The sequence below is a fragment of the Schistocerca nitens genome, chromosome 8 (assembly GCF_023898315.1).
Source record: "Schistocerca nitens isolate TAMUIC-IGC-003100 chromosome 8, iqSchNite1.1, whole genome shotgun sequence".
Taxonomy (NCBI): Eukaryota; Metazoa; Arthropoda; class Insecta; order Orthoptera; family Acrididae; genus Schistocerca; species Schistocerca nitens.
In genome coordinates this window covers 174,586,392-174,730,570 of record NC_064621.1, presented here as the reverse complement: position 1 = coordinate 174,730,570, position 144,179 = coordinate 174,586,392, and positions in this window count along the sequence as shown.

Genomic DNA, 144,179 nt, shown 5'->3' with positions numbered 1-144,179 from the left:
ATTCAGGGTGCCTCACGTTGTAAAGCGCCTCATCAGCTTCAGACATCTCTATTAATTCTGTAGTTGTCGGCACACACCAATTGTATTTACCGGCAATGGTTATAAAAACACTACAGACGACAGAACGCTGCAGCGATGCTAGCGCTCCGCGTGGTAACATATCGCATTGCAGTGAACAGAAGACAAGCGATTTCTTTGATCAAATATACGGCCTCGGCCTAGATTTGATCAAATATTGGACGACGTTTGTCAAAGATCCCTATTACACTATCAAATATCTTTGACAAAGATATTGGACAAAGATATTGGACAAAGAAATTTGATAGTGTAATACCGGCCTAAGTGGCGACGAACGCACCAGACCAGGCGGTCTCGCACCAGCGTGTGGTGCCCAATTCGACCAAGGCGATATGTTCAGAGCTCTCTCACTCTAGCACGCCACATCCGAGTACGCGATACTCGAGCGGTTACGAGTGAATAAAATCCGCAGTCCTCAGACATGTATTGGAACACTGTTCCTAGCGTACGTAGAAAGATGACGGCGCTAGCTGGTACTCCACGTCAGAGACGGGGACGGAAGCAACTCCGTAATGCCTTCCGGCGGCCAGTCGTGGCTCTGAGTGAAGAGAGCGGGACAGCAGCTTGTCGCCCTGCGGGACTGGCCGGGTCCCTCGGCCAGCTGCCGTGCGCTGCGCCGTCCGGCGGAAGCCGCCGCTAAAAGGCCTTCCCTGCCCGCAGGCCGCCCCCGGGCTCACAGCTGCCGACAGCACGCTGCTGCAGACCTGGGGCCGCAGACACCGGGTTGCGGCAAAAAAGTGTTTCATTCCCCACGATGTACATTTATCCATCATAATGCTAGTTGAGGCCTGCGGCTCTCTGTTCAACAGCTCGAAAAAGTCATAAATTATCCACTACTAGCAAACTTAGTTTTTGCAAGAAGCGTTTCAGATTTTCACTCATTTTAACCTGACTTATTTTTGTGTCATCAGTCTTGTGACTGGTTTTATGTGGCCCGCCACGACGTTCTCTCCTGGGTCAATTTCTTCATCTCACAAGGGGAGGGCACGAAGCTAGGATCACGGATTTACTTAAAATTTTGTACACTTTCAGTAGGCCATTAAAACAACATAAAGTGCTAGTAGTAAGGTGCAGTAGTCTGGAAATTCCGAGAATATCGCAAGGAAGTTTTACACGCCTGTTATGTAACAAATGTATCTATGTCAAGATGTGGGCTGTAAGAAGCCATTGTGGTCAAGTGGTTAGGAATTGCACATAGCAAGAGGGTGTTAGATGAGGCGACGGTAAGAATCCTACTAATACGTATTTTTATCTATATTTTTTCATCACTGGTCACATTGTTTAATTTATATTAAATTGAAGAGTTAATATATTCTAAAAAAACCATTTCCATTTTCATGAAGTTGCAGTGAATTTCGTATGTTACTTGTCTATTTACTATTTTAATTAAATTTCCAATGACTATGGACGGGCTTGGAAAGCACGAGACAAACAGCGATAAACAATGATGCGAATGACATTATTCAGTAATATAGTAAGTCACAACGTGCCGGATCACAAGAGTAATGTACAGTTACTCGTCGGAAGTGCTCTCGAAATTACACGTTCCAGGGTGGTATTTGTCATACACAAGTGGAAAACATGAGTTGAAACGGTATCTACTACATCTACTGAATTCAGTTTTCTCGCATTTACAGAAAATGTTCAGAGATTCTGAGGGGAAACACACCTCGTTGACATTTTGAAAAATTTCTTTCTTGCGATACTATAGATTAATATCAATTTTTAACGCTAGCAGAACCGTCACCTCGTACACGTTTGTTTTACACAGCTCGAACGCTAACCACTTGATCACCACCAACTCTAATGTTTAGCACCTACTCACAGCTACAAAAGCCACATAATACACGCGTAAATCCTCTCTTGCGATTTTCTCAGAACTGCAAGAGTAGTGCACCTTACTACTCCCACATTGTGTTGTTTTAATGGTCTACTAAAGGTGTACAAAGTTTGAAGTAAATCTGTAACCCCAACGTCGCGGCCCGCCTTGTCCGAATAGTATTTGTACCCAACGTTCTCAGTTATTTCTGGGATGTGTGTCAGTCTTTGTATTCCCCAACAACATTTATCCTCTATAGCTTCCTCTAGTACCTGATGTTTTACCAAAAGTCCCATCACCCGGTCACTTCTTGTCACTGCTTACCGTATGTTCCTTTCCTCGCTTATACTGAAGAGCACCTCATCATTCGTTACTTAATCAGCCCACCTAATTTTCAACACCCTTGTGTAGCGCTAAATCTCTTACACTTCGATTTGCTTCTTTTGCGTTTTCCCAAAAGAAGACCCATGTCTGATTTTACTAAACTTCTTTTGGCCAGGATTGCCTTCATTGCCTGTGCTAGTCTGTTTTGTGTGTCTTCCTTCCTTCCTCCGTCATGTGTTATTTTTACTACCAAGATAGCAAAATTCCATCACTTCGTCTACTCGGGGGCACGCAATATTGTTCAGTTTATCGCAAATCTAATTTGTTAGGGGTTTTATTTAAAGCTAATATATGTTTAGAGCTTTCACGCCTCTTCAACTGGTACATATTTGAGTCTTCAGTCAACACACAGTTACAGCGACTACCCAGTGCAAAATAACAATTCTACAATACTTCAAGAGTTGTATATTTACAAAATTTGCTTTTTATATGTACCGTACTTACTATCTACTCTGTTCCTCCTTATTCCGATTCTCTCGTTTAAGGATGTGGTGCAAACACTTTTTTCTTTTCATTTTGCACAAAAACAGCCCAGTATCCGCCATGTTGCCGATTGACGTCTTTGTTTACATCCGAAAAATACGTCTGTGTCCAAAGATTATGTTTTACTTGCAGTATCTGCTATGGTCTAAGTTATGTGTTACTTACAGGTTCTGTATTAGCAAAAAAAGAAAAAAAATACACTGACATCGCTCAGCATGAATGTGCTGAGTACTCTACATGGTTATTAAATAAGTGCATTAGTGACTTTCATTAGATTCCATGGAATGTTATAAAAATAATATAAAACCTTTTCATGGAAGAATTAAAATTACATTTTTTTTTCTTTCTCACAATTGAAATATCGTTTATATAAAGTAAACACAACAAATTTACAGTATGTAGAACTATTTTATGCACTGGAAGGGCTCACATTGTATTATGTTTTTACATGGCTGTATATAGTATGTTGTTGTATGGGGAAATTATGGAAATTTCTTAGAAAAATTTTGTTTGGCAACTCTGTCTGGTCATCTAGGAGGTTATTTTTTAATCCACATTTGTGAGAATAAATTTCGATTTCTTCAAGTAAGTTAATTCTTTTTCCTTTTCTGGAGAGGAATAACATTTTAAAGATGTGAGCTATGTCTATCACTTGATGTTGATCTTCAGTTACATGTAAGGCAAATGTGGACTTTCTTAACTCTTCCCAGAATCGTATGTTGAAATTTCTTACTGTTTGGCGAATGTACATCTCTCAACATGAACTGCAGTTTAATGTGTATATTCCTGATCGACTGTATGGCTGGGTCAAGGATTCGTAACAGAACAATCGTATATCATTTACAGTTAATAGCAAGTCGCTTTTCTTCATCAGATTTTTAAGTTTAACTGCAATGTTTTGAAACTTTTGTACCATAGTTACGAGCACAACCTAAGATTCAAAAGCAGTCTTGCTCTAAATGCTTGAGTGTCGATTCTCAGTGCATCTCAACTTACAAAATCAAATCCTCAGCAACACATTAAAACTGAAAGAGACGTACTGAGTACAGAAGACTCGTGGACTCTGTGACGTATCTTCCCTTAGACGAGCCCTGTATCAAAATTTGTCACGGGGCTCTTTTACCCGACTGTGGCAAAGCTGAAGTGGAGGATAAATATTTTTCACAAAAGTAACAAAAACTCTCATTTTGAATAAAATAAATATTTATTGATTAAGTATAGGATACATAGGTAAGTAATTATTTACAATTAATGCTCTTAGGAGCCTAGTTATCTAAACAATCTAATTATATACTTTTCTCGCCTTTTTTCGCCAAACTTACTTATTAAATCATCCGTAGCTTTTCGAGATGTTCTGCCTCTATAGACAACAATACCATGTCTGGAAGCCCCTCTTGGGTCCTAGATAGTTTTTAATCAGTTTTAATTTTGAAGAACTTCTTACAGTTACTGCTGTTTTAGGAAGGCTAAAAAAAATGCTATTATTACCTCTAGAAACTGGATGAAAAGCTATTGAATTTAATCAGTAATAGTTATGTGAGTTCCTTAATGGAGTGGAGTTTTCGAATTTCAGTTTTTAAGCGCATTTTCAAATAAATTAATTGTTCATACAGATCAAATGACATATCTTTACTGCATTTAGCAGTCAGTTTTTCCGCTTCCTTTTTTATTATTTCATTTGAAAAGAACAGAGTTTCTCCGGTTGTAACACTCGAATGTATTACTAAGATCACAAAGGCTTTGAAACCTTTGTTTGGTTTGAGAAATTAATATCTTTAAACAGCAATAGTACACACTGACTTTAAAGTGCATTTCTGGGTCTGAAATTATCTTATCTTCTGATAACTCATCAAAATATCGTTTCGTCATCTTCCGTGTTTTATATCTGAAAACAGTTGTTACCCCCCTCCCCCACCCATTCTTTTGCTAAATCTCTTGATTCGTTTAGAAAACTATGGAATTAATTTTGATTTCTTATTTCGCTCAGTTTTTTCAAAACATCGCTTGGCAAAAAACTAGCTCTCTCTAAGTCATATTTCAATGCTGTAGAGCCTTAGGAACTGGATTAATGGTTTCAAATCATGAACTGAAAAAGGCGACAAGAACTATAAAATTGTAGTTCTCTAAATTAATAGTTAAACTTGTACATTCGTCATGCTCGTCTTTTTTAGTGGAAATTAAATTAATCTCGTACAAAGTTCTCATTATTAATGAAGAAAGTTTCTTTATAGCTGGTAAATCGTCGTGTCTTGAAGACTACCTAGTAGGGCCTATCTTCTCAAGGGTAATGTTATACTTTAAATATTTATCGTTTCTCAGCATTGACCAGCGTTATATACTACTAATAAAAAGGTATAGATTTTTTTCCAAATTATCGAAAAAATTGACACTTCAGGAACACATTTCGTAGCATAATTTAAAATTAAATTCAATGCTGTGCCGCACAATGAATATAATCGGCGTTTGGCGCCTGTTCCTTTATAAGGGCTTTTAATCCTCCATACACACCCGACGTAACTTTTTATACTATTAAAAATTTAGGTTTTAAGCCCTTCTGCACTACAATCAGCTACTGACATAAATCCCAAAAAGGAGTAGCAGATTTTTTATTTCTTCAGGCACACGATCATCGTTTTCTGCTATTGAGACATACCGAAACACTCCAAAAAGTTGATCAGTTTTGACAGATATAAATTATGCGTCCTTTAGAAGTCAGATGTGGAAGCTGGAGAGATCCACACAGATTGAATAAGAGTCTCTAACCGCTCTTTCCACCAAACTGTCGTCTTCTAAAGTTGTGTCGTCAGTGCAGAAGACAGCTCGACGGTCGTGGGATCTTCTTCAGCGGAGGCTGCTATGCTGTCATCTCGAATCTATGATTGTGCTTTCTATGGGATGCTACTTCCCCAGGATAGTCTCTGTATTTACAGAGTACTGAAATGATAGCACGCGAGGCTTCTCATTAATGTATCCTGTTTCGTTATTTTTAAATATTCACACATTTTCACTGTCTTTTATAACATTTGGCACAGCTTTCTTAATCGTACGGAAAGTTTTCCATCCAACTTTCGATAATGAGTATGACATGTCCGTCCCTCCATAACGCCCGAGACAGAGTGACTAGCGCAGCCGAAGTACTTCGTCTCTCAGGCGCGGCAAAGCGACCCAAAGATGTCCATAGCACTTCGGTTGCAATATCGTTACTCTTATGTTTCTAAAAACTAGTGAAATTTAATAAACAAAAACGACAGACTCGTAGAGAGATTGTCATACTAAAAACTGGGTTAAACGCAATGAAAAGTACATAAAAAAGTAATGAGAGAAGTTAGGCGTTTTGAGGCCTAGCACCCGAATGTACCAAATAATCAGAAGCAAGTTCAGTACATTGTCGGACTGTCCCACGGGACTGGTACATATTGTACCATCTGTCGCTTGTACCTCACTCCACTTTTATGCCATATGCTACTTCATGTATATCAAGCTGTATCAATGCGAGCTTCTAGCAAAATAAAATACTGGTGGCCATAGCGAGGAATATCACACAGGTTTTGAGTTGTATCCAAAATAATGGCCAGAAATGGAGGCTTTTTAATTTCTAAAACAGTATTTTCTCTAACTGCGGTTACAAGTGAATTAACAATCTCATTTTGAATCCTGAGGCTTAAGTAATTTATTTCACCTTTTGGCTTTAAAAGAAGTTCTTTTAAAATAGGATCATAATTCGTTAGTAAACGTACGATTGACATGGAATTTCCAGATTCAGTATTATGGCCACTTAAAGGTAAACTGCATGACGTTAAAGTAATTATGACATTAATGCTAGAAGGACGGGGCATTTCGATTTACCTAGAAGGACCAACCCATCATTTTGACAAGTACAGTTCCATTTGCCGGTTTTAAAAAAGTAAACCCATTTTAACATCCATAAACTTATTTCACACAACTTACACAATTTACCAGGATACAGTTTTACTTTTTTCTGTTGAATTAAATGGCACAATGAACTTTTTATACCTAAAAATAAATCAAAACATTATGAAACAAAATGTGGAATGGACAACTTTCCGTAGAATAGAAAACCATGCGTTTTAACACAAATATCTGAAACGCACAATACATTCTAGAGAAAACATTTATAACCCTGTTTTTACTCATTGAAAACAACCTTGTGCGTCGTGACACCTCACACAGGTGTATCGAGCATTGCCTAAACATGGTCTGCAAACGAAGTTGCCACATTTTATACATAAATGCTTGCTTCTGTTCTTACCTCTACACCCTCCAATTTGACAAGTCTTCCGAACGTTGCAATGTTTTGATACTGTATTAGGAAGAGTATTTTGTACCCTTGTGGCCTTATATCCTGAAGCCAACTCTTCTGCCAGTTTGTATATAAACTGATGTGTGTATTAATTTTTCTTCTGTTACTTCCTTATAGAATACCCAAGAATTTATGGCTGCTAAGTTGAAGACATTGAAAAAAAAAAAAAAAAAAAAACGTGCATGGGCCATCTGCGGCATCCATACGTCACAGTGCAAAGCCAAGCCATTTGATTGATTACGTCAACGCCATACTTGGTGTTATTATTGCAGTACACTGACTCTGGTGGCTTTTTAGGATGTCTTTCGTCGATATTTACTGTGTCATGCAGTGAACTCAAAATAAGCACATTTTTGTTCTTTTTCCCTTGCTAGTATGTTAGTCATGTCACCTGACTAATAAAGTGTATTTGCGCGCAAAGGTGCACAGCAGATTTTGCTGATTGAGGCATTTCCCTTCTGGACTTCCTCACTGTGCCTGCAATGCTTACTCTTACGTTTCAAATTTTCTGCAAGGCATTTCATTGTGAAAAAATTGTCACAGTTTATGTTTCTTCCTGCGGAAACAGAGGGCTGCATAAGACACGTTACAACATGCTCAGCAAGGGGAACACCTGTGGGGCTCTGCTCACCTTTGCTAGGTAATGAAACCCATTCACCAGATACTTAGAATCCGTATCAACTACAAGCCAAAACTTTATTCCAAATTTATCTGGTTTATTGGTGATGTACTGAACGAAACAGCATCTAGCCTTGCATGGAAACAGTTGCTCATCTACAGTGATATTTTCACGTGGTATATAACACAGCAAGGAATTGGCAATGAAAGGATTCCACACCGGGGTAGCAGGTGCTCTACGGTTTGTCTTTTGGTCTATGTGAACGTGTGCTCTTTTCGTCAAATCTAATACACCACAAAATTTCGGTGAACTTATTTCTTCTTATTTTGTTCCGAGAAAATGCTGGTCCTCATGTATTCGAACATGACAGCTTCAACGGAAAGTATTTTGCTTCGTATACGCCTCATAAATACATACGTGATATTGCGACTTCTATTGCATCGACACTAATGGTCCAGTCATCATCATGTAGCTTTTGGCGTGCTCTGTTTCCCGTACACTTCTTCATATTTTGAAGCATACCTTTTCCGATAAACTTCTCCGAATAGCCTGTAGGTTCCGGTGCTACCTTCAAGATGTTCTGCTGTGGACATCTTCCAGGAACAGCTTTCGTAGGTGCAAAAGTCCATGTTGTTACGTCATTAGCTGTCTGCTACTCTTAGTGGAAGGATTCCCTTCCATCTGAATTTTTCCTTTCACTCTGCCACGAACGCCTCTAGTTCTGTTAGCTGGAGGTAAGCACTCACTGTTGTTTGACATACCTGAATATACAGTATATAATAGAATAATTCAGTTACAACAAATACAATGAATTTCAAATTACAGTTCAGCAAAGTAGAAATATTTATAATGGTTTCTGAAATATCAGTTGCGATAAAATATAAAATAATAATACAATGGATATACAAACGTACCTGCTATAGGTAAAGCAACATTAGTTTTCAACTTCTTGGCTTGCTCTTGTCCAGCAGTTGCAACGTCGCTCTCTGAAGAGCCACTGATTTCATTCATGGGAGGTATATATCTCTCATCACCAATAGCGCTTGCAGCGTCATCTTCTCGTGATTCATCATCTTCACAAACATCATGAGGATATTCTCCTTTCTCCTTCGGGTTCACCATCTTACATTGACATCAAATAATTTAAAATTTCTTCATCAGACAAACAGCGTCTTTGAATCATCATTGCGAAACAACTGGAATGTGGACAACACAAACTGTGTCAATTGAGCAAGAAAGCTTCCTTGCTCACTTGCTCATCGACAATGGGTCTGCAGATGACAATAATCGAATTAGGGTGGTAAACAATAATAGCTTTGGACATGTCCGAAAGCCATTGTTCACAATTAGGTACCTGTCAGAATGACGGATTTCGGTCCTTGTAGTAGGAGTTGTTTGGGACACTTTTAAAAGAATAGTCCTGCTGCGTAAATTCTATGCAGACGTCTACCTGACAAATATTTATGAAAAGTCATAGAAAATGGGACCAGTAGAAGAATCTATTTACGAGAAATAAGACCACAGAAGTAGAATACCCGTCAAAGTGACGGGTGCGGTCCTACTGGTGTTAATAACAGTATACAATGAAGTATTGATGGTATTACCTTTAACCAATTATTAAAAGATAGAGCTGCGTTAATATCTGCTCTGAATTTTCATGGTCAGATATACACTCCTGGAAATGGAAAAAAGAACACATTGACACCGGTGTGTCAGACCCACCATACTTGCTCCGGACACTGCGAGAGGGCTGTACTAGCAATGATCACACGCACGGCACAGCGGTCACACCAGGAACCGCGGTGTTGGCCGTCGAATGGCGCTAGCTACGCAGCATTTGTGCACCGCCGCCGTCAGTGTCAGCCAGTTTGCCGTGGCATACGGAGCTCCATCGCAGTCTTTAACACTGGTAGCATGCCGCGACAGCGTGTACGTGAACCGTATGTGCAGTTGACGGACTTTGAGCGAGGGCGTATAGTGGGCATGCGGGAGGCCGGGTGGACGTACCGCCGAATTGCTCAACACGTGGGGCGTGAGGTCTCCACAGTACATCGATGTTGTCGCCAGTGGTCGGCGGAAGGTGCACGTGCCCGTCGACTTGGGACCGGACCGCAGCGACGCACGGATGCACGCCAAGACCGTAGGATCCTACGCAGTGCCGTAGGGGACCGCACCGCCACTTCCCAGCAAATTAGGGACACTGTTGCTCCTGGGGTATCGGCGAGGACCATTCGCAACCGTCTCCATGAAGCTGGGCTACGGTCCCGCACACCGTTAGGCCGTCTTCCGCTCACGCCCCAACATCGTGCAGCCCGCCTCCAGTGGTGTCGCGACAGGCGTGAATGGAGGGACGAATGGAGACGTGTCGTCTTCAGCGATGAGAGTCGCTTCTGCCTTGGTGCCAATGATGGTCGTATGCGTGTTTGGCGCCGTGCAGGTGAGCGCCACAATCAGGACTGCATACGACCGAGGCACACAGGGCCAACACCCGGCATCATGATGTGGGGAGTGATCTCCTACACTGGCTGTACACCACTGGTGATCGTCGAGGGGACACTGAATAGTGCACGGTACATCCAAACCGTCATCGAACCCATCGTTCTACCATTCCTAGACCGGCAAGGGAACTTGCTGTTCCAACAGGACAATGCACGTCCGCATGTATCCCGTGCCACCCAACGTGCTCTAGAAGGTGTAAGTCAACTACCCTGGCCAGCAAGATCTCCGGATCTGTCCCCCATTGAGCATGTTTGGGACTGGATGAAGCGTCGTCTCACGCGGTCTGCACGTCCAGCACGAACGCTGGTCCAACTGAGGCGCCAGGTGGAAATGGCATGGCAAGCCGTTCCACAGGACTACATCCAGCATCTCTACGATCGTCTCCATGGGAGAATAGCAGCCTGCATTGCTGCGAAAGGTGGATATACACTGTACTAGTGCCGACATTATGCATGCTCTGTTGCCTGTGTCTATGTGCCTGTGGTTCTGTCAGTGTGATCATGTGATGTATCTGACCCCAGGAATGTGTCAATAAAGTTTCCCCTTCCTGGGACAATGAATTCACGGTGTTCTTATTTCAATTTCCAGGAGTGTACATTGAGTAAAATTACTTCTAAGTGAACACCGTTAACCTTTGCAGAGGAGTATGATTTCCTCTGACCTTCTGGAAACAACCGACAGAAGTGATAAAACGGATCGTTTAAAATATTAGAATAACAGTCGGCCGGAGTGGCCGAGCGGTTCTAGGCGCTGCAGTCTGGAGCCGTGCGACCGCTACGGTCGCGGGTTCGAATCCTGCCTCGGGCATGGATGTGTGTGCTGTCCTTAGGTTAGTTAGGTTTAATTAGTTCTAAGTTCTAGGCGACTGATGACCTCGGAAGTTAAGTCACATAGTGCTTAGAGCCATTTATTAGAATAACATAATCATGGCCTTGAAATTTTTGTATCGGCCTTTTTGAAATGCGAGTAATAATAGGCTGAAAAATATCTCTTTGCTTCTGGATCCTTTGGAAACGGTCCTTGTGGTTTAAATGGGCCCAATTTTTAAATTTACTTTTTGTCGCTTTCAGTAAGGTTGTCAGAAAAATTTCCTCTATCTGACGAAGATATATTATGAAATTCCTAAGACGTATTGAGATCTTCAGTATAAGTTTCTTCTATTGCCCGAACCTTTGGCGGACAGTGTGTTGTTAATTAAACAAATCTTTAATTTTTTAAACAGGAACCCGAATTGTTTCAATGGCCTCCTTGAAGACGTGCAATGTCAAAGGGGGCAGTATTTTATAAGTTGTTCAGTCTTAAGATGTGAAATAAATAGGCCTAATTTGTACCATCTTATTCAGTGCAAGCAAAACTCTCTTTCTCTCTCTCTTTCTCTCTCTCTCTCTCTCTCTCTCACACACACACACACCATTTTCCTGTCGTGCTGCAAGGCTGCTACGGCCCAGATTCGATGAATACAAGTGATATTTCATGGAAGCACTTTCTTTGCAGAGTCATTGATATTCGTATGTGGTATATTTTTCTACTAAAGTATATGTCATTAAAGCAAGCCGGTACCTATTTTATGAGGAACGCTACATAACGTAACTTAAAGTACAACCAAGAAGCATTTTTTTCCATGGAGATAGATAAGCTTTTAGTACTTACCACTGCAAAGTAAATCACTCACAGCATCTGACTGCTGAAAAAATGAAGAACTTTGTGCAATTTCTTTATAACGTCCTCCTTCTCCTGTTTATTTCTTTTTTCATTGCTCCATTTGGGTAATCACTTTTCTTTCATTCATTTCTTTCACAATTAAACTTAATGAACAAAAAACCACTAGGGTTACAACGGTTGAACGTAGTGAACCTTGTGCACAGATTGAAATAAACGCATACAGATTTCTCTCATTCAACTAAAAAGGAGTACTACGTAACCATTGTTGTCTGCTGACGTGCGCCAAGGGCATCTGAGACGCTCAGTGTTGCCAACAAGTGGACACCCGGTTAATTAAGCGTTTAGGGTAAAACTTGAGAACTCACCTTGGGTGAGATTGTGGAAAACGTTTTACGAAGTTTTGCTCACACATGTCAGGGGCCTCGGGATTCATTTATATGAGTGATACTGCGGTAGCTACGTCACTGCATGAACTAATTAATTTTATAAAGGACATTCAGGTTCCTGAGACAGGTATCATTTGAAATCACGAACCTTTACACAAACATAACTGTCAATGTAACAACAGAAATAATTGAAAAAGCTTTTGTAAGCCAAAAAACTTGTCTTTAACAGAAAGATAGGGATTCATTGATTTGTTAAGTTAGTTATATCTAGTAAATACTCTCTTTTAGAAACACTATGTACTAGCAGAAAGATGGCCTAGCTATGGGCAGCTGCCTTGCTAGTTTACTGGCTGGAATTTTAATCAACTACATAGAATGTAAATTCCTTAAAGAAAGTCCACAGATAGTTAACAAAGTAATATACTATAAAAGATATGTTGATGATACATTGTTCTTATTTGATAGTTCAACAGAAGAAATCGAGGACTTCAGAAAATAAATGAATAAAATGCTTCAGAATATCATCTTCACAGTCGAACGCCAGACAGTCAACAGCTTAAATTTCCTGAACCTCTCCATGAGTATCTCTAACAACAAACATAAATATCTAAAATATAGGAAACCAACATCCACAGTTGCCACAATCAATAAAACCTCATGCCACCCACATAAGCACAAAATGGCTTCATGCAGAGCAATGCTCAACAGAATGGACAAAATCCGATTAGAAGCAGATGACCAATTTAATGAACTAAACACTATTAAAGGAATTGCTTACAATAATGCCTAAAATCCAAAACTAATAGAAGAACTAAATAGTAAAAGCAAGTTCCACATAAACAACCACAAAAACAAATTAACATTAAATAACATCACATCACATCTAACATAAAAAGATGTGGGAATGTCAGTTTTAACAACCTTTTCTAACAAATGTCAGAATCAATTTTTACACAAATGATAAAATTAATGACAAAGCCACCATAATATTAAAAACAGCAATCAGGCATACAATCGATCAGGAATATACAAATTCAACTGAAATTCATGTTCAAAGATATACTTTGGCCAAACAATAAGAAATTTCAACATAGAATTTTGGGAACATATGGATGCCCTTCATTTGAAAAACTTAAGCAAGTCCGCATTTACCTTACGTGTAGCTGAAGATTAACATCAAGTGATAGACATAGCACACAACTTACAAATACTATAAATGTCCAACAAAGGAAAAAGAGTGAACTTACTTGAAGGAATCGAAAATTATTCTCACAAATGTGCATCCCCAATTGACATCCCAAATGACCAGACAGGGTTACCAAACAAAACTTTTCTAACGGACTTCCATAATTTGCCCATATATTCATACATTATGTACGGCCATGAAAAACATAATCCAGTGTGCAGTCCATCCACTGCATAAAACAGTTCTACATAATGTAAATCTTTTGTTCTGTGTTTATAAATGTCATTACAACAATGAGAAACGAAAAATTACATAATATTAATGCTTTTAAAATGTATTTTGTTATTTTCATTCTTTGTTTTCATAATAGTCCATGTAATGCAATTAAAAACTCACTAATTCAATTATTTAATAACCATGTAGAGTACTTAGAAATTTCATGGTAAACAATGCCAGATTTTTAGCCATACAGAACCTGTAATCAAACTATGACTTAGGCGGTAGCAGATCCTGTAAGCAAAATATAATCTTTGACCACAGGTGCATTTTTGGATGTAAAAAATGCTGTCAGTCGGCAACATGGCAAACAAAAGTTAAAAAGTGTTTGTGCCACAACCATAAAAGTGGAAACTGGAGTAACAACAAGGAGAGTAGAAAATAAATACACATAAAATGTCATATAGCGTAAATGTATTACTTGCAAAGCGTTATACCTAAACAAAGTTGTTACTTCGCACAGGGCAGCTACATCATCCAGTTTGCTGTCGATGTTATAACTATGCGCTTATTGAAAAATCAAATACGTACTACGCTAACTGAAGAAAACGCGTATTAGCTTAAATAAAAATGCTTAACAAAATGGCCTGCTAGTGTATTTATTAAAAAGAATACCAAACTTTCTTTTGTTTGGGAAAATGGAACAGGTCTGTGGAGAGTTTATTATTTACATTTCTGCAATTTGTACGTTCTTTAGATGTCTGAAACGCTAAGCAACAATTTTGAATCGCTTATTATTCGCGCGCAGTCTCTGGTCAGAGTAGCTGTGCCGCTGGAAGAGGTATTTGCTTTGTCATCGCTGCTTGGTAGCGAGGAGCGCGGGAGTTCTATCGTTAGAGTGGCAGTGAGGCAGATGCCGGGCTGAGGATTCGTGGCAATCTAGACATAAAGTTAAGTGCATCTGTGTTTCAGTAAAATGGTTTGTATTCGAATATTATGAAACAGAGGAGAAGGATTTTATTAGTGATTTAGAATGAAAAGAGTATGTAGAGAAATGAAGGTAATATTTTATTTACTAAGACCGCAGTCGCGAGTTGTCAGGACCATTGTTGAATAAGACATTCATATCACGAAAGTTTAGATTTTTCATTAGAGATTGAATATTTTTCATTGTAAGCTGTTTTTCATCTTTATTAATGATTTGTCTAACACTTGTGAGAGTAAGAGTTTGGTATCAATGTTGCCTTCTGTCAATGATAATTAGTCTTATAACATGAATTTCATACAAGTAATAATATATCATATAGTTTGAAAAAACAGTTTGTTAAAGAAATATTTCCCCTAAGAGCATTGTCCACATCCTTGATCCAAGACATTTTTTTATTTAAAAGAGTGTCTCATTTAATGATGTGTATAAAATAGTTTACTTAATGTCTGTAGCATTACACTAAGCTCTCAGCAACTGTAGTTATAAATTTGCAGCTGGCGCACAGAGAGCAGCAAGCACCGCGTTTCCAAGCAATTATATTACGAGGTAAGATACTTTCATTTCAGGATCAGTTTGCTACGAAAATTATCAACGCACAGGGACCATTTGATGAACAGCATTATTAGGCAGATCATTATTGCACAGGGATCACATTGTTTAATTAAAGAGTTTAATAGTAAAGCTCAGGATTTAATCAGTTTGCACATTTTTAGAAAGATTATAAAATTGGGCCAAATTCGTGTTGTATTCTAGCAGGCGATATATTTGGTTTCTCTCGCAGTTGGAAAAGCACAATGTCGCCAAAAACTAAATAACAGTAAAGTTACAACCAACCAACCAAACCAGTACGAAATCTAAAATCAAACGAAAATAAAATTTTGAAGAAAACTTTCAACAATACAGTTACAAAGTCTGAGTAGCGCATGACGTAATACCCCCTTTACTTTAGCAATTGGTCAAGTTATCGGAACAAGGCTTTTGGTGTATGATATTAAGCAGAAGAGCCTGTAATTTTGTTACACGGTTTATAGTTTTAACTGTAGCATGAACCAAGATACTGAAGCAAGCATTAAAAAAATATGGAACTAGATGATTTTTACCATTATTGGGAATGCTGTAACTCATGTTAATGTTGGCAATAAAACTTTTCGCAAAAGTGTCCGATTGATGCTGTTGCGCCAAGGATGGTGTTAGCTGCTGTCCGGAACCAGTTGGAAATTGTTCCGATCGGTGTCACGTGATTGAAAGTTCCTTTGAACGTGTGTGTTGCCGGAAATACCGAGTGTGACGTACCAGAGACTCCAAGTATACCTCAAGTTCTATCTTCTGAAATGGATATTACCTACTCAGCAGGAAGTACAAGGCCCGTAACTACCCGTTCACTTCGCGAGTGGCAAGTCACTGATATGCCAACTTGCCCTGTAAAAGGGAGGCATGGATCAGGGAGAACTCATGGTACTGCACCCATCTCCCCAACCAACAATTGCGAAGTGCTGTGTTTCACTCGGCAGCAATGTGTAGGAAGGAACATGGGAACATCATGTGCACTCAGTGTGCATGCCCCGGGAGAGGTGGGGGCAGTAGTCATTCAACGTGTAGAAGGGTCTGTTCCGACAGCCACTGAAGGAACAAGGCGCAATCAAATGCAGATTTATGTCGTACTTGTTTGAATGGATGATACTTGTCTTCAGAGCTCCGAAGTCGGATAATCCCAGTGAGTGGCAGAAAGGGTTGAGAAGACGAGCATTGCTCACGGGATTTCAGCAAAGGTCAAAGTCTACACCACTGCTTCCAAAAATGATCGCGGCCCTCTGGTTCTGAACCGATTGAGGGGTGGGGCTTGAACCGATTACGTATGTTCTGTAACAATCTAGGCTCTGACTTCATGGAATTAAACTTTTGAATGTACGTGACAGCCAGTATACTTTTGTAGCTTCACTTGAGAAAATGCTGCCCAATTAATTTGAATTACTAATGTATTGTACGAGTGCATACATTACTACAGGTTGAGCAAGACAAATATATCCTTTTGCAGTTCCACAGAGCGTAATTATTACGTTCTTCTTCTACTCCTCATCGCATTTCGCCTGAGTGATAGTGGTGTTAATGTGTTCGGAAAGTGCTGCATATCCACACCTTCGCTATTACCTTCGTCAAATAGCATATTTTCAAGTACAGAAAAGGAATTTAACCGAAATGAAAATTAATTCTATGGCGATGAGACATGTTTTGTTTTTGAAAGGTCCTACTGGCTTTAAAACTGCGAGTTGGAACAGGTGTCGAACTGCCTTGATCAGGGTTTCCGAAGTAGGAGAGAGTTGGCAATTAATTTTTGTGGGCTGTTGGGAAAAAATGTACTGTTCGCATATGGCAAACTCCAGTGTCAAGAGTTCCAGGCCAGTATAAAGTTCGATACTTTTCGTACGTTTTATTACATCGCGTATACCTTAGTAGTGCGAAGGCTTCAGTACGGAGGTTTCCTTCATCCTTGGAACTGCCTATGGGAACCGGAAGAAAGCCATAGCTAAGTCGTGCCTTGTAATGCAGTTATATAATCCATGGAGTATTTTAAAAAAGTACAATTTTAAAGTTTCTACACACTGAAGTGACTTTTGTGAGAGATATTTGTGCAGAGTGTAACTGTAGTTCGGTGACTATTGGTATCCGTATGAGAAACTTTTACATTTGCCCGTTTCTAATTAATTTTGTTACTCTGGGTGTGTGTAGAACTATACGAGAGAGCAAAAGGCATAGTGCTGCGTGAGGACATTGCGTCGCCAGAGAACAGAGACACAACGGACCACTACATAGGCCACGTCGCGACTACACGCTTTTGCTTTTAGGGCATATAAACGCTGCCTCTCGCACAACGCAGAGCATCTTACCAACTCTTGCTCCGCGACCTATCCGCTGCTATTTTGCGTTGTGATGAAATGTATCTCAAATATGAGTTTATATAACCATATTTTCAGACCTATAAATACATTTTTTTTGAAATCATAAATTTTTCTGCCCTTACCGTCCGTAGTTGCTGTACATTTGTTTAAGCTACTTCAAATCCATGTCTGGAGATACAAAAAGTGCGTGTTACTTTTACCATACACGTTTCACTGTATGTCCTTAAAACATCGTCAGTGGTAGAATTTTTGTCTGATTCCAGCTTACATCTGGAAGTGTCGTCTACATGCGCATTTTCTATGCACTCCTACGTTTAGTCTGATCTTACTGACTTAATTTCACATTGGCCTGCACACTAAATTTTTTGGCTTAAAACACAGTAAAACATCACAATAAAATTTTTTGTTTACGTTCTGGTGAAACGGTTGTCTGTTTTTACAAGTTCAAGTTTGTCATCTATTTGCTTCCTAACGTTAGCGAGGTGTTTATCCAGCTACAATATTTTCGTCATATGTGTGGTTTTGGACGGTACCACGGATTCAGAACGGATGTGAGTTTTACTTTAGATGTAGTTTACCTGTGATGTTGTACTGTATTTCGTTAGGTGAATCGATTAACGCAAATCGTTAACTCAAACAAGATCCGCATCCACAGCTTAGATTAAATACTTTTAAGGCCAAAATACATAAAACAGACTAGTTTGATCAAGTTAACACTTTTACAAAATTGGATGCAAATATTTTATTTCCTGTTTTTACGTAGGTAAACGACAAGATTGTTTCGGCATTTTCAAGTGTCCATCTAAACGGAGTGATGTCCATAAAACATCTTCGAACGTAATTTCGTTTATTTACTGCGTCGTTAATGTAGGTCACGTATTTACCTTCTATAGGAATTTTGAGTTAGATTTTGATAGTTATCAAATGACAGATCGTTCCAGTGATGCATTATGTTTACAAAATCGTTCCAATGATGCATTTTGTTTATAAGTGTTTGGAACGATCTGTCATTTGGTAATTGTCAAAGAGCAACAAGAAATTTCTATGTGAGGTGAATACAGAGCTATATTAACAACGCACTAAATAAAAGAAATTACGTTCCAAGTTGTTTTATGGACGTCACTCCAAATAGATAGTAGTAGTATGGTATTCTGTCTTACGGCAGGTCTTGTCATGGGTTAAGTCTCTTCCACTTTTGTCTGTCCATTGCCAGTCTTTTCATTTCTGAATATTTGTCTCCTTTGATATTGTCCAGCATTTGATATCTTCTGTTTCCTCTTCCCCCTTTTCCCTCCACCATTCCTTCTATTCCTTCCTTCAATAAACAGTCCCTCCTCAAACAATGTCCAATCCAGTTCCGTTTTCTCTTTCTGATGACTTTCAGCATGTTTCTGTCTTCTCCAATTCTTCTTAATACTTCTTCATTCCTTACTCGGTCTTCCAATTTCACTTTTTGCATTTTTCTCCATATACACATCTCTAGTGCCTCCAATCTTCTTTCATCTTCCTTCCTCAATGTCCAGATCTCCGCACCATAAAATGGAACGCTCCAGATGTAACATTTGGTAAATCTTTTGCTCAGATTTTTGTTTAGTGGTCCACAAAGTAATTTCTGTTTCCTCTTGAATCCTTCTTTTGCCATCGAAATTCTTTACCCAACTTCTGTTGTGCAATGCATATCATCCATTATTACACTTCCCAAGTAATTGAAGTTACTCACTTGCTCTATTTCCTTTCCTCCTATTTTCATATGGCATTTTCTCCCCTTTCCTCCAATTACCATTCTTTTCGTTTTCTTCTTGTTAAAATTCTTTCAGTTTTCTTCTAATTTTGTGTTTAGATCATCTAACATTTGTTCCATCTCTCTTGCATTCCCTGCCATCACAACCATGTCGTCTGCAAATCTTAAACACTCCTATCTCCGACCCCCTATACAAACTCCTCTTATTGCATCACAACTTTCATTAATAATTTCCTTCAGATAGGTTGGTTATAAACAACAACCTTGTCTTACACCTCTTCCCAGTTCAATTTCTTCACCCATCACACCTCCTATTCTTGCTCTTGTTCTCTGGTTCAAATACAAATTTCTAATTAGCCGCCTATCACTCCAGTCAACTCTAAGTTTCCTTAGGATCAGTTTCATGTTTCCTTAGGATTTACATTTGTTTCTCCCATCTGACACAGTCAAAAGCCTTCTCAAGATCAATGAACACAACATACACCTTCCTTTTCTTCTCTATGTACCTCTCGCCTATCACTCTCAGTAGCCCAATGGCAACTCTAGTTCCCACTCCTCGCCTGAAACCAAATTGTTCATCTCCTATTATGCAATTCAGCTTTCCATACAGCCTTCTATTGAGCGTCCTCAGCAAGACTTTCGCTGCATGCTATATCAGGTTCACTGTTCTATGTTCCTCACACTTTTTACTGTTCTTTTTCTTTTCGATAGATATTAAGATACTTTCTGTAAAGTCCTTTGGCCATTTTATTGTGATGTTTATTTGACTACACAATTCAATTAACTCCCTTTTCCCCTCTTTCTAAAGTAGCTTTAACAGTTCCGCAGGAATCTCATCGATTCCCATTGCCTTTCCATTATTCATCTCCTTAATAGATTATTCAGTCTCACTAGTGAGACACCATATAGATGAATGCTTGAATATGGCACAAATGCGGGAACACGCTTGACGTGTACATATGTTAAAACAACAAGAAATAAAATATTTGCGGCTAATTTTGTAAAAGTGTAAGAAAGATTTCATGTTATGACCTTATGCAAGTTGAGAGCCCGGCAAAGAAGAAGTTAGTTTTATCAAGGTCCAATCGTTACTAATGTGCAGTCCTAGAAATTTATAAGAACAAAAAAAGCATTAGCATAATACAAGGAGGACTGAAAGTAGAGAAGTTGTGTGCTTTAGTGTAAAATAAAGCAAAAGGTGCCGACTCTTCCCCAATACAAACTCCATAACACACGTCGGAGCCACTCCGCGATCTAAGGCAGCGGTCTGATGACGTCACGACGCGACCGTTGATCGGTCACGTATAAATATTTCGGTCTGCTGTGTTTCCTGAATTTGAAAAACTGCTTCTTTATAAACTGAGAAGATGTCTCGGCTTTAGAAAACGAAATATTACACACAGAGACGTGCATTAAAGCACGGCCTAATCCATACTATCCATCCATATCCATACAAATAAGGTGACGAAAGTTATGAGATAACGATATTCACACTTACACATGACGGTAGTATCGTGTGCACAGTGTATGAATGGACAGTGCATTGGGCCTGTCATTTGTACTCAGGTAATTCATGTGAAAAAGTTTCGACGTGATTAAGGCTGCATAAGGGGAATGAACAGACGCTGAACGGGGAATGGTAGTTGCAGATGGGCGCATGGGACATTCCACTACGGAAATCGTTAGGGAATTCAATATTCCGAGATCCACAATGTCAAGAGTGTGCCTAGGCTACCAGATTTAAGGCCCTACCTCTCACCACGGACAACACAGTCGCCGACGGCCTTCACTTAACGACCGAGAGCAGCGATGTTTGCTCAGAGCTCTCAGTGATTACACACAAGCAACACAGGGTGAAATAACCGCAGAAATCGATGTGCGACGTACGATGAACGTATGCGTTAGGACAGTGCGACAAAATTTGACGTTAATGGGCTATGGTGGCAGACGACATCGCCTGCAGCCCCTTTCCTGTGCATGTGACGATATCGGGTGGACCTCGACGATTGCAAAACCGTGGCCTGGTCAGATGAGTCACGATTTCAGTTGACGAGAGCTGATGGTAAGGTTCGAGTGCGACGCAGACCCTACGAAGCCATGAACCCAGGTTGTTAATAAGGCACTATGCAAGCTGGTGGTGGCTCCATAATGGAAGGGGCTGTGTTTACATGGAATAGGCTGGGTCCTCTGGTCCAATTGTACCAATCATTGACTGTAAATGGTTATGTTCACTACTTGTAGGCCGTCTGCAGCCATTCATGGACTTTATGTTCGCAAACAACGATGGAATTTTCATGGACGGCAGTGCGCCTTGTTACCGAGCTACAAGCATTCGCAACTGTTTTGAAGAACATTCTGGACAGTTCGAGCAAATGATTTGGCCACCCAGATCGGCCGACATAAAACCCATCGAACAATTATGGAACAGTTCGTGCACAAAATCCTGTACTGGCACACTTTCGAATTCATGGATGGCTATAGAGACAGCGTGGCTTAATACTTTTTGCAGGGGATCTCAACGACCTGTTGAGTCCATGCCACGTCGAGTTGCTACACTGCGCCGGGTTAAAGGAGGTCAGACAGGATATTAGGAGGTATATCATGGCTTTTGTTACCTCATTGTATTATAAATGTGAAAATAACTCTCTCTGTTATGTCTTCAAGAGACTAAGCCACTGAACCGATTTTGATGGTATTGACAAAGCTTGAACGTTCAGGACGAACAGTATATATATATATATATATATATATATATATATATATATATATAGGGTGTTTCAAAAATGACCGGTATATTTGAAACGGTAATAAAAACTAAACGAGCAGCGATAGAAATACACCGTTTGTTGCAATATGCTTGGGACAACAGTACATTTTCAGGCAGACAAACTTTCGAAATTACAATAGTTACAATTGTCAACAACAGATGGCGCTGCGGTCTGGGAAACTCTATAGTACGATATTTTCCACATATCCACCATGCGTAGCAATAATATGGCGTAGTCTCTGAATGAAATTACCCGAAACCTTTGACAACGTGTCTGGCGGAATGGCTTCACATGCAGATGAGATGTACTGCTTCAGCTGTTCAATTGTTTCTGGATTCTGGCGGTACACCTGGTCTTTCAAGTGTCCCCACGGAAAGAAGTCACAGGGGTTCATGTCTGGCGAATAGGGAGGCCAATCCACGCCGCCTCCTGTATGTTTCGGATAGCCCAAAGCAATCACACGATCATCGAAATATTCATTCAGGAAATTAAAGACGTCGGCCGTGCGATGTGGCCGGGCACCATCTTGCATAAACCACGAGGTGTTCGCAGTGTCGTCTAAGGCAGTTTGTACCGCCACAAATTCACGAAGAATGTCCAGATAGCGTGATGCAGTAATCGTTTCGGATCTGAAAAATGGGCCAATGATTCCTTTGGAAGACATGGCGGCCCAGACCAGTACTTTTTGAGGATGCAGGGACGATGGGACTGCAACATGGGGCTTTTCGGTTCTCCATATGCGCCAGTTCTGTTTATTGACGAAGCCGTCCAGGTAAAAATAAGCTTCGTCAGTAAACCAAATGCTGCCCACATGCATATCGCCGTCATCAATCCTGTGCACTATATCGTTAGCGAATGTCTCTCGTGCAGCAATGGTAGCGGCGCTGAGGGGTTGCCGCGTTTGAATTTTGTATGGATAGCGGTGTAAACTCTGGCGCATGAGACGATACGTGGACGTTGGCGTCATTTGGACCGCAGCTGCAACACGGCGAACGGAAACCCGAGGCCGCTGTTGGATCACCTGCTGCACTAGCTGCGCGTTGCCCTCTGTGGTTGCCGTACGCGGTCGCCCTACCTTTCCAGCACGTTCATCCGTCACGTTCCCAGTCCGTTGAAATTTTTCAAACAGATCCTTTATTGTATCGCTTTTCGGTCCTTTGGTTACATTAAACCTCCGTTGAAAACTTCGTCTTGTTGCAACAACACTGTGTTCTAGGCGGTGGAATTCCAACACCAGAAAAATCCTCTGTTCTAAGGAATAAACCATGTTGTCCACAGCACACTTGCACGTTGTGAACAGCACACGCTTACAGCAGAAAGACGACGTACAGAATGGCGCACCCACAGACTGCGTTGTCTTCTATATCTTTCACATCACCTGCAGCGCCATCTGTTGTTGAAAATTGTAACTACTGTAATTTCGAAAGTTTGTCCGCCTGAAAATGTACTGTTGTCCCAAGCATATTGCAACAAACGATGTATTTCTATCGCTGCTCGTTTAGTTTTTATTGCCGTTTCAAATATACCGGTCATTTTTGAAACACCCTATATATATATATATATATATATATATATATATATATATATATATATATATATATATATATAGAGAGAGAGAGAGAGAGAGAGAGAGAGAAAGTGAAAGAGAGTATTATTAATACTTTTAAATATGGTAGAAGTGAGTGGCAGGCAGATGATGCTTCTACGGATGTCGGCGCTTCTCAATATTTGTAGATTATTCCGTGACAGTGCGAATCCGATGTTTTTTCGTGTGCGCGGTTTCTGAAATTTTAAAAGAAATTGCTACATCATCCGGTAAAGCTGGACAACTTCTACGGCGAAATATTTTGGAGATGAAATAATAATAAAGGCCGACAGTAAGCACGACAACCGTATGTAAAACTGTCACGCCGGGAAACTCTTCAGAAACATTTTATTAGTATTGTTTATTTTGCGACATACCTCACAAATATAAGTGTGATTTAGCACATAGTTCTAAGATAGCTCGAGCATCGATATTTACTCGAATCCAGCGAACCTTGGAGTAATCTCAGATCCACTAGAACTTGGATGCAGAAGGTCACGTGGACATAAGAGATAGATAGACATTAGGACACTCACAAGCCCATCGCATTTTAGACGCAAACATCACGCGTATCTTATGGTTTTCTAGGCGCTTGTAAACTCTTAACGACGGCGTCATTTAAATGTTGTATGATAAACATAGAGATGTCATATATTTACAACCACGTAAAACGTGGGAGGCTTTGACTATGACCCAATAACTCGATGTGTTAATCATCGATTGTCCGCCTCCGTAGACGATTGGTCAACGCGACAGACACTCATGCCAGAGACCCGGGCTCGACTCCCGGTACTGCCGGGGTTCTTCCTTGATGGGATGAGTGGCCACGGTGTGCTCATTCTAGTGATGCCAGCTGAGGAGCTGCTTGACTGAGAACTAGCGGTTGTAAGCTCGGAACGTCGACAACGGCCGGGAGTGCGGAATGCTGACCCCATACCTCTCCATACCGCATCTAACTATGAATGGCTGAGGAAGACGCGGGGGTCGGTCGGCTAGCGCGTGCTATTCAGGGTTTGATCGGGGGGGGGGGGGAGGGGAGGGGTTATCATCGATTAGTAATTTAGGCAGATTCGAAGATTCGACACGTGGCAAAATACTAGAAACACGTTCATTGTGTACATGTATCCCGGCACTTCATACATTTATACATACAGACATAATTATCTACAACACTATTACCCAGACAAAACATTAATAAGTGGCTAACTTAGCTTAATTACTAATCCAACTTACTTTTTCTCTCAAAGAAGGTTCGTTTTATTCAGAAATCCAACACACCATATTATTCACTACTGTTTTGGCTACAAAATTCTATTTGTCAACACAATCTCCATTCAATGCGACGCCCTTACGCCACCCCACTGGCCGGTTGACGTCAGAGACAACGTCTTGCTGCATGAATACATTCGCCGTCATCCACGTACTGCTTTCTGTGGAGTGCATCCTACACTGGACCAAACAGATGGGACTCGGAAGGTTCGAGATCAGGGCACACAATTTTGAATACCCTAACTGCTGGACCAGTGTGTCAGCACTACCAACAGAGGCGCCCAGTTGATCATCGAGGTGCTCGATTGTTATCTATCGAATGAGAGTGTCAGCTCTTTGGAACGCAGCTCTCTGCAGACGGCTGGCACGCGGGAGATTGGACAGGTTTGTGCAACCTTGTTGCGATGATGACATATGCTACGCCCAATGACTCACCGTACTTTGGCTCACTGACACGTCTCCGTAGACATTCTGCAAGCGCCTATGAATATCTGTGATGCTCTGGTTTTCCACCAAAAGAAACTCAATGACAGTGAGACGCCCTGCTTAATCCGCAGGACAGGACAGGTAGTCTAAGTTGTGGAAAGGGGCCGAAATAAGCGGCTGTCAGCTACACTCGAACTTACAACTTTTCATTTGATCAAACATTACATGAGCCAAGAATTTTTTTTAAAAAAAAAACACAGCTTTAGTTTTGGAACTTAATTCGCGGCTGTATGCGCCGTACAATCTCGTGCATTGAGGACAAGACCACTTTAAAATAAAAACGACTGAAAGCCAATAACTTAAAGCTCAACCAAAATCAGAAATTTAAAAGGCAAAGTCTTATCTTAAAACAGTTCCTTAATTAGGCTGAAGTCCCAAAGAATCGGACACTTTAAGAGCAAAACAACTTAAATTCAAAATCGGCTGAAGGCGCAACACTTAAGACTTAATAACATTAATTTTAAAAAAATGTCAAAGGCTTTACGTTAAAAATCAAAAAAATCGGCTAGAAGGCATACAAGTGCAAACAACAAGAACAAACAAGAAAAGGCAGTACACCCAAGGGTGCTCAGAAGTTCTGAGGGTCGGCCTGGAATTCAAACACTAACGCTCGCTTAGGTGAGACAGGTAGTCGGCCCAACCACTGTCGATCCGACGACAACCCAACCGACTGACAGTCAACGAACCCACCGATAAGATAACAGCCGCTTCAACCGACCAGCACACTACAGGGAGTTCAATGGAACAACGTGGAAGGTATTGGCACCCACAACCAATTATACATTGAACAGTCAAACTACACACTGTGCTGTACAGCGACAAGATGATGAGGAAAATACGCTGCCTGAATTTACGTCAACAGCCAGGGCAGGTAACCAGAACGTTAACGGCCACAAGCCAGAAGATTCCGCTGTTGCACTTCAGTTCAAATAACCAAGTACAGTTAAACTCCACCAGAGGGTGACTAAAATTTTCCAACTTGAAAACACACGTTGTTGCTCGCGGGAATATCCCAACAGCCGATAATGAAAACTCCAAACGACACAATGTGAACAGTCGTGACTTGCTGGTAGATTAAGTCAAACCTCAACTTTCATGTCCAGGATCGGTGAGCCACGAACCTCGAAGCAATGGGACAGCACCACACACTCCGACACCACATAGAGGCCGCCAGCAGGCCTGGCCAAACTATGCGCCGCAGAGATTTCCTCGCTGCTCCACGCCAACCGACCAACTGGCCGCACACAACCCAGCCGGAAACTATAAGAGGCAGCCCAAAGATAGTCCAAGGTGCTAATACCGATACACACCGCTGCTGCCACCCGTGGAAAGATAGGATAACACCATAATCGCGATAACGGCGGGAAAACTAAACACAGAATAGCAACCAAGGTTTGATCCAACGTATAGCATGAGCCAGCCACTGCTCAGACAGCTCTCTGCCGGCAACGCATATCCGTTTCAGACGTCATTTTGAAGGCTACGAATAGTGCCGCAACCTATCGGAACTTCATGAAACTACAGGGGCTGAAGCGTGAGTGTTCCATGATGTCCCACAACAAATACCGCATTTTTTCAACCGACCTCTCCTCATAACTAGTGTAACACCCCACCCATCACTTATCTGGTTTTGGCGTGTGTTCACCCGAGGTAATTGACTAACAGATCAACAGGGAGTGCAAAACTGCCGCAATGTCAGATAACGCAAAGAAAGTAATAAGGCCGTGTGACTCCTGATTGAACTGTGGTGGCGGTGTTGGCATTAATTGATTCAGAATTGATCCCTTTTAATTAAAAAGGGGTGCACATTGATGTTATATTCAGTTATTGAACACCAAATGCAAATGTTGAACATAAAATTAATTAAGAAAGTGACTTGAGATTTCAACTACTTGATTGTAAACAGATGCAGTCGATTAGCACAAATTTATTTAAACTCACTACCTTCAATCATCACATTACATGACTCTCCTAACAGGCAGTGGTAATAAATTGTGTTTGCGTGGAGTAAAGTGCGATAAATCAAAAGTAATTCCTATCGACTGACCTAGGCGTAATGCGAAGTGCAAGAAGAATTCTACAATACACGGCCCATGAAACCCTCGTCGAAACTTTTCCGACGTGATCCAACAAATTATTCAGTGGCCTAACTCAAGCCGGAGCGGGCGCAATATCACCGAATTCAGCATGGTGGGGCAGCGTCGTTGTACGGACATCGGCCAACCTTGTGGTGCTGCAAGGCTGCGCTTGTCTATTCACTCCTAGCTATCTTGCTCAGTACATAGCTGAACGAAAACTTTCTATCTCAAGTTCAGTCGTTCCGTTTGCTAAGTCCTAAACTGCAGAGATGCTCATTTCTCACAGGCAAGCTGAGTAAAGAATGCCACGTCCGCACTCTAGGCAAGCATGGAAGACCTCAATGGAGACTTCTGGCAGTCCGCTTTTCGCCTCAGTTTTCCCTCCAGCAAAATCACTTACGTCAATTGCAGCACAAGTCGCATTAATTATGCGTCGCTTCCCAGCGCCGACGAATGCCTGCTCTGGGAAGTGAACAATTTCCCACAAAATTTCCTTTCCTCTCAACTTCTGCTATTTAGCTCCTCCCAGGCCACCCATCAAGGTTAACGTCTGCGCAAAACACCAATTTTTCCAGAATTCTGACTCCCAGGAGAGTACTTCAAATTCCTTGGTCCTATGTTCCCATTGGAGGCTGGCGTATTTCATTCTGTTGCTCTTCACCTGACTTACTTCAGACTCTGCAGACCGTGATTTTAGCGTAAAGTTGCTATAGTCACGAACACGCATAGTTTGGCCTCTGTTGACCACTCCACGGTAGCTTTGTGTGGCTTTCTCGCATGTTTCACTGAAAACGGGACGACAGACATTTATCAACAGGCGTACAAGTTCTCCGTCTGCTTCCCGGTACACCCACTCACTGTCACTCATCTTAATGCAGCTGGAGGCCGCGCCCCATTACCGCTTTCTCAGAGTTTGAGCCATCCTAAGTTGCCTATTGTCGCTTCCCTTCGCCACTCCCCAGCCCGGCCGCGGTCAACTCTGAATACTTCCTTGGGATAAACTAGCCTCCAGTAAATTGACGCGTTTCCACAAAGTTTTTGTCGTGTGAATTACTTTAAAACCATCACTCAACATTAATTATTCCAATATGTCCATACTATACCCTCTACAAGATGCATTGTGCCTTGTCAGTCATTTTTGTTCAGCCCTACCGTTCACCCAACGTGAGTTCGGTGATCTTTAATGACTTTTTGTAAGGGGCATGGTTCTTGCCACCTTACAGTAGAATAACTACGGATGTACATACCGGCTGTGGCAGCACACATCATATTCCAACACATTTCCATTTCTTGCTAAGAGCGTGAAATATGAGGCCGCTCGTGTCACCCCTAGAATTTGGTCGCCGTGCTGGAACCGGTCCTGCATTGACGCGACCAGAGGGCAAATGAAGCCGGGAGCCGATTGGTGGCCCTCGCGGACGTGTCACGCGGAGATCGGCGTTCGTACCCAGGAAGGCATTTTTACAGCTCGAGTTTATTAACTAATTATCGCGGCCGCGGTTCAGTTGCCAAAAGCAATGATTGCATAATTAACTAACGCCAGGAGCTAGCGTGTGCTCTGCGCAAATAGGCGGCCAGAAGGCGCAGTTTTGCGGCTGCGAGTAATTATGGCGTGGGCTGCGCGGAGCCCTTCCGCCCGTCCGTGGGGCTGGCGGCTAATGACGTGCGCGCAGGATCCGCGCCCACCCCCACCCCCACTAATTACTCCGCCTCCAGCCGCGCCCGGCGCCTGGCGCCTGGGCCGCGAGCCGACGGCAGCCACCATCCAGCATCCAGCATCCAGCACGCCGAGAGGCCGTTCCCGCCTCGCTAATTAGTGCTTGTCTGGCCTGCCGATCCTGCCGCCGGGCCGGATATCAAATTTACCTCTCCCTGTATTACGCTCTCCTTGCTCTCCGTGGTGCTTCTTTAGGCTGCGGTGTATTCTTCTCCTTCCCCTGCCTTCTTTTCTATTTCTTTTTTATTCATCTTGCATTTGGATGAAGACGATGCTGCGGCAGACAATTGAGCTTAACAGGAGGCAACATGAACGGTGTCTAGTAGTGGAAATGCACTTCAGGAGACGAAGCTACTGCTATTCTCAGGTGGACCATCTGCAAAATATCAAGCCAACAGAATGTAGGCCAGCTATCGTCAGTTGAAATTAAATGTTAGTTCTGGAGCGAGTTACCACGGGGAGAAAGGGGGGGGGGCAATGAATGAAGGATTTTGTTTTGATTGTTTGAGTCATTAGCTTTACGAATGGTTTGGTTCTATGCTAATGCTTTTCCAATCGAGTGCTAGTCTTTTAATATACAGGGTGGTCCATTGATAGTGACCAGGCCAAATATCTCACGAAATAAGCATCAAACGAAAAAACTACAAAGAACGAAACTCGTCTAGCTTGAAGGGGGAAACCAGATGGCACTATGGTTGGCCCGCTAGATGGCGTTGCCATAGGCCAAACGGATAATAACTACGTTTTTTTAAATAGGAGCCCCCATTTTTTATTTCACATTCGTGTAGTACGTAAAGAAATATGAATGTTTCAGTTGTACCACTTTTTTCGCTTTGTGATAGATGGCGCTGTAATAGTCACAAACGTAGAAGTACGTGGTATCACGTAACATTCCTCCAGTCCGGACGGTATTTGCTTCGTGATACATTGCCCGTGTTAAAATGGACCGTTTACCAATTGCGGAAAAGGTCAATATCGTATTGATGTATGGCTATTGTGATCAAAATGCCCAACGGCTGCGACAAGTGGAACATCAGCGACCTTGGCGGGTTTATGTATGGTGCGGCATTATGGGAGGATGGGTAACTGGCGCCCATTTTATCGATGGAAGTCTACATGGTGCAATGTATGCCGATTTCCTACGTAATGTTCTACCGATGTTACTACAAGATGTTTCACTGCATGACAGAATGGCGATGTACTTCCAACATGATGGATGTCGAGCATATAGCTCGCGTGCGGCTGAAGCGGTATTGAATAGCATATTTCATGTCAGGTGGATTGGAGCGTCGAAGCACCATACCATGGCCCGCACGTTCACTGGATCTGACGTGCCGGATTTCTTTCTGTGGGGAAATTTGAAAGATATTTGCTATCGTGATCCACCGACAACGCCTGACAACAAGCGTAAGCGCATTGTCAATGCATGTGCGAACATTAAGGAATGCCAACTACTTGATGATGAGAGGAATGTCGTTACACGTAGTGACGGACATCATTTTGAGCGTTTATTGCATTAATGTGTTATTTATAGGAAATCATTCTGAAACAGCATGCGTTCTCAGAAATGATAAGTTCACAGAGGTACAGTATCACATTGGAACAAACGAAATAAAATGTTCCAACTTATCTACGTTCTGTATTTTAATATTAAGAAACCTACCTGTTACCAACTGTTCGTCTAAAATTGTGAGCCTTATGTACACCTGTACACCTAACTACGACACTCAATAGGAGGAAGGTGGGACCCACTGCATCGCTGCAAAGGCAAACAAACTGGTGCAAAATGACGTCCCGATACACCTGACATGTTACAGTTCCTCTGTCAAAGACATGCAGGGGTGTACGTGCACCAATCATAATCTCACCCCACACCATTAAACCACAACCTCCATACAGCTCCCTTTCAAGGACATTAAGAGGTTGGTGTCTGGTTCCTGATTCACGCCAGATGCAAACCTGGCGAGAATCACTGTTCGGACTATACCTGGACTCGTCCATGAACATAACCTGGGACCACTGTTCCAATGACCATGTAAAGTGTTCTTGACACCAGGGTTTACAGGCTCTCCTGTGACCAGGGGTCAGTGAAATGCACCTTGCAGGTCTTCGGGCGAATAAACCATGTCTGTTCAGTCGTCTGCAGACTATGTGTCTGGAGACAACTGTTCCAGTGGCTGTTGTAAGGTCCCGTGCAAGGCTACCTGCAGTACTCCGTGGCCGTCTGCGGGCACTGATGGTGAGATAGTAAACTGTAGACGTCCCGTACTGTAGCGCTTGGACACGTTTCCTGTCAGCTGAAATCGTTGCCACAATCTTGAGATCACACTTTGTGGCACACGGAGGGTCCGTGCTACGACCTGCTCTGTTTGACCAGCCTCCAGTCGCCTTAGTATTCTACCCATCATAACGTCATAAATATGTGTTCTTTGAGCCATCTTCAACACACAGTCACCATTAGCACGTCTGAAAACGTCTGCACACTTACTCGCTGCACCGTACTTTGACATGCACCACCACACCTCTACGTATGTGGACTGCTCCCAGCGCCTCCGCACGACGACCGCAGGTCAAATGCAACGTATGGTCATACGCCGAGGTGATTTAAACCCGCAAACCACCCAGCAGAGAGTTGTTTCACCATGTATCAGCATTATCCTTAATTTATGAGCATGAGTGTAGAAGAGCTCTTTTAGTGAAGTAAACTTTCTTTGTCTGTGCCAAGCTGCTTCTGGAATTGAAAGGAACAGATTGTGTTTGGATTTAAAAATAGACGTGCCATAGCTTTAAGGTCGTTGGTTGAATTCTGAATTTAAACACAATGCTTGTGAAAGGTATGACCAATTGAAATGGAGACTTCCGCTGTAGCCGAGTTGTATGTAATCCCAGAGGGTGAACGTGTTTTCCAATGGATGGCCTGGTAGTATTTGTAGTTTCGCAGGCAGAATTAACGGCTCCGCAGCAATTTCTTCCTTTACGGAAAATCGTTTCCGCAGTTCGTTGTATAATGGATTCCTCCCCATGTCCAGCAGAAGGGGAGCATATTCCACAAATTTATCGCAGGATGAAGGAGATGTACGGTGAGCAGTATCTCCCATTGTGCTCAACATTCCGGTGGTGTCAGCATTATGAGGGGCGACGTGTAAACACCAAGGACATGCCAGGCCCTGATCAGACACAAGTTGCCACCAGCAGCGCCACGATTTCGGCTGAGGAGGAGCTGATACGAACGAATCGTCAGATCACCATATGTGATACTGCTGCTGAAACGTCGATAGGTAAAGAAACAGTGCATCACGTAATTACCGAGAAGAACTGTTATGGTAATGTTTGTGCATAGTCTGTGCCCAACCCTATTTTAGAGAATCAGAAGACAGCAAGGATGGGTGTTTTCTTGACGTATCTGTTGAGATACGCGGAGCAATGAATGGATTTCATTACTCAGACGGTGGCATCTGATGAAACAATGCGTCATTTATTCGACACTGAGACCTGAGTTTCTCCTGGCGCATACAACTTTCAAATAACTTCCGGGAATTCAGCCAGGTAACATTTTCAGCGACCGCCGATATTTCGGCGGGAGAACACCCCGCCATTTTCAAGAGAAACTGCAACGCATAGGCGACGTACATGCAAATTTAAAACCTGTCCGTTGCAGTTTGCCTTGAAAATGGCGGGGTGTTCTCCCGCAGAAATATCGGCGGTCGCTGAAAGTGTTACCTGGCTGAATTCTCGGAAGTTATTTGAAAGTTATTCGACCTTGCCTCCAAACGGATGGGCCTGGAGTAGCGGCCTCTCGGCTCCCCTCGTCCTCAAAAAGCCCCCACTCTGTCCCGAAAGTCGAAAAAGTGATGTTCAGTCTCTTTTGCGGCAAAGAAGGAGCTCTGCTCATCCACTGTCTACCATGAAGTGCAACAGTTGATGCTGAGCAGTACTGCAACATGTTGCTGAGGCTCTCACAGGTCACCGAGTCATCGAGAAGAAGTGGCAGGAGCAAGCTCTCGAACAGAATAGTGCTTCTCCAGGACAACGCCAGGCCACATATCGCCAAGAATACTTTTGAGCTTCATTAAAAGTTTCGATACGACGCCTTGGAACATCCTCCCCACAACCCCAGTACCTCCTCATGTGACTCTCTTATCTTCGGTACTGTAAAACAATCTCCGGAAGACCAACATATCGCCTGTGACAAGAAAGCGCAGGACACAACGAAAACTGGAGCCGTCACCGCCCAGGAGTTTCTATACTGAAGCCATTGACTCGCTTCCTACACGCTGAGGTCTGTGTACCTATGTCGATGATAATTATGTATAGTTGTACTGTTCCCCCCCCCCCCCCCCCCCCGAACTATAATACAATATTGCTATTAAGAGTTTTGCGCATATAACTATCCATGCTGTCTCTAAAGCCGTCCATTATTGCGGAAGTGTTGCCAGTGCAGGATTTTGTGGACGAACTGACTTCTCGATTAAGGGGCTCCGGAAAGGCTCAAAATCATGAAAAGTTCAATTTTTACTTTTTTGCGTTTTCTGTATCTGCAGACTATTACCTTTTAATAGATATATAATTTATTCAATTCCGAAGACTACAACTATTTTTAAATTTTTTTTTGAAATGTGTTCTACATGGGCGTGACCCACTGTGGCGCTGTTAAACTGCTGTCAAATGGTGTTATTATTAACGTCCGTGTTCATCAGGTACATTTTAGTGATGTGAGATAAAGTATGTGTTGTGGCTAACCTGTGATGGTTCAATATATATCGCTGGTGTGATTGTCGATTGTTTCATGTTTATTTACTCTGTCGTTATCTCGAAAATATTCGTAATTAATTCTGTTTCTTGAGTCTCTGTTTTGTTGAAGTATGATAATGAGTAAAAGTAAAGTTATTAGAAATCCTCTGAAGGCTTTTAAGAAAAGGAGAAATGTTGGAAAGCCAAAGGTATGTGTTATTACTGTAAACAATAAAGACGATGAAAATCCCCAACATAGCTGTGTCCCAAAGAAGAAGACAGTTGGTGTAAATATAACAAAGGATTGCTAACTGGTGAAGTGTACACTCATAAGCATAGTCTGCCTCATGCAATGATGGAGGTGATAAAACCTATTTTCGGAGACTTAGCAGCACCTGAACTGTTGAAAAAGTGTATTCACGGAAAAAACTCAAAACCCCAATGAAAGTGTAAATAGTGTTATATGGTCGAGAATCCCCAAGACTGTATTTGTTGGAATAGAAACACTTCACTTTGGTGTGTATGATGCTGTTGCGACTTTCAATGATGGCAACATTGTAAGGTGCAAGGTATGTAGAAATATGGGAATGAAGATACGTTCTAACATGGTACGAGCGATGCTTGCTTTAGACAAGGAACGCCTTCGGGCTGCAGACAGGGCTGTAAAGAGTCTAGAAATACAAGCAAAAGTAAACAGGAGGAGGAACAAGAGGAAGCTGGAGGAGGAGTTTGCAGAGGATGAAGATAATCCATCCTATGGACCTGGAATGCACTAAAAAGTTAATCCAATCTTTGTCGCTCGATTCCCAAAACTTTTATTTTCTCATACTAATTACATGTTTTCTAAGGATCTTCCAAACATATTTGTTTCAAAGTTTCACTAAATGTTACACAGTACCTTCTGCATAATTTAACACAGCCTTTTTCCAAAAAACTGTATATTTTTGAATATATAAATAAAAAATTGCAAAAAAATGTGAATTTTCATTACAATTTAAAAAAATCATCTTTAATAACTGAACTAAAATTTTGTTAAATCCCTGTGTTAAGTTGTAGCCCATATTCCAATAAATAATCTGTAAAAAGTTCAACTTCCTACCTCAAATACTTTGTGAGGAAAGATGTAATTTATAAGCGTTATTTTAACATTGCAAGTATAGGGCGTTCCGGAGCCTCTTAAGTAAAATAAATGTTCGATGGGTAGCCAAATCATTCGCTTGAATTGTTCAGAATGTTCTTTTAGCCAGTCGCGAGCAACTGTGACCTGGTGACATGGCGCATTGTCATCCATAAAAATTCCAACGTTGTTTGGGAACATGAGTACATGAATGGCCGAAAATGGTCTCCAAGTAACCGAACATAACCATTCCCAGCCAATAATCGGCTCAGTTGGACCGGAGGACCCAGTCTATTACATGTAAACACAGCCCACATCATTATGGAGCCACCACCGATTTGCACAGTACCTGCCAACAACTTAGGTTCATGGCTTCGTTGGGTCTGGGACACACTCGAACCTTATCGTCGGCCATTACCGACCGAAATCGGGACCCATCTGAATCCAGCCCACGGTTTTAAAATCATGTACGGTCCAACCGATATGCTGACGAGCCCACGAGAGGAGCTGCAGGCGATGTCGTGCTGTTAGCTAATGCACTTGCGTCGGTCATCTGCTGCCATAGCCCATTAACGCCAAATATTGCCGCAGTCTTCTAGCGGATACGTTCGGCGTACGTCCCACATTGATATCTGCGGTTATTTCATGCAGTGGTGCTTGTTTGTTATCACTAACAACTCTTAACAGACACCGCTGCTGTCGGTCGTTAAGAGAAGGCCGTTAGCCACTGCGTTGTCCGTGGCAGGAGGTAATACCCGAAATTTGGTGTTCTGGGCACACTCGGGACACTGTGGCTTTCAGACTATTGAATTTCCTAATGACATCCGAAATGGAATGTCCCATGCGTCTGTTCCAACTGCCATTTCACATTCAAAGTCTGTTTAACTTCCGTCGTGCGGCCATAATCACGTCAGAAATCTTTTCATATGAATCACCTGAATGCAAATGAGAGCTCCATCAATGCACTGTTCTTTTATACCTTGTGTACGCGATACTACCGTCATCTGTATATGCTCATATCGCTAGCCCATGACCTTTGTCACTTCAATCTAAACTCTAACTTCAAAATGGATTTCCTGACGTAACTGTGCCACGAAACGGAAACCTTTTTTGTTGCACATGTGATTATGCAAAACGGACGATCCGTGTTCTGTCTGTCTTGCATTTCGTAGACTTGTACAGAGATAAACTTACCTGGCACACTGAAAGAGAACATACACTGAAGAATCAAAGAAACTGGTGTAGGGCCCCTGCGAGCAAGCAGAAGTGCCGCAACACTTGGACTCGACTAATGTCTGAAGTAGTGCTGCAGGGAACTGACATCATGAATCTTGCAGGGCTGTCCATAAATCCGTAAGAGTACGAGGGAGTGGGGATCTCTTCTGCACAACAAGTTGCAAGGCATCCCAGATATGCTCAATAATAATAAATGAAAAGCACCAGTTTCCTTTTGTTCTACAATATTATTTTTATTGCTAACCGGTTTTCGGCTTACAAGGCCATCTTCAGACATTTACTGAGTATTATCACCAAAGAAGTTAAATGTTAGCAGACAACATTGGAAGAGAAGTAACACATCTAGAGTGAAGTAGAAACATACAGTGAGTAACATCTTTGCAATGAAATAGTAAAAACTGAACAGTACATAAATAAAATGGAGTTGACAGGAAAACCTTTAGCACAAAATAGGAATAGCATGCCTACATAACAGTTTCTATTAATAAACAAAACTAATGAAATAAGATAAAATTAGTACTAGACAAGGCTGCATCAAGAGGTATGAAACATGGAGAGTGATACACAACCAATTAAAAAGGAAGAGACAGTTGTCAATGTAAATACAGAGTACACGAGGAACTTAAACAATATCAATAAGATAAACAGAAATTAGTAAATGCAGGAAAATTGAGGTGTTTGAGGGAACCTACAGTTTGAGAGTGTGGTGGTACTGCATTTTAACATTAACACTATAATCAAAGCAGTGGCTGTATACCAGTTTACATTAAATAAATGAGCAAAGTAAAATATGAACAGTATTTGATGAGACAACTACAAGTGGAGTTAAAAATGGACAGTAATATTGTAGAACAAAAGCAAACTGGTGCTTTTCATTTATTATTATAATGTTGTTCTACCAAGAACCGACGGAAGATTCTGTTAATATGCTCAATAATGTTTCTGTCTGGTAAGTCTGGTGGCCAGCGGAAGTCTTTCAACTCAGAAGAGTGTTGCTGGAGCCACTCTGTAGCAATTCTGGCCTTGAGGTGTTGCACTGTCCTGCTGGAACTGAGCAAGTCCGTCGGACTGCACAATGCACATGAATGGATGCAGGTGATCAGACAGGATGCTTACGTATGTGTCGCTTGGCAGACTCGTATCTAGACGTACCAGAAATCCCACATCACTCCAACTGCATATGTCTCACCCATTACAGAGCCTCCACCAGCTTGAACAATGCCTTGCTGACATGCAGGCTCCATGGATTCATGAGGTTGTCTCCATACCCGTTCACGTCCATCCCCTCGATACAATTTCAAGCGAGACTCATCAGACCAGGCAACATGTTTTCAGTCATCAACAGTCCAATGTCGGTGCCCTGCAGTGATCAAGGGTACACGAGTCGGCCTTCGGCTCTAAAACCCATATCGATTATGTTTCGTTGAATGGTTCGCACGCTTACACTTGTTGATGGCCCAGCATTGAGATCTGTAGCAATTTGCGGAATAGTTACACTTCTGTCACACTGATGGATTCTCTTCAGTCGTCGTTGGTTCCGTTCTTGCAAGATCTTATTCCGGCCGCAGCGATGTCGGAGATTTGATGTTTTACCGGGTCCCTGATATTCACGGTACACTCGTGAAATGGTCGTACAGGAAAATCCCCACTTCATCGCTACCTTGGAGGTGCTGTGTGCAATTCCTCGAGCGCCGACTAGAACACGAAGTTCAAACTCACTTAAATCTTGATAGTCTGCCATTTTAGCAGCAGTAACGAACTAACAACTGCGCCAGACCCGTGTTATCTTCATAGAGGTTGCCGAACGCAGCCACGTATTCTGCCTGTTTACATATCTCTGTAGTTGAATACGCATGTCTATACCAGTTTCTTCGGCGCTTCAGTGTATTTACACTTCTGCTCGCTGGGTGCGTAGTGTTAGCTATCACAAACGTGTGTGACTATTTTGAGGAACCATCTGTGATACACAAGGTGAGTTTTCTAAATGGTGAAAATCTGCAGGAGACGATATCTTAGAGGAAAAGGAGCAAAAAATGATGCTGACATACTGCTGGAAATGCGTTCAAATGGTGGTAAACCCACTTGACGGTGGAGGTAAAAGATGTTTGACAGTGACCCAGGTGTCAGAAGCACGCAGTTGGTCCGCCGGCAAGGGTCAAGCCCGACGACGGTGTGGAACACTCTCCATGACAGCTGCCATTATCCGTGTCACTTAAAATGCGTGCACGTCTTGTTACCTACGTAGTGGTCTCCGCGGCTGCGATTTTGTCCCTGGCTCGTCGCACAGGGCATTGCGGTACTGGAATTTTTGGGGCTGTATCGTCTACCTTCACAACACCCACCCGTGGGCTACTAAGAATCCTGATAGTGTGGTGGCAACGAAACCCACCAACACAGATTCAGTCTCAATGTATGGGCGAGGATTATTGGCGACCGCCTCGTTGGAACCAGTCCTCCTTCGACATTGTCTCACAGGTGGAGCGTATCTGCACTTGCTGCGGATGACCCTGCCTTCCCTGCTCGAAGACGAGTCTTTGGTAGTACGGAGGGTAAGGTGACTACTACAGAATGGTACTCCAGCTCACTGACCTCTTGAGTTAGGGGATAAAATGCTAGTACAGACAGAACAGTCCGACTTGCTCAATACGTTCTCATGTGTGCTTTCAGTCACTGAAACCTTGTGACGGTACAAACCCGCATTACTAGATGAATATTTCTAGGATGCAAGGAATGCTTTGTGGAGAGCAAGCGCGCTACATGGTGCGCGATTCGCGGAAGCGCGTGACGCGTCCGCGCGAGATTTGCAACGGTCGGTGGGAAGATCTATGCCGCCGGGCGGCCACGTGGCCTGCAGCCTGGGGCATTGTTTGGTTTTTCGCGCATTACGCGAAAACTATGTAACTTACGGTGAAGAGCGATGCGGCAGTGGATTGTGGTCAACAATATTCACCTTCTGAAAGATCGATCTTTATTTCAATTCACGAGACGCAAAAGTTAAATGTGGTGTCACCGCTAGACACCACACTTGCTAGGTGGTAACTTAAATCGGCCGCGGTCCTGTAGTACATGTCGGACCCGCGTGTCGCCACTGTGTATTCGCAAACGTAGCGCCACCACAGGGCAGGTCACAAGACACGGACTTGACCTCGCCCCAGTTGTACGGACGACATAGCTTGCGACAAGACGTATCACGTCTTCCTCTCATTTGCCGAGAGACAGATTAAATAGCCTTCAGCTAGTCCATCGCTACTACCTAGCAAGGCGCCATGTGTATCATTGCTAATTGCTTACTACTATGCAAGAGATGTATTTCAACAAGAAGAACATCATTAAAAGTTAAGTAGATGACAATCTCTCTTCTTTTCTTTATAGTTTTTCATCCAGTCTCCTGTTTCAGAATTTACGCCCGTCTGCGTTAGTTTCGCGTGCACCTAGCCACTCATTGTGTCGAGACCTTAGGGAATCGACACAACATTAAAGTAACCTCAAAATCAGTTAACATCACGAATACTGAAAGATTAATAAAAATAGTAAATAACAGCTTACAGGGATGAGCGAGCACTAATTAAAAACGTTTCGTCACAGTGGGTCGAGTGCCGTAGTCATATGTTAAGATTCATAAATAATTAAGCCCGTAAAGAGCAATAAACAAAGTTTGAGGAAAAATTGTTTACAAAATTCAATAGAAAATTCACGACGCAAAGAACGGCACTATATAATACTTTGGGTGGCATCACACGTATTTTAAACTAGTTATGTTATACTATACACTTAACTTGCAGTAGTTTTCATTGTTTGCAAATTATTATTAACATTTATCGCCCATATTAATTATTATAGATATGAAGATTTTGAGGAACGCTATAGATTACGTTTAAAAACGGTGCTACATGCAGTTCTATGTTAAAACTTTGCAGCACAGATGTCAACAAACAAATTTGCGCTAAGTGGCTAAATTTTGCAAAAACTGAAACTTGATTTACAGGTGATAGAATAATCCTAGAAATTAATGCAACATAGTAAATAAGATGTACTTTTTAGCGCGGTTCCGATGGTGTACTTATTTCTGTCGAGGGATGTATGTATCAAAATTTGTAACCTTAACTGGTGAGATTGGTACTTGCATAACCAGGAGGGTAGACGTCCAAGCCTATATAAGCGAGAGGCCATCTTGGCCAAGGGGCAGTCGTTGGTCAGTCGTTTTGGAGTGTGGGTGGCGAGCAAGCCACTTGAGGGTGGCCCATGTGGTCGTTTGAGAATTCTTTTTCGCGCTGATTTATTTCGACAAACAGTACTGTTTTAGTAGTGCAAGTGTGCAAGCATATATATGGTGAACAGGAAGTGCTACGATTATTTGTGCGAGTACGATTTACGAGGCATACATCGTCGTAAGTGAACATGTGGCGAACTGTGATTTCGCGCCAAAACTTTTAGAACAAACAGGACAGTGGGACTTGTGGTTCTGTTCGAACTGATTGAGTAATTTTCGTTTACAGCAGCCTACATGACTGCTATTGGGGGCTCGGAGTCAAATTATTATTAAAGTAAAACTGTAAACCGTCTCACCAGTGCTAATTTCATTGTGGGAAAGAAAAGGACAGCGCCAATAGATAGTGATTGAACTGTGTCGTGAAAAACTGATTTTGCTATAATAATCGGCCTCATTTTTGTTACCTAGCATAAACTGTACTCACGTCTGAGTGAATAATTAATTCAAAAACTATAACAAATGCGCGGGGGTGGAACAGTGTAAAAATGCACCAAGTGTGGAAATCATCCCCTGAGACTTCCGTGAGAGCCAAAATTTTGCAATAAGATTTTAAACCAACATTTGTATATGGACATTCGTGTGAACACTGCAACCACACTTCTTCATTTTTACCGCCCACTCGCAACCTACACTGTCAATGATCTTTTATCTCCACCTTCAAGTGGACATACCTTCCCGGAAACGCATTTCCGGCTATTGCCCATATGAACTCCATTGTTTCCTGTACTCCTCGATAGCTGAGTGGTCAGCGCCACGGAATGCCGTGCAAAGCGTCCCCGGTTCGATTGCCGGCATGGGTCGGGGATTTTCTCTGCTCAGAGACTGGGTGTTTGTGTTGTTTTCATCATCTCATCGAACGGGGTGGCCACAAAAAGGGCGTCCAGCCACCCGTTAAATTAACCATGCCAAATCCGACCTTAACCATGCCGACCCTGTGAAAATGCTGGACAAAGGCGCAAGAAAAAGAAAAAGATCTCTTTTGATCTATGAGGGATCGTTTTTTGCAGTTCGTCCGCATTTAGCAAAACCCCCGTCAGCACCACTAGCATTTCTGTTTAGTTTTGCGTGACATTATGTTGTTTCACGGTGATAATTTACATTTTGGACACTATCTTCGAAAAGTTGTATCAGTGCTGGCATTTTACTCCTGAATCAGACGTAGATGAGATAATCGTCTTTCGTTTTCTGGACGCCATACAAGAAGGATACATTATTGATATGTCGGGGCGATACTACTCGATATTATGAATTGTAACGTTATCCCTGATCAAACAGGAGAGATTTTAATACAAATACCACCTTCTTCACTAATCAAATACAAAATCTTCAGTTGTATCTCTACCAGTCTCATGACGACGTCGCCATTTTCCTCGAGAAAAGTAAACATGATTTTCAAAGCAAAGAGAAATTTTACAGTCGAAAAGGTAGGGAAGAAGAGTGTAGATAGGTGAAGGTAGATAAATAATTAAATATATCATACATGGGAAGAAAGATACAGAAATTTATTGGCTTAGGTTAAAGACTCCGCTAAACAATCTCGTGCAAACGATTACACTGAAATCGAATTAGCAAAATCACTGAGTGTTCCAATTACAGAATATAACAACTGCCTGACATAAAAGTGATGCAAGCAGAAGAAATTGTCGGGTGACAATGTAACGTGGCAGAACTACACATTTTCAGCGGATATGTAAATGATTAGAAAACCTCGGAAACAAGCACAAGGTCACCAGAGTAAATTAGTGTTGTTTGTGTATAATGTTGTTACCGGGACTGGTAAGGTATACAAGGTGCATTCAAGTTCTAAGTCCTCTGATTTTTTTTCTCCGGACTGGAAAGAGATAGAAACATGCGCATTGTTTTAAAATGAGGCCATGTTCATTGTCAATACGTCCCAGAGATGGCAGCACCGTACGGCAGATGGAATTTTACCGCCAGCGGCGAGAATGAGAACTGTTTTAAATACTTAAAATGGCGACGTTTTCCTTACTTGAACAGCGTGCAATCATTCGTTTTCTGAATTTGCGTGGTGTGAAACCAATTGAAATTCATTGACAGTTGAAGGAGACATGTGGTGATGGAGTTATGGATGTGTCGAAAGTGCGTTCGTGGGTGTGACAGTTTAATGAAGGCAGAACATCGTGTGACAACAAACCGAAACAACCTCGGGCTCGCACAAGCCGGTCTGACGACATGATTGAGAAAGTGGAGAGAGTTGTTTTGGGGGATCGCCGAATGACTGTTGAACAGATCGCCTCCAGAGTTGGCATTTCTGTGGGTTCTGTGCACACAATCCTGCATGACGACCTGAAAATGCGAAAAGTGTCATCCAGATGTGTGCCACGAATGCTGACGGACGACCACATGACTGCCCGTGTGGCATGTTGCCAAGCAATGTTGACAATCAACGACAGCATGAATGGGACTTTCTTTTCATGGGTTGTGACAATGGATGAGACGTGGATGCCATTTTTCAATCCAGAAACAAAGCGCCAATCAGCTCAATGGAAGCACATAGATTCACCGCCACCAAAAAAATTTCGGGTAACTGCCAGTGCTCAAAAAATGATGGTGTCCATGTTCTGGGACAGCGAGGGCGTAATACTTACCCATTGCGTTCCAAAGGGCACTACGGTAATAGGTGCATCCTACAAAAATGTTTTGAAGAACAAATTCCTTCCTGCACTGCAACAAAAACATCCGGGAAGGGCTGCGCATGTGTTGTTTCACCAAGACAACGCACCCGCACATCGAGGGAACGTTACGCAACAGTTTCTTCGTGATAACAACTTTGAAGTGATTCCTCATGCTCCCTACTCACCTGACCTGGCTCCTAGTGACTTTTGGCTTTTTCCAACAATGAAAGCACATTGACCAGCTGTGCTGCTATTGCCTCAGCGATTTTCCAGTGGTCAAAACAGACTCCTAAAGAAGCCTTCGCCGCTGCAATGGAATCATGGCGTCAGCGTTGTGAAAAATGTGTACGTCTGCAGTGCGATTACGTCGAGAAGTAACGCCAGTTTCATCGATTTCAGGTGAGTAGTTAATTAGAAAAAAAATCGGAGGCCTTAGAACTTGAATGCACCTCGTATAAGAAGCTTAACCCTTTCACTGCTCCAGACGTAAATATACGCTAATCGTTTCAGTGCTCCAGACGTATATATACTATTTGCTATAAAAATACTTATTACGGTTCCCTGCTACACTCGTATTTACGTATAACGCCGACTATCGGGCCAGCGAGTCGGAGGTAATTGTTGTACAAGTATACGGTTTAATTGTTGGAATACTAGGAAATACCTGAACGACTATTGAATGCTGAATTCTCTTTCTGCTCAGTTCATTCGTATCGCTATATTACCTAGTTTGTGTTTGGCCGTTTCCGTGTTACCGGGTAAAATGACGCGACGTTACCATCCGTTTACAGACGATGAGCTGCTGAGTATTCTAAACCAAAGTGACAACGAGGACATCATCACCCCCAATCCAGCTGGTTATGGGTAGACAGATAATGGCGACAACGAGCTGGCAGATAAATCTCTCACCACAAATATAAAAAATATTTGTGAACCAACAAACGTTGAACCAGTAAATGCAGATCCAGATTTTGATGATATCGTCGATTCTTTCCTCGATTCCGAAGAAGAGACTGATCATATGCCTGAAAAATCTCCTAAGAGACACAAAACAGTTGATTTTAGATGGAAAGACTCTGATTTGGACTCTAACGTGTATAACTTCGATAACAGTGATTCCAGTTGCAAAATCGTCAATTTAGATGATTTATGTACTGTATACGATTCCTTCCAAGTTTTTTTTTTAACCAAGAAATTGAGAGATACATAGCTGAGCAATGTAATTTATATTATGAACACCTTTGCAATGATGCCAGTGAAAAATGAACACTGCGACATTGGAAAAACACCAACAGTGACGAAGTTTACTGTTTCCTTGCTGTAAATTTTCTGATGGCTCAAGTGAGAAAAAATGAAATAAACCGTTATTGCACAACTGATCAGTTACTGTCTACTCCAATGTTTGCGCAAATCATGCCGAGAGATAGATATCTTCTGTTACTTAGAATGTTACATTTTGCTGATAACAGTAAGGACCCTGGAGATGACAAAATCTGGAAATTACACCGAATTTTGGATCACTTAAGAAAAGTATTTCCAGTTGCTTTCTATCCTTTTAAAATTTTGTGCATTGACGAAAGTTTAGTTCTCTTCAAAGGTCGTGTCTTCTTCAAGCAGTACATTCCTTCCAAACGCCACAGATTTGGTGTAAATTTTTTTGTGTTATGTCATTGTGAAACTGGTTATATTCTTGGCTTTATTATTTATGTGGGTGCAGCAACAGACGTAAAAAAAGAAACTGACTTTGGTGTAAATGTTGGAATACCTGGAAGCATTGTTCTCACTTTACTTGAACGTTACCTTGGTATAGGTCACACATTATATGTTGACAATTGGTACACTAGCCCAAACTTTATTTTCTTATTTGCATGTCAGAGTGACTAATGCCTGCGGAAACTGTGAGAACAAACCGCAAAGGCATGCCTGCTTTATCAAAAAAACTTAGAAAAGGTGAGATCGAGTTTATGTCAACAGATAAACTTCTTGCTCTGAAGTGGTAAGACAAGGGGGAAGTGAGGATGCTTTCAGCTCTTCATGCAAGCGAACTTACAGCGACTGACAAAATTGACAGAACCACAAATGAACCAAAAACAAAACCAGCTTGCATCGTAAGCTACACTGAAAATATGGGGGCCGTCGAAAGGAGCGACATGATGCTAAGTTCAGTAGAATGTGTACAAAAAACTGTAAAATGGTATAAAAAAGTATTTTTTCATTTGTTGGATCTGGCTCTGCTCAATGCACATGCATTATATAAAACTCAAATGGGGAAAATATTTCAGTATCTGATTTTCAACAGAAACTTATGAAGGAGATCCTAGAGATTCACCACCAACCGCAAACAGAGGGACGTCGTGGAAGGAGATCGGCTGATGGTGACAATCCCTTATGCCTAACTTAGCGCCACTTTATCTCGCTAATCCCAGGAACTTCAAAGAAGAAGGCCGCTCAGAGAGGGTGTATTGTATGTGCAAAACATGATAAACGAAGTGACACAAGATACATTTGTGTAAAATGTAATGTGCCTTTTAGATATCACACTTTGAAGTATTACTAATGTAATATATTTTCTATTTTTTTCACCTAATAAAGTACCTTTTTTGAACAAAATAAGACTTTCTGAACAAAGATGTAAAAAAAGGAAACAATTTACACCGACAATACTAGATTTTGCGTCTCATTTTTATCTCAATAATAACGGTTGACTGCTACAGTTATATATATAAGCACCGGGTGAAAATAACGCGCACAGGGCGGGAGCCGCTGAGAGTAAATGCGCAGTGAAAGGTTTAAAGAGTATCACATGTTGAGTGATCACTGTTAAGGATCCAGAGATGCAGCATATTTTTGTGTTATAGCGTTGTCAGCACCTGACAGAGTTTTTAGGCTTCACTGTGGTATTCACATACTTCACTGCAAATATTATTGAGAGGTAGTAAACCTTTTGAAATGATTGAGATGGACATTTTAGGGCCTTTTAGCCAGACACAAGTGGACAACATGAATGTTCTGACCATAATACATCATTTCTTGCATTATGTGGGGATGGTTACTATCACGAATCAGTAAGCCAACACTGTAGCACAGGCAATGGCCAATAAGCAGTTACTAAAATTCAGTGTTCTGGAAATGTTAAACATGGGTCAAGATATCTATTTCATGTCAGAACTGATGAAGTAGTTGTGCCATTTATTCTCTTATTCAGTATTTGTAAGCTGAGGACCATATCGTGAACTGAAGAATGGAGCATGTACATTGCTTGATGTGAAAAATCTAAGCCACTTTGTGATCAGCTGTCACAATGACTCCACCATCTTGTTGCCATGTGTTGTCACAGTTTATAATTCGAAAATTCATGAAACTACGTAGTGTACAGTTCAAAATGTCGAAATAATCGCACGTAAATTGGGGAAAACTGCTGAGCCAGTGCGAAATTTCATGAAGACATTGCAAGTGGTATGGATGCAGGTAAGAAATTCGCCAACCAGCATCGGGGTCCTTATCAGGAACCTGGGATGACCTCACCAGTGAACGTTATATTGCAGCTTCCAATGTGTACAGTGAACATTCATTAAGGACATATACGTTCTTCGTAGGGTGCACTAGAGTCACTCTCAGAAAGTGGGGAGGGGATAGTAAGAAGGAAAGGTAGGTTGCATCTTTGCAAGCTACACACACTTTACTGTACGTATTGAGGCCTCTAAAGTGATTATGTATTAGGAATTTTTCTGTTGTATTAGGTGTATTGATTGTGTCATGTACCACAGAAACATAAATATGTGAATTTAGTACAAATGACACAGGAGTTTGTTGGAGTATTTTTGAGATATTCTTTGCACATTATTATGTGCAGGTAAATTTCGTTGAGGAATACCATTTATGTAGTTTAATTGAGTATGGAGGGGACTTGCACCTCTTGTTGTTTTGCGTGGCACTCACAGGCCTACATTGATGTTTTAAGCACCTTCTTGTTCCCATTGTCGAAGAGCAATTCAGGGACGGCGATTGCATCTTTCAGCACATCCACATCCAGGGATGTATTCTGTTGGTAAAGGAATGTAAAATGATGAGTATAGAGTTATTTCATTTTGCTGGGTCTTTATTGTACGTGAGGACTACAGTCGTGGATATTATTAAATGATAGACTTAAGCCAAGGAGGGGAGAGTGAGTGATAAACTTTTCTGCACTTTCAAGATTTCTCTTCCGTGACTGGAGGTGCCAGTGGTTGTGTGTATAAGAAACTGTGGAGTTCAGGAATGTACGAGGGCGGTTCAGAAAGTAACCTCCGATTGGTCACAGTGCGGGTTGTGGGGGGAGTAGCGACGCCATCTGTGCGTTCACGCACTCAACAGGTCAGTCGGCATCAAGCCGTGGTCGAGTGAACGTCGTACCTGCGCTAGTTTAGTTTTTGTGGCAGTTTGAAATGTGTGCTGCAATAGAAAACCCCGCCAAATGTGAAGTGCGTGCTGTCATAAGGTTTTTTACAGCCAAAGGATATTCTGCAGCAGCTATTCATCGTGAGCTTTGTGCCGTGTATGGACCAAGAGTTATGAGTGAAGGAGTTGTCCGTGAATGGGTACGTTTATTTAAAAGTGGACGAGAAAACGTTCATGATGAAAAGAGGAGTGGTAGACCATCATTGGTGACTGACGAACTCGTTCAGACAGTTGATGCAAAAGTTCGTGAAAATCGACGTTTCTCAATGTCGGAGTTGTCTACTGGTTTTCCACAGATTTCTAAGACTCTCTTGTACGAGATAGTGACAGCAAGATTGGGTTACCGTAAGTTCTGTGCACGATGGGTGCCCAAAATTCTTACCGACCACCACAAAACTCAAAGAATGGCCTCTGCATTAGACTTTCTGTCACGTTATGAGGACGAAGGAGAACCATTGTTAAACAGAATCGTGACCGGTGACGAAACCTGGATTAAGTACGTGAACCCTGAGACAAAAGAACAATCAAAGATGTGGGCACATTCAAATTCGCCTACCAAACCAAGAAAAGCCTCGCAAGATTTTTCTGCCAGAAAACTGATGGCAACGGTGTTTTGGGATGCCAAAGGGGTGTTGGTTGAATTCATGGACGTGGTACGACCATTAATCAAGACGTGTACTGTGAAACAATAAAAAAGTTACGACGGGCTATACAGAACAAACGCCGTGGTATGCTGACTTCCGGTATCGTTTTTTCGCACGATAACGCCCGTCCTCACTCTGTTCGCAGAACAACGGCCCTTCTTGAGTCCTTCAAGTGGGATGTTATCAACCATCCACCTTACAGCCCGCATCTCGTGGTCGTGCGGTAGCGTTCTCGCTTCCCACGCCCGGGTTCCCGGGTTCGATTCCCGGCGGGGTCAGGGATTTTCTCTGCCTCGTGATGGCTGGGTGTTGTGTGCTGTCCTTAGGTTAGTTAGGTTTAAGTAGTTCTAAGTTCTAGGGGACTGATGACCATAGATGTTAAGTCCCATAGTGCTCAGAGCCATTTGAACCATTTTTTTTTCCACCTTACAGCCCAGACCTGGCGCCAAGTGATTATCACCTCTTCATGCATTTGAAGAAATGGCTCGGGTCACAGCGGTTTGATGACGACGAAGAGCTCAAAGATGCGGTCACAGGCTGGCTCCAGGCACAAGCGGGTGATTTTTATGCAGAAGGAATTTCAAAGCTTGTGAAATACGATAAGTGCCTCAATCGCTATGGAGACTATGTAGAAAAATAGTGCAAAGATGTAGTTGTAAGATGTATATATTAAAATATTTTTATTTAACTTGGTGTATTTTTTTAAATCAACCGGAGGTTAATTTCTGAACGGCCCTCGTATTACTGGGGTCAAATTAAAATTCATCAAATCTTATTACAACTAGCACCTTTCTTCATAAGCCGCACATCTCCTAATGGGGCCTGTTCTGGGACTTTCCTGACCCCTCCCCCGGGGTCCTTGCTTCACAGTCTCCTATTACTTGCCTCTTGTACCTGACCTACTGCAAGCTGCTGCAGGTCGCTACATTTATCCGTAATGGTATGGTTGGCCCACACAGGAGAGTGCTGCTGCTGAATGCCTAAAATCTGTAGTCTGGATATAGCTGCACGCGGGTGGATGCACTGTCGGCTGTTGCCACCTCATACTGCTATGTCCTTTGCTGGTCAAGTGCCACCACCCTGGAGCATCACACACCACTCGGTCACTGAATGCTTCAAGTGTATGAATTCAGCGGAATAAACACATTATTGTTGCCACTACAATTATGTTTCTCTAACAGTCGTGGAACTAGTCCTTTGTACATGACTGAAACGTCATCTTAACATGTTACGGGATCAGCAGTCCCCAGTCCATCCTGACACAAAACAGTCGATAAGCTAGATTAGTGTATAAAACTCAAGGACAAAAGTAACTTTCACATGATGTGTCACTGCCAAGTTACATACACTATGTGATGAGAACTACCTGTACTCCTCCAAAAACATACGATTCTCATATTAGGTAAATTGTGCTGCCACCTACTACCAGGTACTTCATATCAGCGACCTCAGTAGTCATTAGACATCGTGAGAGAGCAAAACAAGGGGCTCTGTGGAACTACGGACTTCGAACATGGTCAGGTGATTGAGTGTCACTTGTGTCATATACAGTAGAGCGTCGATTATCCGAAGTAATTGGGGGACATGGGTGTTCGGAAAACTGGTTTGTTCGGATAATCGAACTGTACATGTTTATTTGCCAAAAAGAAGTACTGTACAGTAAATTTATTCATAAAAACGGGAATCTCTTTTAGTATTACAAAGTAACATACAAAGGCAACTTCAGTAGGAATATATAGTATGTGGCACATTTTATTAAACAAAAATATATACATATTACATACGCATTTTGCATGAACAATAACACAGTATACAAAATTAACGTTTAAAAAAATCCTTTATTTTGGTCTGCTCGCTTTAAAGTTCTAAGGCCCTCCAAGTTTTCCGTTGAACTGCATTGCCTTCTCACACAGAATGGGACCTGAGAAAGGTTCTCCTTCCGATCTCTTTTGTGTAAACCACTTGTAAACAGCATCATCTAGATCTGTGTTAGTGGCGAGCTTCATAGTTTTACGACTTGTTGATCCATCAGTAGAATCAAGAATAGCTATAAAATTTGCTATGCTCGTCTTCGCTTTTTTATATCCGTAATTGTCGACTTCCCCACCTTGTACTCATTGGATAAAGTAGTTACAGGTTCACCTTCTTCTAACCTTTTAATAATCTCGTACTTGTTCCTCATAGAAAGGACAACACGTCTACTTTTAAGCATTTCGTATCGTCCACTTCTTCACGCAGCAGCACACAAGTGGTCGTAACAGAGAACAGAAGGTGACTGTTTTCAACGTGAGAAGCTCTTCTTGGGGGCGCGCAATCCTTCAAACTGCGCGGAGCGGCACACCTCAACTCTAAGCTGGCGCAGCTGTTGCTGTGAACAGCTTTGATACTGCCGCTACTTCTACCGCCAGTGCCAAGCCGACAGAAGTGTGCTGATCGTTGAACACAGCGACTGGCGGCTTGGCCGGTCAGCAGCGCCTTGTGAAGGCCCCATTAGAAGCAATGTTCCGCCAGCGGTGGCCCAGTGCGGCGACTACTGTGGGAAACTTGGTTTGGGAGTGAGGGGGATGATGGACGGTAGGGTGGGAGAGTAACAGGTGCGAGCGAGTACACAGTTCGGTTAAGCGGTCGTTCGGTTGACTGACGTTCGGATAATAGACGCTCTACTGTATTTGTATGTGATATTTCCAAACTCCTAAACATACCTACGTCCAATGTTTCCGATGTGATAGTGAAGTGGGAACGTGAAGGGACATGTACAGCACAAAAGCGTTCAGGCTGACCTCGTCTGTTGACTGACAGTGACTGCCGACAGCTGAAGAGGGTTGTAATGTGTAACAGGCAGACATCTATCCAGACCAACACACAGGAATTCCAAGCTGCATCAGGATCCACTGCAAGTACTATGACAGTTAGGCGGGAGGTGGGAAACGACGCCTCGCTTGATTTAAGGAGCGTAAACATTGAACGATTGAACAGTGGAAAAACGTTTTGTGGAGTGACGAATCACGGAACACAATGTGGCGATCTGATGGCAGGGTGTTGGTATGGCGAATGCCCGGTGAAGGTGATTTGCCAGCTTGTGTAGTGCCAACAGTAAAATTCGGAGGCGGTAGTGTTATGGTGTGGTCGCGTTTTTCATGGAGAGGGCTTGCACCTCTTGTTGTTTTGCGTGGCACTATCACAGCACAGGCCTACATTGATGTTTTAAGCACCTTCTTGCTCCCATTGTCGAAGAGCAATTCAGGGATGGCGATTGCACCTTTCAACACGATCGACCACGGTCTGTGGCGAAGCATAATACAGAAGGTAACTGAAAGAAATGTGCAATGACATGACCTGAAATTGCAGTTTTATTCAAAGACAATAATTACACTGACATCACCGTGATTCGAGATGGTCCCCTGGACATTACCAAAGGTGGAACTTAATACGTTTTGTGTTGTCACTTTGGTTGGCAATCCATGCGGCCACACCTTGTGCTAAGGTGTTCCATTCCTCCACCAGGGTGGCTGACAAGTGCTGGATAGTCGTTGGTGCATGTGGATGTGCTTCATTACGTCCCTCCAATGCATCAATAAGTCAATTATTATACGCAAAGTAGTTAAAAAATTTTATTGTAATCAAATAGGAAACTTACAACAACATAATTTTTCGACATAGTCTCCTTGGACTTCAACGCACTTGGTCCATCGTTGAACAAGCATACTGATGCCCTCATAAAAGAAGGTTCTCGGTTGAGCTGCGAGCCAGGAATGCACCGCTTCTTTCACTGCTTCGTCCAAGGCAAATCGACAGCCCCTTAATGCCTGTTTGAGTGGACCAAACAAGTGATAGTCAGAAGGGGAAGGCTCTGGACTATATGGAGGATGATCAAATACTTTAAATTTGAGTTTCTGGAGTGTTTCAGGAGTGTGGGCAGCAGTATGCGGACGGGCATTGTCTTGCAACAACACAACACCTTTTGACAGCAGTCCTCGACCTTTGCTTCGAACTGCAGGCTTTAGCCTGGCAGTAACCATCTCACTGTAACGTACACTGTTTATTGTTGTGCCCCTTTCCCCATAATATTCCAGTACTTGACCTGTCCCAAAAAGCCGTAATTTGGATGTTTCCATTAAATTCTGAGCTCGTAATGACAGAGCCACGTGTCGTCTCCAGTAATGATCCTGTCTAAGAAGTTGTCCGATGTGTTACCATAGCGATCCAAATGTTTTTTTGCAGATGTCCAAGCGCGTTTGTTTATGGAACTGCGTGAATTTTTTTGAGACCCATCTTGCATAAACTTGATGAAACCCAAGTCTGTTGTGAATGATTTCGTAGGCAGAACGGTGACTAATTTGCAGACGATGTGACACTTCGTCAATAGTTAATCGTCTGTCTAAGAGAAACATTTCACGTGAACGCTCAATGATTTCTTCATTTGTGGCGATAAACAGTCGTCCGGCTCCTTCATCGTGCATAGCACTTGTGCGACCATTTCGGAATTTTTAAATCCATTCGTAGACACTCCGTTGTGGCAAAACACTGTTCCCGTACTGTACCGAAAGTCTTCGATGAATTTCGGCCCCTGACACGAGTTCTGACAAAAAAAAAAAACAAAAAACAAAAAAAAAAAAAAAACGGATCACTGAACGTTGCTCTTCTTTGGTACAAATAGACAGCGGAGCAGCCATGATTAACAGCACGGCAGCGATAACGAAACTAACCTAGCAGCTGGAAAATTGCAAATATGTAAGAGCAAATAAACAAAGCATGCGTCATCAACGTAAAACGACAGTACGACAAAAATAAACAAAAATATAGCTTAATTGCGGATAATAATTGACTTAGCCTCGTATGCAAGATGGGATTTAAGTCAGAGCATGGTCAGGCCAGTCCATTCGCCGAATATAGTACCAAGAGTTCCTCCACCTGTGCACTTCGGTGTGATCAAACACTGTCGTCCATAAAACTGACGTCGGAGCTGGATGACCCCTGAAAAGACGCACATGGCGAACGAGTACAGTGTCACAATAATGTTGAGTGATGAGCATACCGTGTTCAGAGTTCTGGAGGCCAGTAGGTCCATGCAAATTTATGCATCCACACATCATAACACCTACACCACCAATACGACGAAGTTCGACCATCCTGGATATACCCTCCTATAAGGAGAACGGCGAGACGGGAGAACACGTAATGCATAGGAACATTATCGAACATGATTGTTTTGGTGGTTCAGATGTATGTTACAGGGAGGTATTATAATGAAAAGTGCCTATCACATCCAAATCTTTGAACATGATACACTCACCAGTCAACATTATTGTGACACTGTACTCCTTCCTCATGGGCGTCTTTTTAAGGGGTGCATTCGACCCTGATTTCATTTCTGCGCATGACAATCTGCGACCACATCAAAATTCACAGGTGAAGGATATCTAGGTGCTGTGTTGGCAGAAGAGCCAACACCGTGTTGCTAGAGGAGGCCGAAATGCACGCATTTAATTACACGAGACTGGCGTGAGGTCTGGAACAGGTCAGAGAAATAAGACTAGCAAAACAGGAGGTAACTGGTAGAATACTTAACTTTAATCCACAATTGGTGAACATCTCTCTTGACTGTACGTAATTTCCATCTCAATATAAACTGGTAATGGCGCCTTGCTAGGTCGTAGCAAATGACGTAGCTGAAGGCTCTGCTAACTATCGTCTCGGCAAATGAGAGCGTATTTGTCAGTTAACCGTCGCTAGCAAAGTCGGCTGTACAACTGGGGCGAGTGCTAGGAAGTCTCTCTAGACCTGCCGTGTGGTGGCGCTCGGTCTGCAATCACTGACAGTGGCGACACGCGGGTCCGACGTATACTAATGGACCGCGGCCGATTTAAAGGCTACCACCTAGCAAGTGTGGTTTCTGGCGGTGACACCACACTAGGAACGATATTTGGGAAATGGAGTGGTCTCCCCATTCCACCGAGCACATGTCGGATGTGTCGGGAGGTGTATTCCATACCAACATGTACCAACGGCCATCCATTATTGTCAACCATGCTGGCAGAGGAGTGGAACGCTGTTCCCTCAAGAACTACTAACGAACCTTGCGGCCAACATGGGAGCAAGTTACATATTATTCATTGCGCTCTGTGGTAATTGCCTACCCTATAATGAACCATGTCCCTCTCTTTGTACCAGGGTACCATTACGAACGGCGGTGACTTTTTCTCTTTGTACCAGGGTACCATTACGAACTGCGGTGACTTGAGTGTACGAGTAACTATTGTCTTTGACGAAAAGTGTCATTTCTGTACGTCTCATTGCATATTTATTTCGTTATCTTATACGAGGTGCATTCAAGTTCTAAGGCCTCCGATTTTTTTTCTAATTAACTACTCACCCGAAATCGATGAAACTGGCGTTACTTTCGACATAATCGCCCTGCAGACGTACACATTTTTCACAACGCTGACGCCATGATTCCATGGCAGCGGCGAAGGCTTCTTTAGGAGTCTGTTTTGACCACTGGAAAATCGCTGAGGCAATAGCAGCACGGCTGGTGAATGTGCGGCCACGGAGAGTGTCTTTCATTGTTGGAAAATGCCAAAAGTCACTAGGAGCCAGGTCAGGTGAGTAGGGAGCATGAGGAATCACTTCAAAGTTGTTATCACGAAGAAACTGTTGCGTAACGTTACCTCGATGTGCGGGTGCGTTGTCTTGGTGAAACAGCACACGCGCAGCCCTTCCCGGACGTTTTTGTTGCAGTGCAGGAAGGAATTTGTTCTTCAAAACATTTTCGTAGGATGCACCTGTTACCGTAGTGCCCTTTGGAACGCAATGGGTAAGGATTACGCCCTCGCTGTCCCAGAACATGGACACCATCATTTTTTCAGCACTGGCGGTTACCCGAAATTTTTTTGGTGGCGGTGAATCTGTGTGCTTCCATTGAGCTGACTGGCGCTTTGTTTCTGGATTGAAAAATGGCATCCATGTCTCATCCATTGTCACAACCCACGAAAAGAAAGTCCCATTCATGCTGTCGTTGCGCGTCAACATTGCTTGGCAACATGCCACACGGGCAGCCATGTGGTCGTCCGTCAGCATTCGTGGCACCCACCTGGATGACACTTTTCGCATTTTCAGGTCGTCATACAGGATTGTGTGCACAGAACTCACAGAAATGCCAACTCTGGAGGCGATCTGTTCAACAGTCATTCGGCGATCCCCCAAAACAATTCTCTCCACTTTCTCGATCATGTCGTCAGACCGGCTTGTGTGAGCCAGAGGTTGTTTCGGTTTGTTGTCACACGATGTTCTGCCTTCATTAAACTGTCGCACCCACGAATGCACTTTCGACACATCCGTAACTCCATCACCACATGTCTCCTTCAACTGTCGATGAATTTCAATTGGTTTCATACCACGCAAATTCAGAAAACGAATGATTGCACGCTGTTCAAGTAAGGAAAACGTCGCCATTTTAAGTATTTAAAACAGTTCTCATTCTCGCCGCTGGCGGTAAAATTCCATCTGCCGTACGGTGCTGCCATCTCTGTGACGTATTGACAATGAACACGGCCTCATTTTAAAACAATGCGCATGTTTCTATCTCTTTCCAGTCCAGAGAAAAAAAATGGATGCCTTAGAACTTGAATGCACCTCGTATACTACACTGTAGCAGTTCTTCCTATTTAAGGTCCAAGTTTCGTCGAGATATGTCACCTGAAGTCTCACATTATGTGAAAGCTACACTCGTCCTTAATTTTTGTACACCAGTGAATAACGTAGAGGAGACAAGCCTCGATCTCACTTGTGTCTTCCTTTCGTGTCTTAATTATTTGGTAACAACTATCGTTAATGTTAATTTTCTCTGCGAACTAAATATCGGGTCTTTCTTAATCGATCAGATTGCATGAGCTTGAGGTCTGAGTCTTGGTTTCATTTTAACCCTGAAAATATGTGTTGAAATAAAAAAATGGACATTAATTATTTCAGAGCTGAATAAAAATATGCCGTGATACTGCAAAAAGTTGATACTGGTGGCATTTTACTCAAGCAGCCATATATCATACTACTCGACACAGTACCACAGTCAGTTGTTCCAAAATAGGAGCACACACAGGTCTCGAATGTTGGGAGGTATGAAAACTGTGACACTGGTATTTATTTACTGCTATCCAAACTGTTGAAGAAGCAACAGTCGCAACCGTTCAATTTTTAATTTATGTGACTGTTTAATACTAGGTGGGTTTTTTCTTGGAAAAATCGTAAACTAAATTAAAAAAATATTTTAAATATTGAATGTGTTCCATTGTATCGTTCTTATAAGTACCATGCTAATATTTACTTCTCTATCCACACGGCCGGCCGGTGTGACCGTGCGGTTCTAGGCGCTTCAGTCTGGAACCGCGTGACCGCTACGGTCGCAGGTTCGAATCCTGCCTCGGGCATGGATGTGTGTGATGTCCTTAGGTTAGTTAGGTTTAAGTAGTTCTAAGTTCTAGGGGACTGATGATCACAGATGTTAAGTCCCATAGTGCTCAGATCCATTTGAACCATTTTTTTTCTATCCACACGCTACTCTACAGACTGTATTGTAATTTGTAGCCGACGGTGACACAGGTGAAAGTATACAATAACTGAAGCATAAAGATTCCAGGATAACTGCGAATGTTTGGTTACGAACCGCCCATGACTTCAGTATGAAACATTGTTCTAATTAGTGCCATTGTATTTCAAATGTAGACTTTTCGATTACATCCCTATCTAATTGGGCTCTAATTTTACCCATGGCCCATGGCTGGGATTGTAGCAGATGAATAATGGGGAACTGGCACAGTTAGTTGCTGATGTCAGACGGCATGTGATGCACCAGCATGGTCCAAGATGTCAGGTCGAGCAGGGCTCTGAACTTGGCCTCCAAAATCACCTGACCTCGCATATCTGAAATTTTCTGTCTGAGATCTCCCAAAAGTGGGAAGAACAGGAATAGCATATTCTATGTTCTTTACAAGATTTACGAGGTTATCCGCTGGTGTTTGAAAGCAGTCATAACTCAGTGTAGACACAAGTAGAGTATTTCATCCAAATGTGAGAACCACACATCGAAAATCTTAATTAAGTGGTACGAGTGTACAGTAATTTTCTTTCTTAAGCTAGTTAGTGAGTGAAATATGAGACCAATTAGATGGGGACTTAATCGAAAAGTATACATTTCAAATACCTTTGTACCAATTAGGACAATTCATCATACTGTAGTCTAGCGGCTCATAATCACAAATTTGCTGTTAACCTCGCAAATGGTTCTTTTGTAGACACATGTTTATTAGGACGTTTTTGCTTCTTTGCCGTATCTCTTCGTCTCTGAGAATTTTCGCTTTAATATGGTGCACCCTGTATATGCAGTTTCCATATTTGTTTCCAATCAGGTATCCTCCTTTTAGTAAAAGAATCATGGATTTTTTTTGTGCTCCATCTGTTTTTACCTATTTTACATTGGTCATGAATTTCCCTTATGCTCTGTCTGTTTTTACATTTAGTCTTTCCACCCTCTCTGTCAGCATCATTATGAGAATAGCAACTACTAGTATTCATTTTACTACTACTCCAATCATCGCAGAAAGCTGTATTGCTACAACTACCATCTTCATAACTCTCGAAAACCAATAACAGTTATTACTTGGGCTGCTAACACTAATACTGAACTCTCACAACACCTATGAGGGCTTACGTTCTTTTTGGTATTGGTCTTACCATATCTCTTCCTAATAACGCGTCTACTACACCCTTTATTACGTCTATTTCTAGTAACATATGTTCTCTTTGTTTCTTAGTGGGAAAACAGTGTTTGAATCATGTAGAGAGGCTCGGAAACGTATTTCTGAAAATTTCCTTTTGCAGTTACTTTTAATTCGCTGCCGATGCTTGCAACGAGGGTGTAAAAGAATCACAGCCACACTAGTAATATTCCAAATGCATTGACACAGGAAAAAAAATGTGACAAGATATCAAGACCTGCATTAAAATTAAAATTTAATCACTGTGAACATTTGCTATCCACTAGGAATATAACTATCAAATATTTCATTTGTTATTCAATTAAAAAACTAGGATACAAATTCTTTCATAGATAATATTACCACATATCCTCAATTTACAATAGCCAGTTTCTATTCTTCATAATCATAAACATCTATTTAGCAGTTATAAATATAAAAGCAAAGAGTATGTGTGTATATTTGTAGGTTCAGAATCTCTTCCCAAATTGTCCGCCTTCTTAGTTGAATGGTAACATGTTTGCCTGCCATGCAGCGGCCCCAGGTTCGATTCCCAGCTCGTTGAAGATTTTCCCCACTAGTGGACTGTGTGTTCTGTTGTCCTCATCATCAACTCACCCATGTGGCATCACCTGAAATAAGACTTGCATCCTGGCAGCTGAACTTCTCTGGACAGTGCCTCCCAGCCATCAATGCCACATGATTATTTCATTTATTTTTCCTCCAATTTAATTTTGAACAGAAACAAAACGCCTCATAAGTATCAGAACTAGCTCCAATAGGAGAAGGGCGAAAACGTGTTTTTTTTCCAGCACCAGGCATGACAGGCATGTTGTTTGGCAACAGTATTGACCTGCCTAATAACTTGCTTTGCCGGACAGCCTGCTTGTCAGAGGCAAGAAACATTTTTCTGGGCCCCAACATGTAGGCTGCCCTTCATGACAGGGATGCTATTTTGGAGTAGTATTGGTCTGCTGTATCGACTTGATCTCCATGGCGGCCTGTACGCCAGGTGAAAAGAAATGATTTTCAAGCCCCTGATCTGTAGCCTGCCTTGCGCAACAGATGTGTTGTGGGAGTATTATCGACCTGCTTTACCGAACTGTATTATAGTGGCTATGTGTGCTGATGAACATGGTTGGGGACAGGCTGAGATTGATAGAGAAGGGACTGACAGTATGAAGGAGAGGTGTAAATGGACAGAGAGATGGAAGCAGAGGGAGATGTGTGAAGTAGGTAGAAGGTGTAGAGGAGCTGTGGGCAGTTGGAACAGGAAGATGGAAAGAAAGAGGGGGGGGGGGAGGATATGGTCAGAGGGAGGGAATGGAACATTTGGTCAGAAAGAGGGGACAGAGGAAATGGACAAAGAGAGAGAGAGAGGAGAAGTTAAAGAGACAGAGTGAGTGGGGTGCAAGACACAGCGAGTTGGAGATGGGAAGATGAGGCGGATCGACAGAGGGAGGAAGAGATCGACACAGAGAAGGGGATGAGACGATATGAGTCAAACACATATGTGCGCAAAGACATGGGGAAAAGACTAGTTTTTTTATTAAACTTGGTGCCTTGCGTTACTCTGCTAGAGTCCTTTTAGTTTGCTTTACTTTATTGATTAGCTCCGCTTTCCACATTAATTGCTGCGTTCTGTTGTCGCTCACTCTCTGTTCCATATTACCGTTCAACGAGCGTGATTTCTTCATATGGTGGAAGGCTCTCGGGATAGTTCATTTCGTGCCGTTACAGATAAAAGAAACAAAAAGAATCTCGTTTATAGATCACAAACATTCGCAATTATTCCCGTTGCGTTTCTAATAAGCTGGAAAGAGAAAAATGCAAAGGACAAAATTACATTTACGTGTCAGGACCAAGTGCGACCCAGTAAGTACAGCTCAATAGCATATTATCTTACCTTGCCTTGCTACACTAGTTATCTGTTTACTTTAATCCAAAAAAGATGCTTTCTCTTTCGTATTTTAATACTACACCCAGTTTCTTGAATCGCGCCTTCGGTACCAGATCGGCCAACGTCTGGTCCAGCCACATTTTGCTGCCTCCAGATAGTAAGGAGACGGATGAGAAGTCATGTTGCACTCCCTTCCCTTCATTATTCTGTTGCAGGGTCAAGCTATTGTACAAACGCAAGGCTCCCTTCTTGTCTACACGACTGTTGTGTTTACTTAGTAACGAGTTACAGTTTGTAAGTCAACATTGGATAGAAGGCGAAGAGTGTGAAAAAACAATTTTACTTTCCAATTCGCCACAGCCGTAGTTGGTCCTCGCTCTACAACTAGTTCCGTTCAAATACGTAGCATTTGGCACATGTGCGAAGGGACAGCTCAAATGTTCCTGTCCTCGGCAGAGCTTGTGTAGTACCCGTCTTTCTCGGTAGGTATATGTTGCAGACGTCCTTGCGAATTCAGTACTGCCTCTGACGTTACCCAGAAAGAATTAGTCTATATGTAGTGAAGTTTTTTGTTGCACATGTTTCGCTCTTTGCTCTTCTTCTGTCCCCTTTTCTTTTCCTTTACGATAGGCGATGTAAGTCAATAACATGTGGCTGTGAAATTTTACTTCCATCTTCGGGAAATCTCCGATGAAACTGTTGTGACATGGAAAATAGCTTACGAACACAACACTGTGGAAAGGGTCGATTGTACGAATGATTTCCTTGTTTCCAAAATCGCGAACTGTCGATTAATAACGAACTCCTTTCGAGACGTCCGCAAACTAACCAAATGGACGCAAATGTCGAGAAATTCACGACCTTGTACTTAAAGGTCAACGACGGAGCAATGTCTCGGAGATCGTTTCGGGGAATTTTCACAGAATCTTTGGGATTAAGAAGGGTAGCTCCATGACTGTGCTTAGGGTACTGACATACTAGCAAAAACAGAGTCGAGTGGAAGTATGATTTGAAAGAATAGCTCCAAAGCCTACCCAGAGCTTTTCCCGAGGCTTTTACTGGTGATGAGTCGTGGTCCTATGCCTAAGACCTTGCAACTTGTCGCGTAGACCAAGAAAATTTCGACCAGTGAAGTTAAACGTGAAAATGATGCTCATTTGTTTGTTTTGATGTGGGAGGAAGAAGGATTTACCGCATTCACGTTTAGTTCCACCAAATCAAAGCGTTAATCCCGTTTATCATTGGAAGTTCTGAGACGACTACGTGACAGTGGGTATAAAAAGGACCCTATGTGTAACAGACAACTCGGGCACCTATTTTCGGACAAAAACGGTGTAACTCCCTTATCCACGCACCTCCTGAACTAGCTCTGTGCAAGTTCTTCTTGTTCCTCGATGTGAAAAATGACATGAAAGGACAGCAGTTTCACGAAGTAGGAGAAATGAAGGAAAAAAGAGGAAGGGGCTGTCAGCTATAAGTAAAGATGCGTATAAAAATATTCCCAACAATGTATTATTGATTAAACGAATGAAAAATATGCCAGGTGTAACGGGTATAAGTGCAGATATTTTTACACGTGGTACATTAATACACGGCCAGACAAAGTTAGTACTCCTGACAATAAAACCTTGATTTTGATATGATGTCGGCATACACCACCTGAGGCCGGCCGAAGTGGCCGTGCGGTTAAAGGCGCTGCAGTCTGGAACCGCAAGACCGCTACGGTCGCAGGTTCGAATCCTGCCTCGGGCATGGATGTTTGTGATGTCCTTAGGTTAGTTAGGTTTAACTAGTTCTAAGTTCTAGGGGACTAATAACCTCAGCAGTTGAGTCCCATAGTGCTCAGAGCCATACACCACCTGAGAGATAGTAGATGTGCTGATAATGGTTTCAACGTCGTCCGCCAACAGATGGCTACGACCCTGCAACCAAACTAAAGTCACCAACTACCAGAGCGCCATCGTCTGTGTCTACCTGTTAGTAAGGGATGATCACAGACAAAAGCCTCAGTGTAGTGCAAACATGTGAAGCAAGCATGTGACCATGCCACAGGGACGCACTCGTGTTTCCTACAGCAAACTGAGCGAGTTTGAAAAGGGTCAAATTGTGACCTTCCGATTGGTGGGATGGTCCTCTGAGAAATGCCACATGAGTTGGTTGTGTTGCATCGGTTGTGGAACTTTTTTGGTATGAGTGGTCACGTGGACATTCTCACACCTGTTGACGACGTTCTGGACGTCCACGCACTACAGATCGTCGTATTGTAAGAGCAGCAGTAGCAGAGCGTGCAGCTACCACACCACAGATATGAGAGCTTGTGATCCAGCACATGTCAACATGAACTGTTGCGAACCGTTTATTACCAGTGGGATTACGGGCACGCACCCCTCTAACCGGTCTTTGACTCACACCATATCATCGACTGGTGGCGTTAGAGGATCGCCATGCTCCTCAGAGATGAAAGAAAATTCTACCTGCATGTAAGTGATGGCCATTTGCACTTACAATGTGGCCTGGAGAGCGCTGTGTTGTAGAGCGCATTCAGCCCCATCCCAGGCTTTATGGTCTAGGGTGCGATAAGTTACAACTCTCGTTCACCTTTGGTGTAACTAGAGGGGACGTCAACCAGCGATCCTTTGCTGTTCGTGCAATAGGAAGGTGACGTGTTGTTCGGACAGGATAGTACTCGCCCACACACTGCCCCTGAAACTCAACCTGCTCTGCAAGACGCGCAGCAACTTCCCTGGCCAGCATGATCTCCAGATTCGTCTCCAATCGAGCATGTGTGGGAAATGATGAGACGACTCGTCAAGCAACAACTCTTACGGAACTGCCTCAGCAGGTGGAGCAGGCGTGGGATAACGTACCCCAGGACAGTATTCGCCATCTGTACAATCGACTGGATGCCGGAGTCAGCGTCTGCATTGCCGCCCGTGGAGGCTACACCACATACTAATATGGGTGTTTCAGCGTGGATCGATACCTGGTACATCAGAAGCGCTTTTGCTATTCGTCTGTAAATGTAATCATTTCATGTACTCCACATCCATGTTGCAGCAATAAATCTTGAGTGAATTGGAAACCTCTGAAAGGGTGTACTAATTTTTTCCCAGCAGTGTATACACACACATTAGTGTGTTGGTTGTTTTTACACCACAAACTTTACGACATGATTTCTTCTGCATGGTCATAACTGCACCACTAAGTGAACTGCGCTAGTCAATATACAGGGTGGTCCATCTGAAGTTTCGGATGAGATTCTGTCGAAAACTATACATCGGGTAAAAATAGTGGGTAAGACAAGTTAGTAAGCCCAGAGGGGGACGTCAAATGATACTACACGTGACGTCCAGCCCCCGACCCATGTACTGTATCCTACTTTTAGCATTACCCAGCATCAACGACATGGACGTAGTAGAATGATGTTCCCATGGAGTGCTTAATTTGTTTGAGTCCCCTTGCCTCTCATCTACATCTACATGATTACTCTGCAATTCACATTTAAGTGCTTGGCAGAGGGTTCATCGAACCACAATCATACTATCTCTCTCCCATTCCACTCCCGAACAGCGCGCGAGAAAAACGAACACCTAAACCTTTCTGTTCGAGCTCCGATTTCTCTTATTTTATTCTGATGATCATTCCTACCTATGTAGGTTGGGCTCAACAAAATATTTTCGCATTCGGAAGAGAAAGTTGGTGACTGAAATTTCGTAAATAGATCTCGCCGCGACGAAAAACGTCTTTGCTTTAATGACTTCCATACCATCTCGCGTATCATATCTGCCACACTCTCTCCCCTATTACGTGATAATACAAAAGGAGCTGCCCTTTTTTGCACCCTTTCGATGTCTTCCGTCAATCCCACCTGGTAAGGATCCCACACCGCGCAGCAATATTCTAACAGAGGACGAACGAGTGTAGTGTAAGCTGTCTCTTTAGTGAACTTGTTGCATCTTCTGAGTGTCCTGCCAATGAAACGCAACCTTTGGCTCGCCTTCCCCACAATATTATCTATGTCGTCTTTCCAACTGAAGTTGTTCGTAATTTTAACACCCAGGTACTTAGTTGAATTGACAGCCTTGAGAACTGTACTATTTATCGAGTAATCGAATTCCAACGGATTTCTTTTGGAACTCATGTGGATCACCTCACACTTTTCGTTATTTAGCGTCAACTGCCACCTGCCACACCATACAGCAATCTTTTCTTAATCGCTTTGCAACTGATACTGGTCTTCAGATGACCTTACTAGACGGTAAATTACAGCATCATCTGCGAACAACCTAAGAGAACTGCTCAGATTGTCACCCAGGTCACTTATATAGATCAGGAACAGCAGAGGTCCCAGGACGCTTCCCTGCGGAACACATGATATCACTTCAGTTTTACGCGATGATCTGCCGTCTATTACTACGAACTGCGACCTTCCTGACAGGAAATCACGAATCCAGTCGCACAACTGAGACGTAACCCCATATTCCCGCAGCTTGATTAGAAGTCGCTTGTGAGGAACGGTGTCAAAAGCTTTCCGGAAATCTAGAAATACGGAATCAACTTGAGATCCCCAGTCGATATCGGCCATTACTTCGTGCGAATAAAGAGCTAGCTGCGTTGCACAAGAACGATGTTTTCTGAAGCCATGCTGATTACGTATCAATAGATCGTTCCCTTCGAGGTGATTCATAATGTTTGAATACAGTATATGCTCCAAAACCCTACTGCAAACCGACTTCAATGATATAGGTCTGTAGTTCGATGGATTACTCCTACTACCCTTCTTAAACACTGGTGCGACCTGCGCAATTTTCCAATCTGTAGGTACAGATCTATCGGTGAGCGAACGGTTGTATATGATTGCTAAGTAGGGAGCTATTGTATCAGCGTAATCTGAGAGGAACCTAATCGGTATACAATCTGGACCTGAAGACTTGCCCGTATCAAGCGATTTGAGTTGCTTCGCAACCGCTAAGGTATCTACTTCTAAGAAACTCATGCTAGCAGCTGATCGTGTTTCAAATTCTGGAATATTCCATTCGTCTTCCCTGGTGAAGGAATTTCGGAAAACTGCGTTCAATAATTCCGCTTTAGCGGCACAGTCGTCGGTAACAGTACCATCGGCACTGCGCAGCGAAGGTATTGACTGCGTCTTGCCGCTTGTGTACTTTACATACGACCAGAATTTCTTCGGATTTTCTACCAAATCAGTTCCATCTCTTACCAATTTATGAGGTATGAATCTCTATATTGCTGTTGCTACTATATCTCTGAATGTGAGTCCCATCTCGTCTACATCTGCATAGTCAGTTCGGAAGGAATGGAGATTGTCTCTTAGGAAGGCTTCTAGTGACACTTTATCCGCTTTTTTAAATAAATTTATTTTGCGTTTGTTTCTGGTGGATTTGGAAGAAACGGTATTGAGCCTAGCTACAACGACCTTGTGATCACTAATCCCTGTATCAGTCATGATGCTCTCTATTAGCTCTGGATTGTTTGTGGCTAAGAGGTCAAGTGTGTTTTCGCAACCATTTACAATTCGCGTGGGTTCGTGGACTAACTGCTCGAAATAATTTTCGGAGAAAGCATTCAGGACTATCTCGGAAAATGTTTTCTGCCTACCACCGGTTTTGAACAAGTATTTTTGTCAACATATCGGGGGAAGGTTGAAGCCCCACCAACTATAACCCTATGAGTGGGGTATTTATTTGTTACGAGACTCAAATTTTCTCTGAACTGTTCAGCAACTATATCATCAGAGTCTGGGGGTCGGTAGAAGGAGCCAATTATTAACTTAGTTCGGCCGTTAAGTATAACCTCCACCCATACCAATTCACACGGAGTATCTACTTCGACCTCACTACAAGATAAACCACTACTGACAGACACAAACACTCCACCACCAATTCTACCTAATCTATCTTTCCTGCACACCGTCTGAGACTTCGTAAAAGTTTCTGCAGAACTTATTTCAGGCTTTAGCCAGCTTTCTGTACCTATAACGATTTCAGCTTCTGTGCTTTCTATTAGCGCTTGAAGCTCAGGGACTTTCCCAGCACAACTACAACAATTTACAACTACAATTCCGACTGTTCCTTGATCCAAGCACGTCCTGTATTTGCCATGCACCCTGTACTTTCCCGAGGCCTTCTAACCGAAAAAACCGCCCAGTCCACTCCACACAGCCTCCGCTACCCGTGTAGCCGCCAGCTGAGTGTAGTGAACTCCTGACCTATTCCTCGGAACCCGAAACCCCACCACCCTATGGCGCAAGTCAAGGAATCTGCAGCCAACACGGTCGCAAAACCGTCTGAGCCTGTGATTCAGACCCTCCACCTGGCTCTGAACCAAAGCTCTACAGTCGGTTCTGTCAACGATGCTGCAGATGGTGAGCTCTGCCTTCATCTCGTAAGCAAGACCGGCAGCCTTCACCAAATCAGATAGCCGCTGGAATCCAGAGAGAATTTCCTCAGATCCAAAGCGGCACACGTCATTAGTGCCGACATGTGCCACCACCTGCAGCTGGCTGCACCCTGTGCTCTTCATGGCATCCGGAAGGACCCTTTCCACATCAGAAATGACTCCAACCGGAATGCACACGGAGTGCACACTGGAATTCTTCCGGTCCTTAGCCGCCATATCCCTAAGGGGCCCCATTACGCGCCTCACATTGGAGCTCCCAGCTACCAATAAGCCCTCCCTCTGTGATTGCCCGAACCTTGGAGGCTGAGAATCATCCTCTGAAACAGGGCAGGCAGCTGCATCTGGCTCAGCCAGAGACAGTACCTGAAACCTGTTTGTCAGACGCACCGGGGAGGCTTTCTGATCAGCGTCTGGGGACGTCTAGCGCTGCCTGCCACGCCTTGGAACGACCTCCCAATCAACCACAAGCGAGGGCTCAGCCCAACTGTGGGCAGTAACTGGGGCAACCACAGTGGCAGACCTATCTGGGGACAGACGAGACGAGGTTGACATCCCCGTGATACCCAAGTCCGGTTCCCCACAGTGGTGCCCATTGGTAACAGCCTCAAGCTGCGCGACCGAAGTCAGCGCCGCCTGCAGCTGTGAGCGAAGGGATGCCAACCCAGCCCTCATCTGAACACAGCAATCACAGTCCCTGTCCATTCTAATCGATGTTGAACAACAATTACTGAAACACGAGTCCGTGCCTAGATAACGCAAGGGAAACACGCAAAGAATGTATGAACTAACCCGTGCAAATGCCTAACGACTGCGCTACAATCTGCCTGAATTTACGATTACAGTAACTAAAACTCGAAATTGCACCTCCCATATGAAACTCACACGCAATTTAAGTAAGAATCTACGAAGTAAACACAGAAAAGAAGCTATATACGTATCTTTCTGCGCTGTCGATGTGCGCCAACTGGGAGCTCAGGCCACACTGGTCTCTGAGAGCCTACTAGACAGACAAGTGCCACTGACGTACCAAAACAAAACAAATGCCTAACGACTGCGCTACAATCTGCCTGAATTTACGATTACAGTAACTAAAACTCGAAATTACACCTCCTATACGAAACTCACACGCAATGTAAGTAAGAATCTACGCAGTAAACACAGAAAAGAAGCTATATACGTATCTTTCTATGCTGTCGACGTGCACCAACTGGGAGTCCCCTTGCCTCTCACAATTTGGGGTACTTAATTAATGAAATTAGCCACGAAGAAATTGGTCAAAATTACCACTATTTGCTTCAATGCATAATGTCAATCGTCTGCGAAAGTTGTCCACAGTTTTGAGCACCACATCTCGTGGTATGGCTGCACACGCTCTAAGAATGCGTTACTCCATATCTTCCATTAGCTTCAACAAATCATGGCAGAGAAGTTTAAAGAAGATTCCCCAGCAACATTTCGGTCAAAAAAATACGGTCCTATCAAGTAACCGTTTAAAATTCCACACCAGGCCATTGACGACCATTTGCATTGATTGTCAATGTATCTGTGCCAGTGTTGATTGACAGGGGACCATTAGTGGCAATCATGACGATTTAATTCGCCATTGTTTTTGAATGTGGCTTAATCGGTGAACATAACGTATCATTTCCAAGGCCCACTGGCAGAAATGCACCCGTATTTGCATATCTTTCGGCGTTAATGCCTGTGTCAGTGTGATATGATACGCATGATATTTATGTGCCTTCAAAATCCTCAAAACAATTGATTTCGGTGTTCCAGTTTGTCTCTGAATCGCAAGACTACTAATTTCGGGATCCGGTTGAACGCAGGCGAGAACGGTAAGGGTACGAGCGTCATTTTCATTGTATTCCCGATGACGAGGTGGACGGTGCATGTATCCATTTCGAGCTCGTTGAGTGCAATTTGGAATAACGTTTTCTCTTGGATGTCGTCTGTTTGGGAAACGCAGCTGCAGCTTGTTATGGCATTCGCCTAAAATTAACATCATATCAACAATCTCTGTAGGAGGATAGTGAGCCATGTTTCGCTAAAGAATGATTTACTTTCGTCATTTGATGTTTACGGTTCACAATCTGAAAGTGAAGTGACGTCTGATCGCATTGCCATAGTTCGCAGTTTGGCCACGGTAGCGCCACAGTCAGGTGAGTAAAGCAATTGTGAAGAGTTTCCTAACGAGAATTTAATACCATTCCGCCTCCCTCCATCAAAAATTGTGGCGGGTAGGATACATTTTGTAAAAAAATAGCTTAATTTGCGTAAATAAAGAATTGGTGCACATTTTGTATCGATTTGGTGTGTCCTTCTCGGATAATTCTAAATAAATCGGAGTTCTTCCCCAATTTTACTTATTTCTCGAATTCAGCGCCATCTATCAATGGTTTAAAAAAATGTTTCAGACAAAACTTGATTACTTTTTTATCGAGAATCCGAATCTGCAATAAGAAATGGAGGTTTCCATTTAATATTTGTAAGTTTCCCCCCGCACCACCCATGGGGGCGGGGTTGGGGTGAAATGTATCATTTGATGTTCCCCTTTGAGCTTGCGAACTTGTCTTACCCACTGTTTTTACCCGATGTATGGTTTTCGAGATAATCTCATCCAAAACTTCAAATGGACCTCCCTGTATACTAACCGTTTTGCGTCCACGTGTCCGCATTTCAGCACCAACCCGCTGCCCAGGATAGAATACGCACTAATGGCTTGCTCTTGCCACTAACCAAACCGAAAACTTTCGACTTGTAATAGCTATCATTATTAGCCTACTAATGATGTAAATACTGAGGAAATATTGTTCAGTACGCCATCCTCAGTCACCATTAGAAATATCTGCACTTATACCCATTAAACCCTATATAATTTGAGAGTGCTTTGATGAGATATATTTGTTTTGAAAGAGATAATAAATATTGAGATATGTATCAAAGAAAGCTTTTTGTTGCACCCTCTCATACAGAACAATCTTCGTACAACGTAAGGCAGAGTTCCATCCAGCAGGACCACTATTTATGAATGAGTTAAGTATTTTGTTGAAGCCAGTGGCCAGTGGCACAATTAATCATAATAAAAATTGTGAAATATTGATGGAAGACTTCCGCATGTTTACATAAATCACCTAGTTGTGAAACAGAGTACAGTATAAATAATTATTAGGTTGACAAACGTTTGAAGTTAGCAATTAATTTTCATGTAGTTAAAGTGATCCAAATTTAATACCCTTTATACAATAACTGCCACGGTTTTTTCTTTTATTTTCTGTTATAATTTTTTTTTAGCTGTGATGCGATGTTTTGTTTCTTTCTCCGGTACTCTGTCTCGCCTTTCATCTTTCCCTGCCTCACTTTTCCCGCCTCCCTCTCTCTTTAGCTCTCTCCCTGTCTCTGTCTCACTTATTCAGCCTGGCAAAACACACATTTGATTCCATTCTCTCGGCGTTAGCGCCTGTGACGACGTTAACAACGCAAGCAGCGCTTCTCTTTGATGTTTATTGCCTTTGTGAGCGCGTTCGTGGTAATGGGCCGTGACATTTCGTTTTATAGCCCCCCCCCCCCCCCCCCTGCACTGACACGGCCGAGCCGCCTGCCGTTGCCATGGCAGTGAATGAGCGCAACACAAATCGCTCGTTAGCAGCCTTCTGTTTGAGCGACTGCAGCCCCAGTAGCGTTCAGACGTGACTGCGGTGCGTAGCCTGGCCGTGTTATTTGTGGATGGAAGTACTTTCATTGAGCCGTAAAAAATTATGACAACAGATACTATGGACACACGCTATAGCCTAGCATTTCCACGTGTGTCACCTTTCACTCTCTGGGTTTATTAGCTCTTATCCAGTCTGTAAAAAGAGTCAGAGTTGTATCAAATACTGCATTTCGAGGACCGTTTCACAACTGCTGGAAAGAGCATTTCGTTTCATTTCTTATAACCACTTCAAATAAGTAATGGCTATCAGCTGTAGAAGCTTCAGGTTTTTCGTGTTGTTTTATAATACTTCTGGCATTCCTCCACTGCATTTCAATTCCCTTGCAGGAGCTATTTTCTTGGTAGCCTCCTACTGCAAGCAAGTGTGCTTGTGATTCCTTTTTATTAGAATGTTGCTCTTCAGCCGCACCAATGCAAGGTGCATGCGCCGTGTCTTGTGAGAGTCACTAATTATTCAAAAGTGGTTTTGGATAGTTCGTGAAGAGAGGAGTGCAAGCATACGATACCTGAAATGAAAACATCTTCCACTTCCTCCTGTAATTACTGTACCTTCTTCTATCGATAGATGATGTCCATGGGCACGTTGAGGTGTTGTGCACTTGTATGCTGAAGTTATTACCTGTTAGCCAACTGCCTGTACTATGATAGTTTATCACAGTTGATTCGCATTCTGCCGTGTTCTCGTTTCGGTTACTGCTTTTATTGTGTTTTATACCACTTCTATAGATGCCTACATGGCGTAAGTTGTACAGTAGTGGAAATCAATATAAAGGCATGGATCTTTGCAGGAAAATTAACACCGTCGATTGGAATATTTGTGCACAATGTTCATACGACAGTATGAAATCCAGTACGAGGTGTGGCTAGAAAAAAACCGGACTAGTACTGGTGAAACAATAAAACGAATGCAATAAGGCTGAAAGTCGCGTGGCCTGTCACGTGACTCTCGCTCCGCCTACTGCTCGAGTTTCATCTGCCTCCTGCACTCAGTCTGCCCGTGGCGTCTGTTTTAAGTAGTTGACGTTTTGTTTGTGCGTCGGAAAATGTTGAGTGTACAGAAAGAAGAGCGTGTTAACATCAAATTTTGTTTCAAACTAGGAAAATCTGCAAGTGAAACGTTTGTAATGTTACAACAAGTGTACGGCGATGATTGTTTATCGCGAACACAAGTGTTTGAGTGGTTTAAACGATTTAAAGATGGCCGCGAAGACACCAGTGATGACACTCGCACTGGCAGACCATTGTCAGCAAAAACTGATTCAAACATTGAAAAAATCGGTAAACTTGTTCGACAAGATCGCCGTTTAACAATCAGAGCAGTGTCTGAGTTAACAGGAGTTGACAAGGAAAGTGTCGAACAAGTTTACCGATTTTTTCAATGTTTGAATCAGTTTTTGCTGACAATGGTCTGTCAGTGCGAGTGTCATCACTGGTGTCTTCGCGGCCATCTTTAAATCGTTTAAACCACTCAAACACTTGTGTTCGCGATAAACAATCATCGCCGTACACTTGTTGTAACATTACAAACGTTTCACTTGCAGATTTTCCTAGTTTGAAACAAAATCTGATGTTAACACGCTCTTCTTTCTGTACACTCAACATTTTCCGACGCACAGATAAAACGTCAACTACTTAAAACAGACGCCACGGGCAGACTGAGTGCAGGAGGCAGATGAAACTCGAGCAGTAGGCGGAGCGAGAGTCACGTGACAGGCCACGCGACTTTCAGCCTTATTGCATTCGTTTTATTATTTCACTAGTACTAGTCCGGTTTTTTTCTAGCCACACCTCGTATACCGACAGATTCAGTCAAATAATATCCCATTTGATGTTAGTGGTACAGTATATCACAAGACAGCAACGATTCAGGCTGTAGAGGGTGGAACTCAGTACAAAGGCAGTCGGTTTCGCGCCGTGTTAATGTGTGCATGAGTGCCTTTACTGCAGACAGGAAACGCAATTACTGACAGTGCGTGTTGTGAACATAAAAGACGACCACGCTAAAAACAGTTATCATGAGACGAAAAAGCAAAACTCGGCACGTACAAGAAAATAGGATTTTCTAATCGTCAAATTGCCAAGAAGATGAACCGTTCAAGTGCAGTGATTGATAATTTCGTTAGATTGTGCGCACGATATGGACAGAACGGAAAATATAGGCAAAGTAGAAAATTACCTGAGGCATGGAAAGGTTTACTTTTGCACAAAGCAGGGGCCACAACCCGTTATTGTTCACAACACGTTACTGATTTACAATTGCCAGTAACTTCCAGACGTGTACGACAAATTTTATCACATGAAACTTGCATTCAAGAGAAGACTGCAGAAACCCGCATTAACACCGAAACATAGGCTAAAGTGAAGTTTGCTGAAAAACGTATGCCATAGACTGCAGAATTGGATAAAATGATCTTCAGTGATAAGAAGAAGTAAAATTTAGACGGACAGAATGGAATTCAGTATCATTGGCACTATCTAAGAACAGAACAGCAGGTAAGAATGAGGAGAAATGTTGGTGGCGGAAGTGTTATGGTTTTGGCAGCCTTCTGCGCTAAAGGCAAATCATACATTCCTTGGCTGGACACTAGGATGAACTCTGCTTACACTGACATTCTAGAAACAGAATCTATGAGGACTTAGAGGACAAAAGTCTAATATTTCAGTAAGATAATGCATCTATGTATAGTTCTGCTAGGACCCAAAACTTGTTTGAAGATAAAGATATCGAGGTCTTGCCCTGGCCTGCACGTAGCCCGTATTGGACCCCGTGGAAAACCGCTGTGGAATACTTGCAAGGTGTGTTTATTGCAGGGGAAGGCAATTTGAGGCCGTCTGTGGGCCGAAAAGAGCAATACGAGAAGAGTAGGCGACAGTTTCACGATAAGAGCTACGAACCCTAACAAAATCAATGTCTAAGAAAATTTTTGAAGTGTTTAGGGAGAACAGAGCTTGGACAAAGTACTAACAATGCAATAACACAACAGGACAGCAAGTGCCTTTACATCAATTTCCATCCAGGAAATGCAAACGCCTCCAGTTATGAAAAAAAATGTAATTCTGCCATGGCTGTTTATTTCTTATATGTACGAGGGCAGTTCAATAAGTAATGCAACACATTTTTTTTCTGAAACAGGGGTTGTTTTATTCAGCATTGAAATACACCAGGTTATTCGCCAATCTTTTAGCTACACAACACTATTTTTCAACGTAATCTCCATTCAATGCTACGGCCTTACGCCACCTTGAAATGAGGGCCTGTATGCCTGCACGGTACCATTCCACTGGTCGATGTCGGAGCCAACGTCGTACTGCATCAATAACTTCTTCATCATCCGCGTAGTGCCTCCCACGGATTGCGTCCTTCATTGGGCACATATGGAAATCCGACGGTGCGAGATCGGGGCTGTAGTGTGCATGAGGAAGAACAGTCCACTGAAGTTTTGTGAGCTCCTCTCGGGTGCGAAGACTTGTGTGAGGTCTTGCGTTGTCATGAAGAAGGAGAAGTTCGTTCAGATTTTTGTGCCTACGAACACGCTGAAGTCGTTTCTTCAATTTCTGAAGAGTAGCACAATACACTTCAGAGTTGATCGTTTGACCATGGGGAAGGACATCGAACAGAATAACCCCTTCAGCGTCCCAGAAGACTGTAACCATGACTTTACCAGCTGAGGGTATGGCTTTAAACTTTTTCTTGGTAGGGGAGTGAGTGGCGCCACTCCATTGATTGCCGTTTTGTTTCAGGTTAGAAGTGATGAACCCATGTTTCATCGCCTGTAACAATCTTTGACAAGAAATTGTCACCCTCAGCCACATGACGAGCAAGCAATTCCGCACAGATGGTTCTCCTTTGCTCTTTATGGTGTTCGGTTAGACAACGAGGGACCCAGCGGGAACAAACCTTTGAATATCCCAACTGGTGAACAATTGTGACAGCACTACCAACAGAGATGTCAAGTTGAGCACTGAGTTGTTTGATGGTGATCCGTCGATCATCTCGAACGAGTCTGTTCGCACGCTCCGCCATTGCAGGAGTCACAGCTGTGCACGGCCGGCCCGCACGCGGGAGATCAGACAGTCTTGCTTGACCTTGCGGCGATGATGACACACGCTTTGCCCAACGCCTCACCGTGCTTTTGTCCACTGCCAGATCACCGTAGACATTCTGGAAGCGCCTATGAATCTCTGAGATGCCCTGGTTTTCCGCCAAAAGAAACTCGATCACTGCCCGTTCTTTGCAACGCACATCCGTTACAGACGCCATTTTAACAGCTCCGTACAGCGCTGCCACCTGTCGGAAGTCAATGAAACTATATGAGACGAAGCGGGAATGTTTGAAAATATTCCACAAGAAATTTCCGGTTTTTTCAACCAAAATTGGCCGAGAAAAAAAATGTGTTGCATTACTTATTGAACTGCCCTCGTATCTACTGCTTTCATAGTTAATTCGATACATGTATGTTTCAGTCATTGTACTATTACTTTCGTGGAACCCCATCTTTATAATCATTTTCACTACTGTATGTTTACCCACCGCATTGCTGGTAGTTGGACAAGTTTAAGGAGGAAAAAAGTAGTCAAAGACTCGGAAAGTATCATGCAAGAATCACCTTCTTTGTTTCTCGCTAATGATCTAATCATATGTGATTCCATGTTGACGTAGCGCTGAAATTAAAAACTGTTCTGTATTTATCTTCGCATCTCACGGTACGTGGTAGCTTCCACTGCTTAGAATGAATACTGAATATGTATATCAGTAATCACTACATAACCATCACTACAATTTCTTTACAATGGTAAATCTTCATCGAAACCTCATGTTCATATAGAGATTCGCAAAATAATGTGACCTGTGATTCTAATTAATTTATCCTACATTTTGAAAGCCTTCTCTGCCACCAGTTTTTAGCTATTAAGAATGCGTACGTTATGACTCCGTTCATAATGCCCTTAATACCGGATGATCAAATAGTCAGTATAAACTTGAAAACTGAATAAATCACGGAATAATGTAGATAGAGAGGTACAAATTGACACGCATGCTTGGAATGACATGGGGTTTTATTAGAACCAAAAAAAAAAAAAATACAAAAGTTCAAAAAATGGCCGACAGATGGCGCTTCATCTGATCAGAACAGCAACAATTAGCAGCCGGCCACGGTGGCCGTGCGGTTCTGGCGCTGCAGTCCGGAACCGCGGGGCTGCTACGGTCGCAGGTTCGAATCCTGCCTCGGGCATGGGTGTGTGTGATGTCCTTAGGTTAGTTAGGTTTAAGTAGTTCTAAGATCTAGGGGACTTATGACCTAAGATGTTGAGTCCCATAGTGCTCAGAGCCATTTGAACCATTTTTTGAGCAACAATTAGCATAACAAAGTAAGACAAAGCAAAGATGATGTTCTTTACAGGAAATGCTCAATATGTCCACCATCATTCCTCAACAATATCTGTAGTCGAGGAATAATCTTTCACGCGTCTAGCAATATGGGGTGAAGCGCCATCCTGCATAAACATCGTACGTTCCAGCAGGTGTTTATCAGCCAGGCTGGGGATGATGCGATTCTATAACATATCGGCGTACCTCTCACCCGTTACGGTAGCAGTTACAAAACCAGAATCACGCATTTCCTCGAAGAAGAAAGGCCCGATAACGGTAGATGTGGTAAATTCAATCCATACTGTGACTTTGTCGTCGTGCAATGGAGTTTCCACGACAGTTCTAGGATTTTCGGTAGCCCAAATTCTGCAGTTGTGGGTGCTGACAGACCCTTGGAGCGTGAAATGAGCTTCGTCCGTCCACAACACGTTACTCAACCAATCACCTTCCACCATCTTTTGAAACGCCCACACCGCAAATTCCCTCCGCTTCACTAAATCACGCGCAGTCACTGACGTTTTGCTGTCCAGCGCCATCTGTCGGACATTTTGTGAACTTTGTTTTTTATTTTTTGGTTCTAATAAAACCCCATGTCATTCCAAGCATGTGTGTCAATTTTTACCTCTCTGTCTACATTATTTCGTTGTTTTTTAAGTTTTCAAATTTATACTGACTTTTTGATCACCCGGTATTTCCCTTTTTATTAAATTTAACCCATGAATGAACAAACAACAAGATCTGACAACTCTTAACGAATTTATAGTGGTGGGCGGACTTCCATAACGCAGTGGAACATGTATAGGGGCCTGTAACACGTGTAAATGTAAGACAAATTTCTCTCCATGTTCTTCAAATACCCTAATACAACCTGTAAGTGCGATTGGTTTTTTCTTACAGAAAAGACGCGTGGAATCTAGGTGGGAAAACCTTTTATGTGGTCTAATGCTTAATAACAAAAAACTGAATTGCTGGAACGCAGTTTCTCGAAATCTTTATGGCTGCAACACGTGCCTGAAAGTTCTCTGAAACTCGCCTCTTATATTACTTGTACTGATAATAGTCCAGAAAACAGGTTTTAGGGAAGCAGCATACTCACGCCTTATAAAATTCACATCAGTCTTTCCATTGTGTGCCAGCCTAGTCCGCTGTAACGAGCTCTGACGTCATAAATGTTGCGCAATACTTTAAAAATCAAGTAAATAACCTGAAACGTTTCTAGCATGTCAGGAGTTGTCGTGTCACTACCAGACACCACACTTGCTAGGTGGTAGCCTTTAAATCGGCCGCGGTCCGTTAGTATACGTCGGACCCGCGTGTCGCCACTGTCAGTGATTGCAGACCGAGCGCCACCACACGGCAGGTATAGAGACACTTACTAGCACTCGCCCCAGTTGTACAGCCGACGTTCATAGGAATGGTTCACTGACAATCACGCTCTCATTTGCCGAGACGATAGTTAGCATAGCCTACAGCTACGTCAATTGCTACGACCTAGCAAGGCGCCATTACCAGTTAATATTGAAATTATACTTTTGTATCATCAAGAGCGATGTACACCGATTATGGATTAAAGTTATTACATCAACTACGTACTTTAATTGCTACTATTAATTCCCTTAACTGTTCCAGACCTCACGCCAGTCTGCGTGTAATTAAACGCGTGCAATTCGGCCTCCTCTAACAACACTTCTGGAGTAATACTAAATCAATATGAGTTGAATATCAGTTCAATAACTTTAACCATTTTCGAAATTTGGACGTTTTTGTGTAAAAATCATTGGCGCAACAGAAAAGAGCTAGAAACTTAAAAATTTATATTTAGATTCCTATTGCATAATAATTTAGTAGAAACAGTATTCTGGATCTCACAAATTAAAATTTTAGTTGAAATTCATGATTTTCTGGTTTTTGTCTTAGAAATTAAGGAAGCAAGATAGATTAAGTAGGCGAATAAATAAAGCTAGGATGTTTAAATTTAAGTAGAATGGAGATCCGCTATAATCATAAAGATGTGAGAAATTTCAACTGAATAACTATAAAACTATAGCGATAGGGTATCTCCAAAGGGCAAGTTCAGAGCTCGTCTACTGCGTGTAGTGTAATTTAATTAATTCTCTCGCCCAAAATATTATGATTACTTACCTGTGTGCTGATTGCACATTTAAATTGAGTGCTTCATCGGCCATCAGCAAAGGAAGTTAGTCGGGAGAGCAGATTTGATCAGGCGTTCCCTTAGCGTCCGCACCTCGGCTTTATATGTAAGAATGCTGCGCGAGAAAGGAAGGCCCCAGTTCTCTCCAGACTCTGATTAGCACACCACCTGTGCTGGGAGTTGCGTCGTGTCGCGTCGGTACCATTGCTATAAACAGCCTCGGATGCCGTAATAAGTTACTCGGGATACGCGTAACCATGAAATCGTTTTCGAGTGGGATGACTTTAATGATCCATCTTCAGTTTGCGTACGTCGTATTTTCACTTGCCGCCACAGGACAGGCATTCTACCATTATTTAGCGTGGCGTTTGATGAACATTATCATCAAATTATGGCGAGCATTCACTTAAACATTTAATTGGAACAGTTATAGTGGCATCAGCGCATTAGATTCTGAACTGCTCTGGTAGTTGGATTGTGTGGATTTCTTTTGGTCTGTGACTTTCAGAATACAGTGAACATTTTAGAGAGATTGGTTTTTGATTATGAATCCCAGACAATCTCCTAATTCCTCAGAGCTATAAGCTGTAGCTATAAATGTATTTCTCAGATGAAGTGGGCACTAGGAATTCTAATGACAGGCTTCACGTTTTGCTAATCACTTTCTGGTTACCAATATTGTAGTTAGAGGGCCAGAGTTGAGAACGGCAAACAGCATAAATACAAAACAAGTATTCTATTATTCCACCCGCCGCCCCACAAGGTTATAATTAAACTTTCGCAACTGGAGCCAGTGTAGATGGTAAACTGTTTATCATATGGGTACCCAACTTTGTAATAATGATGTTCAGACCGTGCGCTGCAGGATTTGTGTTGTTAGCAGTTTTAGTGTCATGGTTTACTGATAGCCGGCGTTACTGGCACGGCGACATGGGTTTGAAACACAAGCATAAGTGTGCTTTACAGCTGCAGACAGTCATCATTGGTCTGCACAAGGCGATCAGTACTTTACACGTATAGCTGGTTTATCAAAACAACAGCAACTGTGCCGCTGCTCTCCGCGAGTGTCGGCGCGTTAAAGAAATACTGAGAGATTCTCTTTCAGCACCGCTGTCGAAGAAACTGCTACACACATTTAGTTACTGTTGCCATGGCTGAGAATGCTAGGCATAATGTGCGACCTTCAAGCAGTGCACGAGCCGCGTCACGACAGCTGAACATTCCGTGGTCCACCGTTCTCATAGTGCTGCGAACAATTGTGGAATGATGTCTCCAGTGCCGTTCTAGGCTGTCGTGGATGCAGATGGTCGTCACATTCAGCAACGATTGTAACCTGGAACGTAAATCTCTTACGCAGTTAATGGATGCTACTCTCTCATGTAGAAATTAAAATGTATTTCTTTCAATGGTTTATTCGTTGTTTGTCTTCCGCATGTCCTCATAAATATGCCATAAGCATGTTTCCACAAAGTTTCATTGTCCTACGATCACTCGTTTTTCATGGGGGACTTGTCAAGTAGCGAAAATTTAATTACAACTAGCCTGTAATTGCCCTGTCAGCAGGTAGCCGCTGGCGTAACTGCATCTGATCAGTTCCAATTGACCCGCGTTTGCGGCGTCATGCATTATCTGCGGCAGCGCCGTTATTTTACTCAGTCATGCCGAAAAATATTGGTGGAGCTGAACTATAGTTCAGGAATTTCCGTGTTTATTGTGGATAATAACTGAAATTAACTTAAAATATCTAATGCTTCATTTTCTCACGGAATCATTCTTGAAGTTTATGAACTATCAGAGTCAGTGGTGCATGTTCGTTTACCCTTTGTTCTGAGTAGTAGCAGGTGCGAACGCAACTTACTATAAACGATGTTCCTTCAGCAGAATCAGTGCCACTAAAAACTGCCTTCAGCAAATACAGTACTAACTCCAAGGCTTCGAGACGGTTACTACACTCATGTTCATAAATTAAGGATAATTGCAGAATGTGGTGCCCCACACCGTGACACTACACAAAACTGGCACTAATAGCATAGGCACATAGGGGATACGCACGACACAGATCTGTAAGTCCACGGTATTGGCGATGAGAAAACCCTCCCGAAACACATGCGCTACAAAACGCCACTGTTTCCTACGCATGTACCCCGACATCAATATGGGATATGATCACCATGCACACGTACACAGGTCGCACAACGAGTTGGCATACTCTGGATCAGGTGGTCGAGCAGTTGCTGGGGTACAGCCTCCTATTCTTGCACTAGTGCCTTTCTGAGCGCCTGTAGTGTCTTAGGGGTTTGAAGACATGCAGCGATACGTCGACCGAGAGCATCCCAGACGCGCTCGATGGGGTTTAGGCCTGGAGAACAGGCAGGCCACTTCATTCGCCTGATATATTCTGTTTCAAGGTACTCCTCCACGATGGCAGCTCGGTGGAGACGTGCGTTATCATCAACCAGGAGTAAGCTGGGGCGTACTGCACCCCTGAAAAGGAGGACATACTGGTGCAAAATGACGTCCCGATACACCTAACCTGTTACAGTTCCTCTGTCAAAGACATGCAGGGGTGTACGTGCACCAATCATAATCACACCCCACACCATCAAACCACGGCCTCCATACAGGTCCCTTTCAAGGACATTAAGGGGTTGGTATCTAGTACCTGGTTCGCGCCAGATGAAAACGCGGCGAGAATCACTATTCAAACTATACCTTGACTCGTCTGTGAACATGACCTGGGACCACTGTTCCAATGACCATGTACTGTGTTCTTGACACCAGGCTTTATGGGCTCTCCTGTGACCAGGGGTCAGTGGTATGCGCCTTGCAGGTCTCCGGGCGAATAAACCACGTTTGTTCAGTCGTTTGTAGACTGTGTGTCTGGAGACAACTGTTCCAGTGGCTGTGGTAAGGTCCTGAGCAAGGCTACCTGCAGTAGTGGCCGTCTGCGGGCACTGATGGTGAGATATCGGTCTTCTTGTGGTGTTGCACTCTGTGGACGTCCCGTACTATAGCGCCTGGATACGTTTCCTGTTTGCTTTAATCTTTGCCATAATCTTGAGGTCATACTTTGTGGCACACGCAAGGCCCGTGCTATGACCTGCTGTATTTGACACGCCTCCAGACGCCCTAGTATTCTACCCCTCATAACGTCATCAGTATGTGTTCTTTGAGCCATTTTCAACACACAGTCATCATTAGCACGTCTGGAAACGTCTGCGTACTTACTCGCTGCACCGTACTCTGACATGCACCAACACACCTCTGCATATGTGGACTTTGCCAGCGCCACCGTGCGACGACCGCAGGTCAAATGCACCGCATGGTCATACCCAGAGGTGATTTAAACCCGCAAACCGCCCACCAGAGCGTTGTTTCACCATGTATCAGCTTTATCCTTGATTTATGGGCATGAGTGTACATGCTACAGCAAACCAAAAGCAACAGAGCTATGATAGCATTGACACAGTGGAAAGACAAAGCCACTGTGGCGTGGTGACCTGATTGCCGTATGCCCGAACCATGGTTCTGTCATGGCTTATGTTATAGAAACAGATGCTTTAGGAAAACTATGATGGCCGAGTTTATATAACTACTTGTCATTTCTAGTGAAAGATGTAGCAGTCTGCCAGCCACAAGTCCCGAGTAGGGGATTTGTAACAGTCCACATGGATCAATAAGTCACCACTCCCAGACGCTGCTGTTGGTAACTGCACCAGTGATGTTCGCCTGAGAGGAACGCTGTGGATGTAGCGCCCTCCTACTGGTGGGTCACCCATGGGCCTAATTCAACTGCCACCAGCCTCCTAACCTAGAGGTGTACAATTCGACGATGAGGCCATGCAGCCTCTGAGATGCCATCACGCCTGTGGAAAATCTCCTTGCTCCATACTCCTGCTCATGTGGGCAGATACTGCTGCTTCTGTGAGTCTTCTTATCCTCACTGCATCCATGCTGTGTGATTCTGGGCATCTCAGTATGCTCCATCGCGCTCCTGCTGTCGGGCTGCCATTATACTGCATTGTGGGTGGTCACCCGCTGCCCTGGACAGCGCATAGCAGAGTCGTTGCCATCATCAACTAATCATTCGTGTGTCGCTGCACGCCGACAGGCTGCCTGCTGGCTGCCACTCTTCACAGGCCGCCCATGGCTTTCTTCTAAGGGACATTGGCTTCTCTGATTGTTTTTGTGTTGAGTAATAAATGAATGTTCCAACAACACTGTTTTCATGTCGATTCGTTGGAAAACTACTAGCCTTCCACTCCCCACTCCACTGCTATCCTGCCCAGGGTGGTATACTTCCTGGCTTCCTGGTGCTAACAACTAATGTCCACTACCCAACATAGTGTCCATCAAACCCCAACCAAGTGGTGACCGAAGTGGGCACTCTCGCCTCAACCACCACCGGTATGGACATGTGCAGCTGGATCCAGGAACACCTCTCCAGACGCAGCAAATGGCAGCGAGAAGCACTTGGGTGAATGAACTAATTGTTTCCTTCTCCTGGTCGCGTGCAAGGGAGATTGTTGAAGGAACTTGAACATAGAGTTTCTGATGCTGGAGGACTCGGCCGACTTGTAGAAATTCAGTGGGAATACTAGAGACACTGTCAGAAATTTGGTTGTTGCACACAGTGCAACTAGTTAGGCTTAGCACCCCATGTGCCGAATCAGCACTAGTTGAGTATCACACGTGCTGCTACTATGATCATTTTGCTGTACAGTGTACAGAGTCAAAGTGGCTCAAGTCAAGGCATAGAGTATAGAATAAGTACTTTAGTTGACTGTGTTGTTGTCTCCGTGTGCTGCATTGTTTTAGTTGTTTCATGTTACCGTGTTTTGTTTCTGTTTGGTGTGACTTGGTGTATAGGGGTTCCACCATGTCAGAGTCTGAGACCCAGTGTGTTTCCAAACCAGAACCAACTAAATCTTTGATAAAGCAAGTAGGGCAGTTAAAAACGAATAACTCGGAAATGCACAGACAACTAGCTTCTATGAGAGAAGACACAACCACGTCTAATTTGACTGCTGCTTCATTAAATTCAGCAGTACAAATCTGATTATTCGATTTTTTGGTAAGCCAGATGTTGATTTGTTGTCATTTATAGATGACTTAGTGGCAGCTGCAAGGCTGTAGTTCTGGTCAGATGAACAGTTATTACCAATGACTAAATTGCGCTTCGCAGGGGAAGCAAATACATAGGTGAAGTATCATGAAGAGTTGAGAAACGTGTTTACATTCAAGCAGCCTTGTACAGTAATGTAAGCAGTTCAGAGTGGGGTCACAGAGGCAGAAAGAGACGGTGGAACAGTCAGGAAAATAAACGCAAATACTTATGAGCTAATGTGGAGTGACGAAGCAAAATTATACTCCAACATGTGGAGCATAGAACACTGCTTCCCTAAGGGGGCTGCCATGCAATGTGTCGGAGTGGGTACGACGAGTAAGAACCCAAAGGATTTTACCACAGCCATTAAGATGGATATGGAGCAAGAGAAGACAGTCTTTGCAGCACGGGTAGTACATAAAAGAAGTATTTTCTCTATAAATGTAAAACGTTATAGATCTGGACGTTCGGGGCACATCCAGAGACAGTGCCACCAACCACATTGTGGGACCCGTGGTGTGGGTGGACCCCAACAATAGGATTATGGAAAAAAGAGGGAGTGAGCAGGGGCAAAATGGTCAAGTGTTAAACACCAATGGGAACTCGAAGTCTGTGAGTTGGCGTTCCCAATAAATTTCAGTGGTGCAGAAACATATGTGAAGGTGGAGTGTTGCTCAGTGGAGTTTGCAAAAGTTAACAAGCATAAATTTTTATTATACATAGGGGGCATGTGTCAGTGGCAAGTTTGGGCCTCTTGGGTGGGAAGCAGCTGAACCCTCCATGTTATAGGTAAGATAGGGTGGGTAATAGAAATGTAGAGTCGGTGGGGTCAGCTTGGTTGTATTTTCGAGTTGGGACTCTGTGGTTCTGGTTGATTGTGGAAGTTGTGTCTAAAATTGGTGAAGGGTACTGTGTAATCCTAAGGACGGATATTTTGATTAGTCATCAGGCTAAAATTCGGCAGTGCTCAGTGCAACTTATGGGAACATCGTTCCAAGCTAAGGGAAACAATCACCGGTGATAAAAAGCCATAAGGTTTGTTTGTCATGAAGGACAGACAAATTAAACAGCAGTCAAAAACTGAATTTATGTAATAAAGTGCTGAAAGGCATCAAAGAATTGCTTTGGGTAAGTGTGAGAATGGAACTACCTGTTAACATGAGGTGTGTGGTAGAACCAATAGAGGAAAATGCGGTATTGGATGCATCATGATGTCGTTGTGGATAAGTTCGGCGCCGAATAAGAAAGTTTCCCCACAGTGCTGTTAGTCACCAGTTTAGACATTCTAGATGAAGATAAATGTGGACCACAGACTGAAGCAAGCTGCCAGTGCAGCTGCATTATGTGCAGAAGTAGATAATTTGAAGAGCACAGATAGAGTAGCTACGCAGAATTAGTGTTCAAGACCTGTTTAATCCTCGTGGCCAGTTGTCGCCAACACCCATAACACAGCATACGATACTGACTGGGGGTAAAACACCAGTGTACAGAAAACTGTTTATTGAAGAATTTATTAACCAGAAATTAAACAATGGTATAATGGAAGGAATTAATAGTCGCTGGGGAGCAGTTGTCATCGTCATGGCTAAGAAATCATCAGATATATAAAAAATATTACTGTGTTTTTAAAGGATATGGAAGAACACGTGCAACAGTTAATGGACGTTTTCAGGAAATTATGATCTGCACATCTCACTTTGAGTATTGAGAACTTTCACTTTGTCTTTAAGGAAGCAAATGCCTAGAGACATGTGATTAGTCAGTAGTGGGTAAGGATAGACCCTACATAGCCTAGATAGAAGCAGTGAGGGATTATCTGACATCGCAGCTGAGTAAGGAGTTGCAGTTGTTTCTGGGACTGGCTAATTATTATAGAATATTTGTGATGGAATTGGTGAATATTGCACGTATGTATCTCTTAAAATGGGTACATAATTTCTGTGGTAAGTAGAATGTCTAGCAGTATTCGAAAAATTGAAAGAGACATTAACAATAAACCCTGTATTGGTCTGTTTGGATTACAAGAAATTATTTATCCTGTCCCTTGGTGCTTTCAACTAGGTGGCAGGATGTGTTTTGAGCCAAGAGGTAGAAAGGTAAGGGGTACCCTGTGACATATGCTTCACGGTTGGTAAACAGAACCAAAGGGAAATTTCCTACAATCGAGAGAGAGAGATGTTAGGATTGGTATAAAGCTTCATTTATTTCAGATGTTATCTGAATGGCAAAAAGGTCAAAGTGTTAATGGGTCACAGAGCACTGAAGTGGCTGTTGGGGTTAAAGAATACTTCCAGCAATTCACTTGGTAGGCACTGAAGCTAAGTCAGTTTGGCTTTGAAGTGATTCATAAACCTTGCAAGAAACGTGGTATAATGGATGAGGATAGCAGGATGGCTGGGATAATACAGGCACTCGGCCACAGCATTGAAGAGTGGCAGAAGGCAGAGGCTGCTGATGGGGATTGCAAGATATTCGCAACACAGCTGTGATTCACATTGTGCATGAAGTGTTGTTATGCAGGTCAACTAAGCTGCAACCATTTATAGCAGCGCCTGCTAACATGAGGGAGGAGGTATTAAGGAAGTGTGTGATCATGTGCTCACTGGGCATGGAGGACATAGGGTGAAAGACCAGAGAGTGACAGCACATTATTGGTGGAGAATGAGGAAAAAAGACGTAGACCACAATGTCTAGCTAGCCGCGCGGTTTAACGCGCTGCTTCCCGAGCGGGAAGGAGGATTTGTGTCGAGGTCCGGTGTGCCGCCCAGCCTGTGGATTGTTTTTAAGGCGGTTTTGCATCTGCCTCGGCGTATGTGGGCTGGTTCCCCTTATTCCACCTCAGTTTGTCGATTGCTGTGCAAACACTGACTCCACGTACGCTTACATATTTGGAGTTACACTCGTCTGGCATGAAACTTTCCCAGGGGGTCCACTGGGGGCCGAACCGCACAATAACCCTGGGTTTGGTGTGGGGCGGCGGGGGATGAGTGGACTGCTGTGGCCTGTTGTGGGATTGTGGGTCACTATGGCTGTGGCGGGATGAAGCCTCTCTATCATTCACAAGGACCCAGTTCAATACACAATACACAAGGTATTGTGTACCATGTACGTGATGGACACATCTAACCCATCGGCAAGTACCGCTACAGAGGTTACCAGAGGCACCCAAACCTTCTGAGATTATTGGAATGGATATTTTAGGATCTTTTAGCCAGACACGAGCTGGAAACCGCTAGTATTGATTATTTCTCATAATACGTTGTTATTATCACCATGTGAATCAACAAGCAGCTACCACGGCACAAGCCATAGTAAATAACTGTAATTGGTGTCCCCGAGATGATGGACTAGGTACCAAAGTCATTTCAGATTTGCCCGAAACAGCCGTGTCACTTACTACACGTTCGAAAACTAAAGAGTAGAACATTGCTGCTGTAAGCTATTGGGAGGAAAGAACACATGGATCATACTGTTGATGAGATGTTGAGCTATTTCGTCAGTAGTCACCATAAAGACTGGGGAATTTACTTGCCGTAGCCATATGTAGTGGCAGTATACAATTCCTAAATGCACATCAGCACTGTTCTTCCTCCATATGAGAAGGATGGCTTCCCCCTTTCTTTGCAGTCAAAGTAAAAATTGGGAGTAAGTGAGAATTGGCACAATACTTCATGATGAGATTGAAGGAGGTGTGGAAACATGTAGAAAAGGTACACACCGAGGTCCTGGATCCTCAAAAGAGGACAGGAGATCATAACGGGTGAATATTGCCACAATATCAATTAGAACAGTAGCTTATGTTTAGAAGTCTGTATCTAGAAGGGTAAAATGGAAAAGTTCATCATGCAGTACCAAGGGCTGTACCAGGTAATCAAGATGACGTTTCCAGTGAATGTGAAATTATAATTACCAAAACGAATGATTGTCTGTTACATGGGGTGCCTATGGCCTATTCAGAATATTCCAGATGCTCTACCACACGTATCGCTAGCAGTCGCAAAGTGTAAGGAGAAGACGAAGGGGAACGGTTGAGAGCAAGATGCGTTAACATGTGGCATACACGAAATGCCATCTGTATTAAGGACACGAAAGTATAGACAGAGAGAAGTCTCAGGTTTTGCCGGTAGTATATTCAGTATGCAAGAATTTTTGTTTGTAATATTAATTAGAACGTTTTGTTGTTATGTGAATAGGAAGGATTCTTAACAAAAGTGTAATGCATGCATTACGTCATTTTTTGGTAATGTAGGTAGTTTAAGGGTTTTGCGTTTTTTACTACCCTATGTGGGGACAAATTACTCACATCTGGTCTTTAGGAAGGGGAAGGCTGCCGCAATACCAAATCTGACCATGGGGAGCATTGTGGTACTGGCAGTAATGCCCGTCTTCAGAAACGAAGATCCAAGGGCTTTGCAGAAACAACAGTTTTGAGGTGGCGTGTTGTTCTCCAGGCACAGGATGTCATTCTCACCTGTCACCAATGCACATTAAGACTGACATTTACTATGTGGGAAATGAGAAACGAAGTGCAAATGTCAGAGAAAGTAATTTAAGAGTTGCACCTTGAGGCAGAGAAAAAGTGAGCTTTGGATGAAGCACCAGAGGAATATGAAGGGGTAACACGTATCCTACGAATGGTTGCATGAAAACTTGAGCCAAGCGACAGACTAGGTACTGTGTAAGTTACAACAGCCTACGAGAAGATGATCGGATGCAGGAGAGAAGTTACTGAAGGCAGTATTAACGACTGACAGTTTACGAGAGCTCAATTGTACTTTTGGCTGAATGGGGGGAAGCGGAAGAGAGTAACAAAGCTGCAACAGAATGGCACACTACGCAACTGGTAAATCTGAAACAGGGTGTACTGAATAACAAGCATGCGAGTCGGGAGATAATGGCAACGTTGGCCACAGCGAGGCTCTAGTCATTGCAGACAGTATAGAGTGTAAATGAGTAGAGGTGATGGGGTTGCAGGAGGACATACATCTTGCAAAGTGTCGGAAGCTATGCCCTATCCTGATTCCGTCAGAGCAACATCTGGTGGGTTTGTGGAAGATGCGAAAAGAAATACCGTCTGGTCTTAAGTACTGTCATCACACTCAAAGAGCAGACTCTGTCGCTACATTATCACGTTGCTGACAGTAAGAATCAGTACCGATTGAGCGTGGCTCCATGTGATAATCAGATTTCCAGTGGTAAGCGCTCATGCATGATACAAATGTTACACATCAACTCTCACCCAATGAGCTGGGAAGCTCTGGGGAAGTACGGGCTGATAAGAACAACGGAGCCGATATTGATTTATGAGAATGGGGAAAGATACATGTCAGTGTCAGCAGATGAGCTTCATTGCCACCAAAGGGTATGGGCAGGATATGTCCCACTCGAGTTGCCCAGACCACCATGGAGGTATGTGAAGTACAATTACTTGCAGATAAGACAGGGGAAAAAGATGCCCATCTGACACCACAGAGCTGCAACCGTGTTTTCAAAGGACTGGCGTGCACTAGATTTTTTCCGTGTATGATTCCGAGTTGTTTCTTTCAAACTACTAAAAACAAGGGAGGTCTAAGAACGTCGTACACTGAAAGCCATCAAGGAAGTAGAGTGCTGATTAACAGTGCAACCGTCGACATTACGGGGCCAACTTTCCATCTTACAGCTACTGCTACTGGGATCGTCACAATAATACCTGAGGCTGCAGAAGCGGATCAGACTGGAGCTGTCCAGCTTCAGTTACATCAGCGGGGGACCTGCTTATGTGGCAAGTACTGTCTCGGCGTCGTGGCACCAGGCTGCCATCAACAGTTTCTAGACCTTGATTTTCAAATAAGGCTTTTATAACTGTAGGGATATATCATTTACTGCATTGTGTGTATTCGACGATGCCCTTTGGCTACACTGTCTAAAAGATCGTCCTAAGAAATACCAAATAAAGATCCACCTCAAGATGCCTAAATAAGGCGAAACGCATAGTCGAAAAATAAAACATTAAATTTGCAACCAAGACTGTTTGTAACCAATACTGTTAAGCACTGGTTTGCTGTATGCGACAGATGGATTGGAAGAATTTCTTTCTGTAGCTGCTACAACCACAATGTTATCTTCAATGCACATTATGTGTTACTTTCCTTTGTGTAAACCGCTCATAAAAAGTTCATTGCCATCTCCTTATCCGTGAACGTCTATAAATTTGGAGTCAAGGTGAGCTGGGAATGAAAGAATAAGATTTATGAAATAAGGAAGTTATTTCACTATGGAATAAAATCGAAATAGAAACCAAAAGTACAGAAAGTTGAAACACTCCCTTTTTAAACCCACCGTTATTGACGAGTGGATTATAGCCTAACAGTTTAGAATAGTTTGACCGTGTGCAACTGATAAAGGCTCATTGGTTAATATTTGCACGGAAGTTTTATAGTATCAAATGCAAAAAAGCTAATTAGGATGTCAGATAGCAAGAAACGGTACATACTTTGTTGTTAAGGTTCTATATATATATTGTCCAAACAGCTTAAATGAGGCAGTTACTCGCTTCATCTGACAAAGTAATAATGGTTCAAATGGCTCTGAGCACTATGGGACTTAACATCTATGGTCATCAGTCCCCTAGAACTTAGAACTACTGAAACCTAACTAACCTAAGGACACCACACAACTCCCAGTCATCACGAGGCAGAGAAAATTCCTGACCCCGCCGGGAATCGAACCCGGGAGCCCGGGTGTGGGAAGCGAGAACGCTACCGCACGACCACGAGCTGAATGGTTAACTCATTACAGGTCGCCTATTAATGTCGTCACACGCCAATGTTTTTCACGTGGCACTGAATGCACAATCCTCACTCCAATCCAAATCATGAGTGCCCGGCGCGGTTGTCGCATAATAACGGTGCACAAATGAACATTTAAACACATCAAAAAGTCACTTAGTTAATACCATTTACGTATTTGGTGGAGGTCAGGCCCACGGCGTTGGGTGTCACACCCAGCCGTTAAACACTTGTAAATGCGGTCGGACGTCCTGCCGAAATGTGCCCTGCTCGCTTAGCAGCCAAAATCTTACTTGCTCGGAGTCCCAACACTGACTAGTCTCTGGCACACTGGGCGCTCGACTATCGACAGTACCTATTGCGACCTGCGTGAGCCAAAGGTATATTGTTCTCAATGCGTAAGAGGCTGTTGACCCCTTACACTGTCTGTTCGAAACTACACACCAGAGAAAGTTTTGAAATCAGAATTTCTGATGGGTAACATTTAATACCGTTTCATCTTGTTGTTGAAACTCCTTTTTTGTCCGTATTTGCTTCCTAGTATATAAATATGGAAATATGGTTCTGCCTTGAGCCAACACAGATCGTATGACAATACTGCAACTTCATTTATATCAGACAGACAGGTAGAAATTTCAGCATTAGGTACACTGAACACTTACGGGTGCTTAAAAGTGACAGCAGTCGTTCTACATTTGCAGTTCACCCTATGGGCTTGAACCGTAGTCCAATATAATTACACATCGACCCAAAATTCTTAAATACAGCAACCTCATGGGCATGAACTGTAGTCCAATATAATTATACACCGACCCAAACATTCTTAAATACAGCAAAGGCCCTCCATACAAACATATAACACAAGAAAATTACCATATACAAAAAGGTATAGTAAGAGGAAAAGAAATAACGAACGAATACAATGCAGTGAAACACTGTTCTCAGTCCTAAAAGGACTACGGGAAGATCAAGGCACGTAGCACACACACACACATACGCACGCACCAAAACATACTTCCATTACAAAATTCGAAATTCTCGCTGAGAACTCATAAAAGAAGGTCGTGGAACAACTGCATATCTGATAACCATTGTGACAGTGGTTGTTAGAAAGCACAGTTTACATACCCTGTAGCGGCATGAAAGAGCGGAATTCACAAAAACTAAGTACACTCAGTTTATATACACATGTCCCACTCCCAGTAAACAATCTATAAAGTCCATTCATACATATAGTACCTCACAAAATTTTGGAAATCTGTTATTAAACTAACAAACGAGAGATAAAAAATAAAACAACAAAATCATGTTGGTAGATAATATAACGGCAGCATCATAACTAACAGTGTCAAAGCGAAAAAAAGCATTTTTTTTATTTTAGGCCAAATATTTTGGTAAATATACGTCACGTAAATCCTTATCACTTGCAGGTGACGAAATTTCAGTTCCACTGCAAACCCCAGACATCTAAGTCACATCAATAATCCGCAAGCCACACTGTCACACTGATCCCCTCGCGAATGGGGCCTGAGAAGAATGATTGTCGGTAAACCTCTGTATTAGCTCAGATTTCTCGAATTATGTCATCATGGTCATATCGCGAGCTGTACGTGGGGGAAAGTAATACATTTTCCGACTCTTCTCGGAAATTGTAAACAGTAACCGTCGCCGTGATGCTCAAAGTCTCTCTTGTATCGTTTGCCAGTTATGTTAGTTGAGCATGTCTGTAACGCTTTCGCGTCGACCATATGACCCCGTGACGAATCGCGTCGTTCTTCGTTGAATCTTCTCTATCTCTTCTATCAGTCCTACCTGGAAACGGTGGCAGATTGATGAACAGTACTCAAGCACCGGCCGAACAAGCGCACATTAAGCCACTTCCTTCGTGGACAAGTTACATTTCCTCAAGACTCTTCCCATGAATCCCACTCTGGTCTCCGCTGTTTCTACAATTTGTTTTGTGTGGTCATTCCATTTAAGGGTGCTGTGGATAGTTACTCCCAGATATTTTGCGGCAGATACTGTTTCCAGCAATTTGTCAATAGTGTAGCTGTACAGTATAGTGGCTTTCTTTTTCCACGTACACGCAATATGTTAAATTTATTTAAGTTTAGGATCAACTGCTAGAGCCTGCACCGTTCTTTAATCCTCTGTAGGTCATTCTTCAAGTAGACATTGCCTTCTGACGTTGCTACTTTCTTATACACAACCACATCGTCTGTGAACAACCTTAAAGAGCCTCCGACTCTTTCTGCTAGATCATTTAGACACACCCTAAACAGTAACGGACATATCACACTTCCTTGAGGTACTCCTGAACTTAATTTTACATCTGTCGATTTTTTCCCCTTAAGAGCGATGTATTGAGTTCTGTCGGCAAGGAAGTCTTGAATCCAGTCGCAGCATGCTGCCTGCTTAGTGATTATAGTCTGGATAAGCTGTATCCATCGCCGACTCTAGAAGTGAAGCCGGCCGTGGTGGCCGAGTGGTTCTAGGCACTTCAGTCCGGAACCGCTCTGCTGCCACGGTCGCAGGTTCGAATCCTGCCTCGGGCATGGATGTGTGTGATGTCCTTAGGTTAGTTAGGTTAAAGTAGTTCTAAGTTCTAGGGGACTGACGACCTCAGATGTTGAGTCCCATAGTGCTCAGAGCCATTTGAACCATTTTTTTTTAAGTGAACGAGAGGTTGAATGATTCTGCACAGCATTCAAGTTGACACCGATTGCAATGGAGACATTCTAAATCTGCACGTGATACTCGTCCAAAACATAAGTGACCCAACGTGCTGTTGAAACCATGCGGTTGCACGCCTGAGACGTACACAGGTATTTGGCTGCTTCCATACTCGTCTACAACGATCCTTAAGAGTCAGACAAATCCTGTAGTCTTTGGTGAAGAGGGTAAGGTACCCCTTATTTGCAGATAAGAGCGTATTCCACTTTACTTCCAGCTTCGCTATTTCACGTATAAGAAGTGAATGTATCAGCACTGCAATACGTGCAGAGTAAGAAGCGAGCGGTAGGTTTCCATGCAAGCTAGCAGAGCCAGTGGGATGAGGCGCCGATGCAGAAATCGCTCGAGAATTCAGCAGATACCTAGGGAAAAAAAATTATTCTGATGCGAATCAAGTTATTGTGATTAGCAAATATTTACCATCAAAACTTGGCATTTACCACTCAGACATTAGGAGGAAGCTATGGGTCATAAATACTATCAGTAATTTTACAATGCCAGGAAACGTTGATATTAATAAATAAATGAATAGCTTTGACATAACCGAAGATATACAATCTTACATGGACTATACCGACTGTACGACATAAAACAACGAGAGCATCACCACGTAACAGGTAGGAAGAATTTCTACGCGCAGCTCACTAAGTCAAATCAAGGACGGACAGGATCAGTTATCGCAAAACTCAGATGGGTAAACGTGCCCAGGTACACTGTACACCCCTTATACTTCCAACTACGGACTCACCGGCTAAAATGAGACATTTCTGGAAGATTAGTAGGAGTGGGGGGGGAGGGAGGGGGGCTCTTACAAGAGAACCCCAAACTACTGATCCACGTTTCAGTCCAGCTTTTCCCCAGTCCACCCACTTTGCGTGGCAAAGTGCTGAATTTTCTTTTACTGTTGTTCGCAGTGGTCCCCAAAGGCCAAATGGATCGAGTGGAGATAGTTTTATTCTGTTTGGGTCGACACAAGCGGCACACCTGTTACACTATGCTCGGAGTACTTAAGAGCCACAGTTTGTTGGTAGTGGGCATCAGATGATGTTGGGACTGTCGACAGTCACAATGCTTCAGATCATCGACGTTTTATATTTTTTATGAACTCATTTATCTATCCTCGCAAGATTGGTGACATCAGGTCTTCCTTTACATCCAGCCAATCATTCCAAACATTTTACATCATGTTCACTTAACGACACATGTTTAATATGGATACGACACTTAAGGCTAAATTTTACTTCGTGTTAAAAGCTCCAAACGTCAACATAGAGCATAAGTAAAGCAGCCATAAATCCGATTATTGTTTCAAACAGCACAGTATCTTACTAGGCATGGTCCTGTGGCGGGTGGAATGCTGTGCTTCTCTCGACCTTTGAATGGACTTACCCTGCCAGTTATATGGAGACTTAGAGTTTAACATGGATTCCAAAACACTGTTCGACTGGGCACTTTTCATATCAACAAATCTTACCAGAGGTGAAAGAAGTGATAAATGACACAAAAAATCGTGAGGTTGACCAGTCATCGAACCCAAGACTTTTGAAGTCGTGATTTAGCACTTTACCACAGAGCCACCGAGCGATACTACATACAACATGGGCACATAATAGAAAGAAACAATTTTGTACAGGGAGAAACGTCTACACAGGAACATAAAATGTTTTTAGTCAATATTTCTGTCTAGCAGTTGACTTTAGAATCACCAAAGCGACGCACATTAGAGACCGCCATGAGCGATTTCCGCCATTTTCTAGTTCTTGTTGTTGTTAGACATGAGGTTGTTTTTGTACAGAATTTGTAAATACTTCAAGTTCTACTTATTTAAGAGCTGCGTAGTATATTAAAGCTGTTTGGTCTATATTATTCAGTTACAGAATTTTATTTTTCATATAATTCTGTGTATTTCTGAAATTAGTTATGTAACATTTGAACGGTTAAGTCACACTTTGTCGGTCGTGCAGCATCTTTTATCTTGAAACAGAGGAACATCTTATACTTGCAGATTAACTGATTTTCTTTAATATCTTAATAATTTTCCCTGTCTTGAAAATTGAAACATATGTTAGTTGCCAACAGCTTCTATTTCAGAACGTTTTTAGTTTGTAACTTGTTTTTGATAGTGGTTCTATTTAATTTGATTTTACTTTTGATAACTGGTACGTATTAGAGTAATAATTTGCTCTAGTCCAACGTTTTTTAATTATGTTCCAAGTACATGACCACCTTGTACGTTGGAATATATTTTCCACTTTTGGAAAAAAACTTTTGTAATTTAGAAAGACTCCGCATCACACAAAAATTGAATGCCATGTTTTAAAAATGGCATAAGAAAATATATTAAAACTTTACAGGAGAGAGGCAGAAGTCTGGAAATTGCTACATGGAACAACACATTCCCATATTTATAAACTACTTAGCCTTTTCCCCATAGCTTCACCCACACACACATCTCACACATATATTGAACCCATCTCCTCCTCCCCCCTCTCTGGGTGCACTTGTACGTCCCTCAATCTACCCACCTCATTCTCCCATCTCCAATTGTCTATCACCTCCTCCCCAGTCTCTCTGTCTCTTCATCTCCTCTGCCCCTCTCTTTGTCCATTTACTCCATCCCATCTTTCTGACCATATCTCCCCCTTCCTCTGACCATATCCTCCTCCCCTCTCTCTTTCCATCTCCACCTCCTGTTCTTCCTTTTCCAACTGCCCAACAACCTTCTGCCTCCTCCACCTGCCTAACATGTCTCTCCCTTCTGCCCTCTCTGTATCTGTTTCCTCCTCCCCTTCTCTCTGTCCAAATCAAATTATTCCCAGCCAGACTCATGCGTAGCCCCTGCAGTGCAGTTCAATAAAGCAAGTCAATATTAGTCTGGCAACATGCTATACGTAAAGGGCTTGAAAATCATTTATTTGCCCATGACGTATAGGGCGCCATGCAAAGCAGTTCACTGAAGCAATCTGATATTATTCTAAAACAACACGTTTGTCATGCTGGGTAGCCTACAGGTAAGGGCCTGGAAAACCATTTCTTGCCAATGATATATAAGTTGCCTTGAAAATCAGGCTGGTTTGGCAGGTCGATACTCTTTGCACACAACTGTGAACTCTGTTAAATATGAGAAAACATTCCTTTCATGATGAGATCACCATCTAAATCACTGATAAAAACCAGACCAGTTAGCAGAGAAAGTAAATGAAACCCTAAAGAATGCATATCACTGGTCATTAATCAATAAACATGCACTGCACATAAAGAAAAGAAACAGTGGAAACTGCTGCTGTAAGAGGGCAAATAATTGTGTAAAATTAAGTGTAGATTAAAAGTTCATAGACTGCTTAGAAAACACAATAGTTTTGGGAATTAACATAGACTGTCACCTGAAATGGAATGAACTCACAAATACATTACGAAAGAAGATATCATCAGCGTGCTATTCCCTTAGAGTCCCATAATAAGAGTGTAACAGTCAATACCTTACAGATACATTCTACATAAACTCTATCTTTACCTACAGAATCATTTTTCAGTTTGCCAGACAAAAAACATGGACACAATCTCAAACTAAAGAAGGGTGTTATTAGAATAATAACTAAGAAAGGTAACTAAACTCCCTGTAAAGATCTGTTTCAACTGCTGGGAATTCTGATGGCACCACGTGCTTACATCTGCCAATCTGTTATGCACATGAAGAACAATATCAGGAATTATCTCACAAACAGCAGCATGATAAAAGAGCCAGATTAAACATACATTTAGCAATAGTATGCAGACAAAAAACACAAAACTGTTTTCTCTACAGAGGAAGAAAGTTATGTAAAACCTGTACCTAAGATATTAGAGATACAACTAACATACAAGAATTTAAAAAGTTATTTAAGTCAAACTCATACTTCTATGCCCAGAATTATTTGGATAACTTAATGGCACAAGTTTACAATGTTTAATAATAACTAACTGTCATTATACAGTAAACTGTTTTGGCCTAGTGGTTCTTGCTGTAAAATACAGTGCCTTAAATACGTGACAAAAAATTCTAACCTATTCTCATTCTCCTGAGCTTTACATATCATTTACTTAGGACCAAGGGAACAAGACAAGGAAGTCGGTAGCACAGCAGGAATATCATGAAGGTCCTGATCCCAGACGAAAGTGCGTGTGCATGTGTGTAAGTGCAGTATAGTACAGTGATGTGTATTGTGTGTCCTGTGGACAATGAACAGTAATGTCATACAAATGAATAGTGTAAAAAAATTAATTACATTATATTATTGAATATGTCAACTAGTTATTTTTTTAACAAGTATTTCCTTTTTCAATTGAGACCACATATCTCATTTCATTTTGTGAATGATTCCGGATGAATAAGCAACTAAACTAGATAAGTAAATAGCGCTGGACTACTCCGTTAAAATCTCTTTTAATCTTCACTTTGCTTCTTTGCTTCAAGTTGAAAATTAGCTTTTCATTTGGCACTTTGATTTCTTCCCATTATATTTTGCTGTTAATGTATCGCTACATTATTCTTTGCATTACTTTATACATACCCACTACGATCAGTTTCGGTTACTTGGTGTAAGCACTGCGTGCAACATTTTTGGATGTCTGCTGTAGCGATTTCACATCTTTGAGCATCAGTTTTTTTTTCTCGACCAGTGGGAAGCTTTTTTAGGTTGTAAACAGGTGGCTGGCCTGGTTTGAAAGAATATTCGCCATCTGTTCTATGTTCGGTTCTAGCTGAATGCTAGTTCGTGGAGCCATATTTGAAGAGAAGACTGACTTTGTCTGGTGGTGATCCGTGCTTTTGTAGAGATTCTACAATGAATAAGGGATTGGGTGAGGTGACTTCAGTTACCTGCTCTGGTTGAATTTAATTAAAGTGATTACATTACAACTAATTGGCATTGCTCTTTCGCAATCACTCCGCGGTTAGGAACGGGGCAGTTTGCTTGCTTGTAGTAAAATGGAAACTTGCAGGTTGCTTGTATTTGATTAAATGGAAGATGATTTTAGCGCTTTGTTTTATGTTTTCACTTCGTTGTGCTGTAAATTCAAAGTAGTCACCCAGTCCTGAATGATGAAATAGTTTTTGCTTTATTCAAACCGTGAGCTAAGAACGTAGTGTTACGATTACCTATTTTGAGTGTAACTCTTATGACTGTTGCTTTAAGTACCCATGCGGGCTTGTAAATTATTCACTTGTGTTCAGTTACAATATATACCATGATCAATCTAATTCTTCCGAAATTATTTGAATACAAACACATTCTTTCACATCACACCACTCCATGACACTGATGCAGCAACAGTAATTAGTTATTGCAGAAGGCTTCAATGCTAATGACGGGTTTCTCACGGTTGGTGCACCTTCAGACTCCCTGCAAGTAATAACACAAAGCTTTCTGTTACATGAAAGTAGGCGAACCTATCTGCACTGACAAATACCGAGATTGAGCCAGTGGTGAGGTATAAATATTATTGTACTTGCCTTACAAGAGAGAAATTCGCATTAGTTACATAATGGAAAGCCTGAACACCGTACTGTTAAAACGAAATACACAATCATCAAGTTTGACCCAGGAGGACGGACTAGAATGACGAGATAAGTACTGTTACGTGAAAACGCTAAAAACTTTAGTGAGATCGGAATGAATATAAAATCCGCATGAGATAAGGGAAATAATAAAACGAAAGTTTTACGACATGTAATACGGTATGTGAACAGGCAATGCAGCGAAACCACGTAAACACCCGAGTTAGTGGGTCGCTAGGTAATCTAAGAGGGACTAGTGACGTCTAAGAAAGCTGCGACGATGGACTCTGGGAGCAAAGCAGAAGGGCATAGACATACGGAAAAGTAAAATAGAAATGAAATTCAAATAACGAATACACAGTTTGAATTTTACATAGCCAGTGGTAATGATAAAGATAAAACTAAAACTATAAATACTTGAAAACAGGAGGAAATATACAGAAGTGAGGTATGTGAATATCTAATAAGAATATTATGAAGTAAGCAAAATTAATTAAATGCTCTGAGATTAGAACTAACGGCAGCGTAAGAAAACCGTTGAATAACAAAGTAAAAATTTTAGGGTCGAAAGTTAAGAATGACAGGGAAAAAAAGAAGTGGAGTAAGAAGATAGGGGTGGGGGAGGAGGGAAATGTGGAATGGAGGGAAATATGGAATGGAGAGACATATGGACTGGAGGGAAATAAGGAATCGTAAATAACGAATTGGGAGGGGGGGAGGTTAAACTGGGGGGAGGGAGAGATTAAGTAAGAGGGTGGCGAAACAATTAATCTGTAGGGAAAGGTAAGATAAAAATAAGAGCTTACGCGAAGCCACAGTGATTGCAAGAACAAGTGCATCCAAGAAATAGACAGTTATTCAAGTGTGGATAAAGCAGACATCGAAGTTTCATGAAAATTTGATTAATTGTAACAGCTGGTCATCGACACTTAAATTTTAGAGCGATTGAGGAATTCAATCATCTCTAACTCTTCCAGAATAGTTAGTTTTTCGCTTTTAGGGACACAGTTTTAAATCTGGAGGGCATCAAGAGTAGGTTCACAATGGTCGTTAGTACTATGGTGTTTTGCAAAGGAGGATTTGTCTTTTATCGCGTCCTTTTTGGTAAGAAGATCCCTTTGAAATCTTATTTTGTGTTCACGACCGGTTTGTTCGTTATATGTTCGGGGACGTCGGGCGCAGGTGAGGTTATGCACCAGAGTTAGATAAAAAAAACCTGTAGTTGGTTACTCATTATGGACGAAAAGGTACTGAATCGTATCATAGGTGGAGACAGAAAGTCTATCACGATGCCCTCTGAGGAGGTTGACTAGTCTGTACGATGCATCACCCAGAAAAGGTAGAGTGACATAGCTGAATTTTGAAGGAGTTCTATGAGGAATGATCGTATTACCCAAATTTGCTGATTTTTGACGAAATTGCTTGTCTACTAGGTTGGCATTACAGCGATTAGCTTCAGCGATATGCTTCAGGTTAGTTAATTCACTTCCAATGACCTATGGTACAAAGAGAGGTTAAGCACACGATCAGTCATTGAGAAAAAGAAATGAACGTTTGTGCTTGATGAGGTGGCATGACAAGGCATTTATAATACCATCTCTAGTAGCTGGTTTCCGGAAAATGTTAAACATAATTTGGCCCTCATTCAAACGTAGATTTAAGTCAAGGTGATTAAGAGATTTATCCGAAGTCATGAGTTCAGATATAAACGTTAATTTAGGGGAAAGGTCACAGAACTCTTCCACACGCATACTTATGTTGTTAATAGGTCGTCAAGTACAACGAAGATGTCTACCTATTTAAAATGGAAAACGATTTTTCTGCTGAGGAGGTTGTTGTTTGAAGCATTTGTTCTTCAATGCGCTGACAAAAATGTGTGCTACACAGCCGGCTACGCAGCTTTCTATTGCTAGTTCGTCTTTGTGTTTACAAGTGTAGTTATTAAATGAAAAATGGTTGCATGACATTAGTTGCATTCTAAGGACTGATACGAGCTCGTCGATTTCATCGGGAATAGTGCACTCTTATTTGTTATATTATCAAAATAATATTAATAGTTTCATCGATAGCTATGTTCGTGTACGAGTTATTCACATCGAGAAGAGGCAAGAAGCAGAATGGGGGAAATACTTTATTCTAAAACTTATCAACGAGTCTTTCCTCTTTGAAACTGAATAACCGACAGTCATAAACGTACAATTGCTGTAACATTTTTGGGACAAATTTGACAGCAGATTCTGCCAGGTTATCAATGAATTAACAATCCGGAGCACTGGAAATTCTCGTTTATTTATCTCAATTGGGGGGGGGGGGGTGGAGGGAGGACTCCAACCCTTTCGCTGTTTTAAGACAAGTACAACAATTTTTATACTTCACTATTAGCTCAATCTGGGTGATTACCAGTGCCAGATAGATTTGCGTAGTTTCATGTAACAAAGCCTTGTTTTTATTATTTGTAGATAATCTCAAGATGTGCCGACGGAGCGAAACACATCACTAGTAAAGAATCCTTTTGCAAAGGAGACTGTATTTTTTTTCTTTTTAGGGCAGTCATTCCTTGTTATCAATGCACAATATTGTGCCACATTGCACGGTCGCTATCCTATTGAACATAGTGGACTCTTATCACTATCTATGAATGCTCTGGAGTCTCGGAAATCAAATATTGATTTCCAATCACATGCTATAAGAAAACATGTTCAGACAAGTTGGGTCGTCAGATGCTATTTCGACGATTGGTACGTATAGTACGGACTGAAATCTCACATTTGTGTGATGTTACGTAAATACGCTATTTGGGGTTTATATGCTCATCCAGATAGTTTTACGGATTATTTATATTGCTTACAAAACTGAGGAGATATCCTCATCGAACAGCTGGACGCCATATGTGGGAAGCTGATAATTGTTGAACTTGGTTCACTACATTCATGAATCAATACTCTCTGTGTAATATTGAAATATTAATTATACAAGCTCATTTTCTTAGTATCATAGGGCTATGAAAGTTAGTGTGTATGTATGACTACTTATATTAAGCTTTATGAATCAGATGGCGTTTCGAAATTATTTTATGGAGCATAAGAACTATACCTTTTGTATATCTTGGAGGTTCCAGGAGTGACATGGGAGTTTTTTTGCCTTCTGTGCCCTCCACAGCCCCGTGAATATCATTGTTTTCGGAACATAGTTTTGCCTACCTCGATAAGGTGCTCAGAAACGTTTTTTGATTTAAATAGCGTTATTATTATTTTTATCCGACAGATTTTCAGAAAAGGCAAGACTGTTGTGATTTGCAATACAGTATTTCCCACGTGGTCGAGGGCATAGCAATACGCATTCTGCAGTTCAAAAAGATAGTTTTTCTAAACTTCTGGGCTTGTATTTCAATAAGTCCATGCTGTATGGCAAAAAGAAGTTAAAAGGTTATAACAGTCTTTATAAGGACACAGGTACGCCCCTCTTAAATAACGAAGTACTTACGAAGGAAGACGACACATCTGTTTTTGTAGTCGTTGGTTTTTATCACAACACATGTCTTTCAAGTTGGTAAGAATATTATCAGTACCTTGAGTAGTCATTTAATGCCGAAAATGCGCGATTTCAGTTGCTTCGAAACGAAACTTGGTTTATAAACGTGTGAGAGTAGCATTGTGATGCACCCACAGCTTAATATAAAAATCAGGATTACTTAAGTTCTGAATATTTACGTAATCCCTGATAGTCCTGCGGAACGTCATGCCAGAGCATTTGGTGAGCTCACAGCCCCAGGAGGACATCAGTCAATAACATAAAGTGGCTCAGGTACTCAGTGGCGCACCGGAACTTCCCTTAACCTGATTACGACCATTCCTCCTGTGGGTGCCATTTGATTTCCCGCGGGTGCCACGAACTTGTCCGGCGCCGAGACGAAAAGTCCGAGAATAAATCTACCAGCGACGGCGAAGTCTCCGGGGGGCCCGGCGAAGCGAGCCGTTATCCAACTGGTGCCCCCCTCCCCCAGGAGCTATGCAACATCTGCCGGAAGAGCTCCGCCCTAAAAACCGTTTCTATTGTTCGAGAGGTCACAGGGTCAGTGTCCGTTTGTATTGTACTGACAGCATCGGATGTACGTCCTCCTCCTCTATACCTCGCTTAACCCCTTGGTGGGCGCACCTTTTGATTTTACTCATGCATGTGCATGTGCAGGATCCTTGCAGCTTTTAAACTGCAATTAGCAATAGCACAGTACGGTAATCGTCGCTTGTGGCGGACAGATGAGGTCAACTGGAGCCTTAACGAGTGTCTGCTCTTACATTCCCATGCAGTTCAACATCGGACTATTGTCATATCCGAATGCCCACAGGTCTGGATATTTGACAATACGACTATTCGGCCGAATGAAAACCCACAATAATGCCCCTTTCAAACTCTCTCAGGTGCTGAAACTCAGTCTCACGCGAGTACATGTCACCTCCATGTCCCTAACAGTAATCGCTCAACATCTGACTCTGTCAGCGACCCTTACATACCCTAACAGGGCTGGTAACAAAACTAAACTCTAACAGCACAAATGCGCTCTGGTGGTGGTTCTACTTGTCACAAAAAATTGCAACTTCAATTATTTACATACCTGTGTATAGTGTGTATGTGTACGAAGTTACACTGACGTCTCACCATGTCTTCTTGGTGCCGCACTTGTTTTTCCGACGCTGTACATAATGGATGTAGTGTCATCTGCATCACTTCTTGCGGCGAATTTGTGCTGTTCGCTTCTTTTGTGGAGCATGTAACATTTGTCATAAAAGAGAAGGACAGCCAACGAGCTGTAGCCGCACAGTCCATGACTGCAGCGCCTTAGATCGCTCGGCTAATCCCACCCGGCTATTTGTCAATGTCTAGAAGTTTAAAGCCAATTTGTTCAAAATATATTAATACTTTACGATGCAGTAATTTTTTTCTTATTCTTTTCTTTCACTAACCAAAAATGATGTTCCAATTGTATATGAGCTTTGTTACAAGTTCTCTCTTTATCGCGGTGTCTCGATTGTGTTTGGGAACTAATGTGTTCAACCTCCGATCCGTTAATCCTTCTCTTACGAAATGCCAGTAATTTGCTTTCATTTCCATTTTTATATTCAAATAGGTCCCTTAGGTATTATCATCGAAGATTCTGATTGCGTCAAGACAATCTGGGTCGAAAGGTCAATTAAGAAAACCCCTTCGCGTAATCAATCCGTACGTCTCCTGAAAACAACCGAGAACCGACGCATTGGTGATCAATTAGTGATCTCCCTCTCCTTTTAAGTTGTACTAAAAAACGGCCACACAGGATAGCCGTAAGTACGCAATCTAGCGTTAGGTTGCATTTTGTCAGTAAATATTACCAACCAACAGTCACAGCATCACTATTATTATTTACTAATATTTCTTATACAGATTAAGCAAGTTCCTAATACCAGAAGCATTCTCTTTCTGTTAAGAATTTTTTCATCTGTGCCCTGCTCAACGAGCGATTTGTTTACAAATATACTTCTGTAATTGCTTAGAATGCCGAAATGATCTCCAATTGCGCAGGAACTGTTGGTCTTGTTTCATGCGCAAAATATTTGTAGTAGGATTGTGCGCTCAGCTTAGATATATGCTACACGAAACAAAATTTTGAACCTGTTCAGTATTATGAAAGTGAGTTACAAAATGAAACACAGCCAAGGTCACAATTCCTTCGTTCTATTATATCCTTATTATTTGATGATGTCTTTTGAGTAAAGTAATATATAAACAAATCTTTATTGAAATGAACGATTCTTGTCATATTTGTATTAAACTTTCTTCTGTTTATAAACTGCCAATTCATAATGAAATGAAATGAAATCATGAAACTATCATTAGAATAAATCGTATAAAAGCGTAACGACACATATAGGATAAAGCTGAACACCATCAATAATGCAATGAAGAATAATGACCCAACCACCCATTACGTAATATTGTAAGGCGGCAAGCTTTTGCCATCATACGTTTAATATTCAGTAAATTCGTTCCGATTAGTATTTATATTAGATCACTGTTTTCGAGGCAGAATCGGATTATTAATCACTTCATTGCGTGGTACTGGTTAGCACCGTGTACTAACAATTTCTGTAGCACTGCCTGTCTGGGAGTTAATTAGAACTGAGCGCTGACAGTAAGGGCGAAGTGGGGTGCGCATTTCTCAGAAGCCGTTTTCAAAGAAACAGTCTTGGCATTTACTGGGGTGCACTCAGCCCTGCCTTCGTTTGTTGTTGTTGTGGTCTTCAGTCCTGAGACTGGTTTGATGCAGCTCTCCATGCTACTCTATCCTGTGCAAGCTTCTTCATCTCCCAGTACCTACTGCAACCTACATCCTTCTGAATCTGCTTAGTGTATTGATCTCTTGGTCTCCCTCTACGATTTTTACCCTCCACGCTGCCCTCCAATGCTAAATTTGTGATCCCTTGATGCCTCAAAACATGTCCTATCAACCGATCCCTTCTTCTAGTCAAGTTGTGCCACAAACTTCTCTTCTCCCCAATCCTATTCAATACCTCCTCATTAGTTACGTGATCTACCCACCTTATCTTCAGCATTCTTCTGTAGAACCACATTTCGAAAGCTTCTATTCTCTTCTTGTCCAAACTAGTTATCGTCCCTGTTTCACTTCCATACATGGCTACACTCCATACAAATACTTTCAGAAACGACTTCCTGACACCTAAATCTATACTCGATGTTAACAAATTTCTCTTCTTGAGAAACGCTTTCCTTGCCATTGCCAGTCTACATTTTATATCCTCTCTACTTCGACCATCATCGGTTATTTTACTCCCTAAATAGCAAAACTCCTTTACTACTTTAAGTGTCTCATTTCCTAATCTAATTCCCTCAGCATCACCCGAATTAATTTGACTACATTCCATTATCCTCGTTTTGCTTTTGTTGATGTTCATCTTATATCCTCCTTTCAAGACACTGTCCATTCCGTTCAACTGCTCTTCCAAGTCCTTTGCTGTCTCTGACAGAATTACAATGTCATCGGCGAACCTCAAAGTTTTTACTTCTTCTCCATGAATTTTAATACCTACTCCGAATTTTTCTTTTGTTTCCTTTACTGCTTGCTCAATATACAGATTGAATAACATCGGGGAGAGGCTACAACCCTGTCTCACTCCCTTCCCAACCACTGCTTCCATTTCATGCCCCTCGACTCTTACAACTGCCATCTGGTTTCTGTACAAATTGTAAATAGCCTTTCGCTCCCTGTATTTTACCCCTGCCACCTTCAGAATTTGAAAGAGAGTATTCCAGTTAACATTGTCAAAAGCTTTCTCTAAGTCTACAAATGCTAGAAACGTAGGTTTGCCTTTTCTTAATCTTTCTTCTAAGATAAGTCGTAAGGTTAGTATTGCCTCACGTGTTCCAACATTTCTACGGAATCCAAACTGATCTTCCCCGAGGTCGGCTTCTACCAGTTTTTCCATTTGTCTGTAAAGAATTCGCGTTAGTATTTTGCAGCTGTGACTTATTAAACTGATAGTTCGGTAATTTTCACATCTGTCAACACCTGCTTTCTTTGGGATTGGAATTATTATAGTCTTCTTGTAGTCTGAGGGTATTTCGCCTGTCTCATACATCGTGCTCACCAGATGGTAGAGTTTTGTCATGACTGGCTCTCCCGAGGCCATCAGTAGTTCTAGTGGAATGTTGTCTACTCCCGGGGCCTTGTTTCGACTCAGGTCTTTCAGTGCTCTGTCAAACTCTTCACGCAGTATCTTATCTCCCATTTCGTCTTCATCTACATCCTCTTCCATTTCCATAATATTGTCCTCAAGTACATCTCCCTTGTATAAACCCTCTATATACTCCTTCCACCTTTCTGCCTTCCCTTCTTTGCTTAGAACTGGGTTTCCATCTGAGCTCTTGATATTCATACAAGTGGTTCTCTTCTCTCCAAAGGTCTCTTTAATTTTCCTGTAGGCAGTATCTATCTTACCCCTAGTGAGACAAGCCTCTACATCCTTACATTTGTCCTCTAGCCATCCCTGCTTAGCCATTTTGCACTTCCTGTCGATTTCATTTTTGAGACGTTTGTATTCCTTTTTGCCTGCTTCATTTACTGCATTTTTATATTTTCTCCTTTCATCAATTAAATTCAGTATTTCTTCTGTTACCCAAGGATTTCTATTAGCCCTCGTCTTTTTACCTACTTGATCGTCTGCTGCCTTCACCACTTCATCCCTCAGAGCTACCCATTCTTCTTCTACTGTATTTCTTTCCCCCATTCCTGTCAATTGTTCCCTTATGCTCTCCCTGAAACTCTCTACAACCGCTGGTTGTTTCCGTTTATCCAGGTCCCATCTCCTTAAATTCCCACCTTTTTGCAGTTTCTTCAGTTTCAATCTGCAGTTCATAACCAATAGATTGTGGTCAGAATCCACATCTGCCCCAGGAAATGTCTTACAATTTAAAACCTGGTTCCTAAATCTCTGTCTTACCATTATATAATCTATCTGAAACCTGTCAGTATCTCCTGGATTCTTCCATGTATACAGCCTCCTTTCATGATTCTTGAACCAAGTGTTAGCTATGATTAAGTTATGCTCTGTGCAAAATTCTACAAGGCGGCTTCCTCTTTCATTTCTTCCCCCCAATCCATATTCACCTACTATGTTTCCTTCTCTCCCTTTTCCTACTGACGAATTCCAGTCACCCATGACTATTAAATTTTCGTCTCCCTTCACTACCTTAATAATTTCTTTTATCTCGTCATACATTTCATCTATTTCTTCATCATCTGCAGAGCTAGTTGGCATATAAACTTGTACTACTGTAGTAGGTATGGGCTTTGTGTCTACCTTGGCCACAATAATGCGTTCACTATGCTGTTTGTAGTAGCTAACCCGCACTTCTATTTTTTTAATTCATTATTAAACCTACTCCTGCATTACCCCTATTTGATTTTGGATTTATAACCCTGTAATCACCTGACCAAAAGTCTTGTTCCTCCTGCCACCGAACTTCACTAAATCCCACTATATCTAACTTTAACCTATCCATTTCCCTTTTTAAATTTTCTAACCTGCCTGCCCGATTAAGTGATCTGACATTCCACGCTCCGATCCGTAGAACGCCAGTTTTCTTTCTCCTGATAACGACGTCCTCTTGATTAGTCCCCGCCCGGAGATCCGAATGGGGGACTATTTTACCTCCGGAATATTTTACCCAAGACGACGCCATCATCATTTAATCATACAGTAGAGCTGCATGTCCTCGGGAAAAATTACGGCTGTAGTTTCCCCTTGCTTTCAGCCGTTCGCAGTACCAGCACAGCAAGGCCGTTTTGGTTAATGTTACAAGGCCAGATCAGTCAATCATCCAGACTGTTGCCCCTGCAACTACTGAAAAGGCTGCTGCCCCTCTTCAGGAACCACATGTTTGTCTGGCCTCTCAACAGATACCCCTCCGTTGTGGTTGCACCTACGGTACGGCCATCTGTATCGCTGAGGCACGCAAGCCTCCCCACCAACGGCAAGGTCCATGGTTCATGGGGGGGCCTTCGTTTATACTCGTATAAATGACAATGCGCGACCCATCCAACAGCACAGGAGAGGATATTCGGCGAGCGGACTGGACTGTCAGTTCCCCCGACTTGAAGCCAATCGAGCACATGTGGGATACGTTGGAGAGACGTACTGCAGCATCTCCACTTACACCAACGACCATCTACATACTCCGCAAGCCATCGTATGGTGCGGAGTGTACCATGTACCAATATTAGTCATTTCCTTTCCTGTTCCATTCGCAAATAGAGCGAGGGGAAAAAGACTGTCTATTTGCCTCCGTACATGATATGCAAGGGGGAGGGGGGGGGGATTTGCTGCCCTGAAAGAGAGGAAGATGAGGAGGCGGCGGTTTACAACACTGGAGGCCACAGAACCCCCTAGTGCCAGCAGTGCAGGCGGGAGTTTGCATTCTGTTGGAACGAACAAAAATTTCAGAATATCGTTCCTGGTGAAAAGACATCCTTTTACTGCGAAGGAATGTGTGGGGTCACAAAATATGGCTGTGAGCTGACCTCTGAGGGATCTTCTGACAGGAAGTGTCGGGCAACACTTCCCACTGGAAAGCGGGAGGTAACGTATTTGAAACAATCCTCTGGGTTCGTCGCCTGCTTGTCCAGGAAGGAGTGTGTGTATGGCGAGGAGAGGATCTTTCCTGTGGGGATCGATCGAAGACAGTTCTCTCCAGGTATTGGCCTACGGACGTTGCTGCCGAGAGTCACAGTGGATAACCTGGGGGTAAGATTTTTGAGAAATGTTACTTTCGACACAAGGAGCACGTGAAGTCGTTTCTCTGTGAACAGGGTTGTTATTCTAGAATGAAATTTTCACTCTGCAGTGGAGTGTGCGCTGATACGAAACTTCCTGGCAGATTAAAACTGTGTGCCACATCGAGAGTGGAGCCTGCCTTTCACGGGCATGTGTTCCACCGACTGAGCTACCCAAACACGACTCACGACCTGTCCGCACAGCACATTAATTCCGCCAGTACGTCTTCTACCTTCCAAACTTCACAAAATCTCTCCTGCAGACATTGCAGAACTAACACTTCTGGAAGAAAGGTAGAGCACCTGCCCGTGAAAACCAAGGGTCCCGAGTTCGAGTCCCGATCGGGCTCACAGTTTTAATCTGCCATAAAGCTTCAGGGTTATTATTTTGTTTACTGGAACGACGATACTTTACCTCTCTGTGGAGTTCGACGCACACTGAAGTGCTTCTTCACACAGGAATAATTGAGTCGAATTTTTGTTCCTGGCTAGTGAGCTAACAGAAATCTTGACTCGTGTTCTGCCTTGTACTGAGGTAATGGCAGCTCTAGGAGTTTGTGGACGGCATATTGAGTCCATTGTGTAGGCAGAGATTTGCAGGCACGCCACGTACATCTGCACAGCTGCCAACGCCCCCATATTTCAGTAGATGATACGCATACTCCGGTTTGGCGGATAGGGAAACACTCACAGTAAATGTGCTGAGTTCCACTAAACTGCCCACTGAGCTTTTTGTGAAAGTACCAGTTCTGTTGCAGGTCTTCTGTTTCTCACAATTAATCAGTGTCAGACATCTCTGTGTCCATCTAATAAAAGTGTACACCGTCAAAAGAGAGTCAAATATATGTCCTGCCAATCTCGAAATTACATTTAGGGTAGAATCCTGTGGTGTCACCGCCAGACACCACACTTGCTAGGTGGTAGCTTAAATCGGCCGCGGTCCATTAGTACATGTCGGACCCGCGTGTCGCCACTGTCAGGATCGCAGATCGAGCGCCACCACACGGCAGGTCTCGAGAGACGTACTAGCACTCGCTCCAGTTGTACGACGACGTTGCTAGCGACTACACTGACGAAGCCTTTCTCTCATTTGCCGAGAGACAGATAGAATAGCCTTCAGCTAAGTTAATGGCTACGACCTAGCAAGGCGCCATTAACCATTTGTAACGTTGCATGTACCTCAAGATAGAGTCTCACTTGTATCATCCAGAATGCTGTATACCAAAGGACAATATAAAAGTTAAGTGTTCTAGTAGCTACGTTCTTTTCTTTATCACATTCATTACGAATCCTGTTCCAGACTTCGCGCCAGTCGGCGTGTGTGTACGCGTGCCCTTTCGGCTACTTCACTGTGGACTGGCTGCCTTAACAGTCCACTACAAATCCGACACTGCGTACTTCACATTTATAAATTTAAATTTTTTTGCGCTCTGTATGTTTTTTGAGAATAAATCATTTACGGTATCCAAGCTGTGATTCATTTTAGTAGCATTTCGATAGCAATGGTTGGTTTGATGTGCTAAACTGAAGTAAAGCCACAACACGATATTTCGTTTTACGAAAATTCCTAGATGTAGGTTGTTAATGGCAGGGTCGTTTTAATCAGTTGTAGGCTTGAGAACTCCACTGCGGGGACAACATTAGGCAACCACACATACAAACACTATATGTTACAAACACCATAGGGGTTTACAATGTTGAAAAACTTTTTGTGTTTTACTGATCTTAGCTGGATATGTCTTTTAAGAAAGGAGATGTAATAATGTGTGCTTGCCTATTTTATTTAAAATTAATTCTGTATTTTAAGTGAAAATTAATAATATCTGCTAATCTACAAGTTAAAACCCAAAAATCAGCAGAAATATCTGTCTCTAACTTTGCCAGTGCTGGTTCAAAGTCCGGCTCCAAGGAAGGGATGGGAATTATGTACTTTAATTTATCGGGTGTAGTGTAATACCCGGTGTAAAGAGGCCCTCGTTCTGCCAGGGTATGCTAAGACGTGTTACAGATTCAAAGCTCTCTCCAAAATCGATTTGTTTCCAATGAATACCGGGCCAAATTGGCATAAGTGGCAATTAAGGTGTTAATCAGCTTCTCACAAACATGCAGCAGCTCATACTCACTGTAATATCTCTTCCGCACTGTGGCTGTTATCCAAGTCTTACATTTAAGGCAAAAGAGGGATGCTCATCGTTATGTAATGAGGACATTAACTTCAGCGGAACTATTTGGAGTTAAATAACGAACTCCTTTACTTTACGTCTATGGTCACAAATTATTTGTCATCAGACTACCGGTTTCGGTTTATAGTGAACATCTTCAGATCTGTTTTATAAAAACATGTCCTAATGTACTGCAACCATAGCGGCATTAGGACATGTTTTTATAAAACATATCTGAAGATGGTCTTTATTGACCGAAATCGTTAGTCCGAAGACAAAACATTTGTGAGCATAGACGTAAAGTAAAGGAAATTTATTCTATATTCGGATCACTATTTTATTCGCGAGCGTGTCGCAGCTTGTGAAATCTGTTTCATATTCAACAGAGATAAAACCTCTTGTAACTACTGTAAATTCTCTGAAATTACACGACTAAAAATGTTTTCGCTTTTTCGAAATACTGTAATTGTCTCCCACTGCGCAGCATGTGTTTGAAATTTGGCTCAAAGGTGCCTACAACCTTCCTCTGTGATGTTGTACATATGTAGCGCCTTGTGACGTCACCTTAGGGCTGGGCGACATTTCAAACAGCAAGGTGTCAAAATATGCGAATAAAAGGCCACAACTCAGAAGGTAATGCGAGATTTAAGGTAGATTGGAACCGGATTTCACCACAATTCTGCCCAATGCCATTCTGGACCTGTCACACGATCGGAAGGCAGTCAGACACCCTCTTACCCACATTTCACTCCTTGTTTTGACGCCTCTGCTATGGGGGTCAGAACCGCGACATCCAGCGTTGGAATCAAGCCATTTTCTTATGAGTGGCTGAGGGAAACATTTCAGACACACCGCCCTCAGAATCTGCACGACAAGGAGGTGGCATTAAGGGCGTCAATGAAACCATCCTCCTGGACGATTCAGCTCTGCTCTGAGGACTGTGGGACTGCAGCTCCATTGAACATTGATCCGTCCCATTTGATGTGTAGTGCGAAATCAATTTTTTGCTCTGCTATAAAGAGAGGAACCACTAGATACGATTCAAAAGCATTCGACAAAATCTGACATGATCCGACGCAGCAAAGGATGTTAATGCTTTTTCAACGCTCCTGTTTTTTGCCCTCCTGCGGCGTGATCCTGGAGGCGTCAAATATTGATATATGAGTAAATAAAGCGGCAAATGGTCCCTCTATGAACCTTCCCAGTTCTGAAACTCCCTCAGTGTCACCCACACACCTTTGTCGAGCACATTAAAATGTACGTTTCAGAGACAGACAGGTATATTTCTCAGGTCTCTGGCAGGCTCAACATGCGTGCTGAGGTGACACGAGGGTGCTGCAAAACATGGTGAGGGTCGGTCAACATCGTACCCCTCCAGGATCACGCCACAAGAGGGCGCGAAACAGAATGTTTGAAAAAGTATAAACACTCTTCGCTGGTTCAGATTACATTATTTTTTTGTCTAATGCTTTTGAATGGTCCCTAGTGGTTCAGAGCAAAAAATTGGGTCGCGCTTTACTCCAAAGGGGACAGATCTACGTTCAATTGTATTGCAGCCTTACGATGTCCTGAGAATAGAGCCGAATGGTTTGGGGCTGTCAGCATTGTCGAACTTTGTCAGAAACATCGTACTGTAGCTCATCGCACTGCGCACTGTCCCTTTCGACCGCGAAATGTGTTGCAATCGACACCACGAGGGAAAGGGTGGTTTCATTGACGCCCTTTATGTCAGGTCTTGAGAGCTTTTCGTGTCAGTTCCTAGCGACGGTGTGCCTGAAACGGTTTCCTCGGCCACTCATAAGAAGATCGGGCGATTCCAACGCTGGATGTCGAGATTTTGATCTCCATCGCAGAGGTGTCAAAAGAAGAGATGAAATGTCGTTAAGAGGAGGTGTGACGAGTTTCCAGTCGAGTGACACCTCTGTGACGGCGGTGGGCTGAATTATGGTGAAATCAGATGCCAATGTGACATCATTAACCCACCTTGCACTACACAGAAACTTTTGAGCAGTGGTCTTTTTTTCTCGTGTTTCGACACCTCGCTGTTTGAAGTGTCGCCGAGCCGCAAGGTGACGTAGCAGGGCCGCACACTTCTGGAACATTACACAGAAAGGCTGTAGGCATCTTTGGGCCAAACGTCAAACTTATGCTTCGCAATGGGAGACAAGTACAGGGTTTCGCAAAAATGGCAACTTTTTTTATTTTGACTATTGTAGTAATGGGATTTGGGGGAGAGAATCACCATGGAATTGGTCTCTTAGAATTACAATACTAGCAAGAGACTTTATCGTGGTTCTATTTCTTTAGCCTGGAGTAAGTACAGTGTCTCCCAAGTTGCAATCCTCCTCCGCTTGGTTCATTACTGAAAACTTTCGCGCATTTTGTGAGTAAGCCAATGGCCTTGGCGCAGTGGTAACAGCGGTTCCCGACAGATCACCACAGTTAAGCGCTGTCGGGCTTGGCTAGCACTTGGATGGGTCACCGTCGGGGTCTAGCGAGTGCGCTTAGCAAGCGGGATGCACTCAGCCCTTGTGAGGCCAATGGAGGAGATGCTTGATTGAGGAGTAGCGGCACGAGTAACGAAAGCTAACAATGGGCTGGAAAGTGGTGTGCTGACCGCATGTTCATCCGTATCCGCATCCGGGGACGCCTGAGTGCTGATGATGAAACGACTGCCCGTCTATAACGTTGGACTTTCAAGGCCTGTTCGGACAGTGCTTGTTTTTTGTCTTGTTTTGCGATTAAAGTGCTCCGTATAAACGAAACAGCTCCTTGCCATCTTTATGATATAATCTTTCTACGTATGAATTAGTTAGCTTGCGACTTCATTTTAGTGTGAGTAATGTTAAAATAGTAACTACTTGATGGAATTAATGATAGTGCGGGAACATGTTGATGGAGGTCTTCCAGTCCTGTACAGTAAATTGGATGCCTCATGGCGAGATATCAGCGTGACTGTAGAGCCAAATGGTGCTGGCCCCTCAACACGAGGCAGTTGAAGGAACGGGAAAAGACAGTGTCTGTCAGCCGGAGAGGCAGTTGCATTGCACTTTGGTGTTGTTTCTCGCAACAAAATGGCTGGGAGAGAACAATTGGATCACTACACACAGGAAAGAATAATCGGGAAACTGGAAGAAGAACGAAGTGTGAAGAATGTAGCCAGCAGTTGGTATTGCTCACAACACGAGCATAAAGAATTTGCAGAAGCACAGGCGCTGCCGTTCGAGGGACAGCAGTGGATCGACTACGATCAACTCCAGCAGCAGATGATCGCTACTTGTGCAAAGGACAAGAAGGGACCCACGTCAATAAGCGGGTGCAGTTGTACCTACATTTTACAGGAATGTAAGGGATGCAATCTCTCTCTACACAGTGGCGCAGTGACTACAAATCTGGTGGTCTCTACCGAAGAGCAGTACGCTGTGTTGCATTGACACTCACACGTTGGCGGCAACGTTTGCGATGGTGCCAAGTGGGGTCCCGTACCTTTCTCGGATGAGAGCAGATTCAGCCTGAGTACTGATTGTGGGCGTACCGTCATATGGCGAGAAGCGGGAACGTGTAGTGCACCCAGGAACAATGTCGAAAATGATCGTTTTGATGACGCAAGTGTTATGGTATGGTGAAGCGTAATGTTGCGTGGTCATACTGACCTCCAAATCTTTAAACATGGTATCTCCACCGGTCAACGTTTCCTTCCCAACATGCGTCTTTTCAGAAGTGCATTTGGAAGGAAGGGAGATTAGTGTTTAAAAGCAACTCGACAAAGAGATAATTAGGGGACGAGGCAGAAACTTGGATTAAGGGAAGTGGGGTATAAAATAGGTCGTGCTCTTTCAAAGAAACAGTCTTGGCATTTACTGGGGTGCATTCAGCGCTGCCTTCATTTTCATGAATGACAATGCGCGACCGCATCGAAAAGCACAGGAGAGAGGAGAGGATATTCGGCGAGCGGACTGGACTTTCCGTTCCTTCGAAGCGGCCGGCCGAGGTGGCCGAGCGGTTCTAGGCGCTACAATCTGGAACCGCGCGACCGCTACGGTCCCAGGTTTGAATCTTGCCTCGGGCATGGATGTCTGTGATGTCCTTAGTTAGGTTTAAGTAGTTCTAAGTTCTAGGGGACTGATGACCTCAGAAGTTAAGTCCCATAGTGCTCAGAGCCATTTGAACCATTTTGAACACTCCGCAAGCCATCATATGCTGCGGAGTGTACCCTGTACCAATACTAGTCACTTCTTTTTCTGTTCCACTCGCAAATAGAAAACTAAAACTCCTCCTGAAAAGGCCATGAAGGCCCAATGGCACCGACCGGCCGCCGTGTCATCCTCAGCCCACAGGCGTCACTGGATGCGAATATGGACGGGCATGTGGTCAGCACACTGCTCTAGCGGCCATATGTCAGTTTTCGAAACCAGAGCCGCTACTTCTCAATCAAGTAGCTCCTCAGTTTGCCTCACAAGGGCTGAGTGCACCCCGCTTGCCAACAGCGCTCGGCAGACCGGATGGTCACCCATCCAAGTGTTAGCCCAGCCCAACAGCGCATAACTTCGGTGATCCGACGGGAACAGGTGTTACCACTGCGGCAAGGCCGTTGGCCACTCGCAAATAGAGCGAGGGGAGAAAGATTGTCTATATGCCTCCGTACGGGCCCTAATCTCTTTAATCTTATCTCCATTGTCCTCATGCAAACTGCAGGCTGTCGAAAGTAGAATCGTTCTAGAGTCAGCCTCAAATGCTGGTTATCTGAATTTTCTCAATAGTCCTCCTCAAAAAGAACATTGACTTCCCTCTAGGAATTTCCATCTGAGTTCCCGACGCACCTCCGTAATACTTGCGTGTTGTTGGACCCTTCTGATAACAAATCTAGCAGCCAACCTCTGAATTGCTTCTATGTCTGCTTTTAATCCGATCTGGTGCGGATCCAAAATAATCGAACAGCAATGTGTCGCGCTAGTGTCTTTGAAACGCCGTGCTAAACCCGCAGGACAGGACAGGTAGTAGGAATTGTGGAAAGGGGCCAAAATGAAAGGCTGTCAGTTACACACGAACACACATAACTTTATTTATTTCACCAAACATTACAGTACCAATTCTTGAACTCAGTTATCGGCTGAATACGCCACACTATCTTATGCCTTAAGGGCACAACCACTTTCATTAAAAAAAACGGCTAAAAGCCATTAACTTAAAATTCAGACGCCAAGGAGAATATTTAGGAGGCAGAAGGCCTCACGTTGAGTAAGTTCTATAATTTGGCTGAAGGCCCAAAGATCTAACACTAGAAAACCAATAACCTTAATTTAAAGACGGCTGAAGGCTCATGATTGAAGACTCAAGGTAAAATTAAAAAAACACAAGGTAGAAGGCCTTATCTTCAACTAGGCCGAAGGCCCCAAACAGTCTGTTTCTCGAAAGACAAAGATCCTTAATTTTAAAACGGCTGAAAGCCCATGACTTAAAACACAACTAAAATAATTTTTAGTAGGCAGGAGGCCCAAGGTTTTATCTTTAAACACTATATTAATCACGCTGAAGGCCCAAAATATCCAACACTTGACAAGCAAGGAACTTTAATTTTAAAACGTCTGAAGGCCCATGACTCAAAACACAACTAAAATAAATTTTAATAGGCAGAAGGCCCAAAGCTTTATCTTTAGAAAAAATGTTTTAATCAGGCTAAAGGCCCAAACAGTCTAAGACTTGACAAGTAAGGAAATCTAACTTTGAAGCGGCTGAAGGCCCATGACTTAAAACACCACTAAAAGCAATTCAACTTTAATTCAAAACTATCGGCTATGGCCCGTACAAATACACACAGTAGAAAATAAGAATAGGCAGTGCAGCTAATGGTGCTCAGATGTTCCGGGGGTCGGCCAGCACTTGAAATACTAACGATCACTTAGGTGAGACAGGCAGTCGCCCCTAACATTCTCGATCCGACGACAACCCAACCAACAGACAGTCAACGGACCCACTGACAAGGTAACTTGCGCTCCACTCGACAAGCACACAACCGGGAGTTCAATGCAAAATGTAAAAGGCATGGACGCCCACAACCAAGCATACATTAATCTGTCAAACTACACACCGTGCTGGACAGCGACAACACGTTGAGGAAAGGACACTGCCTGAATTTACGTCAATGGGCAGGGCAGGTAAGCCGAACGTTAACGGCCGCAAGGCAGAAAATTCCGCTGGTGCACTTTAATTGCAAATGACCAAATACAGTTAGTCTCCACCAGACGGTGGCTAAACCTTCGCCAACTCGAACACATACGTTGCAGTCGACATCACAAGCTACACACAGTTTCACGAACACTTGCACGAAGGGCTAGACAATACTAACGGCAGCGACTGTGCAATAACGGCAGACGCAGGGAACCCATAAGCGATCGCCGGTCAACATACACGTCATCCGACAAGACGACCGACCGACGACCGATGAAGGTGGTCTGCACTCAAGTGATATGTATCGGCAGCCGTGGGGCGAGTCATGGCTGTCCGGACCTAACTGCAGCCGCGTCCCGACTGAACTTCTGCCGCGTCCTAAGTCAGACACTGTCAGGTCCGAACTGCACTGCTAGCGCCTCCCAACTCACTGGCAGATCCGAGATCCGAACTCACCGAACACACAACAACCGAAAAGTAATAGCAGTCAGCAAAGATAATACGCCAGGGCTTTTATCGATAAGCGCCGCTGCTGCCGACCACTGGGAGGCAAAGCAGAAACTCAGTGACAACAGAAATTGAAATTAACATAACGCGGTAAAAAAAAAAAAAAAGAAGGATGTAAAATAAAAGATGGCGCGAACATGAGCCCCGCACGGCTCTGTCTTATATGTTATATGCGATCTCGTTTACAGATGAACTACACTGTCCTAATATTCTCCCAATAAACTGAAGTAGACCAAGCATGCTCATTCCATTTCGTACTGCTTTATTTACATTTAACCAACGTGACTGTGTCAAGCAGCCAACTGCTAATATTTAGCGGAACCTTATGGGTTTGTTTTTCCTACTCGTCTGCGTTAACTTACATTTTTCCACATTTAGAGCAAGGTGGCATTCATCACACCAACTAGAAATGTTCTCTAAGTCATCTTGTGTCCTTCAACACTAACTCAACGACGACATCTTCCCGTAAACCACAACCTCATCAACAACCAGCTGCAGACTGCTGCCTACCCTGTCCGCCATAAAACTTACGTACATAGAAAATAACAGAGGTCCTATCACACTCATTTGGGGCACTCCTGATGATACCCTTTTTTCTGATGAAAACTCGTCGTCGAGCATTCAGCAGTTGTCAACCGAGCTGGTGGAGGAGTGGACCAAAAATGGCTCTGAGCACTATGGGACTCAACTGCTGAGGTCATTAGTTCAAAAACGGTTCAAATGGCTCTGAGCACTATGGGACTCAACTGCTGAGGTCATTAGTCCCCTAGAACTTAGAACTAGTTATACCTAACTAACCTAAGGACATCACAAACATCCATGCCCGAGGCAGGATTCGAACCTGCGACCGTAGCGGTCTTGCGGTTCCAGACTGCAGCGCCTTTAACCGCACGGCCACTTCGGCCGGCGAGGTCATTAGTCCCCTAGAACTTAGAACTAGTTAAACCTAACCTAAGGACATCACAAACATCCATGCCCGAGGCAGGATTCGAACCTGCGACCGTAGCGGTCTCGCGGTTCCAGACTGCAGCGCCTTGAACCGCACGGCCACTTCGGCCGGCGAGGAGTGGAACACCGTACCACAAGAACTGCTTACCAAGCTTGTGGCCAGCATGCGAGCACGCTACCCAACAAACATTGCTGTCCGTGGTGATCACATACCCTATTAAAACCCGTGTCCCGCATTTTGTAATGTCCAGGGAACTCCCATGAATGGCAGTGACTTCAACGTAATGATTGTCTTTGAATAAATTGGGGTATTTCTTTCAGTTACCTTCTGTACTATTTTCTATATTTCGTCCAAGTTTCATCGACCTGTGTTACTTGCCAGTGATACATCATAAGGAAGTTATTTTCCAGTGTGCATGTAAACATAAACGCCGCTCACGTACTAGGCCACAGACTTGTTGAGGTTGGCTTACTGGTGCCTACAAGACAATGTGAGCAGCGATCTATGTTCGTGTGATATTTTATCGGCATGTCGACAATCTCCGCAGCCGTTAGTGCCAACAGAAGAATCCGGGTAAAGCCACTGTTTCTTTATTCAGGAAGCTCCTCGTTCGGTCTCACGGGACAGAGTGGATCCCATTTTAGACCTTCCTACCTCAGAAAAAAAAAAACTGAGCGGGCACGGGGAATCGAACACAGGCCCTTCCTCGCCGAAGGAAACGACGCTATCCTTCGTTCTTTTTTATTTTTTATTTTTTTGTAAATCTTCTTTCTTTCCACCTCTTTGTTTCTCCTTTCTCATCACTGATTGTTCACGGATGTCGCATGATGTTTTTCAGTTTTCATCGATGATTAATTCCTTCACGTTTTTTTATTGCAGAGACTGGCCACTCACCTGACCGAACACTCAAAAGTACTGTGCCGTCAACCATTCGGCTATGGAGGCAGTATAGCAAGAAGGGGCGCGACACCATCCTCAGCGTTCCAAAGAAACGATCCCGTCATTTGGCTGAAGTGACTTGCGAGATCGTGAGAAAGTAGTTTTACTTTTGTGGTCGGGTGTTGACTTCCACTTGTGTTGTCAGATACCACTCGCTGCGATGGCCGAAACGTTCCTCAGTACAGGGTTATTACAAATGATTGAAGCGAGTTCACAGCTCTATAATAACTTTATTATTTGAGATATTTTCACAATGCTTTGCACACACATACAAAAACTCAAAAAGTTTTTTTAGGCATTCACAAATGTTCGATATGTGCCCCTTTAGTGATTCGGCAGACATCAAACCGATAATCAGGTTCCTCCCACACTCGGCGCAGCATGTCCCCATCAATGAGTTCGAAAGCATCGTTGATGCGAGCTCGCAGTTCTGACACGTTTCTTGGTAGAGGAGGTTTAAACACTGAATCTTTCACATAACCCCACAGAAAGAAATCGCATGGGGTTAAGTCGGGAGAGCGTGGAGGCCATGACATGAACTGCTGATCATGATCTCCACCACGACCGATCCATCGGTTTTCGAATCTCCTGTGTAAGAAATGCCGAACATCATGATGGAAGTGCGGTGGAGCACCATCCTGTTGAAAGATGAAGTCGGCGCTGTCGGTCTCCAGTTGTGGCATGAGCCAATTTTCCAGCATGTCCAGATACACGTGTCCTGTAACGTTTTTTTCGCAGAAGAAAAGGGGCCGTAAACTTTAAACCGTGAGATTGCACAAAACACGTTAACTTTTGGTGAAATGCGAATTTGCTGCACGAATCCGTGAGCATTCTCTACCGCCCAGATTCGCACATTATGTCTGTTCACTTCACCATTAAGAAAAAATGTTGCTTCAACACTGAAAACAAGTTTCGCACTGAACGCATCCTCTTCCATGAGCTGTTGCAACCGCGCCGAAAAATCAAAGCGTTTGACTTTGTCATCGGGTGTCAGGACTTGTAGCAATTGTAAACGGTAAGGCTTCTGCTTTAGCCTTTTCCGTAAGATTTTCCAAACCGTCGGCTGTGGTACGTTTAGCTCCCTGCTTGCATTATTCGTCGACTTCCGCGGGCTACGCGTGAAACTTGCCCGCACGCGTTCAACCGTTTCTTCGCTCACCCGTTGATTTCCCCTTACAGAGGCATCCAGAAGCTTTAAACTGCGCATACCATCGCCGAATGGAGTTAGCAGTTGGTGGATCTTTGTTGAACTTCGTCCTGAAGTGTCGTTGCACTGTTATGACTGACTGATGTGAGTGCATTTCAAGCACGACATACGCTTTCTCGGCTCCTGTCGCCATTTTGTATAACTGCACTCTCGAGCGCTCTGGCGGCGGAAACCTGAAGTGCGGCTTCAGCCGAACAAAACTTTATGAGTTTTTCTACGTATCTGTAGTGTGTCGTGACCATATGTCAATGAATGGAGCTACAGTGAACTTATGAAATCGCTTCAATCATTTGTAATAGCCCTGTATTATCAGACGACACATCCGGAAGAATTTCATTGATACTAATTTATCCTCCCCGTGCATCCTCGCGTTGCCAAGTATTGAGCAGCAACAGTTTGGCACCAGCTCTCCATCACCTAGCCGCAATCACGGAATAAGACAGCCTAGGAGTTTGCGACTGGCGCCCCGACAACGGTTCGCTGGCCCCGCCGGTGCAGGGCATTCTACCGGCTGCAGCAATCGGTGCCGGCGACCGGTAAATTGGTAAACCGCACGCCGCGGCCGCCATCCTTTGTCCGAGCACGGGGGCGTCAAATTTAATTAAGCTAATAGCGGCAGTCCTCCTAAAGCGGATGATCGATAAACCGATACCTGATTCAAAAGGCCGCTCCGAAAACAAATTACCAATGCCGAACAGGCTCCCAATTTCCCTCGCTAAAATCAAATTTGTTGCCGCACCAGCACTAGCGAAAGCTACATCTGGCGTTTCATTCGAACACATTAGTCCACAGGGCTTGAAAATTACGTTAGCTCTTTGAAAACAGATATGACTCTCATGTCTCGTTTCCGTCATTTAAGTTGTAAAAGCTGTCGTAGGTGCTTTTCTATAAGGAAATTTCGCTTTAACTACGGAATTTTTCAGCTATAGACGGTGACTACCCCAACACCAAGTGTAGCACTAGTTCTAGTTTCGCAGGATTGTTACCAGTTCATCATCCTGACTTTGTCCTTTCTGTATATTTCCCAAAAGTACTGCAAAATGTCTTTTATGATATTTGCGGAAGCAAGTGTAACTCAAGAGTGGTGTACCCTGTCTCTGACGTCGTAATAAGACGAGCGTGGACAACTGGAGCATTTCCGAAAATAGTGCACAGACATGTTTTAGTAGGAACTAGCCAATTTGATTCCCTTCTGTTTATCAAATACATGTCGTCTTGTCGTCTTGAAGTCTGGCTTGTGCTTTAACTAAGTTTTTAAGAGCGGTGGTATTTCGAGCGTACGAATGTAGCATAATCATTAGTCTTTTACTTAGTGCCTAGTATGAATGACTTGCAGAGAAATCGTCTCTTAATAAATTTTGGAAAAGTAACTTTTCAGGATACAGTATAATTTTCGATGAATGCGGAAAATCAAGTGACGTACAGATAATGTTGAAAAGTTCAAAAATGGGTCTGAGCACTATGCGACTTAACTTCTGAGGTCATCAGTCGCCTAGAACTTAGAACTAATGAAACATAACTAACCTAAGGACATCACACACATCCATGCCCGAGGCAGGATTCGAACCTGCGACCGTAGCTGTCGCTCGACTCCAGACTGTAGCGCCTAGAACCGCACGGCCACTCCGGCCGGCGATGTTGAAAGGAGTCGAAAAGTTATATGTTGAGTTGGTGCTGACTCGAAGTATTTGTTTCTAAAAAAGAAAGATACATAACATAAGTTCTCTTTATGAAGTGGCTTGATGTGTTTGACGTGCTTCCTGTGGCTCCTACATGCAAAAACAATTACTCTCTACTTTTACTAGCAGAACGTAGGCTAAAAATCGTCTTCCTATTACTCAGTACCGATGCTCTCGAAGTCTGCGACCGAACTGGGCCCGACTAGTGAAGGACAGCTCGTTAAGTTAGCGTTGACAGGGAGCACTGAACTCTATCTTTCTGGAGGCGAGGCACTGCCCCCTCTTTCCATTGGCGTGCGGCTCAGTGCCTTCTGATGCCATTTGGCGGCGCTGCCATGGTCCATGTGAAATAGATGCTTTCGGACTGCGCGTTATGTACCATATATCACGTAAGCCAGTTTTTACGGATGTTTCGCTACTTTAGCGTAGCTCATAAAGAACGGGTCGGATGAACTAACTAATTCACACGTAAAATGATTACATTATTAAGGTTTCACGCAGGTGCTTTGTCTAAACGAAGAACTTTGACCATAAAATGGACGAAAGGTTTCAGATGTGCACCAAGAGGATTGTAATTTTGAAAAAAAAATGAAAGTTGCTGTGGGTGTGGCGGCAAAGCTGCTTAGTGAGCCTTGTTAAGCCGATGTGGCGTATTTTCCCTTTTACGGATCCGCTTCATTCTGTCAGCAGTGACTAGCAAATCTCCCATGCTGGTTCTTGTCCCAGCATCCGAGCTCACTGTCTATCCTACACACACTCAGTTCCCGTACGTCGTCCCTATACATACACGCACACGCACACGCATGCGCACATGAGTTTTGACGTTAATTATTGGCTAAACCTTTGGAGGAACAAATAAAGAAGAAAAAAAGCGCAGAAATTTCGTTCATTTTACTTTTCGTCCACTTTACTTTATTTCAAATGGCTTTAGACAAAGATCCAAACATGCAAGTACAAAATTAGGAAACATAAGGTCAAATTACATGTGTTTAAAGAGCGATATTTTTAAAATTATTATTTTTATACTCTGTTTTCATGAACATAAAGATATTTAACATTCTACACTCCTGGAAATGGAAAAAAGAACACATTGACACCGGTGTGTCAGACCCACCATACTTGCTCCGGACACTGCGAGAGGGCTGTACAAGCAATGATCACACGCACGGCACAGCGGACACACCAGGAACCGCGGTGTTGGCCGTCGAATGGCGCTAGCTGCGCAGCATTTGTGCACCGCCGCCGTCAGTGTCAGCCAGTTTGCCGTGGCATACGGAGCTCCATCGCAGTCTTTAACACTGGTAGCATGCCGCGACAGCGTGGACGTGAACCGTATGTGCAGTTGACGGACTTTGAGCGAGGGCGTATAGTGGGCATGCGGGAGGCCGGGCGGACGTACCGCCGAATTGCTCAACACGTGGGGCGTGAGGTCTCCACAGTACATCGATGTTGTCGCCAGTGGTCGGCGGAAGGTGCACGTGCCCGTCGACCTGGGACCGGACCGCAGCGACGCACGGATGCACGCCAAGACCGTAGGATCCTACGCAGTGCCGTAGGGGACCGCACCGCCACTTCCCAGCAAATTAGGGACACTGTTGCTCCTGGGGTATCGGCGAGGACCATTCGCAACCGTCTCCATGAAGCTGGGCTACGGTCCCGCACACCGTTAGGCCGTCTTCCGCTCTTGCCCCAACATCGTGCAGCCCGCCTCCAGTGGTGTCGCGACAGGCGTGAATGGAGGGACGAATGGAGACGTGTCGTCTTCAGCGATGAGAGTCGCTTCTGTCTTGGTGCCAATGATGGTCGTATGCGTGTTTGGCGCCGTGCAGGTGAGCGCCACAATCAGGACTGCATACGACCGAGGCACACAGGGCCAACACCCGGCATCATGGTGTGGGGAGCGATCTCCTACACTGGCCGTACACCACTGGTGATCGTCGAGGGGACACTGAATAGTGCACGGTACATCCAAACCGTCATCGAACCCATCGTTCTAGCATTCCTAGACCGGCAAGGGAACTTGCTGTTCCAACAGGACAATGCACGTCCGCATGTATCCCGTGCCACCCAACGTGCTCTAGAAGGTGTAAGTCAACTACACTGGCCAGCAAGATCTCCGGATCTGTCCCCCATTGAGCATGTTTGGGACTGGATGAAGCGTCGTCTCACGCGGTCTGCACGTCCAGCACGAACGCTGGTCCAACTGAGGCGCCAGGTGGAAATGGCATGGCAAGCCGTTCCACAGGACTACATCCAGCATCTCTACGATCGTCTCCATGGGAGAATAGCAGCCTGCATTGCTGCGAAAGGTGGATATACACTGTACTAGTGCCGACATTGTGCATGCTCTGTTGCCTGTGTCTATGTGCCTGTGGTTCTGTCAGTGTGATCATGTGATGTATCTGACCCCAGGAATGTGTCAATAAAGTTTCCCCTTCCTGGGACAATGAATTCACGGTGTTCTTATTTCAATTTCCAGGAGTGTATTAATCAATTTTAAGCTTTCTCAACAAGTAAGGAACCAATCAGGTGACAAGTACAAACGAAAGGTATCATTAAAAATCCTTTTTACAAAATCTAAAGAAATTTAGAACTCATTTATTGGTTTTAGAGTTCAAAGAATTTATAGCTAATTGGAGAAAGAAGCAATCAACAATTTTGAATTTTCATATATTGTTTTTGGTCTTCATATATTAAACACTCAAAAAATTCAGGATGTCATCTTCAGCTGTATACTAATAATTAATTTTAACACGTGTTTCGTTTTGTTGGTAGACATGTGGCCTGCTCTTAACCTGTTAATCTAAATTTATTGTTTTAAATCTATTCATGTATACTGTCAAATCTCACTCCGAAATTAGACACCACATATTAGGCAGGTGTACCAGTTTCTTTGGCTCTTCAGCATAGAAGTAAATGTTAACAGCCGAATGTTACGGGTAGCAAGTTGCAGTTAGACATCTGATGGAAGTATTCCTGGTTGGAATTCACTACATATCTATACGAAAGCGTTCGCCCATCAGCAGAGTTCATTGTTGGCGTTATGCTGGATGAGTAGCGAAGTCGTCTAGGCAATAAAGATCAGAGTATCTGAGGTTACAATGGTCTGCACATCGTCCGTTAAGCATCGCTACCTCATTACCAAAGTAAGAGTGGCTACCATCAACAACACAGTGCGCACATTCACAGGAACACTGTGGGAAAACATCCAAAACCAGTAGGAACTTTCACACTAGCTTTGTGCTGTTCTATAGCTGAATATACGTGCATTATACGGTAAAGGAGCCACCGCACCAAAACTGTAGACGTAGCTGTCAGCGAGACATGTCGCTTCATTATATGCCATCGCGCGGCTCATTCATCTGGAGAAGCTTTATTGTCCCGCTGGAATCGGTCCGCCTGACATTCATCGAGAAATAGCAATAAGAGAAAAAAAATGGCGATACCACCAGAAGTCTATTGTCTGTCTACTTACAAGCAAACATGGTCACTACCTAAATAGAGAAAGAGTTTACTTAAGATAAATATGCACTTTAGCTCTGTCATTCCAAAACATACTACGATCATGCCGTGCTAGAACCCAGCATCTGGAAAAATGTATGGTACCGAAGAAGGACTCTTTCGTGGCCATACAAAAGAATGGACCACCTCCTAGTCACTTTACTGCTTTAGTGTCAGAAGGCCCAAAACTACTCTCCAGAGACGGGCCTTGGTATGGAATCTGTGTTCTGTGAATTTAAACCTGAACCCAGTTGCCGCTGCGGTGTGTATGTGCAGTTTGTTGATACGGTGTTTCCGCTGCATTTATTTGAACACAAAACTCGGTTACAAGTTACATACAGGTTAAGAGTTCGGTGCTCAACACAAGCTTCTAACAGGCTGCGGCTACACAAAGTGTGAACCCTGTTAAATACTGAAAGTCCGTGAAAGAAGTCCTAGTCCGCTGTACTGCTATGAGAGTTAAATACCAAATTTATTCCAAACTCGCAGCGTAGGTTCTCAACAAAGCGTGGCTAGGGAATATATTGTAAACATTTAGGTTTTCGGCTTGTGACATCAAGTAAAGCAACGCAAGAAGCTTTGTGTAGATATTTTTACAAAAGATTCCTTTTATTTAGTTTCATGTCCTGAATAATTACCAGGAATGACTGCATGTCAAAAGAGAGCCTGATTGTGGTGTGGTTTGCGGAAACGAGATCACCAATTGCTGTCCAAAGAAATTTTCGATGTGTATTTGAAAGGTAGCCAACCAGAAGAATAAGGGTTGATAAGAAAAGTTCCTAGCCACCGGTAGTATAAACAGACAGTCAACATCTCGCAGAAAACGCTAGTATGACGAAACAGCAGAAGAGATCAGAGAGATCCTGCAGAGAACCTCAAGAAAGTCACTTTGTCCACCATCACGAGAGCTAAACGTCCCTCGCTCAATAGTCCACAAGTTGTTGGATAAACGACTTCGTCTGTCCGCTTACAAAGTTCGAATTGTCCAAGCATTAAACTGAAACGACTTGAATCTTTGCCAAGCGTTTGCTATCGAGATAGCCGGCCTCTGTGACCGAGCTGTTCTAGGCGCTTTAGTCCGGAATCGCGCTGCTGCTGCGGTCGCAGGTTCGAAGCCTGCCTCGGGCATGGATGTGTGTGATGTCCTTAGGTTAGTTAGGTTTAAGTAGATCTTAGTCTAGGGGACGATGACCTCAGATTGTAAGTCTCATAGTACTTAGAGCCATTTGAACTATCGAGATGCTGGAACGCATGACGCAAACTCCAACCATTTAGGAAATGTCGTTTTCTGCGACGAAGCCAAAAAGGTTAATCGGCACAACATTCGCACCTGGGAGTCGGACACTCCCCCCCCTCCCTCCAGTTTTCAGGAACATGTGAAAGACAGCGAAAAGGCGAATTTGTGGTGTGTTTTAATAGTTGGAGCCTTTTTCTTCATCGAGCAAATTACAGCAGGAACCATGTTAAATGACTATTCCGTCGATTCTTAGAGTAAAAACATAATTATAAATGAAAAGTACAGCACTCTGTACGTCCTACAGGGTTAATTTATGTAGTCAACCGGTTTTTCGCATGCTGAAATCAACGAACACCTGGCCCACAGTAGTAATTTATATTAAATGACCAAACACGTCCCAGTGCTTTCCATCTTCTAAAATTAATTTAATCCTCACAGATTTCCAATACTGCCCACACTGTGTGTTCCTTTCTATTCCTCCATTTTCCTGTATTTACTCATTTTATTGTGACTGCCTACGTACTGCATATATTCTGTTTCTACAGTTGTTAATTCTATTATTTACGCTCTTTCTGTATCATTTTCCGAATGCAACAGCTCTTCAAGCTGTTCTTTAATACTCTCGTCAAGTAATAAATTTATTTTATTGGGATTGTTTGTTGGTTGGTTGATTTGGGGGAGGGGACCAAACAGCGAGGTCATCGGTCATATCGGATTAGGGAAGGGTGGGGAAAGAAGGTAGCCGTGCTCTTTTAAAGGAGCCATCCCGGCACTTGCGATTTAGGGAAATCACGGAAAACCTAAATTAGGATGCCAGACGCGGGTTTGAACCGCCGTCCTCCCGAATGTGGAGTTCAGTCTGCTAAGCTCAAGGCTGACTTGGTGAGGCAAATGTACAACAAGAAACTAAATAAAACAAATAATACGTCAAAATATCCACGGGTGTACTGCCGGTCTACAGTGTCCAACGGGCACAATATTTCGGCGATCATACATGTCGCCATCATCAGGTGAACTGACGGACTGAGCTCCTGTGAACGTGCCGGCACGGAGATCCGTACACTATGGCTACTCAGGGGGAACTGGGTTCGGTCGCGGCTGCGGCCGATTTAAATACCCTCCGCCCGCGCCCCGCGCCACGGTCGCGCGGTGGAACAGATTGCGACGGCGTCTGAGATGGCGTCGGTGTGATGGCTCTGTCCGCCGTGGTCGTCACAACTATACATTTGCTCGATTTGCTCTTGATTAACCCAATCGCTGGTTCCCAAGCCTTGCTAAGATTATAGCCACAGTCACGGTTTATGAGGTCGTCATTGGTGCGAATTTCGATGGCCTCTCTAACAACGCTGTCCCAGTATCTCGACGTCTGTACCAGAATCCTCGTGCGTTCATACTCCATAGCGTGATTTTCCGACAAACAATGTTCAGCGACCGCCGACTTGCTCGGATACATCAGTCGAGTGTGCCTCTGGTGTTCACGGCATCGATCCTCGACGGTACGCATCGTCTGACCAATATACGACTTGCCACATTGACACGGAATCTGGTACACGCCGGCCTTCCTCAAACCGAGGTCATCTTTGGCGCTCCCCACCAGTGCACGAGTTTTATTCGGAGGACGAAACACAGTTCCGACCCGGTGTTTCTTCAAAATACGGGCGATTTTTCCCCGAGAGTGCTCCTGTGTATGGAATAAATGCAGTGCCTACCTTCTCCCTCGTGATTTCATCCATCTCAACAGGTTGTGCTGCAGTGGTTGGGCGGAGAGCACGTTGAATCTGCCACTCTGAGTACCCATTTTTTCGAAATACAGTTCTCAGATGTTCCAATTCCTGGGGTAGACTCTCTGCGTCAGAGATAGTGCGCGCCCTATGTCCTAGAGTTTGAAGCACCCCATTCCTCTGTGAAGGGTGGTGGCAGCTGTCTGCGTGCAAATACAGATCAGTGTGCGTTGTCTTCCGATACACCCCATGGCCTAGGGTGCCGTCAGGCCTTCTCTTGACCAAGACGTTAAGGAAAGGTAGTTTACCCTCCGTTTCAGTCTCCATAGTGAATTTGATGTTGGGGTGTATGGAGTTTAGATGTGTAAGGAAGTCAAGGAGTTTATCCACATCATGTGGCCAGATGACGAACGTGTCGTCCACGTAACGGAAAAAGCAAGTAGGTTTCCATTCGGATGACGACAGGGCTTCCTCCTCGAAGTTCTCCATGTACAAATTCGCTACCACCGGTGAGAGTGGGCTACCCATGGCGACTCCCTCCGTTTGTTCGTAGTATTCTCCATTAAAAAGAAAATACGTGGAAGTCAAGACATGCCTAAAAAGTTCAGTGGTCTTCTCGTCAAACTTCTGACTAACCAATTCTAGTGACTCTCGCAGGGGTACCCTCGTGAACAAGGAAACGACGTCAAAACTCACCATGATATCTGTCTCACCCAACGTGAATCTATCAAGGCGTTTAACAAAATCACATGGTATGGATAAACTCGGCGATACATGAACGGTATTCTAGTCCCCGTTTTGCTGCATTTCATGGCAAGCCATCCTCGGCTTAAATTTCAGCAAGACAATACCCGCCCGCACACGGTGACAGCTTCTGCTGCTTGCCTTCGTGTCTGCCAAAGCCGGCCTTGGCCAACAAGCTTACAGAATCCCTCCCCGGCTGAGAACATTTGGAGTATTAAGGGCAGGGCCTTCCGGCGAACTCGGGATTTTGACGATCTAAGGCGCCAGTTGGAAATAATTTGACACGATATCCCTCAGGAGGACATTCAACAACTCTGTCAATCAATGCCAAGACGAATAACCGCCAGAGGGGAACCAACACGTTACTGACTTGCTCACTTTGTGAAGTTCTTTTGAATAAAGAATCCAATTTTTCTAAAATAGTTACCATTTGTTTGTCTGTGCACATACATCACATCTACTGGTTTACCTCCCACTGGGATAATTTCTTCGTGCTGCATCGTTGTTTTTTTGTTTTGTTTTAGAATGTATTCTTGATCCAACATTACTCGCACTGCGCCTCGTATTTCCCGATCTATCCTTTAAGTACTGAAACGCTGATAGTTTCTTTCTAAAATTATCTTGTTGTTTTTGGTGCAACATCGAACATTACTCAGTCATCCACTTACGCAAAATAACTGACGTACATCACTCATACCACTTCTTGAGAGTAGCACCGGCACTCCGTCGCTCAGTGGCTGTCCGAATGTTGTCGCCCGGCTGTCACGACACGCGCAGTCGTGGCCGCGAACCCCGTTCCACAGCTCTTCCAGATACGGGGTGGTGTCGCAACGGCATAAGCAAATTAACACATGGTTAATACCGCTCTTGTGAATCCGTGCGGTCGCTCAGCAATGTTTGTCGTTACATTCTACTACCTTAGCTATTTATTATAGGACCAGCACTGGCATATGAGCCGTCGACATAGGTGTACCATTACACATGTTCGTGACTTCATGGACCGAACACACCACGGCGATGGATAGAACATGATGGACCTACCAAGTGGCCACCACGATCTCAGAACATAGACTGTTAGGATTTCCTGTTGTGTGGTTTTGTGAAAGACGTTGTGTAAGTCTTGCGTGTATTTGACCTTGGCGATCTCCGCAGAAGAATTCTGAATACAGTAGCCTTAATCACCCCAGACATGCTTATGTGCACAAAGGTGAAACAGAATGTCGTCTAGACATCTTACACGTTACGACAGGAGCCCATGTAGAAGTGCGCGAACAAAAATTTTTGAGTTATTCTACATGTTACCGTAAGCGGCAAATATCTATGTCTCATATTTTTTATTAATTGCATTTGGAAATAAGTGGTATTTCATATGGACACCCTATAGTTCCACAAACACTACACGGGCTAAGGTTCAGTGTAGCTCCGGAGGAGACCCTTCTCAGTACTGTGCATCATACAATCTAAAAGCGTACGCTTTAAAACTAGATATGACCTTTTTCTGAAGATTGTGGGAGTTGGCTGAACAGTGAGGGATAAGAATGGCTTTCTAACGCTTCCTAGGTCTTGTGAAATCCATACCACAACACGCTGCTGTAAGTTTCAAAGTGAGAAACAGTGCTTCGCTCTTCTACATAGGTGTATCTAATTCAACTGAATATGAGTGTGTTACTGTTTATTATTTGAAAAGTTTGTAATATTGGCGCGAGATTTCTACAATAAATGATCATAAAAACCATCCTGATTATTTCTATGAACCAGTGTCTTTACTATTGAATTTTTAAGAGACCTTTTTCTGTCACATCGCCTGCAATTTCAGGTATTTATGCTGAAAAGTACATGGGGAATTCAATAAATAACGCAACACTTTATTTCTGAAAGCAGGCTGGTTTTATTCAGGATTCCAGTACATATTATTTCCCACCTATTTTTCAACAGAATTTCCGCTCAGTGGACGTTCTTACGCCATCTTAGAGTGCGACCCACATTCCCGCATAGCATCTCTCTATTGGTCGACGTCGGAGCCAATGACTTGCTGCATCAGCCACGTCCTGCTTCCAGGGGAGTACACCGTAGGGCAAACATATAGAAGTCGGAAGGTGCGAGATCCGCTCTCTATGTTGAATGAAGAAGAACAGTCCAGTGAAGTTTTGTGAGCTCCTCTCGGGTAAACAGGCTTGTGTGAGGCTTTTCGTTGTCAGGGAGAAAAGAAGTTCGTTCGCGTTCTTGTGGCGTTGAACACGCTGAAATCCTTTCTTCAGTTTGCTACGATTCAAGTGGTTCAAATGGCTCTGTGCACTATGGGACTTAACATCTGATATCATCAGTCCCCTATAACTTAGAACTACTTAAACCTAACTAGCCTAAGGACATCACACACATCCATGCCCGAGGCAGGATTCGAACCTGCGACTGCAGCTTCAGCGCGGTTCCGGACTGGGCGCCTAGAACCGTTCAGTCACAGTGGCCGGCAGTTTGCTGAGGATAGCACAACAGATTTTACAGTTACTTGTTACACAATAAGGGAGGACAACAAACACAATAACTCCTTGAGAGTCCAAGAAGACAGTAGCCGTGACTTTACCGGCTGAGGGTGTGGCTTTGAAAATATTATTTGGTAGAGAGGTGATGTGGTGCCACTCCATGCAACCCATGTTTCATCGCCTGTGACGATGTTCGACAAGAAAGTCTTACGATCAGCCTCGTAACGCGCAGACAGTCCGCTCGGATGGTCCTTTGCTGCTGTTTATGGTCTTTTCTTAGGCGGCGTGCAGCCCAGTAGGCACACATCAGTGAGTTCCCCAACTAGTGCACGAGTGTGTCAGAACTACCAATAGAAGCGTCCAGTTGTGCTGCGAGGTATTTGATCGTGATCTGTCGATCAACACGAATGAGATTGTCCGCACGTTCCAATTCTGCGGGAGTTACAGCCGTGTACGTATTCAGCCGGCCGATGTGGCCGAGCGGTTCTATGCACTTCAGTCCAGAACCGCGCTGCTGCTACGGTCGCAGGTTCAAATCCTGCTGCGGGCATGGATGTGTGTGCTGTCAAATGGCTCTGAGCACTATGGGACTCAACTGCTGAGGTCATTAGTCCCCTAGAACTTAGAACTAGTTAAACCTAACCTAAGGACATCACAAACATCCATGCCCGAGGCAGGATTCGAACCTGCGACCGTAGCGGTCTTGCGGTTCCAGACTGCAGCGCCTAGAACCGCATGGCCACTTCGGCCGGCTGTGTGCTGTCCTTAGGTTAGTTAAGTTTAAGTAGTTCTAAGTCTAGGTGACTGTTGACCTCAGATGTTAAGTCTCATAGTGCTTAGAGCCATTTGAACCATTTTTGCGAAATTCAGTGACAGCTCTCTGCTTGGAACGCACCTCCGCACCAGACGCCATTTTGAAGGCTGCGTATAGTGCCTGCACGTATTGAAACTTCATGAAACTATAGGGCCTGAAACGGCAATATTCCACGATATCCCACAACAAATTTCGCGTTCCTTCAACATAAATTGGCCGAGATAAAAAATGTGTAGCATTACCTATTGAACGCCCCTCGTAGTTCAAGTATCGTAAGTGGAGGAAGGTGAATAACGACAACGGTGATGAGAAAAAGCGTAGCATACATACAAGCAGCATTAGGCTTTCCTCAGAATATTCCCAGGTGTAGTAGTGCGTAAGGCAGGCTACGAATGTGCATGTTGCGGCTTCCGTCCAGTGTTCCGTGTGGGCGCTCTCGACTCGTCACTGCTCTCCTCTCCCCCAAGCTCTCTCCTCCTCCTCCCCCCCCCCCCCCTGCCCTCCCACCCCCATCCAACCCTCGAACTTCTCTGATAACAAGGGTCGGCAACAGCATAGCCCTGTGTAGAGACAACCGCATGTACTGCCTCTAATGATATGACTTCTGGAAGGTATCTTCCACAACGACAACCAGAGCGGCAAACTACGAGGCTGTTGGGAGCAGGTGCATGCAGTATTAATACACTACTGGGCCTGTTGGCACAACCGGCGTCTAGCCAGAAGAGTACGCACAGTACGCAAGGGCGGTGCATTATGCCGGCTTTCGCTGTGTTGGCGCCACGTCGTGCGGTGTTTCCGCACGAGGAGCCACAGAGCTTAGTTGCCACGTCCCACACGCGACACATGTGTAATCTCGCATTTCATCCAACTCAGTCAGAATCGCTAAATACTACACGTGCAAAACCTGAGGTGGTGTCAGTGTCTTCAAGAAGATCTAGTCTAAGTTACCAGTATTGTTTTATTTGCGGCAACAGATTTTTAAGGTGATACACGGGAGGTTTACGGAAATTTATTTTCCGACGCCGCTATCAAATTTTCGACATGCGGGAAATTTTTTTGTTACTGAATTTAGGACAACAACAATACTGACGACATCTTAAGAATACATCATGATTTCATACGCTTCAAACCAGAACTCCGTCGGAAATCTCTAACAAGACATGATTTGAGTTAAATGTGACTTAGGATGCTGCGCACGCGTGTCAGAACGCCAGTGGTCTGTTCTCTGGTTTCAATGAAAGAAACAGAGCGCTAGGTTTATAATTAAAATGGTTCAAATGACTCTGGCACTATGCGACTTAACTTCTGAGGTCATCAGTCGCCTAGAACTTAGAACTAATAAACCTAACTAACCTAAGAACATCACACACATCCATGCCCGAGGCAGGATTTGAACCTGCGACCGTAGCGGTCACTCGGTTCCAGACTGTAGCGCCTAGAACCGCACGGCCACTCCGGCCGGCGTCTATAATTATCTTGTTATTGCATTTTCTGATTAGACATCCTACTTATTTGTAACACAAAAAATTATGTCTCTTAATCGAGAAGAGGAAACTTATCTTATCGATTCGGAAAATAAGAAGAATAGTGATAACCTGAGTCTGGATTTATTTGCATAAACATATCCCAAAGTATGCATGCAAAAATGCATTACAATTCCTAAAATGAAGGATATCCAACATAAAAATGTAATAATAAACAAATATTGTATGAGTTCATCAGAATTTAATTATTTTTAATGAATTACTGAGGAAATGTATTGCACTACTTTAATCTGAATCTTAAAGATAAGTGAAATAAGGAATACTTTGTATTACAAACTCACACTATAGTCCAATGCTGCTGTTGCAATAGACGATAAATGTTATCCGCAGCTCTTCTTCAATGAAAATTCTTCGCTTGTCACTAAAGAAAGTTTACTAGAGTGAAACAAACCTCCCTACGTCACAAGATGCCCCTGGAACATCACAGAACTCCAGATCTCTTCCTTACTGAGTTCGCCCTGCATTCGCACATTCCCCTGCCACGTGTTTTGCGGTTTCACAAATTGTTTTACAGCTTGCATTTTTACAAAGAACAGCGTAGCTTTTTTTAGAACTCCATGTCTTTGAAGAACAATGCCTGCAATATCTAATTCACTAGGGACAATGAGTGTTGAAATGGATTATTGCTACTCTACAATTCCTTTATGATTTCCGGTAGCGCTGAAAAACGACTACATACGTGTTGCAATTTATTTTGTATGTCACCTGGCGAAACACTCTTGTGCTACCTATATAGAAGCTGCATACTCTGGATATAACCTGCCTACTTTTTTTTCACGTCATTGGAATGTTTAGCGTAGTAAAATACGGCCTCCAACCACTAACCTCACCATGTTAAAACAGGCTGAGGTGTTAATTCTAACTATGGAGCCAGTTCCCTGAAAACTGAAACTCTAGCAAGTGCTTTCGCCAGAATTTTCTCAATTGAGGTGTTAATTCTACCTACGGAGCCAGTTCCCTGAAAACTGAAACTTTAGCAAGTGCTTTCATCAGAATTTTCTCGATATTTGAAACAAGACGGTCAACTTCCGGGTATTGTGGTCTCACAGATTCTGCTACGTACTATAGCCCATGGGCTATGGTCAAATGTATTAGTTTGGGGTAAAGACCTTTTAATGCATTTTCTTCTTTCTCAATGTACCGAGCAACGTCTGTAAGAATTGACAGCACACTGTTGCATTTTATACCATCCGACCACAAAAGAGTAATACCTAAATTTCCATCTTACAAATTGTCTCAGAGAAGTGTGTTTAGTTTGCTTTATGGTATTGGACAGTTTAACAGCCCCAATTTTGAGTTGCTTAAAATGAATAAACCTGCTTGAATAATGAATATGTTAATTGCAGTTGAAGTTAATTTTGCATTTTGTCTACTTTGTGTGATGAAAATTGGAAACCAAATTTCAGAGTCCCCATCAACAATTTTGTTCATTGAAGATAAAGTTATTGTAATTGCCCTTATCCATAAAAATAGAAACAATATTACTTCTTAATGAGTGTAAAATCCTATTGCAAGTGACCTGTAATTATCTTTGCACTATATGGAAAGTAACTATTGAACAGGACTATGTCCGTTTCCAATTTTGCTTTAGTAGTGTCTTTCACAACATTCGATGATGAGATAACTTATATATGACACAGTATTACTGTTGAGGAGACATAAAGTGTCAATTGTTCCTGTGAGAGCTTGCACATACTATTTGTAACTGCTGCTATTCACTGTTTCACTTATCTGCTTATAGTAGAGTTTCATTGCACTTCTCTGGGAAAGAAGTAATGGTAGCTTTCCTTTACCAAAAATTCAATACAGATTCTTTAAAAGTAATGTTTCATATTACTATGCCTAATTAGGCTGGCGACCATATTTTATTTCATTTAAGTAAACCTAGCTACTTAAGAAATTTTCCAAATTTCAACTTAAGCTTTCTGGTTTCTACTGTTATATTAAATCAGGTTCGATAATTCAAATCCATTAGGTAACTCGCGGTCAGTTTACTTGAATCCTCCCAGAGGGTATCATTTGCTGCAACGTAATACCGTATTTGGTAATACACGTTGTGCCAGTATAACAAACGGCGCAGTACAGTGTTATATTTGGCTTCATTGTGACAGGACTAAAGTCTTATCGTCACTATGTAAACTGCATAATGATATAATAATCTTTGTAGTAGTGTTATATTTGGCTCCGCGTGGCAGGACCTGCAGTTTTGCTGTTACAGACTGTAAAAAAACCTAAATATTACGCGAGAAACAAAAGTAGATCAAGCACAAAACGTCCAGTGGGATGAACCTGTAACACAAAAGAAAAAATAAATAACAGAAAGTTACCTAAGTTTGAAAGTTAATGATACAAAAATATAGCAACAACTAAGATGGACAAATAACTGGAAATGAACCAAAACGAGCGGGATGGGAGTGTGAGAAATGCGCTGGCTAATAATAGTTTGACTAGTGCACTCATAGAAGCCGCCACGCGACGACAACAAGCCTATGTGGAATACCACACAAATGTAAATGACCACATTCAAAACATGAATGTGACGCATATACAACAATATAAGGAAGACGATCTAATTGAAGATAGTGGTTATGCAAATGAGTCAAGGGACATGTTTGACTCACCAAAGGTCAAAAGGGAAGTAACTGAGCCACGAGAAGTAGCATTTGAATACAAAGACGTAGCACAATCGAAAAGCGAAAAGTCACTAGGTATGACAAATTTGTTCAAAATGTTGTCTGCACAGATTGCAGCACAGAGTAGTGTCATTAATAACCAAAGTAGGACACTCGGACAAACATAGAGTAAGCAGATCGAAATGCAAGGAACAAAAATTAGTAAGCAAATCGAAAAGGTGGACGCGAAAGTAGGCATTGTGCGTAATACAATTGGAGATCTTAAATCTGAAGTTCATGCTATCAACAGTAATGTTGCTAATATATAAGGACAGATTAACGAGATCTATGAACGATTTGATTCAGAAATACTAAAAATTCAAGACCAAGTAAAGCCCCTAGTTGTAATGAAGGTTGACGAGAGAAATGTTTGGCCTTAAATCAGAAGTACTAACAGAGTGTAACGCCGAGTTTGCTCATATTAAACAATCAGTGACAGAAACAGGCAGGGAATAGTGCAAACAAATTGCTACTTGCGAAAACAAGTGCGAGCACAACACTTCTCAAATTCAAGGTACAATGCATGACTTGCAAAGAAAAATAAGAGAAATCCTAATCTTGTTTCTGAGAAAGTAGTTTACAGCAAATTATTAGAGGGCTAAGAAAGGTTCGACCCTGCTAATAAGCATAATGGGTGGCATCCCCTTGACTTTGTGGAAAACTGTGAAAGAAATTTTCCAAACTATCTGACAGACCAGGAAAAAATCAATATAATGATCAGTGCTCTAGCTGGCGATGCTAAAAGATGGGGGTTAAATGTAGACACAAATCAGATAACATTTGAAGTATTCAAAGAAAATTTTATTGAAAGATATTCGTGTGTTAAGGGCGAGATTCACGCGGATAGTGATTTCAGGACCAAGGTAAATAAATCATTCTGATGTAATAAGAGTAATGAATGCAAGCAACGAATTACTGGAAGTAAAAACATAGCATTAGTCGGGCCACACGGAGTGACCGATGGTGACGTGCACAGATCGGAATATTGTGATGAGTTAAATGGCTGGTGCTTGCACTCCAGGCATCACAGTACATGCACTCGGAGGGGCAGACAAATGGCCGCCGTGCAAACGAGATGGTCGTAGCGGGCGGAGCAAACGGTATCGAAGAATTCAGTAGACCGGTTTCGAGAGTAAATAACTTCAAAACTGGGAACAATATGGATAGGTTATATAACAGAGGTAATCAGAAAGCAGGATTGTGCAAGAAGGCATTGTTAGGGAATGAAATGGAGCAGGAAGATGTGATTGAAAATGGAAAAAATTATGCAACCAATGACATTGAAAGAGGGGGCGTGGGAATAGAGGAGATTTTAGCAAATAGGAATGAAACGAAGATAGGAAGTGCCATGTAAAGTACGTGTGCAATAACAGTGGAAGAGAAAAATGAAATAAACGAAGGCGCACTGGAAAGTAGGTGAGTGACTATTCATAAAGGGAATAATATTGAAAATAATATCAAGGCTAGTATAAATAAAATTAGTGCAGAGGAAGAGATCCTCTATGGCACAGATGAAATAAAAATGGATATGAATCTTGCTTAGTTACTTGCGAATAATAGTGAGGAGGAAGAGGAAATGAGAATTACTGAAGAACATGACAACTATACAAAATATGAAGTAAAAGTCGATGTTATCGAAAGTGAACCGCAGAAGTTACTGATAACTTAAATCAAATGCAACATGTAAAAGACGATCAGAAAACCGAACTAATTAAAACATCTATTGATGATTTACCTCATTGCTTAAAGATTGCATTCTTACTCGAATCTGATAATGAAGAGAAACTTAGTGATAGTTCAAGTGAGGAAGGGTACGTAGAAACTGACAGGAATGATTATACTTTTGCAAAAAATGAAATGGGAAAACTACACGAAGTTTTTTCGGAACAAAATCCAGAATGCGAGACCGAACTGAAGCCGAAAGAGCCACCGGATAAGACAGTGATGGGGCATGAATTGCAAGAGCCTCTAGATGCCAGAATACTGGGGCAAGCTTTACTAAATGTTATGAAGGAATTTGAATTACCAAAATCGAAAAAGCCACCTGACGAAACAAAACGATGGCAAGAATTGAATAGTATAGAGAAAGATGTAGAGAGTAGGAGGCCTAAGAAACCACCAGATTTAGGTGACTGTTTAGAGACTAACAAATGACTGCCATTTTAATCTTAAGGCTTGGGGCAGGTTTGTCACAGATTTTGACAACACCATGAATACACTTTATTATGACACCATAGGTTTTACACCTGAATAAATTTTGTTAAATTACAAAAGTGTTATTGAAGAACTTTTGCATTTTCCATGTATTGTAGGGATTGACCTAAACAAAAGGAAAGAGTTGGTCAGAAAAAGAACGAAAGAAAAGGCGGATGCCAGATTTAAAGACATGATAAGGGGGAGATAAGTAAATTCAAAACTGGTGATTCAGTTTTAGTGAAAACTCACGAAAAATCCAGTGAGATCAATATTGAAATTTCTAAATTTAAATATATTTACAATGGCCCATTCGAAGTGCAAGGAACTCCACATACATATGCTTATTTCCCAGTGTACCCGAAGTCGAAGAAAGTGTTAGGAATGTGCAACATTGTAGACTTAAAACTATAAGTCAAAAGAAGTGAATGACCTGAGAAACCCTCAGAGGGCATTGCCCTCTGTGCAATGCCAGGTGTTTGACGAACACCAGGTACTTGAGTTGTTGGCAATACTACTTCCTTTTCACTTCGTGTTGTCAATCTCACTCTTCATCATTTAGAACTTTCGCTATCATCTTTCCTTCTTCCTCATGAGAGTAGATGTTTGTAAATAGAGAGAAATGTGTTGTCTTCTTCAGGCACAAAATCAACTGTATACTGGAATAACTCAAATAAGTGTGAGTTTCAAGCTTGAAGTAATTTGTCAGTATAGTTGTTCTAATACCGGATGTACCTTTCTTTGTCAGCATAAGTGATGTTCAAAATTTTCAACAATAATGTTTTTTCTTTGTATAATATGTATAGGACATAATGAAGAGCTGCAGAGGGTGGCACATAAATTTGCTTAAGTAAAATAATAGTAATTTCAAAAATTTGTATTCTCTGTGAACTTAATATATGATGTATATGGGTCAAATCCTAAGAGGGCATTGCACTCCATGCAATGCTAGGTGTTTGACAAACACCAGGTAATCGAGTTGTTGGCAATAATACTTCCTTTTCACTTTGTGTTGTCAACCTCACTCTTCATCATTTGGAACTATTCGCTATCATCTTTCTTTTTTCCCTATCATAGTAAGTGACTAAGCATAATAAATCAATAAATGTTTGCAAGTAAAGTGTAAGTAAAACAGATGTTAGAAGTGAGATATGTGAGTAATCAAAATGGGTACAGTAGAAAGAGAATGAAATATAAAAATAAATGACTAGAATACTAATCAGAAAGGATAAAAGAGTAATGAAACTAAGGAAAAAAAGGCTACTATGATATGACCAGTTCCTGGAAGTTTCTGAAAGGGATACATATGGTGTTGGAAAATTGGTTGTGGTAAAGGCAGAGGAAATGGACCTGCTAAATGTATATGAAATAGATCTGAGATGTTTTTCTAGTGCCACGGAAGTTGGCAGAAATCACTTGCAATCGGTTTAATACTGTTGTACTGATCTTAATGAATGTGATAACTTAAATTTGTGTAAAGTAATAAAATTTGAATAGAAACTATAAAGAAATAATTTTGCTGAATGTGGGAGAAAAATTACAAATTTGGGACTCTTAATGGATAATGACTTCTCTTGTACACTCATATAAATTAATTTATCATGAATATGGCAGCTCATTTAAATATATGTAATGTTTCCCCCCTCCCCCCTCCCCCATGAACTATGGACCTTGTCATTGGTGGGGAGGCTTGTGTGCATCAGCGAAACAGATAGCTCTACTGTAGGTGCAACCACAACAGAGGGGTATCTGTTGAGAGACCAGACAAACGTGTGATTCCTGAACAGGGGCAGCAGGCTTTTCACTAGTAGCAGGGGGCAACATTCTGGATGGTTGACTTATCTGGCCTTGTAACGCTAACAAAAACGACCTTGCTGTCTTGGTACTGTGAACGACTGAAAGCAAGGGGAAACTGCAGCTGTAATTTTTCATGAGGGCATGCAGATTCACTGTATTGTTGAATGATGGTGGCGTCCTCTTGTGTAAAATGCTACAGAGGTAAAATAGTCCCCCATTCGGATCTCCAAGCGGGGTTACTCAGGAGGACATCGTTATCAGGAGAAAGAAAATTGGCGTTCTACAGATCGGAGCGTGGAATGTCAGGTAGGTTAGAAAATTTAAAAAGGGAAATGGATAGGTTAAAGTTGGATATCGTGGGAATTAGTGAAGTTCGGTAGCAGGAGGAACGACACTTCTGGTCAGGTGAGTACAGGGTTATAAATACAAAATCAAATAGGGATAATGCAGGAGTAGGCTCAATAATGAATAAAAAAATAGGAATGCGGGTAAGTTACTACTAACAGCATAGTAAACGCATTATTGCAGCCGAGATAGATACGAAGAACACGCCTACCACATTAGTACAAGTTTATATGTGAACTAGCTCCGCAGATGACAATGAGATTGATGACATGTATGATGAGATAAGAGAAATTATTCAGATAGTGAAGGGAGACGAAAATTTAATTGTCATGGGTGACTGGAATTCGGTAATAGGAAAAGGAAGAGAAGGAAATGTAGTAGGTGAATCTCGAATGGGGGTAAGAAATGAAAGAGGAAGCTGCCTGGCAAAATTTTGCACGGAGCATAATTTAATCATAGGTAACACTTGGTTCAAGAATCATGAAAGAAGGTTGTATACATGGAAGAGGCCTGGAGATACTAGAAGGTTTCAGATAGATTATATAATGATATGTAATAGGATGACTGGAGTGGGTGACGTGATCAGGGCTGTAGGGCGTGGCTGGGTAGGAGAAGGTGGCGGTTTTTAGCAGTCTGCCTCTTTATTATTGGTTCTCCCAATACATTTTCCGGTAGCTCAGCCCCACTGCTCGTGTCGTGGTGGAGACGTGCCGATGCACGCAGTCCGGGGAACGAGACGCCGTGCTCGGTCAGTGGCTGTGCAGGCGGTAGGAGGTTAGCGGCACAGGGCCCGGCCTAGCTTGCCTCCTGCAGACATGGCAGCTCGTGACGACCCCGGGAGTCGCCGGTGCAGCAGTGAGAAACGCTCTCCTCCGGCCGGTCCTCGACGACAGCGTCACCGATGACGATCACGTGACAGCGACCGAACGCCCAATCGGTCGAACCGAATGCCGACGCCCACCTATGATGCCCTTAAATAGTGCAAACCGCTCCTGAATCCGCCGGTTACGCGGAGGCGTGTTTATTAGAAGGTTCCCAATGAGTTGGCTAATGCAACCGCGCCACACGCGGCCCGCGCTTGTGTAATTCTGCTAATGCTGCGTTCTGGCTGTTGATGACTGCTGCGCATATATGCACATACCGACGCTCGTTGCAAAACTGTGTCACCTGCATAATGCACTGGCCAGCCTTCGTCCTTCGTCTGCCATGAGGCTGGTGCATCGCAAACTGAAACACACTAAATCACAATTTCGTACCACATTTCCTAAAAATAACCCCTCGTCCTCTAGAGATAACACAGAGATTTAGGAAAGAGGTTTTAAATTGTAAGACATTTCCAGGGGCAGATGTGGACTCTGACCACAATCTATTGGTCATGAAATGCGGATTAAAACTGAAGAAACTGCAAAAAGGCGGGAATTTAAGAGATGGGACCTGGATAAACTGACAGAACCACAGGTTGTAGAGGGTTTCAGTGGGAGCATTAGGGACGAATGACAAGAATGGGGGAAATAAATACAGTAGAAGAAGAATGGGTAACTTTCAGAGATGAAATAGTGAAGGCAGCAGAGGATCAACTAGGTAAAAAGACGAGGACTAGTAGAAATCCTTGGGTAACAGAAGATATACTGGATTTAATTTATGAAAGGGGAAAATATAAAAATGCAATAAATGAAGCAGACAAAAACGAATACAAATGTCTCAAAAATGAGATCGACAGGAAGTGCAAAATGGCTAAGCAGGGATGGCTAGAGGACAAATGTTAGAATGTAGAGGCATATAGCACTAAGGGTAAGATAGATACTGCCTACAGGAAAATTAAAGAGACCTTTTGAGAAAAGAGAACCACTTGTATTAATATCAAGAGCTCAGATGGAAACCCAGTTCTAAGCAAAGAATGGAAAGCAGAAAGGTGGAAGGAGTATATAGAGGGCCTATACAAGGGTAATGTACTTGAGGACAATATTATGGAAATGGAAGAGGCTGTAGATGAAAATGAAATGGGAGATATGATACTGCGTGAAGAGTTTGACAGAGCACTGAAAGACCTATGTAGAAACAAGGCCCCGGGAGTAGACAACATTCCATTAGAACTACTGATAGCCTTGGGAGAGCCAGTCCTGACAAAACTCTACCATCTGGTGAGCAAGATGTATGAGACAGGTGAAATGCCCCCAGACTTCAAGAAGAATATAATAATTCCAATCCCAAAGCAAGCAGGTGTTGACAGGTGTGAAAATTACCGAACTATCAGGTTAATAAGTCACAGCTGCAAAATACTAACACGAATTCTTTACAGACAAATGGAAAAACTGGTAGAAGCCGACCTCAGGGAAGATCAGTTTGGACTCCGTAGAAATGTTGGAACACGTGAGGCAATACTGACCCTACGACTTATCTTAGAAGATAGATTAAGTAAACGCAAACCTACGTTTCTAGCATTTGTAGACTTAGAGAAAGCTTTTGACAATGTTGACAGGAATACTCTCTTTCAAATTCTGAAGGTGGAAGGAATAAAATACAGGGAGCGAAAGGCTATTTACAATTTGTACAGACACCAGATGGCAGTTATAAGAGTCGAGGGGCATGAAAGGGAAGCAGTGGTTGGGAAGGGAGTGAGACAGTGTTGTAGCCTCTCCCTGATGTTATTCAAACTGTATATTAGCAATCAATAAAGGAAACAAACGAAAAATTTGGAGTAGGAATTAAAATCCATGCAGAAGAAATAAAAACTTTGAGGTTTGCCGATGACATTGTAATTCTGACAGAGGCTGCAAAGGACCAGGAAGAACAGTTGAATGGAAAGGACAGTGTCTTGAAAGGAGGATACAAGATGAACATCAACAAAATCAAAACGAGAATAATGGGATGTAGTCGAGTTAACTCGGGTGATGCTGAGGGAATTAGATTAGGAAATGAGACACTTAAAGTAGTAAATGTGTTTTGCTATTGGGGAGCAAAATAACTATTGATGGTCGAAGTGAAGGGGATATAAAATGTAGACCAGTAATGGCAAAGAAAGCGATTCTGAAGAAGAGAACTTTGTTAACATCGAGTATAGATTTAAGTATCAGGAAGCCATTTCTGAAAGTATTTGTATGGAGTGTAGCCATGTATGGAAGTGACACGTGGACGATAAATAGTTTGGACAAGAAGAGAATAGAAGCTTTCGAAATGTGATGCTATAGAAAAATGCTGAAGATTTGATGGGGAGATCACATAACTAATGACGAAGTATTGAATAGAATTGAGGAGGAGTTTGTGGCACAACTTGACAAAAAGAATGTAGTACAACAACAATGTTTGTACTGCCTGATCTTGTCATGTTGAAAAGAAATGGTTTTTGTTACCAGATGCTAATACCTGTTTGTAAGTTTCAGACTCAAAATAATGAAATATATTGTACAGAAGGTATAAAATACCAGATGTAAGAAAATGAAGAATGCCAGGAAATGTATTACTGGACACTGAAATAAAAATGGCAATAATG